General features: G+C 40.3%; 2 protein-coding genes across 3 annotated transcripts; one reads left to right on the top strand and one right to left on the bottom strand.

Annotated features, from left to right (window-relative positions):
- Positions 1-5238: 5238 nt before the first annotated feature.
- col5a3a (collagen, type V, alpha 3a) lies at positions 5239-67466 on the bottom strand. Of its 2 annotated transcripts, XM_056252591.1 has the most exons (67): positions 67147-67466; positions 53570-53737; positions 53239-53452; positions 51890-52052; positions 39073-39195; positions 36099-36557; positions 34806-34925; positions 34584-34709; positions 31721-31771; positions 31589-31630; positions 31401-31463; positions 30454-30528; positions 30092-30175; positions 29626-29682; positions 29430-29483; positions 29268-29321; positions 28994-29047; positions 26214-26267; positions 25981-26034; positions 25580-25624; positions 24870-24923; positions 24709-24753; positions 23730-23783; positions 23572-23616; positions 23194-23247; positions 22849-22893; positions 22362-22415; positions 21764-21808; positions 21485-21538; positions 20974-21081; positions 20829-20882; positions 20492-20545; positions 20361-20405; positions 20160-20213; positions 20031-20075; positions 19853-19906; positions 19726-19779; positions 19210-19263; positions 18352-18459; positions 18038-18127; positions 17793-17846; positions 17600-17707; positions 17405-17512; positions 16167-16220; positions 16018-16071; positions 15819-15926; positions 15409-15462; positions 13331-13384; positions 12342-12395; positions 12109-12162; positions 11914-12021; positions 11789-11842; positions 11650-11703; positions 11510-11563; positions 11378-11431; positions 11185-11292; positions 10965-11018; positions 10762-10815; positions 10374-10481; positions 10068-10121; positions 9862-9897; positions 9542-9595; positions 9145-9457; positions 8258-8370; positions 8071-8139; positions 7155-7388; positions 5239-5392 (listed from the first exon to the last, which is right to left on the bottom strand). In XM_056252591.1, the coding sequence occupies exons 1-67, from the start codon at positions 67223-67225 to the stop codon at positions 5246-5248; spliced, it is 5679 nt and encodes a 1892-aa protein (XP_056108566.1). In that variant the 5' UTR covers positions 67226-67466; the 3' UTR covers positions 5239-5245. The 2 variants fall into 2 exon arrangements, with proteins under 2 accessions (XP_056108566.1, XP_056108569.1); XM_056252594.1 differs by lacking the exon at positions 36099-36557.
- A 40495-nt stretch (positions 67467-107961) lies between these two features.
- On the top strand, positions 107962-119460 carry rdh8a (retinol dehydrogenase 8a). The gene is made up of 6 exons (XM_056252581.1): positions 107962-108264; positions 112989-113150; positions 115255-115434; positions 115644-115737; positions 118716-118899; positions 119016-119460. The coding sequence occupies exons 1-6, from the start codon at positions 108153-108155 to the stop codon at positions 119241-119243; spliced, it is 960 nt and encodes a 319-aa protein (XP_056108556.1). The 5' UTR covers positions 107962-108152; the 3' UTR covers positions 119244-119460.
- The last annotated feature ends 6724 nt before the right edge of the window (positions 119461-126184 follow it).

The raw sequence follows: 126184 nt of genomic DNA, 5'->3' as shown, positions 1-126184 counted from the left end.
CTTTTGCAGAAATGACTGCTTCAATGCGGCGTTGCATGGAGGCAATCAGCCTGTGGCACTGCTGAGGTGTTATGGAGGCCCAGGATGCTTCGATAGCGGCCTTAAGCTCATCCAGAGTGTTGGGTCTTGCGTCTCTCAACTTTCTCTTCACAATATCCCACAGATTCTCTATGGGGTTCAGGTCAGGAGATCTGGCAGGCCAATTGAGCACAGTAATACCATGGTCAGTAAACCATTTACCAGTGGTTTTGGCACTGTGAGCAGGTGCCAGGTCGTGCTGAAAAATGAAATCTTCATCTCCATAAAGCTTTTCAGCAGATGGAAGCATGAAGTGCTCCAAAATCTCCTGATAGCTAGCTGCATTGACCCTGCCCTTGATAAAACACAGTGCACCAACACCAGCAGCTGACATGGCACCCCAGACCATCACTGACTGTGGGTACTTGACACTGGACTTCAGGCATTTTGGCATTTCCTTCTCCCCAGTCTTCCTCCAGACTTTGGCACCTTGATTTCCGAATGACATGCAAAACTGAGCAACAGTCCAGTGCTGCTTCTCTGTAGCCCAGGTCAGGCGCTTCTGCCGCTGTTTCTGGTTCAAAAGTGGCTTGACCTGGGGAATGCGGCACCTGTAGCCCATTTCCTGCACACGCCTGTGCACGGTGGCTCTGGATGTTTCTACTCCAGACTCAGTCCACTGCTTCCGCAGGTCCCCCAAGGTCTGGAATCGGTCCTTCTCCACAATCTTCCTCAGGGTCCGGTCACCTCTTCTCGTTGTGCAGCGTTTTTTGCCACACTTTTTCCTTCCCACAGACTTCCCACTGAGGTGCCTTGATACAGCACTCTGGGAACAGCCTATTTGTTCAGAAATTTCTTTCTGTCTTACCCTCTTCCTTGAGGGTGTCAATGATGGCCTTCTGGACAGCAGTCAGGTCGGCAGTCTTACCCATGATTGTGGTTTTGAGTAATGAAACAGGCTGGGAGTTTTTAAAAGCCTCAGGAATCTTTTGCAGGTGTTTAGAGTTAATTAGTTGATTCAGATGATTAGGTTAATAGCTCGTTTAGAGACCCTTTTCATGATATGCTAATTTTTTGAGACAGGAATTTGGGGTTTTCATGAGCTGTATGCCAAAATCATCAGTATTAAAACAATAAAAGACCTGAAATATTTCAGTTGGTGTGCAATGAATCTAAAATATATGAAAGTTTAATTTTTATCATTACATTATGGAAAATAATGAACTTTATCACAATATGCTAATTTTTTGAGAAGGACCTGTATAATAGGGAACTATGCATATTCGGATGCAGCCTTGCTCTCTTTGAACTGTTGCTGACTTCACCTGAAGGGTGAAGAGTTTACTCTAACGTCTTCTATAGCGCACACTCGCATTGTGTTATGAAGTTAGTTTGGAACGCAGCGGCACACAAAATCAAGTTAGCGTAGCTAGAAGCACTTGAACCCACGTACTTGCGTAGTGCGTTTCAAACCTCACAAATGACAGAGGGTGCTTCTCAAACAGAAGGCAGCATATCACATCATCAGGCCGTCTCAATTTGAAGGACGCTTGAAAGGATGATCCTTAAAGGATGCATCAAGTGTCTCCTTCGAGTCCTTCAATCACCCATGGATTGCACACATTCTCGTTCACGAAAAAGATCTGCCAGAAAACAATTCAGAACTGAGCTTATATGAGTTCACAATGGCATACATGTTCTCTTTTGTTTTGGTTTAAGTTAATCGCTTAACTCTAAAGTCACTGGGAGACCACAGACGCTTGTCATTCACGGTATGGAAAGCCAGTTAATAGGAAGATTTGAGAGACATCAGATCCAATATTTCTAGGAGAGAAAAAGCCTCTCACGTGTTATTTGCAATCAGAGGTGAGAGATTGCATTTCACTTCTGAATAACAGTTGTAGTTCAAATGCGATAATAAGGTGCTCTAGGAGATGCGCTTGTTATGCCAACAACATGAAGGCAATTTATTCACTTTCAAGAGGTGAGCGGGTATCTCTTCCTGGTTGCAGAATGCTTCGTCTGTGTGCTTATAAATAATTGCAGAGGTTGAGAGGAGAAAAAAAAAACAGCGCATTAGCAAAACACACGGCAGACACAGGGAAAGACGAAGGGGAGGTGAGCGGGCTGGGCTGCCAATTCCCTCCCCTATTTCATTGTGTCCCTCCGCAGATATGGTTAATTCTCCTTGGCTCACTTTTTAATCCAGAGCCATTTCATTATTTACGCACACACGTACACACAAAGGGCTGTTTGCTTCCCCTTGTGCTTCCTCTCCTGGGGAAGGAAACAAAAGTTAATTGAAATAAATGAACTGGGGAGTGAATCAGAGTTGATTACATCAGCGAGGTAGGAAGTGATGTTGATTACAAGCGCAGAAGAGCGAGAGAATGTAGCTGCGGTTAATGAAGAGACAAGTTTGTCTGTTGCCGTTAGAGAAGACATCACAGCGCCTCTGATCCTCTCCGAAAAGACACTCGCCTCAGAACCCAAAAATTGCTTGCGCTCCCAAGACAATGAAAAGGTCTCCTTAAAAGAAAAGCAGTTTTTAATTTGCTCATCACTTTTTCACAATACAACTGTCAGGCAACGGATTAGTATTATCATTCATACTTTAGAATAACTGTACACTATGTAAAATTAGTAGCACAGACACTGTACAGAGGATGGTTCAGAGGTCAGGATGGGCAGGACTGAAGTTAGTATAGGAATAACAAGGATACTAGTGATAGCAACAAGGACAATTCATCTGTCAATATTTAGCCATTCTGGGATTGTCCCATTAACAAACCCGCTTGTTCCACATTCAAATCTAACAACCTTGTCAATAGTTTATAACCTTTTTTTTGCAAACAAAATATATTGTATACAATGTACCTAATTTTTTGGCATTGGCAGATTTGGCAGTTTGCTTAGTCAGTTCTTTTGTCGTGTTTTCCATGTACAAATATCGAGGCAATCTTAAATCGAGATACTTGAGAAGCAAAAAGTCTTGTTTTCTGAAAACTGTTTATCAAAATGAAACCAGTTTATGCATAAAACAAGAAAAAAATATCTGCCAATCGGGTCAGAAAAATAACCTTAATTCAAACACTGCAGAAAAGATTTTCTTACTCAATGTTTCTGTCTTGGTTTCCAGTACAAATGGCTAAAAATATTGAGATACATTTATTTGAGAAGCAAAATGATTTAAGATATTAAGTTGTTTTCTGAAAAAATGTATCAAAATTAAGTTGTTTTTTTTGCTTAAAAGAAGAACAAATATCTGCCAATGAGGTCAGAAAAATACATTTTAATCTAATTATAAAAAAGCTTATTTTTCTGACCTCATTGGCAGTTTTTATTTTCTTGTTTTACGCAAAAACTCATTTAATTTGATCATTTTTCAGAAAACAACTTAATATCTTAAATCATTTTTCTTCAATATGTTTAGATATTTGTACTGGAAAACAAGACAAAAAAAAAAACTAAGTAAGAAAATCTTTTATTTGCAGTGAAGGGAAAGCGTGATTATTATTTTTTACCCCATTGGCCTTTTTTGTTCTTGTAAGAAAGTGAATTTTGATACAAGACTTAATATCTTTAGTAATTTTGCTTCTTAAGTACATGTATCTTGATTTTTAGAATTTTTAGATAGTTGTACTGGAAAACTAGATAAAATGCTGAATAAGAAAATATTTTTTTTCAGTGAATAATTCATATATATATAATCACATTTTCTGTTTTCACTTTCCCCTCCGAATTGAGTAAATATTGCGTAAAATGTGTCCAAATCTACAAACAACCTTTTCAACAGACAGTAAACTTTCTCTTTTTTCCCCAATTTGATGTGAACTGAGTAAACATTGTGTAAAATGCATTTAACATCAGTCATTTTGATCTACATCTTTATCATTTGCCAGTATATCATATGCACATTGACCACCCAGCTCTTTCCACATCAGTAAAAACGCTCAAAGACAGTAAAGAAGCAATTGACGTTCGACTACTAGATGATCGTGTATTTTGCACCATATTAGCTGTATATTACAGCATTGTTCTTTTTTTGTTCTGAGAGTGTTTATCTCACACCATTAGTATTAAGCACCACAGACGTCTTCCCTTTTCCTACCTCTGCCCCTGAGACAACAAATTATCATTACACATAGCAAAAAAAACAAAACAAATCTCTTTAGCACCACAGTGGGAAAACACAACAAGACATCTCAACACATATACACACAGCACACAATACTCTTGAGGTTGACCATCATAAATCCAGATATGAATGAGTTTACATAAAAAAAGAAGCATCATTTAGTCAGTCTTCAGTGTAATGCTCATATGACGCCTCTCTCTCAACCCAACACAGTAATTTTCATTCATTACCACCACACACATATATGAAGCACTTGAGCGGTGTGGAGCAAAGGTTGATACGCTTGCACCATGGAAACATGGATCACTGACAGGGAAACATACAAGGCTGCCCGCTAACAAGACAAGCAGCTTAAGTGAGCGGACTACTTTACATATTAATAAGCAGCTGGGCTCCATTTAAGTCATGCACATGCGTTTGAAAAGCTCGGGCCTTATTTAACATTGCTTATGTATGAGCGTACACTGATTAAAGATGAGTAACACTGCAAGTTTGATGTGACAGGGAATATTCGAGCGAGGAATTACAAACAGATCGGGGTGGTATTTTCTTGTCAAAACTAGTAAAGAGGTATAACTTCGCCTCAGTTGGCATCACATTGCAGTCAAAGGCAGGGAAATGGGTCTCAGAAATATTTACTCTTCAATGTCGAGGCAGATCCCTCAAGTGGCAAATGAATTTCAAATCATCGCTATCAAATGAGACAAACAAAAATGAGATCCGTGTCACGGGCTGTAAATTCAACATACATGCTTTGGGCTAAAACGCTCTGTGGCGCAGATGACGGACAAATGATGTATTGGTTTTTTCGGCCGGAGCAGTTCTCGGAACTCTAGTGGGTCACGCCTCGTAATTTAATCCACAGGTGAGTAGAGTATAAAGAAAGGCAGGAAACGAGATTTTAAAAAAAAAGAGTTCCCTTTGATAAATGTGCTTAGTGGTTGGCGTCCTTGCGTTGCAACCATGGAACTGAGGGCTTTTGAAACCCATCAGATGTTCAAAAGTCATTTGAAAAACATGCCACAAACCCACCGTTTGCATATTATGCAATAAATATCACTCCCTTCTGTAGCTGGCAAGTCCTCTGCGTTAGCCGTTAAAACACACTGGTCCGACATGGAATCCAAACTTCTGGTTGTTATTCCCAAAGTCTGATACTGCTACATCTATGAGCGGAAGAAGCTCTGATCGTGGAGACTCGATCCGCAGCACGGTCCTCTCTTGACCCTTACGTGTCTGTGGGAAGAAAACGAAACGTTAGCTGAACGAAGGCTTCTGGTTTTAAGCACATTCTCAAGTGGAGTTTTGCTCTGCAATGATTTTCTGAGTGTATCCCTGTGAGGTTCTGGATATTGCGTTGAACTCCTGCTGAAAAGGCTTATTTGGGTGCTATTTTAGAATTAGCGTGTTCTGATTGTTTTTAGCTCCTCATTTTCTGCAGACGGAAGGCTAATTTAAAGTGTGGGTGTTTTTTTCCTAAGGAAATGTTAACCTAATACCTCCCAAACAGACAAAATTACGGTTTACAAAACACACACGTGGTGACGGCATTACCAGGTTCATCAGAAAAGAGCTGTTTTAGAACAGTGCCTCATTTAAAGTAGCTGAAAATAACCACGAACACAGGTGTTTTGGCCTTCTTTCGATTTTTATCTTGATCAGTCGATTAGGACTGTGAATTCGAGCACAGATGCTTTTCATAAACTGTAGCTCATCAGTTGGGAAATATTTGAATTTTTACGTTTCCATTTCTCTTTAGAAATTGCACTATACACCCACTATTCACATATACACTATTCACCCACCTGTGGACAAACTGGTTGTCTGACAAACTAAATTACAGTTATATCTGGTTTTGTTGATAGTTTATAAAAAGCCTACATATATTTCTACACTACAAACCACAAAATTAACAAACATTATTATAATTGCATTATACACTAATATTCAACAGTTTGGGCTTGTGATAAATATAGTGCATGCAATCAATTAAAAAGAAAAACGAATCAATCGCACATTTTTACACATCACGATTAATTACACCTAACATTACAGTTTTTAATATATATTTTTATTGTAATAATTTTAAAGCCTATATCTTAAATATTTGTTTAATGGCATCTTTTTTATAAAAGTGTACTGCAACTAATGTCTGTATGAAATTTATACATACTCCCCCCTCAATTTTAGCCATTAATTATAGCCATTCAGCATTTCAGTATAATCTATACATTGTAATATTTATTAGGCTTTAGAAAATACAACAACTTTTAATTTAAGTGAAATTAAAACAATCTTTACATAAACCCATTATAATAAATATCTTCAAACCTTCAATATATCAGGGCTCAATTTTTTCGATTGGCCTAGTCAGACCACTTTAGATTTTTACTTGCCCTTACAAAATCCACACAAAGTTAATGTTTTTCGTTGTTTTTTTACTTATGTAACCTTGTAAACAGTGCTTTAAGATTTTCAGGTAGGTCTAACAGGTAGGATACATACAGAAATGTAATAGTTATCAAACACTTCATAGTCTTCACTGCATGAATTATAAATGAAATATAGATTAATCCTTATTAAAGCTACAAAAGTTATTCAGTCTAGAGCCGCAGGTTTATTAGGCTGCTGTCACATTTGTAGGGTTGAAAAATAATCAATGAAGTTGTAGTTATCTGATTGGTCAGTTTGAATGTCTCACTTTGGGTTTCAGTCACATGGTCAAGGAAGGGATAAAGGGAGATTGAACCGTTGCTCAGGGCTCTTCACTTCTCTCTAGTTTTAATTCGGTATTAACTTTGAAGTACTACCTATTGCGATACAATTTCGTCATACTATAGCAACACTCTCCCACATATTTTTGAATATGTGTTTGACCCCAAACTTTTAAAATGGTATCATTGTATATGTCCACCTCATCAGAACTGCAGTGCTGCTCAATGTCATAAGTAAAAGCTTCTTGTGTGGGATCATTTCATCTATAGAAACCACCTCTCACCTGACAACCATCGTACAGTGACGTGATAAAGGGCGATTTGGCTTGCGTCATCTCCTCGTCGTTGCTGCCGAGGAACCGCACGGCACGTTGATGGCTGTGGCTCGTCGCGTCGTACCAGCCGATGGAGTTCAGGCAGCTGTAGGTGAAGGTCTGCGTAGCTGTGGCACTGAGGAGCTTCAGGAAGGTCAGTTGGACCACTGCCACTGGGTTTCCATCAGTGTCAATGTAAGAGAACTACAGAAGTGGGGAATCATGGGTAAGCAGCACTCAGCTTAATCAAAGACAATTCTGTAGACACACTTACTGTGTGACATCCATACAAACTTGCACACCCATGATAGATGTTATTTCTAATGAAGGCAAGAGAGACTGACATCTGTCTGCCTAAATCTCTATAACAGGGTCAGATGTCACACCTTATGAATGAGCTGCAAGTGAAACAGGCCTGTTAGCTGTTAGTCTCAAGCATCATTTAATGAGTCGAGACGGATGGAGGTCGCAAGCGCGCACTCAAGAGAGTTTGGCCCAAGGCGTTTCATATAGAGACGCGGATAAATTCCGTTGTATCCTTTTTCTAGACCAGACATAAAATGTATTTTTTTTTATTTTCATCAAAGACACGCATCCATTGAGTGATGTATCTCAGTTAATTGCTTGACAGTTTCGAAAATCTCTTTCACCATTGTTCGCCTTTAATTTGAGAGTAAAAAAAAACCTCCATAACAACGTGCCTATTTATTGCATTAGATCAGACAATACGTTTCTAACAAAGTGTGCACTTTGTGTTTATCGACAATGAAGAATTTGGAGGCGAAATGCTATATAAAAAGGTGTGTAGATCTAAACTTGGTGCTGCATACATGTTGACAGTCAGACAGTTAAAAGATGAGAGGAAAATATTTGATGAGAAAAGCACCTGTTTGCCCTTTCTGTACCGGCTGTACCAACTGCCCGCTTTTTCTTTGTTCCAGGCGGCCAGCTTCACCTGTATTGAGAGACGAGGAGACAGATCAGATGTGTTTTTCTTCAGACTCCAGAAGGCCTGTTGAACTGAGACTGCAGGAAGACGTGTGTAGTGTACGTGAGTATGGTTTGAGAGTCACCGTTTCAAATCGTTTCTCAGGGTACAGACAGGTCTCCCCATCCGCAGTGAAGTTGCAGAAAACCTTGATGGAGTCTCGATGACAGCCTTGGTTTGGGTCAATCCAATATTCACCTAAGAGGGGGTGGATTGCAAGATCTCTTTAGATAGTTTGAAATACTCATTTAGCTGGAAAGACTGATAAGAGGGGTCAATTCAGTAAACTGTCATGTTCACTGAGTATTTCCAGTATTTATATTTTTCAATTAAATGAACACACAAAGAGCACCAACACAACATTTTTATATGCGATGTAGAATCATTATAGATTTCATTATAATCAGTGCTATTTGCCAAGGTCATGTGGTAAATTACAATTCCATTCCTGAAGTTGAATCAAAATGAAAATAAAGACATTCCTGTAGCTCGAACAGTAGAGCATGGTGCTAGCAACACCAAGGTCAATGGTTCGATTTCTGGAAAATGCATGAACTGATAAACCGGTCACTTTGGGTAAAAGCATCTGCCAAATGCAAATTCATACTTAAACTAATTTTAACAAGAGTAAGGAAAGTTTGACAAACTTTGAATGTCATTTTGATATTTCCAGATGTATGGTGTAGCATTTAAAAAAGCTGATTAAGGGACATCAGAGGAGTAGAGTGATGTCAGACTGTGGTAGTCTGCTAATCTTCCACAACCAAGCACTCGAAACTGGCCTGCAAGATGGTGAATTGCACTGTAAAAATTCCATTCAGCTCAGGTTTTGAGATGTTAGCTTATTTGCATAATTCCTCTAGTGAACAGACAGCATGTGCAAATAAACCCAGATCAGCAGGCATTCTTAGTGAATTCCTTCCTTTGGATGTAATTAATGAACTATGGGGAAATGTGTTTAGACTTCCTCACCATCTTTGTATTCTGGGTGACACAACATCAGCTCCTTGCATGTGCGGGCAGGACTCTCGAAGGTCCCGAGTGGTTTTCTCATGAGCTCCACCTCTGTTTTCATTGAGTTGAGTGAAGCGAACACCTCCTCCATGCCTTCTGGGTCATCCAGAGACTCGTCTGCCTGTAGGAAATCCTCCATGTTAAGCTGGACTACTTCCTCCTCCTCCTCAGTCTCTTCCCTGGCTCCGACTCCTTGTCGGTTTGAGTGTCTCCTTCGCTTTTTACGTCCCTCTCTGATTGGCAGTGGCTCGATCATGGTGGCTGGCGGGCCCTAGGGAAATAGAGTGATGGGAGACATGAGGAGACAGGATAAAAGACACAAACAGAAAAGTAAGGAGAAATCATAGTGGCTCACAGGTGGTCCAGGTGGGCCAGCATGTCCTGGATCTCCTCTTGCACCGATGGCTCCCTTTGGGAGAAAAACAGAAACAGTTTAGTCAGGCATCCCTAAATTTGGCACCTTCCTCAAAGGCCACTGCCAACTCAGAGCTTCATATGGCGATCCGTTCAGAGGGATTATCCAAGTTGGAGCTGCAGGATACAACTCTGGCACTGCCAATGTCTTTCACTCAGGTTTCATAACAGAAGCAAGAGCTCAGATCAGAACAAACTAATACCAGATAAACAGAGAGAGGCTAAAAAAACAAGATTGCAGTGAGAAAAATATATACTAACCTGGTCTCCTTTAGATCCTTTCTCACCTATTGAACCCTACCAGTGAGAAAGAAAGTGACAGTAATGAAAAAAGCAATGTGATTTCACAAATCAATTTAAAACCACAGGTACCTTCAAAAGCAGTTCCACACACAAATAAATAAATAATAAGGGCTAATGAATAAATATAGTGAGAAAAAGGAATGCATCTGAAAAAGGCAACTTACAGACAACCCAGGGGGTCCAGGTGGGCCAGTAGGGCCAGTAGGGCCACCAATTCCCTATTATCAAGAGATCAAAATAACGTTTCCACTTAGACCATCATTAATTAATGGCATTCATGCTAAAGTTTTTATCGAACATTCCTCATGAAATGTTGAAATGCTACTTTCTCAGGTTTCTTAGCAACTGCAGTTTCTGATTGGCTTGTTTGTGATGGAGAAATGTTGAAATGCTACTTTATTTATACATAGACAACTAAGAAAACTGTATATACATACACCGTATAGGTAATACAGTTTAAATATACATACACCGTCTCCTTTGGGGCCTTGTACTCCCTGATTTCCCGGCAGGCCTCGATCTCCTTTCTCTCCCATCTCTCCTGGAGGTCCAATCAGGCCAATCAGCCCTCCATGACCCTAGACAACACAAAGGACAGCAGAGCTATAATATACAACTTGTGCACTGAGCCATTACAATTTCCACATGCCATAATGTTGCAAACACAAAGAATATTTCAGCATGACCACATTGCCGGGAAGTTATGCTTTGATAGTTTTATGCTTGTCTTTAGTGAGAGATGTAATTGTCGTTCGGTTGCATTTACAGCTCTCTTAGGCTGTATAGTTTACATCTTGCGTAAAAAAAGTGCACATCTATGATGCAGTCAGGTATCACACCTTTATGATGCTTTCATACCTTATCTCCTTTACTGCCAGGATCTCCTTTCAGTCCTGGTAATCCAGCTGGCCCCTATATAAAGTAAAGCCAGTCACAGAGTGCAATTTCATTGCGAGGCAGAGTTTACTGCAAGCCCAAAATCATTTGTCTTCTTTTCTTAGACCAGTATTTGATACAGTTGTAGATCGATATGGGAGAGAAAGAAGTGGTGGAAACCCTACCATAGGTCCTGGGGGGCCCGTTTGCCCTGGGGGCCCGTTTAACCCTTGCTCCCCCTGGAGAAGAACCAGGCAGAGCGATACGTTCAAGATAGATTAAGCGGTCAGAGAGGCCAGTAATAAGTGTGGGTGAGTCACATGGTTAGATATTTGCTATCTACAGCAGATTGATGTACTGTAAAAAAAAAAAAAAAAAAAAAAAAAAAGATGTGCTTAGACTCACAGCAGAGCCTGGAATCCCACGCAAACCCTCTGGACCAGAGTTTCCAGGGTGTCCCTGTGGTCCGACAGGCCCTATCTTCCCTATTGGACCCTCTGCACCAGCAGAACCCTGACGAAGATAGCAACGTCCTAGTGTAAAACATGTATATGCTACATATGAGATTTTAAATGAAGGTTTAATATAAAGGACTTACCTTTGCCCCCTTTTTTCCCTGTTTCCCTTCTTTTCCCTCAGGACCTACATGTCCCTGTGTAGAAGGAGACTAGCGATTAGATAACACAGTATGGAAATCATTCTGTACACAATTCACAGTGGCCAAACCCACCCTCCGTCCTGGTGGCCCTGGAGGGCCAGGCTCCCCTGAGGCTCCTTGGGGTCCCTGTTAAAAACAGAATATTTATTTCAATTCGTTTCACAAATGTATACTTTCATCAACATCACAAACTGCTCGAATACTCTACTTACAGCTTTACCAGGATCGCCATTATCCCCTTTAGCTCCTGGTCCACCATCAATACCCTATAACAACAATTATGTGTATTCACCATCACAATGTGTCAGTCTTGAAGCTTGAATTGATACAGGTGTGTGCTGGCGCACTTACATTAGCACCTGGCTCTCCAGAGGGTCCCGAGTCTCCAGGAAATCCAAGGGGACCCTATTGAGGGAAATGGATCATGTCAGAGTAACACCTTCCTGACAGTTTTAACTATGGGAGTAGTTACTCACTGGGTTTCCTTTGGGTCCATCTGATCCAGGTGTGCCTCTAAATCCCGGGGGCCCTGCAGCCCCAGAGGGGCCGGTCTCACCCTTCTCACCCAAGTCACCTTTTTCTCCCTTGACATAGAAGCAACAGGAAAGTTAGTGATACATGGGCGATGAAAGACTAATGAGAAAAAGAGGTAACAGGAGGAAATTACTTACAGAGGGGCCAGTTTCACCCACATTTCCCGGATTCCCTGCTTCTCCGTCCTCACCCTAGACAGAGCACAGAAGAGACAAACAAAGAGAATAAAGCAAAAAGAAAGCGATCATCCATCATACTTAGGCTTACATGTTTACGTAGTTACAGAGGCAGCACCCACCAACAAATAAATACAACCTCCCCCATAAATCAAGAAAAACACTTGTACATAAACACAGTAAGAGAGGTCTACCTTTTCTCCCACCACTCCTGGCTGGCCCACTCCGCCCGGCATGCCCTGAGGACCCTTGCCACACAGAACAAAACTGGGTCAGTTTCATACATAATGCATGCAAGGCTGTCTCCTCTACTTGCAGACTGTTGACATTACAGTGATGAGATTACAGACTACCGAACACAGTCTCTGTGTATATGTAATCACATTTTATTTATTAAGCTGAAGCGCCATATTGTTCAGCTTCCTCCTGGCCGAAGCGTTTATGACTGCAGTTGCTGAGTATGAATGTCTCAGATGAGTCTAAACTAAAGTGTCTGCCCTGGTCTCTTGAGTCTCTCTGCTGAGTGCCTTTAAGTGAGGTGAACACATGAAGCCAAATGGATGACCAACACATGTAAACTGACCGCTTTCTTCATCTCTTACCCTGACTACCTGTGCCGTGTTCATTTGATGGGCACCATCAGCCCCGTTGCACATCTCCTCTCTTCTCCAGCTCAGGGAGAGTGCTGGCGTATGGGTCACTGTCGCGTCTCTCGCTTTTCAATTATTAACACATGGGAGATGTTCAAAGGCGGCCATTAATAGAGGTAAATATAACTCTCTCTCAGGGATGATAGTCTAATATTCCTTAATCATTCATAGAGAAGTAAATATAACTCTTGCAGAAGGATCATATCACACTTCTTGTTAATAATTTAACACTCAAAATCAGCAGAGGGTGGGCAGAAAGAGATATGGGGAGGATGAAAGACTGAGGCAAGAGAAATGAGGTGTCGTATGTGACCTCATGACAGCCTAGGGGGTTTCATCTACGGCACGGCAGAGTGTTGATACAAAGGACGGATTCTTTGGAGTCGTAAAGCAAAGCCTCCTCATTATGGCTCAGCAGTACTGAGGTGTTTAACTACAAAACAACCCCCAATCAGTGCTGATATACTGTCCTGCACTTGAACCCTACAGCACAGCAGGCTGATAGCCAGGAAGGAAAACACAAAGACACTTACCTCTCCCCCAATGGCTCCCTGGGGGCCACGCGGACCATGTTGTCCTGGAGGGCCCTGATGAGAAGCAGAATGATTAAGCATTTCCTACACATCATTAGACATGTACTCTCTCTCCTTCTCTTTTTCTACAATCAGCACCTTTCTCGGTGTCAGTCTCTATGACATGGTGGTGACAGGCTATTACGGGCGGGCTGATTTCCTCTCTGTGTGCTGTGTCTGGATTTTAATAAGGACCATCTTACTTCTCCATTCTCTGGTTACACTGCATGCATTTTCAACTCCTGAAGCATACCTCTTAGTGCTGCAAAGGGCGGAACACAAGCCATTAATCAAACTGGCCAAAACCCATTGCTAGTGCGCCGCACGCAGTCTCCACCGAGAGATATTAGTGCTTCGCGAGGCATCCAGCTGGATAGGCTGCTGCAGCGAGCATCAACACCAAGGCTGAGCGTGTAGTCTCAAAAATATACAACACCCCCAAACTCGAGAATCCATCACAGAGGCTTAACACAAACCGGTACAGAGAAAACGGGAAATTCGGTGGCTATGCTTTAGGGCCTGGAAATCCCATGATCCACGGCATTCGCTCATGGATGAGACGGTCCCAGTGAGGTCTTGTGGCTTTGTTTTTGCTCAGTTTTGATGCACTTCATCTAATCGTGCAAGTGTGTGGAACCGTTGAGAATCTTGTTTTGCATTCCTTCATGGTTGACGGATCCGCGAGAAGACTGTCACAAAGGAGCGCGCTCATTAGACAGCCCAGGCTCACGGTAATCTGATTAGCAGCTGTCATGCTGCCTTCCACTTCAGAACCAGCATCACTCTCTCTCTTCTGTCACTCTCGGCTCATACGGACCTGACACTTATACACTCACACACATGAATGATGCCCCAGTCTCACATGGTTTCTTTAACAGTTTCCTCATCTCTCAGTGTTATAGATCTCTACAGACCCTACACACACACACACACAAGAAATGCTGTACAGGTTTGAAACGATGGACTGACTAGTGTGATATGTGAGTGAATGATTATTTCTTCATGAATAAGTTTGTACCACAAATTATGTTTTTACATTTCATGTTTATCTAAGTAAATGTGTAAATGTAAGTTGTGCATGCCTGCCATGCTAGGGTGTTACGGGTGGTTACCAAGCCATTTCCAATTGGTGTACTGTATATGCTTATTACATATTGCTCCTTAGATCTAAGGTATTTTTAAGGGATCATCCATTTTCTCATCTGCCAGGTGAAAATGTGCTTACTTAGAACAGTGGTTTCCAAACCTGATCCTGGAGCCTCCCCAACAGTGCACATTTTGTCCTCTATTCAAACACCTGATTCAGATCATCAGCAGGATGTTTCAGACAAAGCAGATATTAAAATAGTGCATTGTTGGGGGACCCCTGGGACAGGTTTGGAAACCACTGGCTTAGCATAGTAACAGCACAGTGTCTTTGACAAGTGTTATTATTTGAGGTATCATTCAGGTTTGGGACAACTTGCGTGCAGAAAATTTAGTACTTCGAGTGAAGGGACTTGTTTCTTTTAGAACCCTTTACATTTGGAGAATGTTTTTTGAAATTACATTTATACATTTCAGTTTTTGAATTTGAACTGAGGTAGCACACAGGACGCATGATTGCAATTTGAGCAAGAAGTAGAATTAAAATTATTTGCAAAAAATATATCAAATTAACTGCAGAAGTGTCTTACAAAAAGGTTTACAGTTTGGTTTTAATAGGCCTTACACATAGACAGACAAACAAATGTTTGAATATATAGAAATGTGTACAACTTATATATATACTTCTTTATATTTGACAATTTTATGGACTAGGTTGGAAGAACACTTCAACACAGACTACAATCGGTTCAAATTGCAATTCAACTTCCTGTGGAGTATGGCAAATTATATTCAAATTCCAACTCATTAACCGATTGGTAAGCAATTATTAAATTTTGCCCAAACCTCCTGCTTGCATTTTGTAGTATTTATTGGTATAAAGAAGACACACACAAAAAAATATTATAGTGCCAAAGTATTAATATAAGGGCTTTCTGATATGCAAATCTTACCATAGATCCAACATGGCCACTTTCTCCCTTCTCTCCAGGGGGTCCAGGCATTCCCTAAATGAACAGATTCAGATTTAGAGCTGTACCGTTTCAGAATTAACCCCCTCAATGAACTGTGAAAACTATGTCCCACCTGGATGAAGATGAACTAAAATTTTGCAAACACAGTGCATTCATGCATGCAGTCAATAGATAAGGACATCTGGAACTGACCGAATGCTCAATATGAGACGCAACAACTCAGGGATGCAGGTTTAAAATGGCAGTCTAGTTACAAAAATGTCCAGCAAATCAAGCAACCCTGTGTTATTGTTTTCGGATAGACCCAACTTTGATTTAGTTTGTTTTGTTTTGTTTAACTTTTAGAGTCACAGTCTGTAAAAAACAAATGTATGTGGCATATCCTGTACCTGCAACCCTGTTGGTCCAGTCGCCCCTTTAAAACCACGTGGACCTTCATCTCCTTTTGGGCCGTACATTCCTTGCTGTCCCCGGGGCCCTGGCTCTCCATCCAGACCCTTAAAGAGACATCAGTGCTGGACTGTAAACATGCGCAGAATTCCAAGCGATCTTTCACACATTGTCACACACACCACATTTATTACATACTGGTGAACCTGGCTGTCCAGAAGGTCCTTGGCTCCCGGGCGGCCCTGGGGGACCCTGTGAGATAAGATACAGAGATACAGTGTTACGTACCTCTAATGAAAGTTTATGTAATATTCATTCCTTATGACAAAATAAGAATAGATACTCACCCCTTCTCCTTTGTCTCCTTTGCTGCCTTTCTGCCCTGGTCCTCCTGTCTCCCCCTGAAAAACATACTCATGCCCATTAAAGGTGCAATGTGTAATATTTCTGAGGATCTATTGACAGAAATGCAATATAAGATCCATAACTATGTGTTCAGTGGTGTATAAAGACCTTACTCAATGAACCGTTATATTTTTATTACCTTAGAATGAGACATTTATATCTACATAACCGCGGGCACCCCCATCTATGAAGGTCGACATATTGTGACGTCATGTTTCTCCCATAGCCGACAGCGAACAAACAGCGGTACAGAGCGCGTTTCGTTCATACCTTGAAAGAGAAGCCGCAGAAAGCTAGAAGCTAGCCATAAACACCGTAAGTAGTGACTTTTCCCTTGTCAGTGGTGTAAAATATGTAGTTGGATTGTTTCATGTAACTTAGTTCTTCTCCCTCACTGTGTTATGGCTTTGAAAATCAGCTGATTAGAACCATTGACCGTAAAACAGTAACGTTACAGGAGTCACCAACCCGTCGATCGCGGTCGACAAGTCAATCTTGGAAGCATTTTAAGTCCATCGCGAAGAGTTTTAAAAACCAGAGAAAAAAAACTATATTTTTATTCATTATTTATTCATTTGTGTGTAGTAAATGGTGTCTAGGGGATGCGGAGGCGCGCGCGTTGTTACAATCACGTCATTTTTGCCGCGCGCACCTTTGCGCTCATGCGGACGCGTCGAGTATAAACAATACTTTACGCTTTAACCAGCTCAGCCACAGCCCTACAACATAACAGCTCATATTAGCCAGCTAAACTTTTACTACCCTGTTAGAAAAAATATGTAGTTGGATAGTTTCATGTGGTTCTTCTCCCTCGCTGTATTATGGGTTTGCTATGTGGGGAGAAATGTGCTGGTTACGTTCGTGAGACAATCAGCTGATTACTATTATTATATTATATATTAAGACCCTTGATCCTCACCTGACTATGGCTTTGTAAACTTTATCCATGATGTGGTTTATAATGGACTGTGGTACAGAAACTTGGCTTATTCTGGCTATTCTCTGTTGTCCGTTAGCCACCGTAGCTTCTTCGAAAGAGAGGGGTGAGCAGTGGGCTGAGCCCTTAGCTTAGTGCAACTCGCAACCGAACCGCTAGATGCCGCTAAAATCTACACACTGCACCTTTAAATAACAACCAGCATGACATGCTCAACTGCTGAAAAGGTATTCAAAGCTGTACCTTATCTCCGTCTTCTCCTGGTGGACCAGGTGACCCTGCAGGACCAGGTAATCCCACAGGCCCTTGTTCTCCATCTCGCCCAGCAGGGCCAATTGGACCTTTCTCACCCTGAAGAGGAACGGAATTGGTAATTACTCTTGAAGCTAGCATTAAACATTCTCATTTCACAGAATACAACATCCTGCTGACTCTCACCGGCTCGCCCTTCTCTCCCATTGGCCCAGCGGGGCCGACACCTCCTGTACGACCAGGCTGACCAATGGCACCTGCAGCTCCAGAAGGTCCTCTCTCTCCGGTGGCACCCTGTGCAGACAGAGAAATGCAACATTTTAGTTAGGTGAACTATAATAAGGAAAATCAAGAGGTATGACAATTGGAAATCACTTACAATTGGTCCTGCAACACCAGGGGGGCCTTCTCCACCCTTCAGACCATCAGTACCCTAATAAACCATGAATGTAAAAAAAGGGAAGCTGAGAATCCACATGTCAAAAAATCCTACAGCAACTGCTATCTGCGTATTTGTTCAAAGCCTGCTTTCATACTGGAACAGTTGTCAGGTATGTAAAGGCAGCAGCCATCACAGTGGGGATTCTGAGAAGATATTCGCTCAGATATGCTGAGGTACGTTACCGGAGTGCCAGGTAAGCCTCTTTCTCCTCTGAATCCACGACGACCAGCAGGACCACTCTTCCCGGGGAGCCCTGCGGGGCCTGGATCTCCCTGGAGAACAGAGAACACAGAAAGATGGATCTCTGTTTCCACAACTCTCTCACTCATTAGGAGTCATCCATCATTCTTTATAGGCACCGAGTCATGCTGGGAGCTCTATTCATATTGAATGAGCAGAAACATATGGAGTGTAGTGAGCGATGTAACTTATAACAAGATGAATGTGTTTGGTGTGTTTCCTGATGATGATGTTGATTCTAATGCTGATATCTAACCTTGGTTCCCTCTTTGCCAGCAGCTCCTGGCAGACCTTGCTCTCCAGGGGGTCCTGGGGCACCTGGGTGTCCCCTGTCACCAGTGGGTCCAGTCTCCCCAGTTTTTCCCTGGAATAGGAGATAAGACAGCTTTATTGGATCAGATCAAACATTTATAAATGTTGAATAGTTTCATGGAACTGAAAAAAAGGACCTTGTCATAACACCCGGTGCAATGCAGTGCCAGGCACAACGCAAGTGTTTTTTGCTAGTTTCAGCCAGACGCAGTTATAATTTTCACGTCCTGCGCCACGTTGTTTAAATAGCAAATGCATTTGCACCCATTTGTACGCCCATGGGCGCGCTGGTCTGAAAACGAGGTGTGTTCAGGCGCATTGTTGGCGCGTTGCTATTTTGAGGAAACTGAAATAGACTGCATACATTTTTTTTTTCATTTAAAGAGCGCGTTAGTAATGTGCACCTATAGGCGGATCCACAACATGTGTACACTTTGTCCCGTAGATGGTCTGTAGAGCAGATCCGTTCCCTCGCTAGAGAAGCTTGCAAAGCTTTTTTCGCTTGCAAATTTCACCATGTAAATAGCGAATACGCCATGGAGCGAGCGCAATTGGCTTTTAAAGGGAATGGGAGATGAGACTCTGATTAGTTCATTGCACGTTACGCCCAAAACACACCCATTACTTATTAAGAGAATAGGGACAACCCTTTTAGACCATGCGCCTGGCACGCCGACTACTTTTCCCGTCGTTGAACTAGCAAAAGTGGATTCGGACACGCCCACCTGCACTGGGGCCGTGCGCTTTAGACCATGTGCTTAGATCGTTAAAATAGGGCCCCAAGCCAGTATGATCAACTCACCTGTGGTCCAACCACTCCAGCAGGCCCGGGGGGACCCGTCTTTCCTTGAAATCCCTGTATGAAAAAAATGTTATGTGAACATTCAAAAAAACTATTTCAGAAGCAAAACCGGCTGGTCTTAGCTTGCAAAATTGCTTTTCCTATTGTTTATAAAAAACAAATTACTATTCAGTGTATCTAGTTATGGGAATTCATATAGAAATGGAAGGTTAAACAGGCCCTACACTTGCACAGTGATGCCGCATAGACTGTAGTAGTTTGCAGTGGAGTCTGCACTAGCTCGGCATTAAGGGTACATAGTGGCTCTTACCAGCACTCGAAGTCATTAAATAACAAAGGGGACACACACACTGTGGTCTCAGGGTCTTTACTAAAGTCCACAAGACCCATAAACTGTCTTATTTGGTCATTTAGGGATTCAGAGGGGTGCTCAAGTCACATCAAATGCGCCATTTGGGACATGACCATGGTTATCTTTCTTTGAAATGATTATTTTAAAAATATAAACTGACTCACTGGCTCTCCTCGTTGACCTGGGTGACCTGGCAACCCGTCCTTTCCCGCAGGGCCCTGGAAAGAAAGAACAAAACATGTAAGAGTTTTCATTCTCTCAAAGAGTTTTCTTTCTTTACTGGTCACTTACATTTGGTCCCTTTGGCCCGGCCTCTCCATTGCGTCCTTGTGGTCCTTGAGGGCCCTAAAGCAGAGCGGAAGAAGCGCTATTATTCATTTATCTCCGGCAATGAAAAGAAATGTGAAATCTCACATTAGTCTGGTAGATTGACCGTGTAATATGAGGAGAATTGTAATAGATAACATACTCTCTCTCCTGTGGCACCTTGTGCCCCGTCATGACCAGCGGAGCCCTGAGCATAAGACAAAGGGACATCACAATCTTTTTTAAAAGGGCTTCTATAGGATCATTATCTGTATGAGGATGTCTTTCTTACCTTGGCTCCTGGCTTCCCTGTTGGTCCTCGTGCTCCTCTTCCCCCACGTGCACCCTGCAAACAATAGGAACCAAACACGCAAATATGCTTATAAAGAATGTATGATTAAAATGATTGTTCAATCAATTATCATTGGCTGTTCCCTCATTAATCCCTGCATGTGCTGAGGTGTCACATTTCATTAGCATGCTAAAGACTTACATTTGGACCTCTTTCGCCATCGGCACCGGCCTGTCCAGCAGGTCCCTGTAAAAAAAGGCTTATTAAAAAAAATGAATGCAGCAGGGTGTGTGTAATCCCTCGGACAGTGTACAGTGGCACTGGCCTCTCACCCTCTTTCCTTTCTCTCCTTCCACCCCAGCTGTTCCAGAAAAGCCCACTGATCCCTGTGGACAAATGCAAAGGTTAATCAATTACCACATTCCATTCATTAATCAATCTCTACATTTAATTAACCACAAATTAACCTCTGAAGTCCAATTACCATAAATAAGCCAAATAATAATTGTAGCTTCAGATAAGCTATTAATAAAACACCCTCTAAATGGCCATTAATCATCCTCAGTAAAGAGGTAATATGGAAATATTAATATACCGTGACTGAGACCCGCGGCTTTCAGAATTCAGTGTAAAAATCGGGTTATTGTAATTTCAATGATGATGCTTTACCTTGGACCCCTGCCTGCCGGGATATCCAGGCAATCCCGGAACTCCAAGTTTGCCCTGCACATGGAATGAGTCGTCAGAAAACTAAAGAAAATAATCGGAATATAAACAATGCTCAATAGACTGTTGGTATAGAAACAGCAATTACCTTTTCTCCAGCAATACCCGCAGGTCCAGACTCTCCCAGGGGTCCTGACTGACCCTTCGGCCCCTCTGGACCGTCTTCACCACGATTTCCAGAACCCCCATTATCACCCTAAGCATGCACAATGACACAGTTACTATAAAATCTACATCATGCCATCTATGGGTGGTTAAAAGGTGTTGGCCCAAGTTAATACAGTCCAATTGTGTCTATGATATTCTATCCCTGGATATGGCTTGGGATGCTCCCTTAACGGGTTTTTGCCTGTTTTTGGAATAAATTTTACGTTTGATGGCTTTAAAATACAACAAAGTACCTTTACTCAACAAGCTGCTTGGTATGAAGTGTATTTTGTGCTCTTAGCAGAAATGTTTTGGACAACTTACACATTATAGTGTTATACTAGGGGGTGGGTGGTTGGTTAAAATAAATACGAGCAATAATAATAATAATGATGTTTGTCTTTGCAAGCACTACTAATTATGGCCTATTCTGACTGAATGGAAATACTCACTCTGTCTCCTTTAATGCCCATTTCACCCTTGGCCCCAGGGAAACCATCTTCACCCTGTAGCAGACAAAAGGAATTCAATTAGACCGAACCACCTTCAAGTTTCTCCACACACATGAAAACATAGACACACCCAAGAAGCGGCAGAGAAAATCATACATCAAGTGAAGCCACTATCAGTAAACACTGTGCCTTATCTCCACACTGATAACTGAACTTGTTGTCTTCTTTTCCCTTGGCTTTGTTATGAGAAAACAAGCTGATTTTTGTTCTCTCTCTCACCTTCTCCCCCTTGCTACCCATCAGTCCCCTCACCCCATCTGCGCCCTGTTAAAAAAAAGGACAAAATGTATCAGTGTGTGCCGCAGGGATCTCTGCACAATCTCCAAACCTCAGATAGGAAACGTTCACCTGAAAGACAGAATCTCAGAAATGATGTCTTGACATCAGTATACCAGCACTTACTGTTTAAAGTAATAAAATTCACAGCTTGCAAAATGCTCGAGGTAAGACATATACCGCTACAAATATAAACTCCATTGTGACAGAACATAGATGCAGACGATAATAATCTGGATGACACCATCAAAGTATAAACCCGTTATTTATTCTTTGACCACATGCTGAGGGCATCACACACTTCCACACAAACAAGCCCCGACAGGTTTCGTTTTCCTCCTTGTAGTGTTTTCGACTGTCCATCACGAGTGCTTTGCACTGTCAAGGGTTTTCCCAGAGAGAATTAAACTGATCTACCTGAGCCAGTTGTCTGCCATTCACCCAAAGTCGGACTGTCAATCAAAAGTCCGCCATCCTAGTCCAAACGTCTTTGAGTGTCTTTGCACCTAACCGAACAAGCTGCAATCTCAAAACTGCTCACCTTCACTCCACGGGGCCCGGGATATCCGATCGGCCCTTGTGCTCCTGATAAACCCTGAATAGAAGAAGAGACCGTGTGTCAGTATAGTGTTCAGGCACTAACAATACCCTGTCATTAATCTACGATTGAACTATTGCAGCGCTTGTGTGCTGACGACAAACTCTAGAATGAATCCTCAGCGCTGAAGATGTAGCGAGAGGGTTCGTGGTGAAAATGAAACAATGAGCGCACAATGAGGATGGCTTGACTCTTTTTACTGCAATAGCGCTCGCATAAAAGAACGCTGTGATGTGACCGGTGATAATTTAGCTACTGCAGCTGGATCGCCTGTAACAAAAGGCTTCAGACAGAGGGGACCGAGAACTGGGCAGCGCTTTTTGTGTGGTGCCGCATTTAGACTCTTGGCTCTCTCCGTTTCCTCCTCAAATTGTCACCGCTTATTCAGGTCAGTGGAGCAGCAGTGTGTGTGTGTGTGATTGTAACCCACCTGGTGTCCCTTCTCCCCAGGGGGACCCTCTCTTCCAGGATGACCCTGCGATTTGAACAAGATAACCAGGTGTTAGCATGACAGCAGGCTGATTAGGGGACATCCTGTTTCTGTGAGAGAGCTAATGAGCCAACACAAAAGGCCAGGCCTGGACTAAGGACTCTGCATCATCACTTTTTCAGCATGAAAATTATGCTGTGAAGATTTATTGGGAATGTTTGTAGTAGAGGGTGAAATTTGGCATTATGTACATGGCCGTATGCACCATAGCGCCCCCTGCTGGCTGGTAGGAATATATATATAAAATGATTCAGTCCTATGATGGTTTTGGAGAACAGTACTTACTGTGGGACCATCAATCCCAGGAAGGCCCTGCATTCCCGGTTTGCCCTCGGGGCCCTGTTTACAACACACACACACACACAAGATCAATATTGAATCCTCTGATCCAAACCACAAACCAAAACCTATTTTATACCCAGCATGCTCAGCTTGTTAACTGCAATCAATATCCATAATGTGCTTAGGCACATTTGAGAGAAGATGTACTGTATGTGTGCATGATGTGTATGCAAAGTTTTGCTATTGATTATCTGTCTAGCTTCATATGGAAATCTGAATAAAGCGCAAACACACACACACACAAAGATGCTCACTCATCCACACGCAGGGTCAAAGGTCAGTGCTTTAAAACTGAAATAAAGCAAGACTTGTGGAGTTTACCTTCTCTCCTGGCAGACCTATAGGCCCCTGCGAACCAGGGAAGCCCTGAAAAAGAAGATAAAAAATAAATAAAAAATTATTCAAAAGCAAAAGTGTGGGTTTTGTTCAAACCATATTTGGTTTCATTAGGCAGCACTGGAGTGAAGATGGATGTGTACCTGTGTGCCTGGGTTCCCCTGTTGACCTGAAGGTCCAGGTTCGCCAGAGGGTCCCTGCAAAATAAGAGGGGGTGGGGGGGATGTGAGCCATCATTTTGGAAGATGATAATCAATTTTTTTGGTAAAGTTAGGACTTTACAATCAAGTATTTAAGTCCTCCATTCAGTTCCTACCAAGTTTGCAAAACTAATCATGGCTATTACGGTTAATATTGTCAAGATTGGTTATTTCATGTAGGCCTAAATTATCTCTTTTTCACTTTCTGAAAAAGATTTGTAGCGCTAGTACCACAAAATCAAGGGCAAAGTATGTGCATTATTGGAGCTTTAACTATGTGTTTTATCACTATCTGGCTGCCACAGAGAACGATGGGAAATATAGTTTTGTTGTGCAAAGCTGTCGCCTCATAAACTGGCTAGATGAGTCGTATTTTCTGCCAGGCTTTATAGCTGATTTTAATCAACAGTGCATACAAACTAAAATGTAGTCAACATCCACAATAAAAATGTAAAGGAATAATTTGAGCTCTATGAACGGTATCTGTGTCATGCTGTTGATTACCCCAGTTTGTAACCAATATCAATTAGCTTCTCTTATAATTCTTTAATCGACACACCCCCAACTCTGAAAAAATCAGGGCTTTAAAGAAAATCCCATCTTCCCACTGGTAATTAAACCATTGTGGTACAATTCATGTGCAATCCTCTAGTAAATTCTATCATTCCAGCATGACTTGAAGGCAGTATATGTCAGATGAATAGATGAAGGCTTGAGGTAACCTTACTCTACAGTTCTCAAGGGCTCTGTGTCTGCCAGTGCAAAAGACCCTCCCCGGGTTATTTCTCGATTGGTTTTATCTGACAACATCTGACATGTTGTTTCGGAGAACCACACTAAGCCTCCTGCTGCTCTTTTCTGGAATTTATTCATCTGCAGACATTGTGTAATACATTCATAGAAAACAGCATAGCAAACCCACCAAGTTGCCCTTTGCCCCTTGAACACCATCGACGCCTTGAATTCCCTTGAAGTAAAACACAAGGTTATGCTTCACAATGTTAAAAATAACACCACACCTCTATCCATGTTGTGCATGCAAACTAGCCATTATGTAACTCTGATGGATGGTAATTGTCGTACCTGCTGCCCAGTTGGACCAGGTGGCCCTCTTGGCCCCACAAGTCCTCTTAGCCCCTGTAAAGAAAAACAATCAGAAACTCATCAGAAACTCCCATTAGCATCACCAAGGTTAAGTGCGGTAATGATCGAACAGTATATCACTACAGATTAGTTTTGGGATATGCACAAGGCTGCTTCTGTACATCTGTTTAAGTTTGATGTGTATATAGGCGTGTATCCTCTTGCCTCTAGTATGTGCGTGTCTGTGTGTGTATGCATGGCTGGCGTGTGTGTTTTGTTTTCGTCAGTCTTGGTCTTTGTACACCGGCCAAGCCACCTGTTCCAGAGCCACATCTGTGATCTCCAGGGAGGTGATTGATATGGAAATATAATCATGCAGGCCAGGATTTCATCTCTTCCATTCACCAATCTCCCAGCTCATCTATCTCCATCCCCGCATTTATCTCCACAGCATCTCTCTCTGTACCGAGCTGTAATAGTGCTCAAGTCCCTTACTGCTCTGGGTGATCCATTTAAACAGCCGGCGCCCCAGTGGATCACAGCTCACCTGCCGAGACTTAAATGGTGCTTGAGCCACCGTTAATCAGACAGTGCCAAGCAGGGACACGGAGCTGCCCACCGGATGTCAGAGACGTGTGTGTGTGTGTGTGTGTGTGTTTATGTGCCTGTGTGCATGTGTGTCTGTCCATGGGTCGGGTTGCGTCACTCACAGGTTCTCCCGGTTGCCCTCTTGGTCCAACAGGCCCATCCGAACCCTGTAATAGGAAGTTTGGCAATATAATCGTCTTCATTGTGGTGGAAAAAACACTAAGATTCAGCCTTAAGTCTTTAAGGAAGGATGTCAGAAGGGTTATGTATGCAAAAATATTCCCTTTCTTGAAAGATGTGATCAATGTGAATCGCTGCTGCATACATTTTTTAACTTTGCATAATGAGCATCCCACACAGTGCACAGCTTGTCTCTTTCATGCGATTTGCGAGTACACACCTGGGGCAGTGCAGGCGATCTTTAAACGGATTATTAGCAATCTGATAAAAGACTCATTTAGGGGGTTGCACAAAGCTCTGAAATTTTCTATCCCGGATAGAAGAAAAGGCGAATCTGTATTACCTTGTGACCGGGCTCTCCAGGTGGACCTTGGGGTCCAGGTTTCCCCCCGTCTCCCTGAGGAATGTTCACGTGAGTGTCACATTTGTGATATTGCACACAATACGAAGTCTAAAATAGATCTGAGGATCTATTTAAAGTGAAGCGGAGTGTTTAGACACATCTAAGAGCCACACTTGACTGAGCAGTAAACAGACTGTGTGATTTGATTAAGCAATTTGGTGTTCTCTACGCACTCTATGTCCTTTGTTCCCTGGAAGACCAGGTAGTCCATCAAAGCCCCTGTCACCCTGCAAAAAAAGACAAAGATCCATAAGAAAGATCGACCAGCACACAAACGTCCACCAGCACACTTCATTAACTGAACAGAACCCATGTCCTTTCACAATGTCATGTGCTTTGCTTCGAACACACAAACGCACAGACGCAAACAGGGACCATGGGCCAGAGGTGTGTGTGGCATGTGGCAGGGTTTGACAGGCTGCCTCAGAGGAACCTTCCCATCTGCTGTGATTCTCAGCCCGCATCCGGTGCTGAGACTCGGAGAGCTGCGGGAGTACCTCACACTTCCTCATCAAACAAACTGCTGTTGTGCTAAATAGCTCTGCGTGATTTATTTACTGACGGGCCTTGCAGCTGGACAGGGCTGAATGCTTGCTATTGTCAGCACACACAATAAAACACAGCCCTCAATAGCAAGCGGTTCCATCAGTGGCCGAAACTATTAGGGTCAAATGAAAGTTTCCGGTGTTCCTATTTAGCTCCGGCAGCTGAATCTACAACTTGAGCAAATCCATACACACATTAACTAACCAAACACAAAAACTGGATATTTGTAGAGGTTGCCCCTGCAAACTCACCAACATATAGAGTGCTGGGGGAATGAGTCCTAAAACCCGTAAATTAGCATTTTTGCACTTCTGGTTCCATTGTCCTAAAATCAGTGGGTTTTTTTTTATGGGTTTATGGTTAAATTCCTGAAATAAGGTTTGCGGCTAACACAAGCTCATTTTCATTTTATTACTACAACATAAAAAACCAGTGGTAGATGAAGTACGAAATTTTAGCTGGAGTAAAAGTACAGATAACATTAAAATATTACTCCAGTAAAAGTATAAAGGGTTCCTTTTCAATTTAAGTTGAGTAAAGTGCTTGATTTGAACTCTTTCCCCACCATTGCCGGAATTTTCCAGCTTTCCATGTTTTCACTGTTATACGGTAGGGGGCGCTATTACACATCTTCTGAAAGAGTACTGAATATCCTGATCAAAACACGTGCGAAGAAGAAGCAGGAATAAGCGATATCATATGTAAGCAGATGCATATGTAAAATAACACGATCATCAACATTAAACAGCACATACATCAAAACTGCCTAATGTTACTGAATGAAATTTCAACGCAGGACGAGCTTTAGGACTGTGCAAGCATTGGGGGTGTTGATGGACTCAATCTACTCCATCTATGTTTTGATCATCGTTCTGAATCCGATCTGGATGTAGTCTTTGACAAAAACGTGAAAGAGTTAAATGTACTAATATAAGTATTAAACTAGTATTAAACGTAAAAAGCGCTGATTGATAAATGTTTATTTATTTAGCAATTTTATATTCTCTATCCTCCTCTCTGCATCGCATTAGTAGTTTACTTTTCGTACCATCAGTCACGCGCGTGCTCAAGCTCAGAGGATCTCCTGTTCTTGGTTCATTTTAAGTCAGACTTGTGAATTATGAACTGGAAATTTGCTCTAACCAAATCATTGAATCAGTAAGTAGTTGACACAAGAACAGATGCAATCAGATTGGTCCATTTCACGAATTAATCGTCGAGTGCGATTTGCAAACCGATTTCATTGAAAAGAATCAGCTCGTTCACAAATCGAATACTGATATCACGTCTCGGAGCGGGTGTCAATTTCTTCATTTAAAAAAAAAAAGAGGAGCAACGTGTTTTTATGAAATGTAGTTCTGTCATGACACGTCTTGGAGTGTTTGGCATGGTAATGGATATGACAGTAATTGATATATTTGGTCTTGGCAGAATTGATCTGCTATGCTGCTGCTACTGCAGAGCAATTACAGGATTTGCTACTGCCAATACATAAACGACTCGGTGCTGCAGAGCAAATAAATAAGACATGCTGCTACTCTACAATATAGCGTACATGAATTAGCTGTAGCAGATCTACACAGGTGGAGCTGGGGAAGGTGCAGGGTTTCTAAAAGCGCGCTGCACTCCTAAGGCAAATGCTAACCAAGTATTTGAAGGTTGAGCAGCGATCTCATTGGCTACTGATAGTGCAGGAACCAATCAGCTGTTCTCTATAGAAAAGGATGTGATTGCAAGCAGGTTGACTTTAGGACCCATCAGCCTGCGCCACCTAGAGTTTCATGACACTATGTATTGGAGTAAAAACTAAGATATTATGCTTTGGTATATAGTTTCCCAAAATAAAAATAAACATTTGTTACTGTCCACCACTGTAAAATACATCAGTAATCATTCACTTGTTATTTTTTCAGCTTCTATGTGTCTTGAAAAAGGCGATTGCTAATAAGTGGTTAAATGGGGTTGGGGATAAAGGTAAACTCATCAACTCACTAGTCTACTTTTACAGCCTAATTGTGTTTATACTCACGCTCTTGCAAACTATCCTAACCCAAAACTTTTTAAAATAAAGATTTAAAGGGTTGGTGTCGTTTGTTAATAGCCAAACATTCCTTCTGGCTATTGTACAGTATATTGGGCTTCAAAATTCATAAAAGTTGTTCATTTGTGAAGATTGTCATGATGAACAAAACGTGTAAGAGTCATTATCTTTCGTTGGTCCAGAGCTTATTTTCTGCAGAAATTCAAAAGCCATTGGAAAATGGCTTTGTCAAGGGAATCAGGGTGAGGCTAACTTCCAGATTAGCCTACAAATACGTCATCACTGTGTTCTAATTATTATAGGTTAAAGTCAAAAGTTAGTATTATTGTGCATGTACTGTCCTAATGGAACTATATAGTGAATAACCTTTGCTCCTGTCTCTCCAGGAGCCCCTCGACCTCCATCCGCTCCTGACCGGCCCTGCAAGATAAAACACAGAATACCACTTCGTCATCATATTCTATGCACCACTTTCCACTGCTTATGTAATATTCATGAACCAAAAAACACAGCACATCAATATAGAAACTGTTATCGCCCAATTCATATTCATGATGAGTTTAATTAAATGGATCACACTTGAACTCTGATCACTCTTCCATTGATTTTGTTACACAGTGTGTGAGATGTTCAGTCTTACCATCTTCCCAGGTTTTCCATTAAGACCAGCAGGACCTGGCAACCCACGTGGCCCCTTAAACAAGAGAAATAATAAACAGACAGAGAGATGGAGATGGTGAGTCCAAGGATTTTTTAAAGGCTACTGAATGTAAAAAGGAAATATAAAAGGAAATGTCCTCACCGCAGGCCCATACTCTCCACTGTCCCCTTTCAGTCCACTGGGACCTGGAAGACCCTGGAACAAACATACATTTTCAAAGACAGAAAGTATCCACTGAACAACCAAAAAAAAAAACAATCAAAATTTTAAGCAGATCGCATAGGCTGTGCTAAAAAAAATAAAAAAAGTTTGAAAATAAATGAGAAAGATTTCTTACCAATGGACCTGGTCTCCCTGTGAGACCTAGTGGACCAGGAGGACCCTTCAATGACAACTAGAAGCAAATAAAAAATAAAAACAGACAGGAAAAAGTTTCAAACTTCTCAGACAGACCAAGGTATAAAACATTATATGAAGCACATTTTTAAGATAACCAAACTGGTCTCTAGATATGGCTTTTATCCTTCAGTGCAAGTTTACAGGATTCTTCCATCTATTGTTTCTTCTGCAGGTCAAACTATTATAAGTATGATTTTTAAGAAAATCATTCATATCTGTATCACAAATGGTGGCAGTATGCTACAAAGTTCAGTATTATTGGGGTTAGTGGTTTGTTTAAATCCCATCAGCATCAGCAAAAGTGATGATTGTGTTAGCAAACATCATTGACTATATAGTACTGATAAATGAGTACCAGGGCACATATGTAAGTGGCAAAGACAGTTTGGATGTGGGTGTCTTACTTTGGTCTGTTGTAAGATTGCTTGAGCCTCCGCCTCTTGAGCAGATATGACAGGTCCCTTCTGATAGTCTCCTCCATACTGGAACTGAGGGGAAGAGATTGCTGACTAAATATTTCATGCACATTAAGCAAGTCACTATTAAAGATACATTTTAACATGTTTAGAACACAAAATTGGAAATGTACTGAATGTTAATGGCACTGATTATATCACAGCTCCACCATGTGGCCAAAATATGCTATTGAGGCTCAGGCCTCATGTTTTGTGATGTAAAATTTTAATTATATTCCTCTAGCAAACAACTCTTACTAATGTGATGCAAGTGGTTTAAATGCATTACTGAAGGAATGATCTCATCTTACGGGTAACATGAGCAAAGTGCCTGGAGGACCCGGTATCCCATCAGCACCAGGCAGCCCTGGACGTCCCTCCGGACCCTTGTGTGAGCAGAGACAATTAGCTCAGTTCATTGATGAAGCATTTCTATACAAAACAATTGCATGAGCAACAGCATTCTTCAGTTATTCCCTATCCATTGGCTTGTTTCCTGAATGCAATATAACACCTATTGATTTTTTTATTTATTTTTTTACGTGATTCCTTTATCAAAGCGTACTGTGCACATTTGCCTGGTGTAAAAAATGTAAGAGCTCAGCTAATCAAAGCTGTCAGTCACCAGTCCTCTCCTAACAACACAACTCTTTAACCTTCAAAAGAAAAGATAATACCTCCGGCTGGAATATTTTCTTTTGTCTTTCAGCTTCGGAAATGTTATAAGACCTCTATAGACGTGCAAGGCCAAAAAGAGCTTACATCTGAAGTGAACGGGCTTTCTCAGCCTAGTCTGATGTTTTTACTAAAACTCAACTCTTTTGTGAAGCTGACACCCGAGAGAAGTTGATTCACAACCGACCAGAGGCGCTAAACTGAGCGGAGACAAAAGAATAATCTATCTTCATCCCCACTGCCAGAGAAAAATGATGCATTTAGGCTCTTTACTGCAGTTGGAAGTCTGCTGTCTCTCTCACCCTGGTAAGGGGTCGTGTGTAAAGAGTGAGTCACGCTACAAGAACAGACACACTGTCCAGAGCAAATTAGGTCACACTATCAGATGAGTCATGGCTTCCTGATGCCTAAGGTCTCCGTAGAGGTTGGTGGTCCCTTCGAGCGGCTCTGAGTCATCGGTGAGGTTTGTTCCATCAAAACACGAGTCCAGTCATCTCCCCCATCCCCCTGGATGTGTCCTGCGTGTCCTCGGCTCGAGGTTCATGCCGGGTCTTGTGGGTCAGCTGATTATGAGGACACTCACCATATCACCTGGGTCTCCGCTGGGTCCTGGGGGGCCTGTGATGCCAGCAATTCCTGGAAGACCCTGGAGAATAAACAGAATAAACAAATATGTTTTAATGAAAAATTCCCACACACCACTTCAAGACCACATGAAATCACTTGTTTTATGATAATTTTGGTAATTATTTAAATACTACTTTGACTTACTGGTAGTCCTGGTGGGCCAGGGGGTCCTTCAAAAAACGTGCCCTAGTTAGTATAAAACACAAGGAGATTAGCATTAGATTGCCTGTGAATGTTTGTAAGTCAGTATGTTTAACTTCACACTCCAGCACTCACCGGTTCAACGACACCTTGCTCTCCCTTCTGTCCTTTCTCAAATCGCCCGCCCTGAGAGAGGAAGAACAGGTGAAGGATGATATCTTGCTTACAAGTGGTAATGAGATTAGAGTTGTTACAATACCTTTCAGTAGTCAATACCAAAGTCTGTGTAATTTCATGAATCTTGATACCAATTCTCATACCAAACCAAAAACGAACTTATATGGAACATGGACATTTATTTTAAAAGTTAAATATTAATATAAATATTATAAAATGGAATTCAAATGATGACATTTAGCTTTCGGTACTAGAGTAAAGGGTGCTTTTTGCATGTGTTTTCAAGTAAATATTAAAGGGCAAGCAAATACACAAACAAATATATAAAAGCTAATGTAAAGTGTACAAGTATTTAAAGGAATAGTTCACCCAAAAATAAAAACGATCCCATCATTTACTCACCCTCAAGCCATCCTAGGTGTATATGACTTTCTTCTTTCAGCCGAACACAATCGGAGTTATATTAAATAATATCCTGGCTCTTCCCAGATTTGAAATGGCATTGAATAGAGCCAGAGATTTTGAAGCTCAAAAAAGCACATCCATTCATCATAAAAGTAATCCATACGACTGCAGGGGGTTAATGAATGCCTTCTGAAGTGAAGCGATGCATTTTTGTAAGAAAAATAAATATCTATTTAAAACTATAAACACTGGCTTCCGACAACAGCCGTATGGGCGATTGTGTTCGGCTGACAGAAGAAAGTCATACACACCTAGGATGGCTTGTGAGTGAGTAAATTATGGGAATTTTTTTTTTTTGGGTGAACTATTCCTTTAAAAGTCCCATGACATAAAACTTTCACTTTCTGAGGTTTTTTAACATTAATACGAGTTCCCCTAGCCTGTATATGGTCCCCAAGTGGCTAGAAATTTCAATCGGTGTAAACCGAGCTTTGGCTATCTTTCTCTGCCTTTGAGAAAATGAAAGCTCAGACGGGCTGATCTTGAATCTCCTCCATATGACGTCATACAGAGGAAAGGTAACCTCCCCTTTCTCTGCTTTGCCCGCCTAGAGAATTTGGCTCGCCCATGAGAAAATGAGCTAGGAAGTACGAACGCGCGAGCGCGATTTGAGTTTTTCCTCGAGAGATATCATGGCTTGCAAACGAGCGAAGCATGGCAGTTGATCAGTGTTCGGATGTACACATGAACACAAAAGTATTTTTGGATCCTTCATCCGAGCCTCTGAAGAAACAATGGGTTCATTTTATTTTCTCTGGAAATGCGCCGACACAACTTCCCAAAGTGTTGTATGGTCCAAACATTTCACTGACGACTGTTTCCTCAACTTGGGCCAATACAGAGCTGGCCTCGATGAACGTCTGAAAATAAATCATCGAGCTACCAAGCAACAATTTCTGATGTGTAGCCTAATTGTTCATATTCAGACAGGTAATCTTTCTCTCAAAATCGTTCAATACTAGTGTTTATGCATCATCAGTAAGTCAAGCCAGTGACTAAAATATCAACTTCACATCGTTTCTTTTAGTAGGATGAAAATAATCGTATTTAAATTGTGAAAAAATTATATACAGAAAGCGATCAAAGAACAATCTTTCCACACAGCGCGAGTTTATCTGGACAACTCGTTATGAAATCAATGACACACGTTACACTGCACAACGAAGCTCTTACTGTATGTACATCATCGTGTTTGCATTGGTGAAAGCATTAGAGAGAGTGCAGAAACTGCTTTGCAATGATAAGATCTTCATTCTCGCGATCAACACACTGTCATCTGCTCAATGCTCATCACGGCAACATTTTATGTGATGGGAATAGATCTAAATACTTTAAAAACTTCTCAGGATTCGTTAATCTCGATAGCTGTAATAGTTAAAACATATAATAGCTGTAGTAAAAGTATTCGATAGAGTTTCACATGTAATACATAGCTATTTCATATGCAAGCATGTCAGCCAATCACAGCAGTGGCCGCGGTTACACTGAATCCCACAGCAGACACGCCCCTTCAAACAGAGCGTTTAAATCAGAGGCTAAAATCAGGCTAGGAAAATGCCTTTTATTTCTAAATTATGACTATTTTTGATCTAAAAAACATACTAACATTATAAGGGCAACCTAGCCTGGTTAAAACCAGACCATTCTCAGTTGTAACTGAGTTATGATTTGGCAAAGCGTCATAGACAAATCATTTCCAGAGGGGCGTCACCAATGGCCATCGCGGATAGACCTAAAACCAATCAGAGCGATGAAGGAGATGATGTATGCAGAGCGGTGGAGACACATCTCCGAGTGTTGTTCTTTACTCGGTTTTTAACTAAAAGGAAACGTTCAAATCGCTTAAAACAGACGCGATAGCTGATTCGAACGAGTGATGTTCGACGGCGGCATCCATCTTTGTAATGTAGGCTACAAAATCTGCTTCAAAATCCCAGCGCTGTCGTCATCGTGTAAAGCCCGCCCCAACGTTTCTGATTGGTGCCTCGATTTCGGCGGATTGGAAATGGGCTTGAATGAGCTCTTTGCCAGACTAACTTTCAGAGCAAATCTAAATTTGCCGGAAGTTTTCTGGGTTTTCCCAGGCTAAGGGCAACCGAGGAAACATTATAAAATAATAAAATAACCACATGTCATGGGACCTTTAAGAAAATGCATTTCAGTATTTCTCAATTAGCTAATCATTGTTTTTGCAGACTGCATTATTTTGAAATAAATCTGATACTGTATAAAGATTAATATTACTGCATTTTTGTACCAAAATACCGAAACTTTGCATCCCTAGTTGGGATAAAGAGGAAATCCATATTTGCCTGTGTGTTGACAGTTCATTTATTACAGAGGTACAAAACTGTACCTCTCCATCCCATGTGCCCGGCTTCTCCCTCGCCGCGGGGTCAAATCGGTCCTCATAAATCTCATATTCCTCATATTCCTGCTCAAAACTGTCCGAGCCGTTTTTAAACTCATCAAACTCCATGATCTATGAAAGAACAAAACATGTCCACAGCATACAGTCAAGGTTATCACCTCAAAACATGCTTGCAAAGCCCGGAAACAAAAAAAACAGAGCACATACCTCATAGTCCGTGATATTAGGGCCAACTGTCACTGTGGAAACCAAGAGCTCATTGTGCTCATCGCCGTAAAGGTCATCACTAAACTCCTCAACCTCTGGTGTTTTAATCGGCCTCTCCTCCTGCACACCGACACAGCAGAATCAGAAGTGGCACAGCCATGGCAACCGCAACCATGGAGATACCGAGCACAGTCAGTCATTTCCACTCTATACTAGTTTGGCTCCACTGAGCTTCTGAGCTTTAGAGACACTAAGGCCCGAAATGTAGTCCATAAATCCAAATGCGAAATGAGTTGCATTCTCAGCATTGCCACAAGGGGGCGCTATATTGTGAGCGTTACAACAAATTTGTCTTAATATACAATTTTTCCCCCTTCAAGTCAGCTAGTGTAATGGCTGAGCAACAGTAGATTGAAAATCTTGCTTGAAGTTACAGCATTAAAGAGTAACAGATGTTTGAATGTAACTCTATCGCTCTATCCCCTCGAGTACTGAGATTTGTTGGTAATGCAAGAATGCATACGCAGCATGTGAACTTGCGTTGCGTTTGCATACTTGTATTTGTTTCTGGCCTAACTGTGCTCCACATCTCCACTGTTGACTAATTAAAATGTTAGCGCAATTCACAGGTGCAGGTTATAGAAACGTTCTGGTTTCAAAGCATAAATACTGCTGAGCTGGTGAGTGTGGGTAAGGAGGTTTTAATAACAACGGGGGGTGTCAGCACGAAAGCAGTATGTTCTGGTGGCAGCCATAACAGCGTGAAAAGGAGGGTGAGCAAACTTGGCACACTGATATTGGCATCTGAGTTTTACCTCAGCAGAAGCTTGATTCATACAGTAAAAACTACATCTATCAGAGCTGTCAGAGGGAAATGTATCAAAAAGACGCATGAAAATGGATTTCTGTCAGACGCAGTCCTATTTTTCATTCTGTCTTGGAGCACATCTTTCAGTTTCAATCTGTATAAAGCGTGCCAAGTCAAGAAATAAAAGTACACTATGCCAAAACCTGAGTAATATATGCATCATGTCACAGTTGAAATGAGCCGTAATTCATATGCATTTTTAGTCGACACTAAAGCTGCAAACTATGACTACAATGTAGTTATTTTATGAGCACAACATCTGGGAAGAAGAGTATCGGTGCAGTTATTGGGGAGGTTAGGATGGCGGAGGCTGGTTAGTACAATGGATGACTAGTGGTTAAAATGTGCGAGGGAGAGTCAGTGATTGGTCAGGAGGATTATAGTGGAGGAAGTATGGGCAACTACACTGGCACTTAATGTTCTACCTCCACCTCCATCTTTGGGGATTCAGAAAACGCAGGTGGCAGCACAGACTGGTCCTCAAGATCTGTCACAGTAATGGGTCTGGTGTGTTCATCCTGATAGGTGTCGGGTTCATGAGTGGGCATGTCGGGTATGGAGTCCATCAGATCGACTGTTATTGTTGGAGATTGCACTGGTGTCTTGGGATGCTCCATCGCGGGTGGATCCGGCTGCTCTGTTGCAGCTGGTAAAGCTCCTCGGTGAGCCAAATACTCCGGCAGCTTAGAAGAAACCTCAAGGAAACCTTCTTCAAGAGCTTCGGCCTCCTTTCTCTTCTTGCGAGATTCTTTTTTGCCTTTTTTGCCTTTCTTATCTTTCTTTTTTTTGTTCTTTTTGCCTTTGCGGTCCTTTTTGGGGCGTTTCTTTGGTTCCGCAGGCTCGTCTCCCTGCATGGTGTCATCAAGGTTATAGATGGGATTGACCTTTTATAGATGGGGCAAGAGGTCAGAGGTTGGGGATAGATGAGCAGAATTAAAATTGTTCAAGACATTCTGACAGTAGGACAACACAACATGCAGACACGTATATCACTGGAAATCTCTGTTTAATTTCATCTAAAATTAAGGTGTCTGACTGATTCCACTAGACAATGTATATTAATCTCTTTGCAAATTAGGTCAAAGTTCAACTGGTTCTCAATTCAGACATGCGCTGCATTATAAGCCCACAATTCAAGGGGTCAGAGTTGAGCTGCTTACAGGCTATTATGAGAGGCTCTGACTGAATGGGCTTGATGAGGCCTGTCGGGGGGAGATTATATGAATAATGTGAGAACCAAAGCGAGGTGTTGAGATGCCAAGTCGGGCAGGATAGAATCGGATCAGTGTGAGCTCTGGTAATAGGTCAGTAATGTGAGCAATGCTGATGAATCCCGCCATTAGTCCCTGATCTCTCAGCTGTTGTGGGAACTGAAAGCCAACTGGCTCTGCCTTTGAACGGCTGCCGATAGACACTTTCCCTGGAGCCAACTTGGAGAGAGACATACGCAGACATTTACATTCAGCACACTCGCACAAAACTGGGCGTGGGAGTTGTGAGGAGAAATTAATGTACGATGACCTTAAACGTTCCTCCCAGAAGGCCGCAGAGAAATGCTAACCCACTGACATGATTACTCGCTGGGCTGACTCACCCGCACGTGCATGTTCACAACAAACACAAATCATCGAAATCGAAAAAACATGTTCACAATGTCCACCAAAAAGATCACATTATGAAAACAAGTATGGGGGAGTCTAAGAAGTCACTGTTGATTTAAAAGATAAACTGTGGCGCTGTTCACATAGGACGTGTTCTTGCATCTTGTATAGCGATCTTGTAGATAGCACTCTCATTCATCTCAATAATAGTTGCTAGGCTGGCGCAGAACCCCAATAATTATGCAATTTGAAATCTGCCATCTTTAATCAAGAGAATACAGAACTTTTTGAGGCAATCACCAGAGCCTTCAATTCCATGTCACCGGGGCCATAGGAAAATGTCATGACAACACTCAGGCCCTGTTTATAGCTGGTATTAAGATGCGTTTTGGTCGATTGGATCACAAGTGGACAATGCTAAATACAGGTAAAAACGGCATCTAAAACATTTTGAGCTTGTCCACTTTTAGAGATAGTAAAAAACGCATTCGACCGGATTGCTTTTGTAGTGTAAACGCTGATCTGGTTGAATGTGTTTGAACAGACACAAAAGACCGTCTACTCTCCTCCTACTGACCTAATGCATATGGGAAGTGCGCTAGCCAGACAGGAATTAAACTTTGTCGGCTGGAGACCCAAGTTTGGTTTGAAGATGAAAAACGTACAAAGCACAATGTTCTCTCACATCACATGATCCTACAGAAATCATTCTAATAAGATGATTTGATGCTCATGAAACATTTCTGATTATTTTCAATGCTGAAAACTGTTTTATATATATATATATATATATATATATATATATATATATATATATATATATATATATATATATATATTTGTGGAAACCACAATAATATTTTTCAAGATTCTAGAATTAATAGAAAATTCAAAAGCATTTATTTGAAATATAAATCTTTTGTGACATTATAAATGAATTTATGAATTCATTGTAAATGAATACTGAATTGTTTATTTATTTATAAAATAAAATGAAATCTTTCTGGCCCCAAACTTTTGAACAGGAATGTGTATATTAGTATATATACACAATATTGTATTATTTAATCAGAATATATTTGAAAGTCCATTAATTGAGAATGAGTTTTTAAAATGTTAGCACTGAGCTAAAGGCCCCAGTTATTATTATTATTATTATTATTATTATTATCTAGTCATTGTTTTGTTATTATTGTGCCAAAAAAAGCAGAAATAAAAAAAAATCCGTTCTGCAGTTATACATTTACACAAAAATATCTCTATTAAATTGGTTGTACCAAAAAAAAAAGGTTCCTAGAGCTAACAGTGCACTAGTGCAACTGAACTAGGCGACAAGCATTTTAATTCATATGCATGCCTGTGCTGTTTATTGGCTGGGTGAGATGAGTGCGCTGGGAGCCGAGCCCAGAAGCCAGAACAGTAAAAAGTGCAAACAGATAAATGTAAATGTGGAATTGAGAAGCCAAGGCAGCTCAACCACTCAAAGGAAGTTTTGACAGGGCTCTTCCAAAGAGAGGAAGACATTTTTGGCCAAGCTGGAACAAATTATGTCTTCATAAAATGCGGCAATTCTGTGTAAAATGGTGAGGCTGGTTGCTCAAGGTTCATTGGAAAAACAAGTGTCTCTTCCTCTGTTTGCACATGATACTTAAATGCTAAAACACGAGGAGTCTGTAGGATGGTAAAGGGGGGGAAAAAAGTTATGTCAAATAGATGTAAAATAAATCAGTTGGAAATAACAAGAAAAGAAGGCGTTTTTGACTACACGAGGAGCCACACTCACAGAGGAATCACTAACCTCATCAGGATCCAGGCTCTGGGTTCTGTAGGGCAAAGGCCTGTCGCAATCGGGAATGTAATCTTGGCAGTAGTCAGCCGCAGCCTGAGGATCATCCACGAGCAGGAGCTGCTGGATCTCGCCCTGTAACACACATATACCACTCTCATTGATGGGGTTATATTCACATGTACTGGTGTAATTCTGGTGATCAAAGAGAAATAAAACACTGTATAACCGGAGAACATGCTGACGTAAAGCAGAAAACTCATTTAAGATGAAAAACAACTAGCGTAACACTGATGAAATAAGAGTAAAACTGGTTGAATGTATTTTATTTGCATTACATTTTGGAAGTGCACTGCAAACAAGAGTTTATGCAACAGGAAGAACAATCTTTCTTCATTTAAAAACAAATATCTTCTTACACTTTTTCGATTTCCCTCTTGGACTCCTTTTAGTTATCAATTTTTGAACAACAGGCCCAGTCTTCTATAATGCAGTGGTGTAGTCCTAACTTCTAACAAAGAAAGTCGTTTACTATTACCCAAGCCACACACAAAAAATGAAGCCCGGCACATGACATGCGGACAAAAAATGGTTCTCTCGTTTGAGTAAATAATGGCCACGAAGTAAGAATTTGATCCCACGCACGATTTATTAATTCATTTCCTCATTTTAGTAAATTGTGTCCACATTCGAACTAATTTGTTCCCTCATTTTGATTGAACTAAAACAAGGGAATGAATTTTTTTACAACTTGGCCACGATTTAGTAAATCAAGGGAGCAAATTGTTATATAGTGCGCACGATAAAACGAGGGAAAGAATTAGTAAAAAAAAATTTTTGGCTGGTTTGCCTGAGCAGTCTAACAATGCTCATCAGTTCTAACAATACTATGTTTCCATCCACCCTTTTTTGGGATATCGCATAAAAAAAACACTGAATGGAAACGCCAAGATGCACATACATTCTAAAAATGCGGATTAAAAAAAACGTATGTGGATTAAAAAACGTAATTGAAACGTAAAATCAATTGAGGCTGATTTTTTTTCCAATAAGAAGACTTGCGCATGAACTATGATGGAAACACATTTACTCAATGTGAATCCCTCAATGCATAACAAAATCTCACGTGACTTTGCCTCAACAGTGAATGTGATTGGATAACTGGACTAACGAGGACCAATTTCATTGCACAACATCTCAAATGTTGGTCTGACCATTCTAGAATGCCTGATCAGAATGATTTGGTTTAATTTTCTCACAGAAGCATCTCATATGATTGCGTTCCCAAACACCAGCATCTGAATGCAAGATAACATGACAGAGTTTAATGCATTCGTCTGCGCGCTCTGAGACGCAAGTCATTTATGACAGAGGGGAAAAAGTGGCAAACTTCCATTGTTATTACAGATATTTTACACCAATTTCCCAAGAGGTGACGATTTTATTCTCTTGAAACGCTGCTTTATTCTCGAATGTTTTGTGCGATATTCCAATTCATACAAAACATCAATACATCAAATTCGCAACTTTAGATGGAAACTGTCAAAATCCAAATTCGCAACTTTGGATGGATACTGTCAAAATGTTTGAGATGGCCAATCAAATCAAAGAGGGCTCCAGATTTAATGGTGAAAAGGTGCAAGGTAAGATGTGAGTAGCTAAATATTTAATATTTGGTTTAAAATAGAAATGACCAACAGTAATACCCAGTCCTGCAAAATATTTTTTGTCAAATTTCAATTATAAATTGAACAGCCACTATCATTTACACAATTTATGTAATGTAATCCATAATTGAATGTGACTAGACATTAAACATTAAGGGCCCTATTTTAACGATCTAAGCGCACGGTCTAAAGCGCACGGCGCAAGTGCACTTAGGGCGTGTCCGAATCCACTTTTGCTAGTTTAAAGACGGGAAAAATGGTCTGCGTGCTCTAAAAGGGTTGTCATTCTCTTAATGAGTAATGGGTGTATTCTGGGCGTAACGTGAAATAAACCACCCAGAGTCTCATCTCCCATTCCCTTTAAAAGCCAGTTGCGCTCGCGCCATGGTGGATTCGCTATTTATACACACTGAATTTACAAGTGGAAAAACTGAACGCGTCTCCAGAGCGCAAACTGATTTGCTCGTGCGCGAGGTTAAAGCGCGCAAGCAGACCATATACGGAACAAGCCGGATTACACCATATCTTTATGTACACAATATTAATCTTTTACATTGTAATCCTTTTATTTTTAATATTTGGCATGTTTGTGTGCTGCTGCGCGTCCCTCCCTGTGTGTGTAATAAGCAGAGTGGACGCGTGTTGTGGACCCGCCTATAGGCGCACATTACTAACGTGCTCTTTAAATAACAAAGAAAATATTGTACCATTGACTTTAGACCAGGTTTCAGTTGTTTTTTTGGAGTCGCCCGCCCCGAACACACCTCGTTTTCAGACCAGCACGCCCATGGGCGTAAATGCATTTGCTATTTAAACAACGTGGCACAGGACTTGAAAAGGATAAATGCGTTGGGCTGAAACTAGCAAAAAACACTTGCATCGCACTTGGCGCTGCATTGCATCGGGTGTATGATTTTTGCCACATTAGTTATGGAGTTTCAGTGCATGTTCAAACTTATTAACTTATTCATCTGAATGTTATATAAACACCAAGAGAGTCATATAGGCAAACCATATACCGTATGAAACCAAACACACTGCACAATGAATTAAATACCCAACCATAATCAAATCCTGGAGATAAAAAATAAAAACTACAGACCTCTAAGAGATTCAAAAGTAGCCGTGTATTCTGACAGAATAAAATATTTTGCAAGTTTGTGTATCGTTCGTATGTTGTTTTGTATTAAATGACACTCTGAAATCTGATTAGATGAACAGTTACAGTATATGTAAGTAACAAAATATATGTTAAATTTACTGCACACACATTCGCACAGACACCAGTGAGTGTGAAGTTGCTAAGTGATAAACACATTTAAAATGTTTGGAAAAAATTCAATTCCAGACTGAATTCTTAACTGAAAATATCTTTAAGACCTATTTCTTTTTTTAAATACAAAATGCACTACCATAGGAGAGAACCTGACCCCTACTGAAAGGCACCCATAATTCAACTAAATTGTTTAGACTTTCTGAACAGCCTAATGTTCAGACATTAGCCCAGAACTTTATGATATCCACAATAAAGAGATCTTTCATCATAAGGCCAATGGAGAATCTGTGACTCATCGCTGGGGTCCTGCCAGAACATCAGTGGGTGGAAGAACAAGAAGTCAAAAACTGGCAATACCCAAGATACCACACAAACTCACTCGGCAGTAGAGAGTACGGCCAGACCACAGCATTTCTCACATTAATCTGACATATGCTGGATCTTAAAAGAAAAATAAATCAGTATACCTAGCCAACTAATTAAACTCCACTGATCGCACCAGTTTATCTGTCGGCTGAAATTAAGGTCTCCTTGTAAGACATGCTTGACAACTCAAGGACTCAACAAGCCAGTTAACACATTTCTGCATGTTTTCAAAACAACCATTTATGATCAGTGAACCAGAGTGCTTGTTTTTTGTGTGTGTGTGTGTGTGTGTGTGTTCTAGTTTACTGTAGTTCTCCAAGACTTCCCCAGGACTTGAGCAATTTGTAAAGATCTGGAAGCAATAGGCGCATTAGCCCTGACCATAGTCCCCAGGCTCTCGAGCAGCTCTCCCACGCTGAGAGATTTGGACCGGAACATAAGCCCTCTGGATTCCCCTTGAATCCAGGGCCTGGGAACTGGCCTCAGATCAGGTTAAACTTGCACATACCCCAGTACCAGCCTCACCCAGAAAACCCTGACCCCATGACCCGGCCAGATGCAGCTCAATTGGACCCCGAGAAAGATAAACGAGGAGAATTAGTCATCATTTATCACAGTGGTTCAGCACAACAAGGAAGGATTAGAGGTTACACTTTATTTTAAAGTGTCCCTGTTACAGTGTAATTATACATTTAAGCTCTGAGAAATAATAATTAACTACATGTAAGGGTGAGGAATAGGGTTTGGTTTAGGGTTAGTTGCATGTAACTATGCATCATTTATACTACAGTAACATGTAACAAGGACACTGTAAAATTAAGTGTTACTGGATAGGATTCGATTGTTCTGTTCTTTAAAGCAGCACTAAGTAGGAATTCCGTTTTTGTCAAACAGCGACCCCTAGAGTCGCTGTGGAGCACTTGTACTGTCGTGAATAGCACTCACGCAGAGATGGCTCGCACTCACGGCCGGATCCCCTCCCCCTGTACACCGGTACCTGTTCAGTAGGATGGACGCTGTAACGAGTGGAAATAAGGTATGGCCCCTTTAAGAGCTGCGCGCGCCCTGTTTAACTGTCGGCAGTCTGTATTGTATGTGCGCCTCGAACACCACATGTATACGGCGCCGGGTTATTTCTGTTTTATGCTCATTTTATCAGAAGAAGAACGTCAGTTCTCGCGCATGCGTCCTGGAAATCTCTTGAACTCTCGTCTCAGGCCCACAAGGAAGCAATGGAATAGCCGAATTAAGTCGTTATTTTTGTTTGTTTTTTCCGCACAAAAAGTATTCTCGTCGCTTGATAAACTTATAGTGGAGCCACTGTAGGCACATGGAATATTTAAACATTTTCTTTAATGACTTTCTGGGCCGTCAAGTGTCATTCCCTTAGGAAGCCTATGGAGGAGTGATCCAGCTCTCAGATTTAATCAAAAATATTTTCATTTGGTTTCCGAAGATGAACGAAGGTCTTACGGGGTTGGTACAGCATGGGGGTGAGTAATTAATGACTTAATTTTCATTTTTGGGTGAACTAACCCTTTAAGGTAAAAAAGTTACTTAGTTCACCTTTAAGAGCACAAGAGGTGGTAGAGACTCTTAATCATGGCACAACTGGAGATGTTATGCTGCAAAAGTGACTGACTGTCTGGTTTCGTTGCCCAGTCAGTCAGTCAATGACTTGCACATTTGTTTATGGGAAACTGGCTTCAGACCATGTTCTAAGTCATCATCACATCTGGTTAGCTTTAGGGTTAACATGAAAGTCTAATGACTAAAGGGTTTTTCCTGGTAGAAAATGAATCAACACATTGGAAAAAATGAACTTAACAAAGCTATACTACCGTAAAACTTCAAATAATAGCCGAGTCCCAAATAGACGCCTGTCTCTTTTACACGCCTGGTGTGGCTGCAGGTTTGGGTAAATAAAGGCCGGTCTCAAATAGAGGCCGGGTCTGTTTTTTAGTTTCGGGCAGGGGCGGACTGGCCATCTGTGTGATCTGGAGTATCACAGAACGGCCGGTACTCCAGGACGGCCGGCGGGCCGGCCCACCACCCGCCACACACGCAGTCATAACCTGTTTTTCCCCCCCACTAATCTGTTTCACACTCCAGTACTGTAGGTGGCAGCAATGCACCTTTAAATTGGATGCCAGCGCCGAGCATTATCAGCTCGGCCCAAAAAAACTGCGATCGCGGCCGAAGCAGCTGTGCGGACTGATCTCGATCACGCGAACATTATTACACAGAGTTGCGCGATCCACTGAGAAGCATTTCAATTCAGTGCAGAATTCTCTATCTCTATTATAAACCCACAGATGGCTGTGATTTAAGCTAGTTAAAAGCCAGATTAAACAGCGCTGATATTCTCAACATCTTGATGCAAAAAAACAGGTGAAACATTGTTCCAAGAACAAACCAGTTAGAAGACATTTCACTCCACAACTTATGAATTAACTGTAACTTAGTAAAACAAATTTTTTGGCAGAAATGTGCCTGTATTCATATTAAAAATGCTGTTATATTAATAGTCATGTAGGCCTATAAGTGTAGGCTATTAAATGTAATGCAGTAATGTTTTTGTTTAGAAGTTATGGCAGTTTATTTATTTATTTTGCATTAAATATTTATACTAAATGTTTATGCTACAATAGGTTTTTAGAGAATAATATATATATATATTACAATTTTTTCAGGAATTGTTGAACCAGAATATCAAGATATTTTATTATTTCGCATATAATGGTGAGTGGTGTAGAATGACTGCTGCGCCTGACAGGGCGCGTAACGAGCAGAGAGAGAGAGAGAGAGAGCCCCGGCCGCGCGCGCGCGCACTCTCACGTCTTTAAACAACACGAGCGCTGTCTTGCTCTCTCTCCCTCGCGCATATTAATCAAAATCAATTGACGCGATAGTAAAAGGTCGGAAGACCGCAGTTTCACGTGGAGCATTTGGAGATTTTTAGAGATTAGAGACAGGCCTATACACTCAACGAACAACATCTAAACACTAAATTATAAAGGCCTGTCTCATATAGACGCCTGTCTCAAATACAAGCCGGTGCAGTTCGACGATTTGGGAAAATAAAAGCCCGGGCTACTATTTGAAGTTTTACGGTATGCACATTTAAAGGGTTAAAACAAATTTTTTAGATTAGCTTACCGGTATTCTGATTGACATATGTGTATTTCATTTAAATTTTTGTGCATGTTTATATTCATTGTTAATGTATTTTACTGTTTGTAAGGTGTCCTTAAAATGAATTATTATTATTTAACACAAGAATGAACCTCAGTGGTTCTTGCTGAAGCTCAAACGTGCTGCGTAACACATGAGAATGAACCTCACTGGTTCTCGCACATCAAGCGAACATGCTTGAGCTTTGTTTTGCCAAAGTGAGTCGAATTTTTTTTATATGTGAATAAAAGCCTAAATTCAACCTGTTCATCATATAAAGTGATCAATTCTCTTCAGAAAATTTGGACTAAACCGCTTAATTCATATGGATTAGCTTTATGATCTCTTTATGAACTTTTTGAAGCATCAAAGTGGTAATTGCGCAGCTGTCAATGGAGGGATAGAAAGCTCTCAGATTTTATCAAAAAGATCTTCATTTGTGTTCCAGAGATGAACGAAAGTCTTACGGGTTTGGAACGACATGAGGGTGAGTTACAGTATTAATGAAAGAATGAACTAGGGTGAACTAACCCTTCAAGTTTTTATTTCGTTTTTGAGGTCTACTAAAATAGATTTTAATGCTGAAATGTTAAAAAGAAACATTACTTTTCCACATATTTACATTATTGCAGCACCTCTCTTTCCAGTCTGTCAGTAACGCTCTGTGACATTTGAGCATGTTTTCGGAAAATGTCACACCCGTATCATAACACTACTAACTCAACCAGGCCTCGCCACTTTTTTGTGTATGATATAACGGAAGAGGCAACAACGTCATTCGTGCGAAAGAATATCACCGATCAACTGCATGATGTTTGATGATCTCAACGTAGCGATCTACGTGACAGAAACATACACTAGGCAGTAGTTAGGGCCGTGCAGAAACTAGTGAATGATGCTCTTATAGTTGTCGTTGTGTGTTCCAGGAAAACTAAAGTTGTATTTTATTTGCTATTATTGATTAGGCAATTACTCATTTATAAAGCACTGATTACACATTAAAGAAAGTTGAAAATGTAAAACGCATAATAAGTAATGTTCTATGAAAAAATAGACTGATAGTAATTTGGTCATTTTTTTAAATACATTTTTAATTTATTCATTTGGTTTGAACCATTCTGGTTACAGATGTTATTTTTAACTAACCACTTACACGAGATTGAGGGATATCGCAAGCAGCGGAGGACAGTCCCTTTAAAAATTGTCCAGATACATTTTAATTGACAGGATATTACGCAAACATTGGATTGGGACGTGCCATGATGTTCCCTGCCTGAAAAGACAAAAAAATTCAGGTTTTTGACACAAATATAGTGAAGGACGCTCTTAAGATAATTCCTTGCTCTTAATTTGTTAACAATGAGACATTGTTTTGGGCTGGATTCTGGCAAGTATGGAATAGAATGGGAATTGTGTTTCTTTGGGTGGGAACAATACATGGGAACAATACATGTAGATACCATTATGACTAAAAGTTTGCGAAGACGTATTTCCTATTAAAGCAAGGCGGCATTTGACTCTGGTCAAGCGTATCCAGAAGCAGACTGGTGGGAGTGGCCTTGGACGACAATATGCCCAGTGCATTATGGGTGTCGATGTTTTCCTACCTATTTGGCCTTTTTTTGAGATGGTCCTCACTGCAGAACACGAAATTCAGATCCAACTCCTCCCACCTTACATATTCCTAAACCTACCCATCTCCACCCCCTGATCCCTAACCCCACCCCTAATCCTACTCATCTCCACCCCTTAGATCTGGATCCAACTCCGCCCCCTGGATCTCGTGTACTGCAATGAGGTGCTACTGCTTTTTTTAGATGGGTAGCACCGATTTGAATTTTTTCTTCTACTGTATAGCCAGCCTAGTTTTATTAAAAGCCCATTTTGACAGCGGTGAAGTACCATTTTAAGTTGTGCTGATGCTGGGTGTGGCGAGCAGGACGAGGCCGAGGGCCGTGAGAGAACGGCGCGAGGCCGGTGCCGTGATTACTGATGAGTGACACCTGCGTGACGCACCGGTCTCGTATCTCTCACGGAGGAGCGGAAGCATAAAAGGAGGAGCGACGAAAGTGGAGATCGAGAGAGGAACAGGCCTGGATTTATGTTGTGTTGTTTATGTTTTATTATGTGACAGCAGTCGTCCGTGAGGGGCTGCTGTCTTTTACATTCGTTTTGTATTTGTTTTGTTTTGTTATTAAATTCTTTAAATGTTCGCCAGTTCCCGCCTCCTTCTTCCAATAACATCTAAACCAAAAAAAAAAATAAGGCTCCAGAAATACAAACTCTTCAACAACACATTTAAACGCATTACGTTATCTCTGAAATAGCCCCAAAAATAGACAAAGAACAAAAAGGGAGGGGTCATCTAAAAAACAAATATTTGTGCTCATTCAGACAGCACTAACTCACAAGTGAGCAGGGTGGTACTTCCAGGTGCTAGGTGCTCTAGCAGTGGAAACAAGCATCTGTTTATTCCTCGCTGAGGAGCCAAGACCCCAATGTAAGCAGCCCAGACAACTACCTCTGACCCACTCAATTCCAAACTATTCAATTAAACATAAAACAAACAGACTGCCACTGCTTATTCCATTAAAGCAAAGCAGAGGAATAAACATATGAATTTTGGATGAACTTCAATTATACTGATCTGAGAGTTCCTGTCAACTCTCAAGAGAAATATCTTGTTTGCTGTTTGTTTCACAGGGGAGTATGATGAGCATATACTGCAGCATTTATAAAGACGTTGATGAGAAGAGGGTTGAAGGAATATGAAAAAAGAGAAAAGAGTGAGAAAGAAAGAGTGTGGATAAGCACAAGAAAGCCTGTTACTGCGATCTCACATCTCTGGGTCATATTTTACCTCAGCCCCAGTATAAATTATATTTGAATTAAAAAACTGTACTGTAAAAAAAAAATAAGTAAACAAATAAATACATATTATTTACATTGCAAAGTATTTTACATCATTGTAGTATCTGTTGTGATGCCTTTAACTTGATTTTATTAAATTAAATTATCTTTTTACATTAATAAGAATGTAATGAATCATCATTTAGAATAAGAATTGCAAACATTATAAAAGTAAATCATTCAGATGCATTATGGTTATCAGTTGGGGTGCTTTAAATAAAAGTAGTGTCACAAAATATATTTTATTATCCTCAAAAGTTGGCTTTATTTTCAATGTGCTGAATTTAATTTAAAATAAAAAAATCTTTGGATTTCAGTGTACAATGACCCAGACATTTCTTTGTCTGGGTCATTGTACATTATTACATTATATTATATTATATTATATTATATTATATTATATTATATTATATTATATTATATTATATTATACTATATTATATTATATTATATTATATTATATTATATTATATATATATTATTAATTCGCGAAAGCCACGTAACACAAGTTCGCTCATTCAGTAGTATTCATGAGCCGGAAGTGAAAGTGCTATAGTGTGGTGTGATGAAATAATAGGAAATCTGAACGCAAGTGGTCAAAGGAGACACATTTGAAACACATGATAATACCAGGTGGAAATGGTAATGTGTCTTGGCTGACCATTTGTGATCAGATCACCGAAAACACATCTTAATACCAGTTGGAAACAGGACTTCTCTCTTGCACGCTTGATTGCGGGGATATTGTCAATGTTTATATGTGAATAAAATAATAAGTTCAATCTGTTCATCATATAAAGTGATTGTATTGAAGTCTTAACTTCTCAATTAATATGGATTAGTTATATGGATTAGTTATACAATCTCTTTGTGGACTTTTTAAAGCATCAAAGTGGTAGTTGAGTAGACTGTCAATGGAGGGACAGAAATATCACAGATATCATTTAAAATATCTTAATTTGTGTTTCGAAGATGAACGAAGGTCATACAGGAGAACTCCGGCGCAAAATGAACCTTTGGTCTAATTAAACATTGGTACCTAGTCAACCGTTCTCTGAGATTTGTTTTCATGATAATCGAATGTAAAGAGTTTTATCTCTAAAAACTGTTTAGCCTATAACGCTAGTAATGGGGGCATATAATAAGTAAAAAGAAATCGCTAGTTTATACCACAAACAAGGCTCAAAATAGCCCCACACGAACACAGTAACATAATGAGGGTCCCTACATGCAAAACAAAGCATTGAGAACTTTGTAAGTGTACAGACCGTTTAATAAGAAGATATTTTATGAAGACAGTCCACTTCGTGTATACAGACAGGAGCCATCTTTGGAAAACAGTCTCGACTAATCAAACCACGAACGCCATTCATACAGTTAGTAATGGGCGATATAAACGATATGCAATATAAACGATACAAAATTGGTCTACGATATGGATTTTAATTATATTGCACTATCGCGATAATGCATGTTGACGCAATCTACCCGCAAAATTTAGAGCCACGAGCTGCAAACGGCTGCAACGCATCATCGTATTCGACATCTTGAGTAAACATGGCTGAAAGCGAAACGGAGGAGCTGGTAAAAAAAAACGGTGCAACATCCATTGGTTCGGATTTAAGCCGTCCGACGAGCAGCAGCAAACTATACTCTGTATGGGCAACAGTTCTGGCTAACGCCTGTTTCACACATATTCCGTTTGCAGTGCATATGTAGGCTATATATTTTTTCCGTACCCATGTTAACAGGCCTGCACGCGGATGCGGTGCGGCAATGCGTTCCAGGAGCGGTGTGTATACAGCAGTGCAGTGATCGTTTCCACACAGTCTATTTCTGCTGTGCTGAATTAAAGTGACAGCGCATGGTTCATGGTCAAAATGAACACGGATTGATATGAAAATATAGTAATCTTTTTACTAATATAGTAAAAAAAAAAAATTATACTATTTTTCAATCATTTTCTTTTTAACTTTAAGCTCGGGGTAATTAAAGCAAGGAAACTACACAGTAACATTACCTCAACAACGCGACATAATGGATGCACTTGTCTCTTCGTGAAACAAGTTCTTTGTGATTGCAATATTTCTTGTAAAAAAGATTTAAATGCAAAAGAAAAGGTATGAGAGAGCTGTTTATGTCAATTATGTATGTTTTAATTTAAAATGTTTGCGATGTTAACATAAATGTATAAATGTTTTGCCACTTGCTTGAGCAACTTAATATATAAATCTATATAGAAGTAATGATACGTTTTTAAGTGTTATAAATTTAAACGTGAATAGCCTAAGTCTTGTGAAAGAGTGCGTATTACTAGCCTACTGTCTGTGTACAAATAGAATCACAATGCTGAAACTCTTTTATATTATTTTATAAAAGACACTAATAATATAAATAGTGATTTGAAATAAAAAATAGAGGATTAATGTTGTTTGTCGTACAGCCGTAGATCAGTTGCCCACTGCAAACGCACCATATGTGAAAGCACAATAGTGCGTGCTGCTCCTGTGCCGCACACCACCGCACTGCACTGCACACGGAGCATGTGTGAAACAGGCGTGCACTACAGGAAATAAACCCAATACTTTAAGCTTTTTCTTTGTTAAAGTCTCTGCAGCTAGTGTACTTGAATTTTATTCATCTGCAACATTATGTTCTATAATTACAGTTTTGCATAATAAATGTTTTTAAAACAAATACATTTAGCAGTTTGGCTTTCCTTATGGTCTGTCTAACCTGTTCTGAAATGGTTCTATTATAATTTATATATCGTGATATATATCGTTATCGCAAGAGGCTGCAATGTATATCGCAATATGGATTTTAGGCCATATCGCCCATCCCTACATACAGTTCAGAAGTTCACTGAACTTCATACAGTTCAGCTCACTTATCACGTCGTTCGTGGTTTGATTAGTCGAGACTGTTTTCCAAAGATGGCTCCTGTCTGTATACACGAAGTGGACTGTCTTTATCTTTATCTTCTTATTAAACGGTCTGTACACTTACAAAGTTCTCAATGCTTCGTTTTGCATGTAGGGACCCTCATTATGTTATGTGTTCGTGTGGGGCTATTTTGAGCCTTGTTAGTGGTATTAACTAGCGATTTCTTTTTACCTTATTATATGCCCCCATTACTAGCATTATACGCTAAATAGTTTTTAGAGATAAAACTCTTTACATTCGATTATCATGAAAACAAATCTCGGAGAACGGTTGACTAGGTACCAATGTTTTAATAGACCAAAGGTTAATTTTGCGCCGGAGTTCTCCTTTAAGAGTTTGGAATGACATGAGGGTGAGTACATGATAACAATTTTTTTTTATTTTTGCATCAACTATTCCTTTAACTTGCCCTAACCTGGCTATTTGTGTGCATGTGAAGACATTTACATGTCCTTGTATTCCAAAAACCAGGATGTCTAATGGTTCGTACCTCAAAAACTTCCTCATCTAGTAACCGTGTCCCGAAAACAACAATTCCGTCAGTGCTGACCACAGGGTTGTCTCCGCGCATTAATTCCAGCGTCTGCACCTTCTTACAGTCCAGGTAGAGAGTAACAGATTTGCCCTCCACACCGTAGGCTATCCGATGCCATCTGAGAAGAGACGACAGCAGGGTTAATCGGTGTCAACAACAGCAGAGCTTTATCACGGTGCTAACCCAGGGAAATGATATTAACTGATCTTCCAGGAGCATGGCTATTAGAGGTGGATTATGGGTCGTGTAAATGTGAAAGAACACTCTATATATTGGCACACTGACACTGCGGTACCATCGCCACATTAGGAGCCAAGTTGAGACGTTTCTTTTGTTTGCAAGAGCCACTTCTAAAGAAGAGCCCTCTTTCTCTAACATACGTTGGAATATGACTACTAGTAATAATTTATTAATGAAAGCAAGGCATGACTCATAGAATAGTGTGAAGAAGACTTAATTAATTCCAACATTATTTGACCACAAAACAGTTCCCTTTCCTCTGTTTACACCTGGTATTAACATCCATCTCAGCTGATCTGATGAAAGTGCACAGCACTAAATACAGGCCTGCCTGCAGTCCAAAACATTTTGTGATCAAATCACTCAAACCATATTCAAAGGTAGTCAGAAAATGATGAACATATAGAATTTATGATATAAATAAACACTAATACGTTCTGACACATCACGGACAAATAAGAATGACAGTTTACTCACCGATCACGCATTTAATATCCGGTGTAATCTGCAATTTACCTTGGCAGATTACATATAATCTGACCACCTGAGATGAATATTAATACCAGATGTTAAATAAAGTCTTTGAATGTTTTGTACTCACTCAATCCCCATTTAATTTACACATTTGCATGTGTGAAATTCAATCAAAGTAAGAAGCTTAATAAATCTGATTTAGTTCATGAATGCATGCTCACGGTTTTACTGTGAACATTTCCATATGCACGCTGTTCCACAGAAATGTGATCTTGTAATCGTTAACCACAATTTGATAACCTTCTTTCTATAGAGTTATTTTCCTTTTCTGCTGACTAAGGCCGCATGGGTTACTGTATAATGTTTACCAATAGCCCATATATTATTATTATTGGTATTAGCTATTCAGGCATTATTTTGGCACTATAACATTCAGTATAAAAAAAATCAAGTCCAACATTTATCCTGTTTCACTATGAAATAGAGTACATTACATTATGGAGGTAAAAAAGGGTCATCGCTCATCGTTTTTTAAAGAAAGAAAACTTCAGGGCACTCCGAGGCTACTAAGACTGCATGAAAGCACTCACTTCCCATCAGCCAGATTGATTTTCTTAAAAATGGGGTAGAGATCTGGAGCCGGCTGGCCTCTTTGGTCTTCATAGAGGAATACGGGCGATCGGCCCATCTCCAGCCCCAGCTGTTGGACTCCCTGCTCATCATACAAAGACAGTAGGAAGAACTGAGTGTTCTTCTTAGCCTTCACCGTGGTCATCAGAGAGAAGTTCTCAGGGAAAGCAGAGTCTATTAAATAAAACAGCAAAGCATTGTCCATATATAACACAATTCACACTTCAGAAAAGAAAACAATGGCCTCAAATGCTTGAGAATTTGTGAAAGTACATTTCAAAAAGTCCATACCTGGAAAGAACTGTTTAGTTGGGGCGCTGAGTTGAATCTTTTTGTCTATTCTGTAAGCCATGTCTGTTTCTGATGTGTCCTTTCTCTCTGTGCACAGACCAGCCTCTACTGACACTCCCTCCATGTCTTCAGATAGCTCCAATACCCGTAATACATCGATCAGATTAGCTGTATAAAAAATGAGAGAAAATTAAAACATAAAGTTTCATTTCTAGGCCACCATAGACTACCCTTGTGAAAAAGAAGTATGCTTTAGTGTACTTTGGCCTGGTTTTACAGACAGGGCTTAGATTGAGCCAGGATTAGGCCTTTAGTAGCTTTTATAAACATGCCGTAGAAAAAAAAACATTGCTGGTGTTCATCTTGAGACAAAACAATGGCACTGATATATTTGAAGATATGTCAGTGCAAGTTGCTTTCAGTTAAAACAGCTCAAATGTGCATTTTAAAAGTATATCTCTGCAACGGTATTTTCAACTTCTTTTTACTTCAAAGCGAAGAACAAAAAAAAACTTCGCCGTGAGTTTATCGGAGCCTTGAATCACGTTCAGTCTCTTGCACGTTACGTGTTCTGTGCACACAAGAGCGAGCACGAGCAATAAGTTGCTGGCTGCAGTTAACTTAATAGCCACAGGTGTCGCTAATAACAATGGTTTCTCAATTCTACATACAGCCCCTTTAAAAAGTCAGGGCCAGATTTACTAAACAGGGCAAATTAGCATGAGAGCGCAATTCCAAAAAAGTGCCGATGGGAGAGGAGAGTTCTGCACGTGATCTACTGACGCACAAATTAAAGAACACCGGCGCACCAGGATCATTTCCATAATGTCCAACGCAATTTACCAAAATAGCATCTGGATTAAAACCTGTTTTTGGGCGGTAAATAATGGCGCAAATAACAGTAAATTGACAAGCGCAAACCCTAGTAAATCACCTAGCATGATCCATTTAAATACTCTCCTCCCATAAATTTAGCGTCTGAAAGGGAAACTCCCAAATACATCTTTAATAAGGTCAGCCGCAAAAATAACTATAAACATAACTGTGTCCACGCCTTTTCAGTGCTAATTTTTCACTGCGTGTTTTTTAACGCCAACAGCGCTGGTTTGTAAATTTGGTCCTATAACTTTTAATTTGACATTATTACAAAGTGTATTTTTAAAAGTGTACTTTAAGGGTGTTAAGAAACATAGTACTCAAGAAAGTGTACTCTAAAGTGGCCTTTTATTTCAATAATATTATATTATATGCAAGTACACTTTTTAAGATTTGAAGCACAATACAAGTCAACTCTATTTATATAGTGCTTTATTCAATACAGATTGTTTCAAAGCAGCTTTACAGTGATACAAGGAAAATGCTGTATTTCGGCTGTTGTTCAGCTGAAGTCAGTTCAGTGTTGATTCAGTTCTGTAGCTCTATGGCTAGGCTAACAAACTTGGTTGAAAAGTTCTGGGAAGTCTACTCAATGTTACATGTGTGTGTATATGGAAAGAATACTAGTTAGGAACACTGCAAGGAATTTGAAGCAAAGGACTAGAGCCTGATGGCCCTGCAGCTGTATTATTCACTTAGCCAAATCCCCTATGGGTCACAGCAAGAACGAACAACAAGCTGAGAGTTTGGCTGCTGTAAGTTTGCTAATATGTAGCCAGCTCAAAGTGCGCAGATCTACTTGGAAGCTTCAAGACGCAGTCACGTTCATATCAAGGGCCACAGCTGGATATCGATGGGGTGTCATTATGGGATAGAGTTATGACACAGTCTAGTCTGAGATAGTTAAACACACACCTGACAGCTGACACCTGCTAGCACCTCTTTCAAAAAAAATGTCTCCCTGACTTCCACTGTCCAATGTTTACGTTCAATTGAAACGCATTCACAGGAAAGTTATAAGACATACATTTTGGCATTTATAAATAACTGCTGTTGATGTTTTACTGATATTTTACAGAGGTTTGCCTAACCACAACCCTTGGCATGTGTGTCAGATGCAACACGGACCCTAAATTTAAATTGCCCTCCTGTTTCCATGCCCCTCCTTTCTCTCCTCTGTTAATTAAACATGTGGGAAGAGTTTATCCATGCCAACCAACTGCCTGCCTGAAAAAAAAGTACTGCATTTTATGGCATTGTTTATTTGTTTAGCAGATGCCTTTATACTGGGTTTGCTCAAAGCATGGCAACAGACTTGTAAAAAAGGCAGTGCTGAAACACACAAACACAATGGAAAACATCAGGTACTCATTTTCAAACAGGGCTGTGTCAATTCATCTTCCATTTATTACATTACAAAGACCTTGCAAATAAACCGTTTTCGGCTCAATGCCCATTGTCTCTCAAACAATCATAAAAGTGCCACCCAACTTTAGTTCACCAGTCTGACACGAAATGTATTTGACAGTTCAATTAATCTATCTGTGTAAGAGTGATATGCATGATTGGGAAAACACAACCAATTGAGGGGGCTGATGTTTTTTTTTTTCCTTTCTATAAACTATTCTTATGCTCTCTTTTAAATACACATGTGCACATACACTTGTAGACACATACACACAAGCACAAGCACATGCAGAAACAGGTCAGTAAGTCACTGGTGTTTATATGTCTGAGCAGCCATGTAATCTGCTTCAAAATAGGCCCAATTATCACCGGACTCGGCCTAGCAAGCATCAGACATCTTGACTCGACATCTCAGTCACATCTGTCCCAAAACCATAATTCTGACTGCAGTTTAATCCAAAACCAGTCAATTGTGAAGTCAAAACAAATCAAGGAAATGACCCTGACAAAACCTGTGGAATAAATATACACAAATGTATAAATCCCGTTTTTTACCATATTTTTTATTAAATAAACACATCCTTGATCAGTATAAGAGTTTTTTTTTAAACATTAATAAATCTTACCGACCCCAAATTTTGAACAGTGTGTGTGTGTGTGTGTGTAAACCCTATGAAGACAAAATGTCCCCACAGAGATGGCAATATATTAAATCATTGGGAAAAAATGTTGGTCCCCATTAGGAAACCTTGTCAAATTCATACAATGTGATGTTTTTTGAAAATGTAAAAATGCAGACCGTTTTCTGTGATGGGTAGGTTTAGGGTTAGATGATAGAATATACAGTTTACCCACTTAAACCACGTGCTCAACATGTCAATATAATTTGTTCACCAAGCGCTGAGACACAGCACTGTTAAATATCTGCCCTCTGACCTCAGGGAAATTCGCATGACAGTAATAACAGTGGACCATTGGTTTGAGAACAGGAGGAGAAATGCCTCCTCTGAGTGAGAATTATTCAACACATTCCCAAGATGCTCACCAACTCATGGTGAACGTGTTCATGAATGCTCTCAAAACAAAGCATCCCAGACACACACCGTCATGTTACTTCTTAAGGAAATACAACTGAATGGTACATCAACATTTATGACATTAAACCAATAACATCTCAAACTATATCAAATATTCTGTGAAGTAAGAATAGCTCAATGTTTGAGATATTGCATGGGAAACCAGACTATTATGTCTACAAATAACCTTAAATGGGTACAAAGTCATTGTGTTTACAAGAGCATCAGTAGTGGAATAGGAAATGAAACTCACATGCCCAAAATAAACCCTGGTTAACAAATCTTCTACAAAATAGACTGAGATCTCCTAAGGTCTAGGGAATGTTTCTCCCCTATCATCATGAAGGGGCCTGGGGCAGGTGGCTGGACGCCATGTTGGATATCCGGAGCCGGTCCAGAAGTAGCATGCTGATGCTCTGAATGTCCGCCAAGAGCCAAACCTGAGCCAAATCACATTCATCAGCGGTTGTGAAACCCAAGGCGGTGCTACCTGTCTGTTTTATTCACCTGTACGCTTCAGCCAAGTGCTCCTCTCACAGATCTACCTCTATGTCCCCTACACCTGTCTGGGTGCGGTCGTTTGGCACGTATGAAAATGCTTCATCTGCTGGGTTTATACAGTAGAAACTGCTTTCCAGCATCACCTCAAATAACTGCTGAACGAATTCAAGATTTATGCGAGTTGAACACAAAACTGCAGCAACTGCAAATTACTTTGAATGCTTGATTATTGAACCTGCTCACCCCACAAACACATTTATCTGTGTATCTAGCCCTAAAAGGGATAGTTCACCCAAAAATAAACATTCTGTCATCATTTACTCACCCTCATGTCAATCCAATCCTCTATGACTTTCTATCTTCTGTGGAACAAAATAAGATATTTTAAAGAATGCTCCATTGACGTCCATAGTAGGAAAAACATACCATGGAAGTCAATGGGGTCCGTGAACTGTCTGGTTACTGACATTCTTTAAAATATCTTCTTTTGTGTTCAACAGAAGAAAGAAACTCATACGGGTTTGGAACAACACGAGGGTGAGTAAATTACGACAGACTTTTCATTTTAAAGTTAATATGTTTTAAATGTTCTAAATTGCAACGTCATCATTACAAATGTATGATTACAAATACATTTACAATACATGATATACAAGTTTCAAAATAAATTATATTCAAATATATTTTAGTTTATCACGAATGCTTGTCATTTCATTCAGCTTTGCACTTTAACCATATTTCAAAAGTAATTGTGAAATTACATATAAAGATGTACTACTAGTCCTACTAAAGTGGGTCAAAAATAAAAGTTCAGCCAGTTGCATTTAATCTAAATTTAAACTATAATACATTTCATTGCCATGTTTCTGAAAACATTATATTATTTATATTACATTAAGTATATTCTATTAAAGTATATTCTTTACATTATAAGTAAAGTATTTATGCTAAAGTGCACTTAGTTTTCACAAGGGTATCCCATTAATGGATAGTTGTCACATTGCATCCCACTTCCCCTATGCAGGGGGTTTCCAAAAAGAGGTCAGAAAAACATCAAAACAGACCAACTCAAACATTGAAAATACTATTTTTAGAACATTATACGATTACTATTCCAATCTATCTCAGTAAACTGTGACTGAACCGGGTGCACTAATATCTGTCACATAACACATGGTGGTTTACATGGGGGGGGGGGAGTTGGGGTGTAAATGCAGCCATAGAGAGTGTAAATGCAGTGTAAATGCAGCCGTAGAGAGTCTTTGTAATGACGTTAAGCAATAGATTGAAGCACTCGTCTGGCACAAGCCACTAAGAGAGCACAGTTGCCTTCCGCCACTGATTACAGTGGCAACGAATACTCAGCTTGATTTCAAAAACAACACATTCCAACGCCAGAACACTTCATATTTAACAAACAAACAAAACGAATACTCTGACAGTCAACTAGTGATGCTTCTTTTGTATTAGGTACATCCACAAAGGATATTTGAATCAATTGAGATGAATCATAAAGTGGTGGGGACGTCCCACCCATCCCACCCACAAATTATGCCTACGTCAGTCAGTGTTTATCCTCCCACATTGATTCAAGACCACAGGAATATTTATCACACTGTGATAATGACTCCAGCAGTCCACAAAGTTTAACTTGATATTAGACACTATTGTAATTTTACATACAAGCGGTACCGGACAGATTTGTGTACGAGTCTAAATCTGTGACAAACAACATTCATCACCCTTCTGAGGTTGGATATAATTGAATTACTGGTCCTGACCCCTGACCTCAAGAGGCCTGGTGCCTGGAGCCAAACCCTATAGACAGCAGGAGCATTGAAGCGAGGAGAGATGGAACAAAACAGCTCAGACACGCCCCAAAGACACTCGAGAAACGCTGTCCCAGCCCACCACCCCTCAGCCACGGTCACACACTTTAACACTCTTTCCACATTAGACAAAGAAAAAAACGCAGTTCAAATCTCAAATTTCCTTCTGTGTGGTGTTGGGTCCTATTTCACATCGTTTATCTTTCAACATACTGTTTTGTTTGTTCATACTTCTCCAAGAAAGCGTAGGATGGTGGTTTAATGCGTGCAAATAATCAACTGATATCTCCCCAATGGACTAACGCTAAAAGAAACAGATGGACAAACTGCTCAACAAAAAATCGTTTGTGAGCTTGGAGCATAAACGTGATTGATATTTGAGTCCGGGTCTGTTTCATGTTATCGCTAATGTTTGGAAGTCGTTCAGAATGGTGGCTGGATGCTGTTAGGAAAAACCTGGAATCTCCCCCACCACAGCAGCGAACTCTTCCCCTTTTAGAGTTACGCTCCACTAAACCCACAGTTTGGACGGAATAAGATTGTTTAATACCATTTCATTTTGCGCAACATGCAACCAGATCCCCAGCTGAAAATAAAAGAACCCTTGCCGAATCTTCTATTTCTCTATGTGTTGTATTTTTGATGGCAGTGGGAGAACAGCATGTGGGCTTAGAGACGGTGCTGTGGAGCACTGTGGGATACTGTATCCAACGCACTTAGAGTCTGGGAACTGCTGAGTGGATGACACTATTGTGCCAGGGAGCTGAGCATCATTACACATCAGTCTCACATTCCTTTGACTGTAAAGTTGGTTCTGTGATATTTGCTCACTGCGAGACTTCCAGCCGGGCCCACTGTACGTGGGACCACAATGAAACACCTGCATCTCTACAGTATATCCCTGACTGAACACTGCCACCCCAGTTTACACATTAAAACACACAAACCCTCCTTGTCTAAGATACGCAAGCGCACTGGCACATCAGACAAAGCTTTCCATTAGGCAGTTATTGTGGATTCCATAATGAACTGTTGTGAGTAAAGGTGTGGTCACATTTACCGATTTTGAGGGCAAAATCCAGTTTCCACAAGATCGGAAGTGGAAAGATTTCCCCACGCAGATTTAGTAACTGGTTCAACTTGGTCATATGGATTCATCACTCTGACTAACAGAAAAATGCTTTGCAATGCACTACTAAAAATGCACTACATATAATCAGATTTAGTATAAAATATGCATTTGGCATGCTGTCCGAGAAGAGGGGCCTCAAGTTCGGAATTTCCAGCAAAGAAGAATACAGCAGTTTATATAGGATAGAGATTCATACCACAGTCAAAATAACATGACATATTACTCATGGTAAATGGACTGCATTTATATAGTGCTTTCACAGACCCAATGGCCACCAAAGCGCTTTACATATAGCCTCACATTCACCCATTCACTCACTCATTCATACACCGACGGCGGTGTCAGCCATGCAAGGCGCCATCCAGCTCGTCGGGAGCAGCTGGGGTTAGGTGTCTTGCTCATGGACACCTCGACACTTTTGGTCAGATTGAACCACCAACCTTCCAGTTTGTAGACAACCTACATGAACCACTGAGCCACTGCCGCCCCTACTCATGATCATCCTTTAATTTAATTGGTTCAATTTTGTGCAAAACAGCATCCACCTACTCCCTCTGTTACTGGCAAAGCAAATTTAGATATCAAAATCATCCGAATCGTCAAAACCATGGGGTGTGTCATCATGGGGGCATTTATATTTGGATAACTAGCCATTGACTGTCTCAAAGTTTCCACTATTTCGACAGACCAACCTTGAAACATTTTATTCTCAATTGTTAAATCTTAGGCCTGTAAGTTAAAAAAAAAGTGTTTAGAAAAAGGTTCGTTTTTTTTAAAGTTCCCTCACAACCGCCTGTGTGCACGTATACTATAAATGGAGTATGCTTTGAAGCTCTATGCGGGCAACTGTGCGCGTAAAGTATATTTTGGGCTTGACTCAACCAATGGTGTGATTTCAGGTTTGACAAACAGTGTTCAACAAGAATCCCTTTTCAAACTCTCTTTGGTGTCCCTAGATATGCTGAAATCTTTGCTTACAATCTTTGTCTATCTAATTGAAATGTGAAAATTTCACAATTTCAGAACCGGATCAAACACTATCATGAAATTGAGACATTATAGAAGAGACAGGCCACTCAAACATATATGAATGGGAGAAATTACAAAGTTAAATATGACTGTAGTCCCATGTTACAGTTAAAGCCAGCATGAAACTTTTCTTCTTTATTGTAATGTATATCCGAGTGAAACGGCTTCTCGAACAAGAAAAAAAATCTAGGCCGGGACTTGATTTTGTCCATGGGGAATTGATTGGATGGTTGTTTGCTATTGCTGTGATCTCGTGAGTGATTTTACAATTGTTGTCAGATTTGCCTATCAAGAATACAGGAGCTGCATGACTAGAAATAGTTGCCAAGGGTAATTATGAATATGGCCACAAAGTGAACTGAATTGGGAACTTTGGTGGAAAACAGCAGGAGAGGAGATGTTTACATGAGTATCACGATGTACATAAGGACATCACTCCTCAGTAAGGATCATAAGGTCTTTGATGAAAAATACAGTATATGGCCATATAGAAAAGAGCATGGAGCTCTGCTTCTGTGAGCCAGATGTTTGTATTGTTATTGGATGGATGACACATTTTGCACAGCAGCACCATTGGCCCAAGTTCATCAGCAGCAGGGAGGCATGTCTGTTTAGAGAAAGAAAGGGCTCTTTTGAATGGAAACTCCCATACTCATTGGCCTCTTGTCTTTAAATATTCTCATCCATACTGTTTCATATATTTGTTTGTTCAGTGGGATCAAAAGGAACATGCATGGCTGCTCTACTGCAGGAGTTCCCAAACAGGCCGTGTGAAAGGTGAGGAACGGGGGCGGCACGAGCAGGCATATGGTAACACATGATAACCATAAAGAGAAGATGCAACATCGGAAATAGTCCTCTTAGAACTCAAGGCCTTTGAAGAAGATGGGACAGATAGATGGGATATAAATATGGGGAGGAAGAGAGACAGAAGAATCACAAACAGAAAAAAATGTTCTTTGTTCTACATGACAACACACTGTGGCTACACAGTCCTACGGTTAAACACATGAAACTCACACCAGACTTGCTCGGGGTGATCAGGCAAATACCTGACAGCTGACTCAACTCACCATATCCTGCTCCGTCATTTCAGGATCCACTGTTGCACCAGACAGGAGTGAGACCCCTACGGCTGTGCATCTCGCGTCTCCTTACATCTCTGAAAATGCCTTTCATACTGAGATGAAGTCTGACTTATCTGACCTGATCAACATTTACAAGGAATATTAATATTAAAGGCAGGGTAGGCGATTTGTTCCATAAACATTTTGTTATGCTGATTGAAAGTCTCTTCACATCCTGATAGCAATCACTAAGTTAAGAGCTCTACGTGTATGTATGTATATATATCTATATACACTCACCAAAAGGATTATTAGGAACACCTGTCCAATTTCTCATTAATGCAATTATCTAATCAACCAATCACATGGCAGTTGCTTCAATGTATTTAGGGGTGTGGTTCTGGTCAAGACAATCTCTTGAACTCCAAACTGAATGTCAAAATGGGAAAGAAAGGTGATTTAAGCAATTTTGAGCGTGGCATGGTTGTTGGTGCCAGACGGGCTGGTCTGAGTATTTCACAATCTGCTCAGTTACTGCGATTTTCACGCACAACCATTTCTAGGGTTTACAAAGAATGGTGAGAAAAGGGAAAAACATCCAGTATGCGGCAGTCCTGTGGGCGAAAATGCCTTGTTGATGCTAGAGGTCAGAGGAGAATGGGCCGACTGATTCAAGCTGATAGAAGAGCAACTTTGACTGAAATAACCACTCGTTACAACCGAGGTATGCAGCAAAGCATTTGTACAGCCACAACACGCACAACCTTGAGGCGGATGGGCTACAACAGCAAAAGACCCCACCGCTCATCTCCACTACAAATAGGAAAAAAAGGCTACAATTTGCAAGAGCTCACCAAAATTGGACAGTTGAAGAATGGAAAAATGTTGCCTGGTCTGATGAGTCTCAATTTCTGTTGAGACATTCAGATAGTAGAGTCAGAATTCGGCATAAACAGAATGAGAACATGGATCCATCATGCCTTGTTAATGGATAATGCCAGGATAATGCACCATGTCACAAAGCTCGAATCATTTCAAATTGGTTTCTTGAACATTACAATGAGTTCACTGTACTAAAATGGCCCCCACAGTCTCCAGATCTCAACCCAATAGAGCATCTTTGGGATGTGGTGGAACGGGAGCTTCGTGCCCTGGATGTGCATCCCACAAATCTCCATCAACTGCAAGATGCTATCCTATCAATATGGGCCAACATTTCTAAAGAATGCTTTCAGCACCTCGTTGAATCAATGCCACGTAGAATTAAGGCAGTTCTGAAGGCGAAAGGGGGTCAAACACAGTATTAGTATGATGTTCCTAATAATCCTTTAGGTGAGTGTATATATATATATATTGGCCCGAATGCAATGACATGATGTCCCACCTGCCTGTGAGCGTATGTATTTCCACACCTCCGCGCACCTGCTCACACAGACATCACTCGTCATCAGCGTGTTTCATGCTATACAGAGTTAGACAGACATCAGTCACGAGCACCGCGACCGAAACAGCAGCCGCCTTTTACTGTTCCTCCTGAACCAAAACAACCAGCTTATGCTGCGTTCACGCCATAACTACAGTGGCTTTGGAGACGCTCTGAAGGGAGGGTGGGATCTTATGCTTTCAAAGTTAGCTCACTATTGCTAGCCTCTCCAAAAATTGCCTACCCTAACTTTTAGGGTTGGGTACCGAAACTCGGTGCCAATAGGGAACCGGTTCCGACGTAAACGGTAGTAACCAGACCGAATAAGAACGACAATTTCGGTGACTGATTTCGGTGCCTGACTTAATTAGGCACACATGCACACACACACGCACAGTCTCTTCTGTCTCGCATGCGCGCTCTTGCTCGCAAGGTTTGGCTGCATTTCACGTGTAAAATTACGCGTCAGAACGCCCTCTGGGTGTGCCAATAGTCTGAATCCCATATAGAATCAAGCCAATTCATTGGCTAATGGCGCGGGCGCCGCCTCGACGCACTTACGTCGTCATATTATGTTGGCGCGCGCGTGTCATCTGCTCCTCAGATTTCTCTGTCGAAAAAGGAAGCTGGTCGGCAGCGCGAGGAGCTTGGCAGCGTCTCGTTCCCTATTGAGAGAACATAGGTTACACCACTAACCAGATATGTTCTCTTTCATAGGTTCACTCAATGCTGCGTAGCTAAGCAGCAGTGGATTTGTAGGCTGCTGTATCACGTGCCGTTTGAACTGACGCGCTACAGCGATCTGTCACATTTCAAAGAGCCAAAACGTTATTTATTGTGTGAATCTCGTAAAAATATCGACAGAATCTGACAGCTGTGGATTTGTTCCATATCAAAAGTAACCTTCTCTGTCTTGTCTGTCGGTGTCCTCTTTGTCCGCGATTTATCTCTGCGTGAGAAAATGGATGTGTGGCGTGAGAGCGTGTGAAAAGGGTCAATTGCGTGAGTCTCACGGTTAATGCGTGAGAGTTGGCAGCTCTGCTAGTAATCTCTATTAATCTCCAGTATTATTACATTGTTTGATACAATATTGTTTTATTTGATATTATGTAAATGTGTAAAATGTAATGTAAAAATTTGTATTTTATATTGGTTTTATTATTACCATATGTTACTTGTATTTATATTGTTTAAAGATTTAAGTTAATATTGTGTCCAGTTTGGCCCTGTAAATAAAAAGGGTATTATTTTTTGATAAAGTGTGTGTGGTTTCGTTTTCTTAAGTACCGTTTCAAGAACCATTTAAGCACCGGAACCGTTTAAAAAATACCGAGTAGGTACTGGTATCGGATAAAAACCAACCCATACCCAACCCTACTAACTTTAAGGGATATTGATTACAATTAAAAAATCTGCCCATTTAGCCTATCTATATCCTCCACCCGCACTCAAGCTGCATGCTTGTGTAAAACCTGATGATCTTGTTCTCCAGCGTGATTTGAGGTGATCAAGAACATCTTGAGATTCAAAGAAAGCAAGAACATTTAGACTGTCTGTAAAAAAGTCACATGATCAAATCACTAAATTTAGATATTTTTTGCATTATGTTTCTGTTTATTTTTTTTTTTCTTTATTTGCATGCTTTCTGTTTATGCCTATACAGGTTGCACCACCCCTCACTTAAAGGGACACATGAGCCTCAGTAACTTAGATGCACTGCACCACGCTTAGAAAAAGCAGTGATTATATGCTCTATACTGTATGTAATCACTATAAACATGCCACTGACCTTTCCACACTAAACATAACAGCAGCATGTATTGTGTAATATTTTTTATGCTTGTCATGCACATAAGAGACCACCATGACATTGCAATTGTGATTTTTTTTCTGCATAATTAGTAGATTAATTTAATTGTATAAGTTACTAGACAATACAAAACCGTTCTTCAATTGAAATTGCCCACATCTTACGCAGCCTGGTTTGGGGTTATGGTGTTCACATATACTACATTTGTACAATAGCACAGTTGGCCAACCGCCCAAAAGGAATTTTAATCTACTGGAGTAGGTCAGTAAGCACTCATTCACCTGTGTCTCAAGCCAACGTTAAACTGTTTCACAGCAAACCGACACGGGTCACGAGTAAACTCAAACATGACGTGACAGTCCGCTGGAGAATTTCCTTCCTTGACTATTCCAACTATGTGACTACACCTGATTAATGATATTACCCTAGAGCATAGGCTACTACATTTTTTAATAGGTTTAATAGAAAAACAGGACAGTCGACAGTGTTGTGAATTGTTACACCATCAGTTTAATCAGCTATAAGATGGGTCACATGCACATGACTAGGCCTACTACCTTCCTAAGGTGACAGTAGAATTACGTCTTGGTCCATAAGGATGTTATATGACAAAACTATAGCATCATCTGAATCAGCAAGTTTGTGAGTTTAATTTGATATATAGCTAACCAAAATGAGTTAAAAATAATAAAAATGTCAAATCTGATCAGACAAGGAAAACTTCCCAGTGTACTTCTACGGCACAAAGATTGTGCAGAGCAGACAGTGTTGATGTGAGACTGAGTGACTAATGCTAAAATTGTTAGGGGGAGAAAAATTAGGGTGGAGTTAAGTAGGGTCATGAGGGGGTCTGTTTTTTGTTTTTGGTTTTTAATTGCCACAAAAAAAACGTTTCATTTTAAGAAAAAGACTTAAAATACTATTGGAAAGCGTAGGCTAATTTTTTTTTTTTTTTTTTTTTTTTTTTTTTTACTGTAGCCTATTCTGTGCTTTAATTCTTAAGACAGCTGCAAAGCACAGAATACATTACGCAAAAATTAATATGCAGTCTAAACTATGAGTAAGTGGAACAGTATGTTGGAAATCAGCTTCTTTGGGAAACTTAAAGCACATTAGCGGCTGTCAGTCATCCTAACTCGATGAACAAGTTCAAACCGGCGGAACAATGAATATTCAACATTTACCTCAAGCTTCCCCCACAAGCTCGTTATAAAATGATTAAGGAAAAAAATCTAAGCGATGCGCTAAAATTCACACGATAACAACACATTCTGCACAACTTTTCTAAAACATGCTATTGACTCCGCATCTGTAACAAGTGCACATGAGATAAGTATGCCATGTCCCAAGGTTTAAAAGTATTATGAAAAAGGCTAAAAGCACAAGTGAAAAACTATTGTTTTAAGTTTTTACGTGGGCTAGTTTACCTGTTTGCGTCGTTGTGGTACACAGAGAGAGAAGAAGCGGTACAATCGCGCAGACCGCAGTGTCCTTCAGCCGCCTCATGTTCAGGAGCCGTTACCTCCACTCACGCGCCTTATCAACACCAGGAGATTACGACTGAGAAAGCCCACAAGCCATATGCGAAGAGAGAAAGAGAGAGACAAGTGCTCCGGTCTGTAGTTGCACAAGATGGAGAGGCTTTTTTTTCTCTCTCTGAGTATCCTCCTCTCCTCCAAGACCGCTAAGCTCTGTCCCTCTCATTCAGTTTCTGCCTCCTCTCACTCCTTTCCAAACTCTCTCCCACGTCCCCTCCTCTCCCTCGAATGATACGTTTATCTCCAGACTCCGATGTTTAACGGTGCCCCCATAGGACACGTGTCAGAAATTGGATGTGATGTGACGTTGCTTGTGTTTATAATAACCTAATGTAGTAATACAGTGAAGTTTTAAAGTAATTTAAATCTTAAACTATAGCTCAAACTGATTTACTGGTCCAAGTCTGGTCTTACTGGTTTTAGAGAGGTTTTGGACCCTTTTCTGCTGGTCAAACCATCTTTAAAAGGCTAAAACCAGCTACCAGCAAACCAGCTTAGGCTGGTTTAATGTTTTTTTTTCCCCAGCAGTGAATAAACACCTATTTTACTCAGAGATTCAAAATAATAAATAAGATTAATACACAACAGAAAAAAAAAACAAAGCAACAAAAGAAATTGTACTAGGCTACGTCAGCAGGTTTTTGACACATTTCTGTGATACATTGATGCATTTTCATGAAACTCGCAGGAGAAATGTCACACTGTAAAATCCAACAGTTGTTCTAAATAACACTTTTTGCAAAACACAATTCAATTTTACAAGAGTAACCCCTGACACGATGCATGACATAGGATGTATCATAAGCTTAGACGCCTCTCGCGGTTTAAACAAATAGGGCTGTGCAGCAAACTCACGCTCCTCTTCTCTTATATCGAAATCCTCCGACATTTCTCTTTAAAAGTTCTCGTTTTAGACTTCTAATTTGTGACCGGTGTTTTGTTTTGCTCTATCCTCTACGCTTCCACGTTGGTCATTGCATCATGCCTCGTCGGGTCAGAGGTCACTCTTCCGTACGGCCGTCTGTCGGAAGTTATTATAGCTAATAAAGTTTTAAATATGAATTTTTCTTACAAAAACCCATCGCTTCGCTTCGCTTCAGAAGGCCTTTATTACCACCCTGGAGCAGTATGGATTATTTTTTATGATGGATGGATTTTTGGGGGGCTTCAAAATCTCACCCCCCATTCATTAGGCCTATACCATTATAAAGCTTGGAAGAGACAGGGTATTTTTTAAATATAACTCTGAGTGTGTTCATCTGAAAGAAGATATACACCTTGGTTGGCTTGAGGGTGAGTATATCATGGTGTAATTTTTATTTGGGGGTGAACTATCCCTTTAAGGCATCGGTTTTCATGCTTTTTTTAAGTAAGACTTACTAATTAGATTTTACCCATAGGTGTGTCCAAGCCTTGAACTTCATTTAGTAATACAAGAATAAGAACTTGAACACCTTTGGTCAATTAATGAAGCGTAGTGGGACCAGTAGAAAGGTTATCTGCTGATCTCTGTCATCTCAGACTAACAATGCACCCCCAGCAACTACTGCAACAAGATCATGACTCCATGATGCCTCACAAGGTGGCCCCGGGCCCCTCCAAAATGACACTAGTATTTATCCTGACACATCATAGTGTTTGATTAGGCTACATATCCATTACTCAATTCTCCTCAACATATCAAAATTCCACACAATAGTGTGAAAAAAATCATTCATGTGCTTTTTTTGTTGCATGTCAAGGCTGAGATGTTTTGCATAGAGAAAAAAAAAGGGAAAAAAGCCCACTGGGGGCCTTCCTTCTTTGACACAATATACCCTTTTTATATTGCCTTATATTTGCAGGGCCGCTGAGGCACTTTGGCCAAAAATTCTGCTGCGGATTTGGTTTGGACTCGCAGACTGACAAGCCTTTACGAGATAGATTCCTCTAATTGACAATAATTAATGGAGCTGACATCTCCATAACCCAGGCTATATGACAGACTTTTGTGGATGAGCCAGCACTCAGAGTTTGAAGAGAAAGATCAAGAAAGTAGGAAAAGTGATGCTCTTCGTCTGACAGCTTTCCTCCTTGGGAGAAAAACACAGAAAACAAGCGTGGGACACACTATGAAACATAACAAACTCTCTATTCTTTATTTTCTCTCAGATGTTTCCTGCAAGCCCATCACAGCATGGCCTTGTACATATTTGTCTTTTCACAGGAAATCAGGTCACTTTTCATGTGTCTCTCTGATTATTATTCATGAAAAATGCCAAATTATAAAAACAATAGTAGATTTAACATCAAAATATTAAAATGTATGCTTTCAATGTAACCTTCTCCCTTTAAATACTTTGGTCAGTTCGAGAATAATTTATCCAATTTTATATTGTTTATTTGAAAGAATTTAGAATATAGTTCAACTGGTCGATGTTGATATGGGACTTGTAAATTAATTAGTAATAAGTAATCCAATACTTTTTAGAGAGAGTAATTAGTACAGTAATCTAATTACACTGTTGAATATCTAATTAGTAGCTAGTAATCAATTCATTTTTTTTAAGTGTAACTTACCCAACAACACTGACATACATCAACGATGTGTGGCTTCTGATTGGCTCTGATTTTAAAAATTAAAAGCCTGCATGCAATATAAAAATCCTAATGTTCAGTGAAAAGGGGCCTTTCTCAGATTCATAAAAAAAAAAAAAATCTAGTCAAAGTGATAATCAGCCCTGTGGGTGTGAAGATAAACATGGGATGATTTTGGGAAGTGCACAAAGGGAACAAAAGACATAAGAGCCACTGAGATATTCAGATATCTACAGATCCCAACTGATCCTTTGCGTAAACTCTATACCCTCACACACACTTTCACCTCAGTTTAGTCAGGCTCTCATAAGTCAGACCTGCATTCCTTGTGGTTTTAGCAGATAGTTACTAAGAATGAAGTTGGACGTTTAAGCAGAAAGTGAGAAATTCCAAATTGTCGCAGTGAGTTTCAGTCAGACGGATTCAGATGGACAATTCAAGATGGATACTCTCAAACAAAATATCCATCACCGAAGCATCATGCCATTTCAAACTGATGCGCATCCCACCACAGATTTTTTGCACTAATTGGATGCAATTTTGAATGGAATTTCCAAACAAGTATGCATCTTAAAGGTGCCCTAGAATGTTTTTTATTTATTTTTTTATAATGTTTCCTGGGTTACCCTTATAATGTTAGTATGTTTTTTAGATAAAAAATAATCATAATTTAGAAATAAATGGCATTTTTCCTAGCCTGCTTTTAGCCTCTGATTTGAACGCTCTGTTTGAAGGGGCGTGTCTGCTGTGGGATTCAGTGTAACCGCGGCCACTGCTGTGATTGGCTGACATGCTTGCATATGAAATAGCAACGCATTACATGTGAAACTCTCTCGAATACTTTTACTACTGCTATTATACGTTTTTACTATAACAGCTATCGAGATTAACGAATCGTGAGATGTTTTTAAAGTATTTAGATCTATTCCCATCACATAAAATGTTGCCGTGATGAGCATTGAGCAGATGACAGTGTGTTGATCGCGAGAATGAAGATCTTATCATTGCAAAGCAGTTTCTGCTCTCTCTCTGCTTTCACCAATGCAAACACGATGATGTAAATACAGTAAGAGCTTCGTTGTGCAGTAACGTGCGTCATTGATTTCATAACGAGTTTGGCAAGTGTCCAGATAAACTCGCGCTGTGTGGAAAGATTGTTCTTTGATCGCTTTCTGTATATAATTTGTTCACAATTTAAATACGATTATTTTCATCCTACTAAAAGAAACGATGTGAAGCTGATATTTTAGTCACTGGCTTGACTTACTGATGCATAAACAGTATTGAACGATTTTGAGAGAAAGATTACCTGTCTGAACTTGAACAATTACACATCAGAAAGTGTTGCTTGGTAGCTCGATCCGAGGCCAGCTCTGTATTGGCCCAAGTTGAGGAAACAGTCGGTGAAATGTTTGGATATTTCCAGAGAAAATAAAATTAACCCATTGTTTCTTCAGAGGCTCAGATGAAGGAACTAAAAAATACTTTTGTGTTTCCACACTGAGCAACTGCCATGCTTCGGCTGCGCAGTTCCGCCTGGCATTGAGGGCTGGCATTATGCAAATATTTGGAGGCGTACATATTAATGATCCCGACTATTGCGTCACAGTCGGTATTGTGTGGAGAACCGACCGTTTTTCAGGGGTGTTTTTCATAAACGTGAATTAAATGAGAACGCGAAAACAGTCCAGTTTGAGATTCACTCTATGTCATGTCCATGCACTGAACTCTTGTTATTTGACTATACCAAGGAAATTTCAATTTTGAATTATAGGTCACCTTTAACTTCCAAGATTACTCTTGATGCAAAAAGGGTTTGTCAAGTGGCAGAACGCACATATTCACATGTCTAAATTTGGTCTGTCCAATCAAGTCACTGATAATTTGCTTTAAGTCTATCATCATCGTCTATCACCTCTTATGTTGCTCAAAGCTCATATGTCTATTTAAAGATATGTGTAACTACTCATTTGTAATGACAAAGTTGCAATTAAGTTGAAATATATTAAATTCAAATAATTATGTAATATTGAAAAACACTACAGTTAATGGATGGATGGACAGGCAGACGGATAGAACGATAGATAGAACGATAGTTGGATGGATGGATGGATGGATGGATGGATGGATAGATAAAATGATAGATAGAACGATAGATAGAACGATAGATAGAACGATAGAACGATAGATAGATAGAACGATAGATAGATAGATAGATAGATAGATAGATAGATAGATAGATAGATAGATAGATAGATAGATAGATAGATAGATAGATAGATAGATAGATAGATAGAATGATAGATAGATAGAACGATAGATAGAACGATAGATAGAACGATAGAACGATAGATAGATAGATAGATAGATAGATAGATAGATAGATAGATAGATAGATAGATAGATAGATAGACATAGATAGATAGATAGATAGAATGATAGATAGATAGAACGATAGATAGATAGAACGATAGATAGATAGAACGATAGATAGATATATAGAACGATAGAACGATAGAACGATAGATAGATAGATAGATAGATAGAACGATAGAACGATAGATAGATAGATAGATAGATAGATAGATAGATAGATAGATAGATAGATAGATAGATAGATAGATAGATAGATAGATAGATAGATAGATAGATAGATAGATAGATAGATAGATAGATAGATAGATAGAACGATAGATAGATAGATAGATAGATAGATAGATAGATAGATAGATAGATAGATAGATAGATAGATAGATAGATAGATAGATAGATAGATAGATAGATAGATAGATAGATAGATAGATAGATAGATAGATAGATAGATAGATAGATAGATAGATAGTAGGTACACTTAGGTATTGATAGTACACTTTACCCACATTCCAAAGACAATATAAGTAAATATGAAATTACATGTAAAGATAAAAAAGCACTCAAACAACTTTATATAAATTCAAACTATTATACGTTGTCATTTAATTGCAATTAACATGCCATTCTGTAATGTGTAACTTTTTAGAATTATGCTAAAGTGTACTTCTTTTTCAAAAAGGGACACATTCAATAATGATATATTATTTTGCCCTTTTTCATTCCTTTTGGTTTAAAAAAAATCTATAAAACGAGCTTCATTTCACTCTTTTTCATACCCACTCCACAGAAGTCTTTGAGAATCACTTCACATATTCATTAGACTATACAACACCCAACAAACATCTTAAGTAAGTTTAGTTTCTAAAAAGCACTTCTAAAATTTGCAGCAATGACTTTGAAAATGCTGTTATAAATGCATTACTCAAATGAGTAATTGTCTAGAAGCTGAAAGTCATCAAAACCAATGTCTCTTCAAGCCATATGTTAATGATTAGGTTGTGAAAGGACCTTGCTGAGAGTAAGAGTGTTGATCAACGCATAATTCATGCACTAAAGGTCTGTGGTCCTCTAATTTCATGTGCATTTTATTGTGTTTATAGGCTTCATGTTGCATTTGGCACTTTCTCTGTTTGCATGAATCATTGAAATGCGGGCGTTTATGAAACATATGGCGCCCCACGCCGTTACATTAAAGCACATCTGTGACTCGACACAAGTCTCGTGTAACAGATCAGAAACCTACAGCAGATATAAGAGCTGGCAGGGAATGAAACCATTCTAGATTTCCTTGAAGAGGAACCACCCATTGAGTGTGATAAAGAATCTGCATCTTGACTGCACTTCTCCATCTTTCTCCATCTTGAGGTCATATCAGTGACGTATGTCTGACAGGCACTTGAGTAAAGTGCTTTTACGGAGTCTCCATGAGTTCTGATGGTACATATTGGAGACAGTCACTGCAGGAAACCTCAGATAAGAGAAGAACTTGCTGAATGATGCAGGTGAGACACCATAGAGGCTAATATTCCCACAGAATTAATCCCATTAACCACAGAAAGAGAAGGTGAAGGTTGACCTGAACATCTGGGAATAACAACTGCTTTCTTTTATGCTTCACAAAGGTGGAGCATGCCGGGACATGACAGCAATTTGTTCAAAAGAGACAAATATGCATCTGATGTTTCAGTGTAATAAAGCGATGGAGTCTCCACTGCTGCCAAAAACATAATTTGAGGGATTTTGAGGAGAAAAAAAAATGTCTTTGATATTAATCTTTTCTCGATGGGAGTCTTTTCACCCGTAAATAATATAATCCTGTTATATAATTTTCACAATGTCTTACAACGTTTTGGCATTACTTAAATTATAAATCCCCCCAAAAATATTGCAAACATAAAGATTATGATGGAAGAAAATGAATTATGTCCTGAATACTGTAACTCTAAAACATACCGATGCATCAAAGTCGAGACGACATCTAAACTACACGTGTGAAAAAGGTGTGTTTAATTGTATTTATAGTGCACTTGTATTGTACTTCAAATCTTAAAAGTATATTTAAAAAAACTGTATTTGCAGATAATATAATATTAATGAAAAAGGCCATTTAAGTCTACTTAAAGAGAGTACATTTTCATGACTATGTTTCAACTGTCACTTTTTGAGCATAGATGTGAAAATGCACTAACCAAACTTAAATGGTTGTAATTCATGAATGCTGTGGAATACATAATTGAGGTTGGTCTCTTTTTAAAGACGAGTAAAGTTATAAAAGTTTAGGTTTAATCTAAAACAAATGTAGGCTACTGTGCTAAAAAAAACAAAAAAAAGTAGGCCTACTCTTAAAACAGTCTAAACACTGCTATAAAATCAAAGCCATGTCTAACCAACTTTGTAGTTGATATATCACAAAAATTAAAGTTCATGAGATTTTGTTTGGGCGTCATACCAGAAATAGCCACCGGGTAACTCCCACATTTCATTGCATTTTTTTATGCATTCTCCTGTAACAAATTAATACATTTATGTCACAACATCACTTCTATCACAGAACAGTCACCAAATATGAAACCTTGAGTCTCAGACGATAGTTTTTCTAATACTACCTTTCTAATACGTAGAAAAAAAGTAATTATAATTTTTTCAGATTATCAGAAGCCAAGGGGTAACGTGTGAAAAAGGTGTTATATATATCGTGCTTTGATAATGATTAATATTTGATATGACAATGGTGGAGGGTGGGATCAAGGAGAACCCCGGAAAATGCTTACGGACAAAGTCTCGGACTTGCAAGTATCTGAAAAAGTGGAACCTTGGGAAGTTAAAAACTTGAGTCAATTGTTCAAACTCGTGCTGTTTGATTGACAGCTCCAGCGATTTCACACGGAGCGTTCCCTGATCGCAAGTTTAAATAACAGATTATTTTCAGCCTATAAGAGAAACAATGTGAAGTTGACCGTTTAGTCATTGGTTTGATTTACTGACACAAAAAAAAAAAAAAAAAAAAAAAAAAAATTCTGTCTCTCTGTAAATCCAGCATCAGAAGGAAGGTTATGCAGCGACTGTGTTTTTCCACAACCTGACACTGCACAACATGTTGCACTCTTCAAAGGCAGGTTTATCACTTAGTTACTCGATCCAGTGTAGTGTGACGTATGGTATGTTATTTACCTACTACTTGTCATGTGTGAAGCAGTGGGCGGGGCTAAAGTGATAACGATGATCTTCTTCTGCAGAGGCATCTTTTTATCTGATGTCATAAATGGGCACATTCCAAAACAAGTCGTTCTCTGGGCTTAGTTCAATAAAAGCTTTTTTGGACTAACATGGAAGTGTTCAGGTCTGAAACTTACAGGATATTCAAACATACGTTTGTTGACCAATTATGTCAAAAGCTCAAGGTTCAGTTAATTACATTTAGTATAAATTTAAACAATAATACATCTTAATTTAATTGTAAATGAGGTGCAATTAAGTGTCTGAAACGTTCAATTTACACTTAATATTTCCATAATAAGTACTCTTTTAAAATGTATGCTAGAGTGTACTTTTTTACACAACTTTACAATCCATATTACAAGCATGGCAATTTGTTGTTCTGAAAAAAAAAAAAAAAAAAAAAAAAAAATTACACCATCTCATATTGATTTCTCATCCCATCAGAAAAGTGCTGATTTGACAAGCATGCCCAGTGTCCTTGAGGGCAGATTCCAAAGGGTCTGTAGTGAGCTGTAGATGTATGACAGGTTTTCTGTAAACTCACACTGTTGCATAACTGCTTTAAATGCACGATGGGATGAAAAATCAATAAGAGGGAGCCAGATAAGAGAAATGCTCCTGGTATACCTACAATTAGCTCCATATGTTACACATGACCATTGACCAATGATTTACTGACTGACTACATCGCCACACATGGTAATACCCTCACATAAAGGATTATCTAATCAACCAATCACATGGCAGTTGCTTCAATGTATTTAGGGGTGTGGTCCTGGTCAAGACAATCTCCTGAACTCCAAACTGAATGTCAGAATGGGAAAGAAATGTGATTTAAGCAATTTTGAGCGTGGCATGGTTGTTGGTGCCAGACGGGCTGGTCTGAGTATTTCACAATCTGCTCAGTTACTGGGATTTTCACACACAACCATTTCTAGGGTTTACAAAGAATGGTGTGAAAAGGGAAAAACATCCAGTATGCGACAGTCCTGTGGGCGAAAATGCCTTGTTGATGCTGGAGGTCAGAGGAGAATTGGCCGACTGATTCAAGCTGATAGAAGAGCAACTTTGACTGAAATAACCACTCGTTACAACCGAGGTATGCAGCAAAGCATTTGTGAAGCCACAACACGCACAACCTTGAGGCGGATGGGCTACAACAGCAGAAGACCCCACCGGGTACCACTCATCTCCACTACAAATAGGAAAAAGAGGCTACAATTTGTAAGAGCTCACCAAAATTGGACAGTTGAAGACAGGAAAAATGTTGCCTGGTCTGATGAGTCTCGATTTCTGTTGAGACATTCAGATGGTAGAGTCAGAATTTGGCGTAAACAGAATGAGAACATGGATCCATCATGCCTTGTTACCACTGTGCAGGTTGGTGGTGGTGGTGTAATGGTGTGGGGGATGTTTTCTTGGCACACTTTAGGCCCCTTAGTGCCAATTGGGCATCGTTTAAATGCCACGGCCTACCTGAGCATTGTTTCTGACCATGTCCATCCCTTTATGGCCACCATGTACCCATCCTCTGATGGCTACTTCCAGCAGGATAATGCACAATGTCACAAAGCTCGAATCATTTCAAATTGGTTTCTTGAACATGACAATGAGTTCACTGTACTAAAATGGCCCCCACAGTCACCAGCTCTCAACCCAATAGAGCATCTTTGGGATGTGGTGGAACGGGAGCTTTGTGCCCTGGATGTGCATCCCACAAATCTCCATCAACTGCAAGATGCTATCCTATCAATATGGGCCAACATTTCTAAAGAATGCTTTCAGCACCTTGTTGAATCAATGCCACGTAGAATTAAGGCAGTTCTGAAGGCGAAAGGGGGTCAAAGACAGTATTAGTATGGTGTTCCTAATAATCCTTTAGGTGAGTGTATATAATTCACAGCAGATTCCATTCAGCATATCAGATTAAATCACATATAACATCTTATTGGTGAGAGGCAGTCATCTTATATTTCCCGGCTACCTGAAATAATCGATTCTGATTGGTCAGTCAAGGCATTCTGCAAAATTGTAAACTTTATTGTAAACATTCTTGTCATATGATAAAATTGACATTTCATCCATTTATTTGGTAGGCAGTGTCTGCCTCGCATTGGGGTACTACTGTTTTTTTCAACTGCTTACACACATTTTCAAAACATTGCCTCTTTTTTTCAAAACTTTACACACAAATTCAAGAATTACACACAAAATGCAAAATGCCTCACATCTCTTGCAAAATGAAGCACTGCATTCAAAATATCACAAACACATCTCAAAAGCAAACATTTGTCTTACGTTGCAAACACCTTTGCCATATTATTATATTTTGGATATATCATATACACACAGTTTGTGGTTGTGAATACAATATTACACAGTCCGAAAAACCTATAACTTGACCTTTGGCCTATTTATAGGCCTATTCTAAAGCCATGATTGGTTGGTGTTAAGTAAAGCAATGAGTGTTTGCACATGTGTGTGGCATTTTGATAGGTTGTGTTTGAAAAAGGAAATCAAGATACTTCCTGTTAGATTTTTTGTGTTACATAGAGAATTGTGTGTTGTGGTTTGCAAAAAAGTGTTTTATGAAATTGAAAACTGAGTCGAAGGCCAAGAATTGGTGTAAGGTTTTGCAGATCAGGTTTCAGAAACTGTGTGACAAGTAAGGAATTTGTGTGTAAGCAGTTGAAAAAAACTGTAATAATTCAACAACAGTGATCAGCTTACTGTACTTTATCCCTTAATTGTTTGAATAATAGCCTATCATGACGTAATCTGTTTTAAAAGAGCCAATCAGTGTCCTTCTTAAGTCCTGGGTAAATTCCCACAGAGACTTTCTCACGATCATTCGTCAAGTGTCTGAGAAGAAAAAAATGTCACAGCTATTGAGGGGTCATCTTTAGGATGAAGTGTGTGTGTGTGTGTGTGTGTGTGTGTGTGTGTGTGTGTGTGTGTGTGTGTGTGTGTGTGTGTGTGTGTGTGTGTGTGGAGGTGGTCTGGACTGTGCTGAGGAAACTCTAGATTTGATGAGAATCCTGTAAATGACTTGCAAGCCCAGAAAACACCTGAAATTGCTCTATTAAACATCTTTGATTTCATTAGTTTTATTTTCCGACACTTCAAGCACCCAAGCCACAAAGATGTACAATTATAAACTGCTCAATGCAGGGGAAAAAACAGTCACAGCTCCTCTGTGTAATTGATTTGACCCCATTAAAACACTTAATACCACTTAAAGAAGAGTAAAAATTCTTAGGGAAGAGGAGGACCAGACTTCCTGTAATGAAGCACAACTCATTCTTAATGTGGAAAATGCCTGCCATCACAACACAACAGATTTTTCCACCTCTGTTTTGGTCCAGGTTGCTCGTTTGAGAGTGGAGTTCTCAGTGTGGTGTTTATTTTGATAATTACCAGTGTGGTGGTGCCCGAAATTAGCATGTAGGATCAATTTTTTTAATGAGCCGCTAAATCAATGAACAAGACTCAAATGCAGTGATGTGTTTTCTGTCTCATGTTTCGTTTCTCCTCGTCTGTCTGCTCACTTCCTACAACTTCCCATTCTCTCTCTTTCTTCTGTCCCGCTCTGTGAGTTCGCCTCCCATAATTTAAAAGGCACATATTCTTTTTCTTTCTCGTTGTCCTTCTCTTTTCTTCCCCCTTCTTTTGTGAAGTTTGCATTCCACACCTCCTCAGCAGACAGCAAACAAAAGAGCAGAAAGCACCACTCTTGACCTGCAGCAAACATTCTTGTGAATGTCTCTCTAACACGCCTCCAGCTACCCAGAGAGAAGGAGCCTGGAGTCTCGTGTGCTTTTATATAAAGTGGACGCATAAGAACTATTTCTCACTCTTAAGAACAATGAAAACCAGCTGTGAAAAGTATATAGTAGTATTAGTATATGGGCAGTCGTGGCCTAAGGGTTAGAGAGTTAGACTTGTAATCCATAAGGTTGCGGCATCGATTCTCAAAGCAGCACTCTCTTCTACCCTCAATACCCACGACTGAGGTGCCCTTGAGCAAGGCACCCAACCCCCAATCGCTCCCTGGTTGCCGCAGTGAATGGCTGCCCACTGCTCCGGGTGTGTGTGCACAAATTCCGAGTATGGGTTATATAATTGGCCTTCATGTCACATATTTAGTATTTTAACACACTAGTAAGTGTTGGGAAAAGTTACTTTTAAAAGTAATGTGTGCTGCACATAGTGATGTGACAATAAAGTGATTCTGATTCTAATGCGTTACAATATTGCGTTACTCCCTAAAGTAACTAAGTTACTTTTGGTGGAAAATGTTACAATACTTTTGCCTTACTTTCTCTCACCTAGAATGGGCTTGCTTGTAAAGGCCTTTTCTCACCGAAAGTGAAATGCATAAGCTTCAGGCTGAAGGAAATGCAAATTCACACCTGTACAGAAGAGGGCGCAGCTCAAACAAACCTTTCAGCTGTGCTGCCATTCTGGATCACAGAAGAATAGGACGCAGGAGAAGAAAGTTCAACACGCTTACTTCACATTGGTTAGTAAAGTGAGATTAAATACATAAAGTATTTTTGTGTGCGTTTTGCGTAATATTCGGAGTTTGCATTTTACTCTTTTTATTCATTATGTGGAATACTGAATCTGTTTTTGTGCAAGTGATGAGTAAATGCATGCTCACATTTAGTCTATAACTACAATAAGCATCATGTTCATACACAGCGCACATAACGCCTCTGTCAACACTTCTGTCAAAATGGGGACAGAAGAGCTGTCAGTCCATAAATTGGAAAAGTAACTTGGGCAACCTTTGTCGCTTGTTCTGTTTATAATTTTTATGGACAGAATTTCTAGGAGGGTGTCAGGTTTGGGGACCACACGATTTCGTCTCTGCTCTTTGTGGATGATGTTGTGGTGCTGGCCCCTTCAGACCAAGACCTTCAGCATGCACTGGGACGGTTTGCAGCCGAGTGTGAAGCGGCTGGGATGAGAATCAGCGCCTCCAAATCCGAGGCCATGGTCCTCAGTCAGAAAAGGGTGGCTTGCCCACTTCAGGTTGGTGGAGAGTTCCTGCCTCAAGTGGAGGAGTTCAAGTACCTTGGGTCTTGTTCACGAGTGAGGGAAGGATGGAACTGGAGATTGACAGACGGATCGGTGCAGCTTCTGCAGTAATGCAGTCGATGCATCGGTCTGTCGTGGTGAAGAAAGAGCTGAGCCGCAAGGCGAAGCTCTCGATATACCGGTCAATCTACGTTCCTACTCTCACCAATGGTCATGAGCTGTGGGTCATGATCAAAAGGACAAGATCCCCGGTACAGGCGGCCGAAATGAGCTTTCTCCGCAGGGTGGCTGGGCGATCCCTTAGAGATAGGGTGAGAAGCTCGTCACTCGGGAGGAGCTCAGAGTAGAGCCGCTGCTCCTCCACATCGAGAGGGGCCAGCTGAGGTGGCTCGGGCATCTGTTCCGGATGCCTCCTGGACGCCTTCCCGGGAAGGTGTTCCAGGCGCGTCCCACTGGGAGGAGACCCCGGGGAAGACCTAGGACACGCTGGAGGGACTATGTCTCCCGGCTGGCCTGGGAACGCCTCGTGTCCCCCCGGAAGAGCTGGAGGAAGTGTCTAGGGAGAGGGAAGTCTGGGCATCTCTGCTTAGACTGCTGCCCCCGTGACCTGGCCCCGGATAAGTGGAAGAAGATGGATGGATAGATGGATGGAACTTGGGCAACTTATTTGCGTTACTTAAATATTTTGTTGTAAATTTAAAAGTAATAAATTACTTTACTAGTTACTTGAAAAAGTAATCTGATAACGTCACTCGTTACTTGTAATGCGTTACCCCAACAATAACCATTTCAGTATGATATGCATATGAAAATAATATAAAAATAATTTAAAGTTTCACTGACATATTAAAAAAAATGTTAAATGGAATCTGTCACAAACGAGACTCCCACGGTTCCTTCTGCTTGCCACCAGAGGGATCCCTCTCCCGAATATTAAACCTCTTCGAACAACATTTCCCTCTCACATACCTGGCACTGATTACCCTTGCACCTGACTTTCATCAGTGGACTATTTAAGCTGCTCTCAGACTCTACCTCATTGCGAAGTTTTGTTTTACCCTGGTGAACATCTCTGAGTGTTTCTCCCTGTGTTTTTGTCTTCCCGTGGATTTCTCTTGGACTGTTTATTCTCTTCGTGATTCTTTGCTGCCTGCCCTGGACTGTTTTCTATTGTGGACTGATTTATGTAAGTTTGCTGCCTGCCCTGATCTTACGCCTGTTTTCGGATTACGAGTTGCTTTGTCTCTACTGTTGTGTTTGCTGGTGATTGACCCTGATTGTACGACCAATAGCTAAAGCCTCATTTCATAAAACTTCGCCATCACATGATCTAGCAGCTCTGGTTCAAATGTCCACTGAGCTTTCCACTCAAGCTAATCAACTCACCATTCATCAACATCAGCTGTCCCATTTAACTACAGTAATGGAGGAGCTCGTCAAGACACTGCAGAGTTTGCAATTGTCACTTCCGAACCCAGCACCCTCTCAACCGAACGTGAGTGTTCTTCTCCACCACCTTCACTAACAGTTAACCCCCGTCTGGCTCTTCCTGATAAGTTTAACGGTAACCCAACTAAATGTAAGGTATTTGTACTGCAGTGTTCATAATTTGTTAATCAACAACTAGAAATGTATTCCACTGATACCAGCAAGATTTCCCTGGTATGCTCACTTCTCACTGGCAGGGCGTTAGAGTGGGTGACTGCGGTTTCGAGAGAGGATGGTACTGCTTTCACATCGTTTGACATCTTTCTTCAACGCTTCCGGGAAATATTCGAACACCCAGAAGGAGGTATGAGAGCTGATGATCAACTTCTCGTGTTATGCCAGGGCAAGAGTGCCGCAGCAGAATATGCATTGACATTTCACACTCTGGCAGCACAAACCAACTGGGTGGAGAGCACGCTTAAACTGCTGTTTTGCAAGGGACTCAGCTTGGAGTTGTAATCTGAACTGGCTTGCTGGGATGAAGGGATATCGATGAATCAATTAATCGAGCTAACTATTCAGATCGTCCAATCAGAACTGCACCACCCAGCACACAATATCCAGTCACCCCTTCTCAAACTGAACCCATGCAGCTCGGATATTCTCATCTGACTCCTGAGGAATGAGAACGTCGCATACATCAACATCTTTGCCTCTACTGCAGTCAAGCGGGCCATCTGAGGGCTTCTTGTCCCACAGGACCACCTCCTCGTAGTTCCTCTACGGTGAGTCCATGTATTCAGGTTGTATTAAAGTACCTGTAGTCCTGTCACTAGAGGGCAATAGTATATCCACATCAGCTCTATTAGACTCAGGGGCAGCTGGGAACTTTGTCTCATGAGTTTGCTCAACAATAAAAACTCCCACTTATCTTCAGCAAATCTCATTTGGCAGTGGAGGTGATAGATGGACTCTGTAAGGTAAGGGTCCTGCACACCACCGTGGATCTTCAACTACAGACCGGGACTCCTCCCACTGAGATCATTCGTTTCTACATCATCACATCACCTCAAAACCCGGTTATTCTTGGACTCCCCTGGTTACGCCAACATAATCCCTTCATTTCATGGAAGGAGGGTCGGAACATCAAATGGGACTCGTCATGTCACTCCAATTGTTTAACTGGCAGCTCTTCACTCTCCGTTCAGACCGTTACGCTAAAGGACGAACCTGCTCTTCTTCCTACTCTTCCCATTGAATACTCCCAACCTCGTTGAGGCTTTTAGCAAGACCAGGGCATTGGAACTTCCTCCTCACCGCTCAACCGACTGCTCTATTGAACTTTTAACAGGCGCAGCACCACATAAGGGTCTAACTTTTCCCCTATCACAACCCGAATCCGAAACCATGAGGAACTACATCGAGGAGGAACTTTCAAAGAGGTTCATCAGAGCATCTACGTCACCTGCAGCCTCTGGCTTCTTCTTCGTTAAAAAAAGGACAGCAGTCTACGCCCTTGTATCGACTACCGCGGTCTCAATAACATCACTGTCAAGTTTCGATATCCATTGCCTCTGGTACCAGCTGCCCTAGAACAACTTCGCAATGCCAAATACTTTTCCAAACTAGACCTCCGCAACGCCTATAATCTCATTTGCATCAGGGAGGGTGATGAATGGAAAACAGCCTTTTCTACCAGCACTGGGCACTATGAATATTTGTTTATGCCCTTTGGGCTTGCCAACAGTCCCTCCGTATTTCAATCCTTCATCAATGACGTCTTTCGGGACATGCTTGACCGTTGGGTAATCGTTTACATCAATGACATTATCATCCATTCCAACACCTATGAGGAACACGTGCAACACGTAAGGACAGTATTACAACAACTCATTGATCACCAGTTATATGCCAAAGCCGGAGAAGTGCGAATTTCACCAGACTACCACGTCATTTTTGGGCAACATCATCAGTCAGGAGGGAGTCGCTGTGGACGAGAAGAAAGTCAAAGCTGTTCTAGACTGGCCACAACCGGCAACCTTAAAGGAATTACAACGATTCTTGGGATTTGCTCATTTCTACCGACGCTTTATCAGAAATTTCAGTTCGGTGGCTTCTCCCTTAACCTCTATGACTAAGAGAAATTCATCACATCTCATATGGTCACCTGCAGCTCAGGAGGCTTTAGCAGAACTTAAGTCACGTTTCACATCTGCTCCCATCCTCCATCACCCTGATCCGGAACTCCCGTTCATAGTTGAGGTGGACGCTTCAAATACGGGCATTGGAGCCATCCTCTCACAGCAGCACACTTCCCCACCCAAGCTCTATCCTTGCGCCTATTATTCCCGCAAACTCAATCCAGCCGAACAGAACTATGACGTCGGAAACCGGGAATGGTTGGCCATGAAATCAGCTATGGAGGAGTGGACCACTTCAGGTGGTCCGAGAGCGGAGGAGGAGCAGACCAGTGGCCGGGGCCCCTCACCCATCTTGGTGGACGGCGAGGAGGCATACCAGGTTCGAGATCTACTTGATTCCAGACGCCGGTACGTCTGGAGGGGTACGGACCGGAGGAGTGATCCTGGGTAAATACAGAAGACATACTCGACCCCACACATACGACGCACCCTGAGAAACCGGCCCCTCGATCTCGTGGAAGACCCCGGCGTCATTTGCCTCCTTGCATCAGGAGCCGCTCGCAGGAGGGGGCTCTGTCACAAACGAGACTCCCGCGGCCGAATATTAAACCTCTTTGAACTACATTTCCCTCTCACATACCTGGCACTGATTCCCCTTGCACCTGACTTTCATCAGTGGACCATTTAGGCTGCTCTCAGACTGCGAAGTTTTGTATTGCCCTGGTGAATGTCTCTGAGTGTTTCTTCTTGTGTTTTTGTCTTCCCGTGGATTACTCTTGGACTGTTTATTCTCTTTGTGATTCTTTGCTGCCTGCCCTGGACTGTTTTCTATTATGGACTGATTTATCTAAGTTTGCTGCCTGCCCTGATCTTACGCCTGTTTTCGGATTACGAGTTGTTTTGTCTCTACTGTTGTGTTTTCTGGCAATTGACCCTGATTGTACGACCAACATTACAATAAAGCTGCAATTGGATCCTCACTTTGCTGAAGCCTCATTACATAATCATTTGGAGACCTTTGGAAAATGTAGGTTGTTTTGCAGTAACCGATGTGGCTCGGGTTACATTAATCACTGTGGTACGTCTGGTCAGGACGCAATGAAGATGCACATAGGTTTCGTTGAGGATTTATTGAGTGTACTTGTGTACGTGTGGTTCTATAAGACAAATCAAAACAATATATCAATATTTAACATCCATACAATAATTGTTGATCAATAACAAAGATATTTCAATAGTTAGAAAGGCATTAGAACATATCCAGAAGTCATATTATTCACTTTTGTCATCTTATCTAACTTTAGTCAGACTGGGGTTCGAACCCGCGTCAATAACGGCACGTCGACAGCGCGTGCAAATCTGAATGACGAAGCACTTTTCTTAGCATACTTGACAATATCAACAAATAATATAAATATACCCAATGAAAAGCTATTACAATAATGTTTGATATAACAACAAGAGCATACTGAACAATTATGACCATGCACCGAGATTATATGCAGGTCGATCAGCCGTACAGACGACTTTAAGTAGGCCAGCAGGGGCGATTCTAGGATTTTCCTTTTAGGGGGGCTCAGCCCCCAATGAGGGTATGAAAAAAAAAGTTTGTTTATGGTCTAATGCTCATTATTAACTAGTTGCATTCATTCATCCAGTAACATGCATATGGCAGAGAAAGTGAGGTATATAGGGGGGTTCTGGGGCATGCTCCCCCGAGAAAATTTTGATTTCTCTGATCTACATATGTGCATTTTAAGATGTTTTGAAGGCCAAAGAAATTGGATAACAATAGCTTTAAAACCATGTGCGGGCAGCTGTTTTTTTTCTCTCCTCATCAGCATCACACTCTTTTTCTCTTTGGGTGCTTCTCATTTCTTATTTGTGCATCCTCGTTTCCTTTCCTCGCTTCCTTTCCTCGCGTCTCAGCTCCACCCCCTGTAGGACGCGAGGGAAGGCTGCAAGGAAAGAAAATGAGGACAGAGGAATCGAATGAAAGTTTTTTTATACATTGGAATACTTGATCACTCGAGCGTCACTTCACAGCGTCATCAGCAGCGCTCAAAGGATCTGCCCTTATGTTGTTAAAGTTTGTTTATTTAAGAAATCCATAATAAATAATAATAAAGCAAGACCTTGTTGAAATATGTGAATTGTGTGGTTTATGTAAACTACAAAAGTAAAGTATAAATTCAAATGATTGTGACAGATGTGAAGGGGGAGGAGAATTGATACGTGCGTCATGTTTAGTCGATAAAACTCTTCCGCAAAGGGTACACCTGTGTATCCTCGCTCATAGCTCCTCTGGAAGCCTCCTCACTCCTCGATCCTCGCCTCCTCGCGGTGCAATTAGAGAATTGAGATGTCCTTCAAGATGGCTGAGCTCGATTGGTTTCCGGGTCATAGGATGGAGGACGGAGGAGCAAGGAGACGAGGAGGGATATTGAGAAGCACCCAACGTCTTTTCCCCTCCTAAAGCTGAGCTTTGACTGATATAGACCAGGGGCGGACTTAACCATTAGGCAAAGGTCGGCAATTGCCTTGGGCCCCGAGCTACCTAGGGGCCCCCAAAATGCCCCATTAAACTATGCTTACGTTTTTTTTTTTTTTTTTACTTTTCGCAAATTATATATTTCTAAAAAACATTTGCGAAAAAAGGCATCAAATCATTAGTCGCAGACAGGAGGGGCCCCCCCACCTCACTACATTGGACTATTCCATTATCTCACTTTCTGCGTGCGAAAGTGACAAGGATGTAATGCGCCAAAAAACTGACGGAGAAAAATAAGTGATTAACAGACAGTGTACAGAGTACTAGACAGAGTAAAAATGAAGCGAAGCTACCCAAGCGGTGCTGAAAAACCAGGAAGCGGGAGGAAAGCAAAACGTTTTTAGCAAAATTGCAGAAGGTAACAAACTTTTTTGTGATGCCCGCTGACAATGACAACAATGCTAACGATATGTTACAAGTCCATGGCCGTAGCCAGCTATGAGGTGACCGAGGTCCGGCAACTCTGTCATTTTTTTACATTCAAAAATAAAATGTCAAGCTCTCTGAATGATTAATTACCCGTTTAAACCACCTCATATGAGTGTTTGCAATTCATGTTGCTGCGAGAAGCTAGCGCAGTGAACGGGGCTTGAGAGCGCGCTGTGAGTGAGGGCGCGCGTGCAGCCTCCGTGTTGCCAGATCCACTAATGGAAATGTGGCAGGAGTCTTCTGGACCTGTTTTTCTGATTTAATGTGACACTTTAGGAAGTTTTTAAAGTGGAAAGTTGCATGTTAGGGTTAGTGATATATTAATCTTATTTCCAAAACACAAGCTTATATCGGATTATTATTATTATTTTGTTTTGTTTTTCGTAGCAATATCTGGCAACATTTTACTGTCGGCATTAATAAAAAAAAAGCTTATAGACAAACTGTAATTGCATAAAGCTACCACATTCGGTAAGGCAAACGCAATGATCATCGTGATTATCTGTAAGAAATGTATAACACTATCACAAACTATAGCATAATACAGATCTGTATGAATGAAATTTGCCAAATAACTTACTGGCCAGCTGGAAGACGGCTCATGCTGTTTAGTTAACCTTTCACAAAGTCATCATAAAAACATTAATTAAAGCAGTTTTTCTCAACTAGCAATTATTCAGTCAGCATATTTGTGTTTGATCTGTGTGAATTACAGAAATATAAGACTTGCTAGACCTACTTTTTTCTATATTTCTTTGCACAAAACTCTCCAGAAAGTGCCATTTAATGGTTTATTTTTCAAAAAAAAAAAAAAGAAATTTCGTTCTCTTTTAAAGATCGTATGGGGGGCCCCATACTACCTTCGCCTTGGGCCCCCAATTTGCTAAATCCGCCACTGATATAGGCTTTTCATTTTTGTCTGTCAGTGAAGAAAGTAAACATAGGGTCAACTGATTTGTATTAATTTATGAATCATTTTCTCAGACAAAGCTACCAGGAAAGCTATATAACTAAGTTTATTAAATTCATTCACAATATGTACACATTCATTATTGATCATCTAGGCCTAATACAGGGCCGTAGACAGGGCTTTATAATCGAAGAGGTCATAAATTTGAAGTTGTTATGGGGTTAAACATTTTTATTTCTCTGATATGTGCATTTCAAGACATTTGAAGGCCAAAAAAGGATAAGAAATAGATTTAAAACCTGCTCTCTCCTCATCTCCATCACCCTGTCTTTTCCTCTGTCTCCTGATCTTGCCCTGTCTCTTCCCCTCCTAAAGCTGAACTTCTTTAATTTACTGAAGGCTACAAATTGTATTAATTCTCAACATGTACACAACACATGCATTATTAATCTTGTATGAAAACGGCTTTGTTAATGTTTCTTGTCCCCTCACAATGACATAATTACACGTTATATAGGCCTATTTTCAGCTTTAAATGGTGAAATTAGACAAAAGTGTATTAGTTTTCTAATTATTTTTGTCATTCTTTTAACATTTATGACCTAAAAACTGTCAAATATAAATTGTTTAGTTTAGCTACTTAATTCGCGCTTGACTGTGAACATAAAGCCTGCCTACTTTGATTTGATTGGTCATCTCAAATATTCTGACATTGACGAGCAATGAAATACCAATGAGGCTCAGATGCACACAGTGCCACACACACACACACACACCCTGTCCTCTGTTTCTGACGTGCAGAGCGCTTGGCGCTGCTGCGGATTGAAGATGAAGAACACTCTGAATCTGATTATAACAAGACTGAAGCGAATACGAATGTGTGTAGCCTACACTTAATCACAAATGTTTAGGGGGGCTAGGCAGAAGTTTAAAAAGGGCCTAGTGACGCCTATGGTTCTGCGTGTGTTTCGCGCTGGATCCCAGTGGGCATTTGATGTCAATTTAACATCAAAATGACATCAAACATTGACGTCAAAATTACGTCACGAAATAGGTCAAAAATGAAAGTCAAATTGACGTCAAAGTGACAACGTCAATTTGATGTCAAGATTTTGACCTCTGCCGATGTCATTTTGATGTTATTTTGATGTCATGCTGTTTGCATTTGATGCCAATTCAACATTTATTTGACGTCAAGATGTCTTGATGTTGATGTCATTTTAATGCTATTTATTGATGTCAAATTGACGTCAAGGTGCCCGCTGGGATGACGGTTGTGCCGAGAGGAGAAGTAAGAAGAGAAGAGGATGACACCATTTGCTAAGCGGGGATGTTTTAATTTTCATCCTTAACATACATTTTAAACCACAAACTACGGAGTATGTTTTGGACATTGTTTAACCTTGTCAAAGACGAACACATTTTTAAAGCACCCCTAAAAAGGGGCTAGCCTCGCCCATAGGCCTATTTAACCTAACAAACAGAACTATGTTGATAACCCGTAAACAGTAATGAAATAAGATTACTAAACATAGAAACTTACTTTTAGATGCACGCACACGATTATATAAAACCACTTTATGAGATGAGGTGAACTCTCGTGCGCTCCACAGTCAACACTCTGAGTCATAACGAGAACTAACGCACTTCCGAGCATATTCCAATTACTCCGTAATACCACAAGAGGGCATTAACAGTCCATAGTCATTGAATATGTCAACTCTCAATAAGAAAACCCTACTAATATAAATCTATTACCCGAAGAGCTAAATACAAGGCACTTTGTAACATAGGTGGATGGTATATTTAAAAAAAAAATTTATTTCAATTTACTTTAATTTACTTTCTTTTATTTTACTTTTACTTTAATTGAATTAAATGTTTTCTTTAATTTAATTTAATAAAAACTAAAAACATTTTTATGAAAAACATTTTTAGGAATACTTGTATCTTTGATAATTAAGTTGGATGATTATTGAAGGTAACATGTTTTTGTCTAAAACACTGTGGTCAATGATCAGTCCAATTCAATTCCACAGATCATGTGCTATAAAGTGAAAATTCTGTCATCATCTACCCACCATTGACATGTTGCTTAAAACTTTAACAAGTTGTGTCCCCTTAAACAAAAAAACAATTATATGAAACCTTATAATTATGTTGAAAATGCTATTTTCCACTCAATAAAGATGCACTAGCTGTCAAATTCAGTTGACATCTTGGTTTAAGATATAAGATAATTATACATTTTGTCAAGATTTTAACCTGGGCCTCTAGATTTGCTAAATTAAAACTTTGTCACTAGACTAATACATCTTCCTAAGTGAGCCGAGGAAACCACTGGTTCCTCCTTCTCTGGTCTATGTGAACCCATCCTCACAGAGCAAACAAAAGTCGGTAACGCTTCCTTTTACAGTACAGTACTTACATGTACTTACAGTGTACTTACCTAGTGTAAAAACTAGTGGTACATTTAGGCTGATTCAGCTGTTGCTACTGGAACGGTGGGTCCATTAAAACTCATTCAGTCATCAGTTATTGCTCTCAGTTTATTGTACTCAACATGTAGGAGTAGACATTTCTTATGGTGGTAATTGTTGGTTTCTAAACATAAACATAGAAACAATTAATAGATTACAAACACATCTGCAGATCTTAAACCATACATCTGATATCAACTTTAACAATTCAAATGAATATAACACCAAAGAGAAACTATACATAACTAGAATTCAATATATCATATCAAACACAATCCTTTAAACAAACAATCAGAAAGAAACTTACATTGTCAACAACGCAACAATTCCACACAGACCATGTATGAATGGGGGAGACGGCTTCTTATATACAAGCAAACTGAGACTGAAGCATGATTAGTTAGTGGCAACAGGTGATCTTATCAGGACTCAATCAGATCTCAGCAGGATTTTCTACAGCCGCCCCCAAATATGTTAACATATTTGTATCTACAGGAAATTCATACAATTGGATGATCCGTATCAGTCAATTCAGAAAGAACAATTAGACGGCTGACAGGACGAATTAAAGATTTCCCTTTGCTGAAGATCTCAGCAACTCTCACTCTTCCATCAGGACTTGGCAAAATCTTACTAACAGTCCCGATAGGCCAGTGTCCACGCGGAAGCTGAGGGTCCACAATCATGACAATGGCAGAAGGAGCAATAGGATTACCATCACGTTCCCACTTTTGACGAGTCTGAAGACTTGGAAGATAATCTCGGACAAAACTGACCCAGAATCGATCCGCAAGAACTTGACTGTGTCTCCACTTTCTACGAGTAAGTAGTTCTGAATCTGCATACATCACTTGTGGAAGAGAGGCATCTCGCCGCCCCATCAGTAGGATATTTGGGGTGATTGGATCAGGGTCTGAAAGATTTGAAGACACATAGCCAAGAGGTTTTGAGTTTAGCAACTCCTCAATTTCAACGAGCACTGTATACAGAACTTCCTCTGAAACTACTTGTATTCCCAAGACTGCTCGTAATGCCGTCTTAACAGACCGTACCTCTCTCTCCCACGTACCTCCAAAATGGGGGGAATATGGCGGATTAAATGAGAATTTAATTTGCTGTTGGGCAAGTATCTCCTGAAAGGAGGGACTAAGCTGCGAAAATGCCTCCCGGAGTTCTCTTTCTCCTCCCTTGAAATTAGTCCCTTGATCAGATAATATTTCATGGGGCCTACCTCTACGGGCTACAAATCTTCGAAGGGCCATAAGGAAACTGTCAGTATCCATACTAGAAAGTAGTTCCAAATGAAGACATCGGGTCGTCTGGCATTTAAATATAATGCCCCACCTCTTCTCATGTCGGCGACCTACTTTGATGGTTAAAGGCCCGAAACAATCCATACCCGTCGACCAAAATGGAGGCTTATACAAGCGAAGTCTGGAAACGGGTAAATCAGTCATTCTGGGAACTGAAGGCACACCTTTCCACTTCCTACACTCAAAGCATGATCTCTGGATTTTCTTGATTAACTGTCGCCCTCTCAGAACCCAGTATTTCCGGCGAAGCTGGGCGAATACTCTTTGTGGTCCGGGATGATACAGAGTTGTATCATAGTTAGCAACCAAAAGTTTGGTTACATGATTCTTAGGATCTAAGACAATTGGGTAAATAGCTTCAAGATCCAAATCCTCGCTTTGACGAAGACGTCCACCCACTCTTATTAGCTCTGTAACGGGATCATACTCTGGTGCCAGACCAACTAAACGGCTGTGCGAAGGAACTCCATGACCATCTTTAAGCAGCTTATATTCCTCAGGGAAATCTTCCATCTGGGCTTGACGCAGGATATATACTTCTGCTTCAGTTTGAGAAGGTTTGATCTCAGCTCCCAAGTCCAACGAGAGGTTTTCAACAGTTGCTGCAATCAGCTCTGACCAGGTATTAAACTGAGACTCACTAGACTTTGGAGAGTTAACTGGTGCTTGATTAAGCCCACAAAACAAAGGTTTTCTCAGCTCTGTCCCAACCTCCTCTGTCATTAAGGCTGGAGATTTTGGCCATTGCTGATGGGGCAAATAGAGAAAGGTCGGTCCTTGAAACCAAGAACTATTTGCAGACAATTCAGCAAGTCTCTTGCCTCGAGTGATGTCATCTGCTGGATTACTGGCAGTGTCAACATATCTCCACTGATCCGGTCTAGTATAATCAAGAATCTCCGTAATGCGGTTTGCCACGAAGATCTTGTACCGACAGGATTCGGACTGGATCCAGGTCAACACAGTTGTAGAATCAGACCAAAGTGTCACTTTTTGAACAGCCAAGGTAAGTTCCTTTTGCAACAGGTTAGCTAGCTGTGCCCCAGTCAGAGCAGCACACAGTTCCAAACGAGGAATAGAAATGGTCTTCTTCGGTGCTACCCTTGAACGAGCCATGACCAGAGATATAGAAATCTCACCAATTCCATTTCTCATATGCAAGTAGGCAACTGAACCATATGCCTTTTCGGATGCGTCGCAGAATATGTGAAGCTCTCGGATGACTGGATATTCCCTGTGGGTTTTTTGACCATACCATCGAGGTACTTGGATCTTGACCAAATCTGGCAACTCTCCTTCCCATGCCATCCAGGCGGTTTTAATCCCCTCTGGGATATCTGGATTATCCCATCCTCTATTAGGTTTCATCCACAATTGTTGCAGAAGAACTTTAGCACGTGTCGTAAATGGAATAATGAAACCCAGAGGGTCGTACTGACGAGCAAGTACCCGATATACAACCCGCAATGTTAGGACAGGATACTCCACTAGACGGTGCTTGTAGCTCAAAGTATCCTGCAAGCAATGCCAACTGAGCCCAAGAGTACCCTCGCACGGATCGGTGCAATTATGACTTAACCACAAGTCAGTGCTTACTGAACGAGCTTCTGTTGGTAAGTGGTCAATCACAGAAATATGGTTACTGGCCCACTGCCGAATCTCAAAACCGCCTTCAGCCAAGGAAGAACGTAAGTTCATCAGCATCTCCTTAGCCTCTTTAGTAGTTGGAAAACTTTGTAGGCAATTATCCACATAAAAGGAATGCATGACAGAAGATTGCACATCTTGAAACTCAACAGGAAGGCTCTGAACACATTTCTGGAGCACATAGGTCGCACAACACGGACTACATGTAGCACCAAAAGGCAAAACCTGCCACTCGTAGACATCGGCTGAATCATTTCTTCTCATATTTCGCCACAAGAAGCGTAGCAAAGGCGAATCAGAAGACAAGAGGCGGACTTGATGAAACATGGATTTGATGTCTCCACTTATAGCAACTTGATGTTCTCTAAACCGAAGTAAAACTCCAATCAAGGAAGGGCCCAGTACCGGTCCAGGTAACAAATAGGCATTCAAACTCTCACCTCGATACTGATGGGAACAATTAAATACCACACGATGTTTGCCATTATGTTCCACAAGATGGTGAGGAATGTACCAAGATTCATCTCTGAGGTCAATCTCATTTGGTTTCAGTTTCTTAACACATCCAGCTTCAATGAGTTTCTGAATCTCATGCTCATAGATAGCTGCATGATCAGGATCCTTGGCTAGTTGTCTCTCCATTCTACGCAAAGCTGGCATCACTGCCTCCGGAGATGCTTTAAGGAGAGGTGCATTCTTGACACGAAGTAAAGGAGTCGCATATCTTTTGATACCATTGATTTCTTCACGCTTTGTTTTCTGGTCTAGACACTCGATAGCATCCTTATCTTGCTTAGAACGCAGAGCATGCTTAGGATTCTGAGAAAAAGGAAGTACGTCAACTTGCCATAACTTCTCCACATCGTTATGCAATTGGTCCATTGAGCGAGAAGCTTGGAAGAAACACTGAGTCTGGGGATTTGTCTTTTCACCCAAAGAAGTAGGTCCTTGTAATGCCCACCCCAGTCGAGTATGCAAAGCTGCTGGACTTCCAGGTGGTCCAAAACGTACTCGCTCTTTGGGGCTAAGAAGGTGAGGATGATCAGCTCCCACTAGTAGCAAAGGTTTAACTTTCTGAAACTCCTCCAGAGGGAGGCCTCTTAGATGTTGGTAGCGTCGCTGTAAGATTTGCACAGGATAAGTCTGTTCGGGTAAATCAATCATTTGAGCAGTAAAGGCACCTTGTATCTGGTATTTACTTTGCTTATGAGAAGCTGGAGATATGGAAAAGGAAACTGTTGCACCTTCAATTTTCTCTGTGTCTTGCCGAATGGTTCGAAGAACCAATGATTCTGCCGCCCCATGAAGACCTAAACTCTCTGCTGCAGAAGACATTAGCATGGATCTTTCTGAACCATCATCTAGGATGGCATATGTCTCCAGAGTATTTCCTTTGTGGCTCAGAACTACCTTCACAATTTTCAGAAGAACAGAGTTAAGGCCACTTGCTCGGCTCAAATAGAATATCCTAGAGTCTGGTTTGCGAGCATTTACTTCATGCAATACTCCTAAGTGACGATCCTGACACAACGGACATTTTCCTCTTAAGTCACACTTGGATGATCTATGGGCCCAACCACATCTCCAACAACGATTGTTGTCAACAATCCATTTCCGTTTGGCTACCATATCAAAGCTCTGAAATTCAGGACAATGACTGAGATGATGATCCTTACTGCCACAGTATGCACATGATGGTTTAAGGCCCTCCTTCTTGCCCTGTCGCTGATTAATTTCATGGTTCGCAGTTTCAGTGTTCCTTTGAGTGGGATAAACTTCTTGACTCACACCATGAAGGAAAGTAGCTGTGTGGTATTGGCTCTTGGTAGGCCTTCCTTCTCTTACCTGGAACTTCTTCATACCTTGGTGTTGTTCAAACACTTGGGTTGCTAGATTCTGACAATCTGATTCCTCTTCTAACCAAACTGAGAAATTCACTAAGTCATAGGACTGGTCTGGTCGGGTTGTTTTGGCATATCTTGCAAAACTAGCAACCTGATGTGCTGGAAGTTTACTGAGTAACTGATGGACATGGGATGCACATGATAACTCCTTTGCTCCTTCTTCATGATCCCAGGATTGAAGCATTCCCACAAGAGCTTGAACTCGTACAGCAAATGCGCCAAATCCAGCAGAATCGCCTGAACGTACAGCGGGCAAGTTCTTAATAGTAGCAATCTCTCGGAGCACCAGCTGGGGTTGTTGACCATATCTCTTCTGTAGAGCCTTTAAGGCCATGGTATAAGGCTGCGAATGATGGGCATAAGCTAAGGCAAGAAGTCGAGCTGCATCCAACTTCAAATGATCCAGAAGAATATGGTACTTATATTGCTCAGTTTCCTCTAAGGGTAACAAATTCTTCAGAGCCATATTCAGCATGGCAAACTCTTGGGGGTCATCACTCTTCAAATTTGGAAATGAAAGTCGCTCAATACGGGCTGACCTGGAAGGAAGTAGAGCTGACATAGCTGGGTGGGGCACATTCACTGCTGAATGAATAGACGTATGCTGATCAGGTACCATCATCTGAATTCCATTTGGGGAGAATGCAGTTATTTGATTCACATCTCTTTGCTGGCCCTGAGGTGCTGATGCCGTAGTAATAACTCTTGGTGTCAAATGATTCTGTGGCAACATAATGGAAGGGTTATCTTGCTGACGTACAGCTGTTCTAGCTGTCTGCTGTTCTAAGGAAGTTTGATGTAAATGTCCAAGAGAAGTATAAGGAAATCCAACTGATAAATCTCTAGGAGGCAACGTGGCAACTCTAGGAGGAACCCAATTAAGTGGAGCATTTTGACTATGAGATGGATATAATACTGGATAAGGGATATCAGGTAGGTACGGTGGGTTTAACAAGCCTCCACTTGGGAAGTAGGTTGGCCAACTTGGAGGCATCCATTGATGACCGGGCATACAAAATGCATTTCCCTGCATTTGACCAGATGGCAATAAGCTTTGATCCCTTCCTACTTGTTGATCACTTGGATAGAAACTGGGATTCATTTGATGACTGACTGAAGATAGCCATGGAGGAGCATTACGTTGTGGCTGGATTAAGCTGTCACCCCTGGCGATGGGATCCATTAAAGGTTGTGACCTGAGGTTTTCTGGTAAAGGAGTTGATGGCCTATTAAGTAGACATGGATCAGAAAGCTGCTGGTGTTGTCTCTCTGATGGCTCTCTAGTGGTCGCTAATGGGATGGTAGGCTGCGCATACTGTGCGGGGGGCAAAGTATTTTGTCCCTGAATCTTTGGTGGTGTAGAAAGCACATTGTCCGGCCTGGTTTGATGTTGTCGCATACATTCACTCAACTCATCCACAATAGAATCTCTAGCATTCATCTCTTCTTGCTGCTTTGCTTGCATTGGGATATGAACTGGGGATGCTTGAATAGAACTGCATTCAGAGCTAGTAGAAAATGAAGAATGTCTTTTCCTTTGCAGATCTTTCATCATTTGTCCCACATCCAACAACATTCCTTTCATTTGTTTAATCTCCTCAGATAAAGACTTCACTTCATTTTGAGTTGCGGTAATGGAAGCTCCTTGTGAGGCAACAAAATGGCTCAAATCCTCTGGCTGATTTGACAATTGTCCAATTGGATGAATTGATGGATTTGACTGAGCCATCATATAATCTTGGTGCCATCTTGGAGGTTTTACGATCCTAGATGAACGTTTAGGTCTCACACAGTCATCCTCAGTCTCCATTTCAGCAGCCTCTCCGGCTCGAAGGACCATGTAAAAACTAGTGGTACATTTAGGCTGATTCAGCTGTTGCTACTGGAACGGTGGGTCCATTAAAACTCATTCAGTCATCAGTTATTGCTCTCAGTTTATTGTACTCAACATGTAGGAGTAGACATTTCTTATGGTGGTAATTGTTGGTTTCTAAACATAAACATAGAAACAATTAATAGATTACAAACACATCTGCAGATCTTAAACCATACATCTGATATCAACTTTAACAATTCAAATGAATATAACACCAAAGAGAAACTATACATAACTAGAATTCAATATATCATATCAAACACAATCCTTTAAACAAACAATCAGAAAGAAACTTACATTGTCAACAACGCAACAATTCCACACAGACCATGTATGAATGGGGGAGACGGCTTCTTATATACAAGCAAACTGAGACTGAAGCATGATTAGTTAGTGGCAACAGGTGATCTTATCAGGACTCAATCAGATCTCAGCAGGATTTTCTACACCTAGAAAGTACTGGCTAATATAAGGTAAGTACATAGGTTAGGGGTAGGTTTAGGGGTAGGTTCAGGGTTAGTACCTAGTTATTACCCAGTAATTATAATTACTATAATAAGTACATAGTAAGTACATGGGTAACAGGACTCTAAAAGGAAGCGTTACCCAAAAGTCATAGGTAGTAGATGAAAAGTCAAAGGTCATATCCAAATGCTGTAACAGTCAAACGAAGTAAAAAATAATGTATTCTAAATGTACATTCTGCATGCAGAGAAGCTGACGTGGGAGTACGAAATATGCACATGAAAGTAGACAGAAAGAAAGTGGCTGTGAAGACAGCAAGCAGAGGCCTGTACTGCTGTTTATTTATTCAACACACACTCTCCTTTTCTCTTTATCCCTCTCTAAACCTCTGTAAGATGCCAAAGTGATTGCTTAGAGGCTAAAACTCCCTCTCCGGCACTCAGGCTCATCGAATGAGTCCTTCTACCTAACACACACACAAACACACCTGTCTGCTATCTCCTAAAGCTGGGGAAAGACACAGCCCTCCTCTCATCTATCCATTTCCCTTATGCAAATTTAGATGCAACTGGTTAAATCTGAGCAAGGAGATTTTAAAAGCTAAATTAGTTTTGTCATCATTTTTTGTGTCATTTTTTCCCCACACACACACCGATAAAACCCATGCTGATGGGATGCAACCTCTAAATATGCAGTGTTGGATGAACTACACGGTTGGATGAAGTGTGTAATCACAGTAACAAACTTCCCCATCTCATTTATGATATTTTTTATAATTATTATTCTATTACAATGAACATTTAGGACAGACAGACAGACAGACAGACAGACAGACAGACAGACAGACAGACAGACAGACAGACAGACAGACAGACAGACAGACAGATAGATAGATAGATAGATAGATAGATAGATAGATAGATAGATAGATAGATAGATAGATAGATAGATAGATAGATAGATAGATAGATAGATAGATAGATAGATAGATAGATAGATAGATAGATAGACAGACAGACAGACAGACAGACAGACAGATAGATAGATAGATAGATAGATAGATAGATAGATAGATAGATAGATAGATAGCTAGTAGGACTAGCCTGGATGCCAGCCCGAACCCCGCCCACAACATTTTTTGGTCGGGAAGTTCGGTCTGGACTCGATCCATTGAGGAGTAATCATGATCGATTCAGAATTAGTCGAGCCAATCAAATTGCCAGGGCGGGCTTTATACGTTGATGGACAGATGATCTGCAGGCTAATCATCACGTTATCAAAGAGCGCTTGGGTTGAACTGGTTTCCCTCAGAGAAGACTGCCGCTGGAGAACTGAGACGTATAGATTCCGCTATTGCGTCTGTTGTAAAAGAAATCGACAGCGCATTCATTTTAAAAGACGAACAGAGAACTGCAATCAAGGCATTTGTCGATCGGAAAGGTTTGTTTGCCGTCCTTCCTACGGAATTCGGCAAAAAAAATATTTATCAGCCCTCTCCGGTGGTCGCTAAGAAGATGGGATGTGGTCGTTGTGGTTTCTCCTTTGGTCGCACTCATGGAGGACCAAGTAAAAGAAGCAACACTCATTATTTTACTACTTCTGCAGCGTGCGTGCAGTTGAGTTCTGTTGACAACTATGCGTAGCTCAACATACGTCACTTACTGCGTTGCTCTGATTGGTCTATCCAATTGAGTGCAGAGTTGTTGGTTTTTTTTTTTCTTGGTTCGGTTAAGACACACCTCATAATCAAAGCCCTATGGAGCAGTATCAGACTTACATTCTGACTAGAATATGAGTATGATGAAGTCAGGCTATAGTAGGACATTATTCACAACAAACTTTGCTCCAGTGGATGCAGTGTGATCTAAAATATGAATACTGATTTATTTCTCCTTTCGCTGAACCTCTCCATTCTCTTTTGTCATGATGACATGTGGGTTTTGTGGCTGCATTCTGACTGCAAGGCTAAACTTGTGTCCAGTGTGAAACTCCATCAGTATAGGGTGAGGGTTGAACCTGAGAGGGATTGAGCAGGCCAGGAATCCATGCTGGGAAAACTATGCCTGCCCTCAGGAAGAAACTTTAAAAGGCCTGACAGAAATCAATAACTACAAACAGTGAGGCCTGTGGCGTATCAGATCCTTCTGTAAACAAACCAAGCTTCCACAGAGCAAATATGCAAAGCATCAAACACAACCAAAGCTGATCTGTTACGCTAACTGCAGAGCGGTCCTATCTGTGTGACTCGTTCAAGCTAAGAATTTGACTTTTTGAAATGTAAAACTTTGTTTTATTTCTTCAGCTACAACCCTGCAGCCTCGCAGCAGTGGACACAACATAGCCAACAAGACCAAACATGTGTGACCTCTGCATTAGCCCTCTTTGTTCTTGTCATCTGCACTTTGACACCTCTCAGTGAAGTCCAAAATTCAACTCAACCCACATCTAATACCCTTGCCAAAGAAATACTTAACGCAGTTTTCAGAAAATTACATTTTCACTATACCTGTGACATGTAATCATTGTGTTAAAGGCTTTAACCTTGAAGCTTAAAGTGTAACACTTTACAATAAGGTTAGTCAACATCAGTTAACTACCTTAGTTAACATTTACTAAGGATGAACAATACTTCTTCAGCATTTATTAATCTTAGTTAAAGGTGCTCTACGTAACTTTTAGCGGCCTCTAGTGGTGATGTTTCAGATTGCAACCAAATTTTACAAGAGCGCTCGTGCTCGAACTCATAGACAATACCGTCTATTACGCAAATATCTCGGCGAATACTTGACGGAATAGGCGAGCACCGAGCCCGTTGGGATCATCTAGTCGAGCTGAAAAGAACCATATAAGTTCCATAGTTTTTGGTGGTGTTTTCGCAGAGATATTAGCAGAAAACCATCAGGCGCGCTGCAAAATTGCGGACGCCGGTGACGTCACGATCTCAGAAGAAAATCACTCGTATCTCTGGAACGCAAAGACCCAGAGAGCTCAAATTCGGGGGAGGAGGTCCCAGGGGAACCCTTGCCCGAACGCTAGAGTGGCGGGCCTCGGGGATGCCCCCTACCGGATCGCCGTTCGCTGGGACCCCCGATTTCGAACGGCTATAACGAAGGGCTCGTTCGAAAGGGCCCGTCCAGCACTACGAACGATTAGAGTCTTGGGAATATTGATCAAAGATTGACTGAGATATAAGCCGAAAAACGTGCGCCTTTAACCGGACGTAACTCCCTGACCATCTACAATAGACTATATATAATGAGAGAGGCTCGGGAGCGCGCATGCACGTCACATCCGTTGGATTTCGCGGTAAATCCGACCCGGAGACTTCACATAGAAATAGGAATACTGGCCTTCAGAGGTAATAGCAAAACTCGACAAGTGGATCATTTTAATGTGTGATTACAACCCCTTCACACACAGTCAATAAAAAAAGGATTCATTTTAGTAGAAAACTTACATAGAGCACCTTTAATATCAATTTCAACATTTACTAATACATTATTCAAATCAAAGGTTGTGTTAGTTAATATTAACAAAGATTAACTAATAATGTAACAAATGTATTATTCATTGTTAGTTCATGTTAGTAAATTAACTTATGCCAAATAATGAACCTTATTTTAAAGTGTTACCGCTTAAAGTTTAGCATTTCCTTTTTTTATGATGGATGAGAAGGTGTCATTTGCACTTGTTATTACTGCGGATTGTTCTATTCAAGCATTGATGGGTGAACTTCACAACCCAAGTGAAAAAAATAGTGCACTTTATCATACTTTTAGAAATAAAATGAGAAATAATAAACTTCAAAAAGTGCAAACTGAAGGTAAAGTTTCCAGGCACTTATCTGAATGTTAATTGCAATTAAATGAAAATGCATTAGAGTATAATTTCACCCACTTAAGAAGGACGACTTGAGTACATCTTTATATGTAATTTTATATTTTTACTTCTATTGTCTTTGAAATGTGGTACTGCTGAATATACTGACAAGCATTTATGGTAAACTAAAATGTAATTTCGATTGAAACGTCTATGTTATGTATTTAAATATATTAGTAATTACACAATTGTGATGATGAATTTGCAATGTAGCACATTTCAAATATATGAACTTGTCATATGTAAACCACAGGCACAGATGAAACCAGACTAGACTCCTACAGTGACTGTGATTTTCCAAGAATGGCCTGGATCAATATCTTTTGTTTACCTTGGAAAAACATTTAACCACAAACACATCCATGTGACTCCAGTGGAGAGGGTCACACTCACACCACTGGTCATCATAAGGGTACAAACACCTTAACTCTAGTGTCTAATTCTCCTTTAAAGGGGCTATATGTAGAATTCAGAAACTTTGCTATTAGCGACACTGGTGGCCGTTAGGTGAACTGCAGCCAGCAACTTATTGCTCATGCTCGTACTAGTGCACACGTAACGTACGATACTGTATGTAAATATGTGCTGCAGCTGCGCGCTTTCTTCTAAAAAGAAAGAAAATGACAGTGAGAAAACATCAGTTAAGAAAGCATCTGATAGCAATGAAGCATCTAGTTTGCACGAGCGCTGCAATTCACCAGTATCATGTCGACAGATGTTGTGATAGTTAGATATAGGGTTGGGAACCGAAACTTGGTGCCAATAGGGAACCGGTTCCAACGTAAACGGTAGTAACCAGACCGAATAAGAACGACAATTTCGGTGCCTGATTTCGGTGCCTGACTTAATCAGGCACACGCACAAGCACAGTCTCTTCTGTCTCGCATGCGTGATCTTGCTCGCAAGGTTTGGCTGCATTTCACGTGTAAAATTACGCGTCAGAACGCCCTCTGGGTGTGCCGATAGTCTGAATCCCATATAGAATCAAGCCAATTGGCTGATGGCGCGGGCGCCGCCTCGACGCACTTAAGCCTTGTTTATACTCGACGCGTCCGCACGAGCGCGAGTCTCCGCTGACTGCGCGCGCACCTCTCCAAACGGACGAGGCGTTTATACTTGACGCGCTCGCCGTTGTGCTATTCTGTGAAACGACAGGGTGCGACTCGGAGTAATTCTCCTCTAAACCACCAGGAATCAGCAGTGAAGAAGTAGTTTGCCGTTTATTAGTAGTTTATTAATAGCTGATTCATATTAAAAGAGTAATAAATGCAGTAGGTGTATTGTACTTTCTTGTACAAACTCGTTAAACAACTGAAGCCTTATTGAAGAGTGTTTAAACCTTAATTTCATCAGCAGGGCTTACTTCTGCTATTGTAGGCTTATTTTATAAATGTAAGCAGTTACTTTAGACAAGTGCAAACTGGGTGCTTAATGCAAATGTGTTCCTATTCACAAAATGAGAGGCTTTTATGGTCGCCCATCAATGCAAATGTCTCTGTGTATAGAAGGATCATCAACATGCTGGTACAGATGTACCAGTTCGGCCTGATTCGGCTCGAAGTCGTTCATCTTCGGATGCGGCGCCGCGCGCAATGTTACTAAAGGCCAATTTATACTTCTGCGTCGGGTGCGCGCAGTAGGTACGGCGTAGCATACGCACAGACGCGTACCATACGCCGTACCCTTCGCCGTAACCTGACGCGCACCTCCTCAAAAATGTAACTACACGTCGCGACGACGCGGACCGCAAGATCTGTGATTGGTCGGCTTGGTAGCATCGCGTTTCCTCCTATGCATTTCCGGCGTGTTCTTCTGCACCGCCCGCCATTTTTAAATTCTAAGTACAGCGAAACTGTTAAAAAAACTAAAAATTTACCTTTTCCACATCGATAAGCTCCAACTCCAACATGATCTGCTCTCTTTCAGTCGCCATTGCTTGTAGTAACCTAAACTCAAAACAGCCGCGAGGAATCTTCTTCTTCTTGCCGCGAGGAATCTAAACACAGTGGAACATTAAAACCCTCCGCCGCCAACTAGCGTTTCGGCGCTGTACTGCAGAGCAACGCAGACCTAAACGCAGAAGTATAAATGCTCATGACGCCGTCGCCTACGTGCGTAGCCTACGCCGTACACTACGGCGTACACTCGACGCAGAAGTATAAATTGGCCTTAAAAGTGCCGTGCACACCGCCAGGCGAAATGGGGTCTTGCGCACCCAACGCGCACGACCGCCCACACCGCAATTACGTCATTTTGCCGTGCGCACCTTCGCGCTCTTGCGGACGCGTCGAGTATAAACAAGGCTTTAAGGCCAATTTATACTTCTGCGTCGAGTATACGCCGTAGTGTACGGCGTAGGCTACGCACGTAGGCGACGCCGTCATGAGCAATTATACTTCTGCGTTTAGGTCTGCGTTGCTCTGCAGTACAGCGCCGAAACGCTAGTTGGCGGCGGAGGGTTTTAATGTTCCACTGTGTTTAGATTCCTCGCGGCAAGAAGAAGAAGATTCCTCGCGGCTGTTTTGAGTTTAGGTTACTACAAGCAATGGCGACTGAAAGAGAGCAGATCATGTTGGAGTTGGAGCTTATCGAGGTGGAAAAGGTAAATTTTTAGTTTTTTTTAACAGTTTCGCTGTACTTAGAATTAAAAAATGGCGGGCGGTGCAGAAGAACACGCCGGAAATGCATAGGAGGAAACGCGATGCTACCAAGCCGACCAATCACAGATCTTGCGGTCCGCGTCGTCGCGACGTGTAGTTAAATTTTTGAGGAGGAGCGCGTCAGGTTACGGCGAAGGGTACGGCGTATGGTACGCGTCTGTGCGTATGCTATGCCGTACCTACTGCGCGCACCCGACGCAGAAGTATAAATTGGCCTTTACGTCGTCATATTATGTTGGCACGCGCGCGCTCCATCTGCTCCTCAGATTTCTCTGTCGAAAAAGGAAGCTGGTCGGCAGCGCGAGGAGCTTGGCAGCGTCTCGTTCCCTATTGAGAGAACATAGGTTACACCACTAACCAGAGATGTTCTCTTTCATAGGTTCACTCAATGCTGCGTAGCTAAGAAGCAGTGGATTTGTAGGCTGCTATCACGTGCCGTTTGAACTGACGCGCTACAGCGATCTGTCACATTTCAAAGAGCCAAAACGTTATTTATTGTGTGAATCTCGTAAAAATATCGACAGAATCTGACAGCTGTGGATTTGTTCCATATCAAAAGTAACCTTCTCTGTCTTGTCTATCGGTGTCCTCTTTGTCCGCGATTTTTCTCTGCGTGAGAAAATGCATGTGTGGCGTGCGTGAGAGCGTGTGAAAAGGGTCAATTGCGTGAGTCTCACGGTCAATGCGTGAGAGTTGGCAGCTCTGCCTGCTAGTAATCTCTATTAATCTCCAGTATTATTTCATAGTTTGATACAATATTGTTTTATATGATATTATGTATATGTGTAAAATGTAATGTAATTTTTTTTATTTTATATTGGTTTTATTATTACCATATGTTACTTGTATTTATATTGTTTAAAGATTTAAGTTAATATTGTGTCCAGTTTGGCCCTGTAAATAAAAGGGTATTATTTTTTGATAAAGTATGTGCGGTTTCGTTTTCTTAAGTAGCGTTTAAAGAACCGTTTAAACCGGAACCGTTTAAAAAATACCGAGTAGGTACTGGTATCGGATAAAACCCAACCGATACCCAACCCTAGTTAGATAAGGTATAAAGTATATTTGAGACTATAAACTATATAGATCTGGCTACGTGAGACTACAGTTTGAATTAATCTTTCTTAAATGACACAGAGTACAGAAGAGAGGCTCTCGGGAGCGTGTAAACGTCACATCCTTATGATTTCCCAGCAGAAACGTCCCACGTCCTTCACATACAAATCAGTCTACAGGCTTTCAAGCTGTTCATTCATTGACATTAAAAATGATTAATACATGCAAATTCTAACATAACCCCCCCTTTAAAATATACAGTGCTGAGCAAAAGTCTTAGGCATGTCAGTGAGTTTTTAAGTATATCAAGAAGACACTTTGAAGAAACTTATACCTCCAAAATCTGTGTACCTGGACAAAAGCTGGTTTAGTTTAATATTTGGTCACACCAAATATTGTATTAAATGATTTAGTTAATAGAAGTTAATTGATAAATAAAATCTATTTTTGACATTATTTTTGAAAGCATCCTCAAAAACTTCACAATTTGGAGGAGGGTTTCTTCAAGTGTCTTGGAGACGTTGCCACAGTTCTTCTTGATTTATTCTGTTTCTTCACAGACAGATCAGATCTCCGTGTGGAGCACCAGCTGTTGTCAGACTCCTTGTGCATACAAAAATCTCACTGGATTATTACAATTATTGGCAAACTTAATGTTTGGAAATGTAAACCGATATTTCCTACTGACACACTACAGCCATTTTTTGGGTGAAAATACTAATGTGCCTAAGACTTTTGCACAGTATACTGTACACATAAATATATAAAAGGTTGGGGATGATGTCATGGATAATAATACAAGAGTATCCTCACAGTCTGGTATACGGGAGCGCTCTACCCTGAAGCCTATTCATCATTACTGCCTATAAGCTGCCAAAACATCCAAGACTTTAGTTAGAGGACCAGATTTATTTCCTAAAGACTCTAGTTATAGACTGATTTCACCCTCACCGAATATTCAGGACCAACAGAGTATAAAGCAGCTTCTGTGTGGAGTTAAAGTCGGCACAAACAGAAGTTGCGATAGTCTTTTCTTCCCTATTGTGACGTGAAAAAGAAAAATAGAGAGGGACTTGATTTTGTTCATGGTGAATTGATTGGATGGTTGTTGTTTGCTATTGGTGTATGTCATGTGAGTGACAGGTTGTCCCGCTCTCGTCATAGAGAAGAGAAAAGAAGAGATGAGCTGCAAAAGGGAGGGGGAGTTATTTTGATTAAAGTAAAAAAAAAAAAAAAAAATGACGTGCATGGAAAAATGGTTTATAGTAGATACTGCAATATTCCATAAAAATAAGACATTTCAATTTTAATTTCAGGGTGACTTCACAGTAAATTATGTAATGAGTGAAAATATATTTACACTGAAGGAGAGTCTTAAGCTATACTGGGAGCAGAATTTTACAAAGACACAGGGTGACTGGGCTCTTTTGACTTTAGCCAGTAAGATAACATCTACAGGTATACAACAACCCAATAGCAATCGCCTCACAACACCCTAGAAACCATCCAGAACACATTCACAACAGCATAGCAACTCATTGACAATTGTAGAGCATCTTTGCATCATGGTGGCAAGGTTTACATTTTCTATCTTCTCAAAAAAAAATCGAGTTTCCTAGCAAACTTCTTAATATTTATGGTGGCATGGTCACTGTAAACCTATACTGTAGGCCTATGATGACATTGAACTATCTTGGAGACTTTCAATCTTTTTTTTCTTTTTTTTTAAATTTAATTTTTTTAAACTATGTCCCTAAGTTGTGGCATCAGTTCAATTATGGCCAACAATGTCTAGTCGTTTTTAAAAGTCTTTTTGATAAGTTGTTAAAGCTGCATGTGTTGTATTAGGTTTTACCAGCAGGCGGCAGTACAGACCAGTTTAATTCCTAAGCAGCTTTACTCATTATGAGTGTGAAAAAAATGCCAATGGTCATATTTTCATTATTAGATATTATTCAAATTAAAATGAAACTAAAATCAAAACAGTTCTGTGTCAAAATGGTCCACTAGAGTGCAATATCAAACAAATACGCTTAAAAACTGAATAATCACGAGTACAATCAGCAATGATAGCCTAGGATGGCAAAGCAAAACCAAATTCACTTTAATTATAACCATAAATAACAAACAAAAAAATATGAATATAATATATCCCTCCACCCGTTTTCCAAACCTTATGTAAGTTTGCTGGATAATAATATAATATAGCCTAATATATGGTTACACTTTATTTTAAGGTAATGTTACAGTGTAGGCTACTGCACTTACTCAAATAAGTACTGAGTAATATTAATTAACTACATACTTACTATAGTTACGGTCATGGTTAGGGTTTGGTTTAGGGTTAGTTACTTGTAATTATGCATAATTTACTGTTATTTCTATAGTAAGAACATGTAGTAACGTGTAAGTAGGCCTACGTCACCTTAAAATAAAGCGCTACCATAAGTTACAATAATTATAGGCCTACATAATTTACTGTTACTACTATAGTAAGTAGGCTACCTGTAACGTCACCTTAAAATAATGTGTTACATAATATAATATGTAGGCTAAGGATTTTTTTTATATAATAGGCTATAAATAGAGGCTATAAATAATCATCATTTTAAAACCATGCTCACACAGACTAACTTTTAACATTAACTTTATTAAACTTGTTTACTTGTAATTGATTGTTGATTGAGTGTATTTTCCCTCGCCTCAGACACCCGTCCCCTCCCCAAACACACACCTCTCTCTCCCCTTTGCGCCCACAGCCCGCGATGCATCTCACTGCGTTAATCTGTTTGTTTTTCAAAGCCGTACAGTAAACGCTGATGCGCGTTAACGATTTTCTGTCTGCCATGTGACCGCATAACCCGCTCACATGAGCGCCGGGTTGCGTTATCCGCTTTAAGTTTGTTCGAGTCCCCTGATCCAGCTGAGACTGACAGGAGTTGCCATGGCGAGTGGCGGTGGCGAGCAGAAAGTGGTGCTGATCACCGGCTGCTCCTCTGGGATCGGACTGAGGATCGCCGTGCTGCTGGCCAGAGACGAACACAAGCGTTACCATGGTAAACGCGCTCATTTGCGTTCTAATTCAGCGTTCACACCTCTATAGAACGTTTTGGGTTTTCGTTTAAACTTGTTTCAGAAGTTGTAGATATTATAAGTTCACACGCTTCTAGCCGATAGCCTAGGTCTTACTTTGTAAACGCAGCTGTTGGGTATTTTTATGACATAACGCGCTGTACATTTTCGCATTAGTTTGTCTCTTCATCCGAACCGCAAGATTATACATTCACTTTTCTCTAGCTGAACCCAAAGGGTCTTTATTATCATGTGAACGCGCAGTTTCCAGGGTACGGCTCCGCGAGGATACCGCTTGCCAGGCGGAGATCATAAAGAGACTGCCAGTTCTCTTTCAAGTGACTTCTCCAGTACAAAGCTCTCTTTATGGCTGTGAATTGTAGACCGCTGCCCTGGTTTAGTGCCGTGTCTAATGCGCCAATAGTTCACACACTGGAATGAGTGTTGGGAGAGGGACAAAGTTTGAGACCTGTACAAGTTGAGGGCTCTAAAGCGAGGGGTCTTCTGAAGACTTCATCTGCACTCTGAGCAGGGCAAAACCATTGGACATTTGTTATCTCCTACTCGACTACATACAGAGACTCATTAATGTCAATCCAATGGTTTGCACCGGGGGCCTTCAACCTTTTTCAGACCCTTGGTGGAATGAGAGATGAAGCCTGCCCTATAATGACATGTGTATACTAGTAGCGCACATTAAAGGGATAGTTAATAGATCATTTCTTTCTTCTGCTGAACAAAAAAGAAGGTATTTTGAAGAATGTTGGTAACCAAACAGTTGATGGACCCCATTGACTTCCATAGTATTTATTTTTCTCCATTCTATGTTCATCAACTGTTTAGTTACTTCAAAATATCTTCTTTTGTAAACGCATATTTGGAACAATGACATAATTGACAATGGTATTTTCATTTTTGGGTGAACTATCCCTTTAATGTATTTACATACTTATGATGCTTACTGTAAACATTGATGAGTCATGTACTTCTACATTACATTTTAATTCATTTAATGTGGGCAAGACAATGAAACTTCGCTTCTTTGGATTTGGTTAAATTTATATATACATTTATTTGTGATTTGAACACATTTCAAAACAAAAAATAAAAGTCGCTGTTTGGATTTAAATATGTAAATGCTTGAGAGTCTATGACTGGATCATTATTGAAGTGATTATTGTGTTTCTAGCATGTTATATGTTTGGCATCAGTTCTACTAACACTATTTGATGGAGTGTGTAGCTTTTCATTTCTTAAACACCCATGTGGGAAGACACATTATGGCCATATTCCAGGATGACAATGATTCATCTGGCTCAAATTGTGAAAGAACGGTTGGGAGGAGCATGAAGAATCATTTTCACACATTAATTGGCACACATGAGTCCAGAACTTAAATTTACTGAAAGTCTTTGGCATGTGCTGGAGGAGACTTTACAGAGTGGTGGACTCTTGCATTGACAATACAAGATCTTGACCAAAAATTGATGCACCCCTTGATGGAAATATTGTGATGTGATGTGTCTTCCTACATGGTTGTTAAAGAAATGAAACGCTACACACTTCATCAATTAGGGTTAGAAGAACTGATGCCAAACATATAACATGCTAGAAACACAATAACCACTGCAATAATGATCCAGTCTCTTAAGCATTTGCCTATTTAAATCCAAACAGTGAGTGTATTTTAAGATTGGTGGACCTCCTGCAGTATCGCTACAAACCCCTTGTTTTACAACACGAAAGGGAGGCTTTTAAAGGGGTCATATAATGCCATTTTTGTACAAGCTAATATGATTCTTTAGGGTCTAAATTAAAAGTTTGTAATATACTTTAATTAAAAATTCTCATTAGTATTGTAAGAAAACACTTATTTTACTTGGTCAAAAACAGCTCTGTTTTCAGCTCGCCGTTTCAGTGCATATGACTTTAAATTAAAATGAGCTTTGCTGACTCCGCCTCTCTGTTCTGTGCGTACACCGTTTGTAACACAATAACACAAAACCATAACGCGTTGTTCAGTATAAACGTGGGATTATGAATTATATTGAGAACGTCATACATAGAAAACATGCCGTAATGTACCCTGAGTGTAAACCTTAGACGCATTCATTGTGAAGCGTGCAGCTAGCGATTTGCAAAGATTAATATAAATATTAATATAAAGGTTAATAAAACGTCACACTCACTTCAGTTGTTCTAGAGGTTCAGCAGGAACACGAATAGCTGGTACCGATCCTTTTTTCATGAGCAGCTTCTTAGCAAAACCAGCTTTATACTGACCCTCATTTATAAAGCAGTCTGCTGAGAAATGATTCGCGCAAACATGAAAGCATTGACGTTGCTCGTGGGGAATATTCCCTTCGAAAACAAACTCAGCCACTGCGTCTTCAGCGGTTCGGATTTAGGAACATTAAAATGACTGCTGTGTTCATTATTACACCCAAGAACAGAACACCACAATCGCTTAGACGCCATTCTGCTCATAGACAGTGCTCCAGCATATCAACAATGACCGCGCCGGTCCGCGCAGACTATGATTGACAGCTCCCTCATGAGCGAGGGCGGGTCTTTGTTGAAACGCTCCTGTCAATCAACACTCGTGGGAGGGGCTTCCGAGCGTGTGACGTTACACGGTCGAATGGCTCAATTTGAGACTGGGGAAAACATATAAGGAGATTAAAACAAAAACACTGGATGGATTTTTATCATTATATGATGGTTGTGTACAGACACTGCCAACACACATTTCAGTACAATCAACTTGTAAAAGTGCATGTACCATTATATGACCCCTTTAAGAACGTTGAAATGAAGAAGTTAAAAGGAAACCATTTTTCATTCTTTTTCATCTTTTAAATGAATTCCATTTGAACTTTGTTCCCATTCTAAGAGCATTGCAACAGTGGATTTTTTTCCCGAAAACAAAAATAAAATCCTTTTCCAATTGGTTCTGGTTATAATGAGGAGCAGTGATATATGCCAACTTCAAAGAAGCCAAGAAAATATATAATAATCCAATTATAATTGAGGGTGGCTCATTCAAGAACGTTTAATCGGCCTCAAGTCTTAAAACAACAGCTTTAACAATGAGGCGGTTGTTCCCGTAAACACATTTATGCCGTGGCCTAGTTTGGCTCCACATGCCTTGTGTGTCGTAAGAATTAAGTTCTCCTCTCAGCTTATTCTTTATATACAAGTGAAATCTAGTTTGAGAAGGCAGGAATGCAGATTTCCCAGCAGCTGTGTCTCTCCATCATCATCACCCTACAGATGCATTACGGTCTCCGCATGTGTACTGGCTCTTTTCAACAGCAGCTGGGCTTTGACTGATCAGGGATGCCGTCTGTTGACAGACTGAATGAACAACGGAGGCTCCTTGACTTCATCTGTAAATCAGACAGGATTTGATCAGCAAATCAAACCTCAATGTACCGAAGATGTGCTAGTGCCACAGAGAAAGAGACAGCAACAATAATATATATCATTGTCAAAGACGAAAAGTAGGCCTAGGATGTAAACGTTGAATATCGTCTGTATTCATTTAGAAGTTGACTTACAAATGAGGAATACAACAAAGTGAGAAAAAGAAACAGTGAAAATATAGAAAAGGATTTTATTTTTTAAGAAAAGAAGAAAAAATATGTATATATACTACAATTTAGAAAAATGTATACTACCATTTAGAATACATTTTTTTAACGTTTTTGAAAGAAGTCTCGTATTTGATCAAAAATACAGTAAAAACAGTAATATTGTCAAATATTATTACAATTTAAAATGACTGTTTTTTTCTATTTTTATAGAATTTAAAATATAATTTATTTCTGTGATCAAATCGGAATGTTTCAGCATCATCACTCCAGTCTTCAGATTCACATGATCCTTCAGAAATCTTTCTGATATGAAATCATCACTTATTTGAAATATATATTTTTTAAAACAATGTCTTTACAAAAGCCTTTACTGTCATTTTTGATCAATTTAATACAGCCTTGCTGAATAAAAGTATTTAAAAAAAAAATTAACGATTATACTGACCCCAAAATTTTGAATGGTAGTGCATTTCTTTATAATAGTTTTTGATAAATAAATATAGAGAGTTGATGCATTAATAGGATTCAGTGTGCACAGAATAAAAAAAAAAACGAAACATTTCTTGAGAATTGAAAGGAACTGTTCAGGTTTAGCGTTAGGAAGATTCCACCCATGAAGAACAGTGAATCATATCGACCTAAAATATGGAAAGGTGGTCAAAAAAATAATTTTGCTTTGCTTTTCATGAAGAACTTTCCAGAACAGCTGATCACTGACATCAGAGTGGACTGGATAATGTCTTCAAAAAGATAAAAACTGATTATTTCAGATGAAAAATGTTCAGCAAGCTTATTATTAAATCTGGGATGGGCGCTTGATTTAGGTCAGTGTCCCTCATGCGTTCAAAGTGCAAAGTGCTTTACAATGTTAATCTCTTCAGCTTATCTTTCAGCCACAGGTTTAATTAAGCAACACACACACCACTGATTACACTGAGTGTTTGTTTGGGTCAGCATATATGTCATTGAAAGGGACCAAATTCAATCAAACGTGCTGTGCTGATTTCAGAACAAAGCATAAAAACCTCTCAGTTGTAGATTTAAGGCTTGAACTTTTGAGTGATTACTGCTTTGTTAATGACATGCTTGTTCTCTGTCACTTTGTCTTGAAGTTATTGCCACTATGAGAAACCTGAAAAAGAAGGACCAGCTGGTGGAAGCAGCGGGTGACGCGTACGGCAAGACCCTGACACTGCTGGCATTGGATGTGTGTAGTGATGACTCGGTCAGGCAGTGTATTGACAGTGTAAAGGACCGCCACATCGACATTCTCAGTGAGTGCAGGATGCCTTTGACCTCATTGGCTTTGTTCACACTGCAGGGGAAATCCGATTTATTTATTTTTTTTATTAGATGGGCTGTTTCAAACTGCAAGTTATATGCAGCAGGATCAGATTTGGGGTTGTGAAAAGAGCGAAAAGTCTACTAGAAAAATGTGCAAGTTAGCAAGCCAACTGTCCTTGGCTTGCTAACATCAAACTGTTTGCTAAGGGAATCATGGGGTCCTTCATTTCAGAGTCACACTCAGGACCTTCGGGTCCAAATGGGCCGGAAGGGTGGGATTAATATTTATTTTAAAAAAATCATCTTTTTTTTTTTTTTTACTTGTTTTTTATAATATTTTTTCTTTTCTTTTTTGGTGTTTTGAGATAATTTCAAAAATAAAAATGATTTATAATTAATATTAATGCAATAATTATGACCCATTTTTTCCCCATTGAATATAATAGAAATTTCTTTATTTTATTATTTATTTATTTATTTATTTAAAGCTGTATTTCATTTTAGAGTCAAGCCTAGGCCTCATGAAAGCAATTTTTGAAATGAGATGGATGCCATCTGGTGGACACACTGAGCATTTTAAAAATTCAAAACCCATATATAATCTGAATTTATTAGTGTGTATGTGTATAAAAGTGTGTTTGTGTGCGTGTGTGTGTGTGTATGTGTGTGGATGTGTCTGTTTTGCACTCTTGATGTTTTATAGATTCACCCCTTCACTGTTGTGTGCTTTTTTTCTGGATCGTGGCTGATTTGTAGATTGTATGCACAAAAAAACTCTGTATTTTCACATTTTTGCCAATTTCCCATTCATTTCCTATGCGGGTCCATTTGGACCCAAAGGTCCTGAGTCTGACTTTTTCAAATCCTGTCCCCAATTTTTTTGGGAGTTCATATACCAAGTACCAACAAAGTCACCAAATTTCGGACCATTCCGATAAAGCTATGATTAAAAAAATATATATATTTAAATGCTTCGGGTCCATTTGGGCCGAAGGACCCCAGAGGGTTAACATGCTTTGTGGTCTTTTACATCCTAAACGTACTTTTAAAATGAGTGGTTGTTTTGAGTAATATTTTCGGGTATGTGTTAATCGCAAATAAGTGAAAGTGTATTATAGTTTGAATTTATATTAAAAGCATTTAGCTGAAGTGCTTTAGAGTCCTTTTTTACTTTAGTACATCTTGTAATTTATACTTCTATATGGTTCAAGTGTATTGCCGAATGTACAAGCAAGCAGTAAACTAAAATATACTTTAAATATCATTTCTATTGAACCTTATATGTCATGTATTTAAATATATTTGTAATTACACATTTGTAACGATCACTTATATTGCATTATATTAACTTTAAAAGTAATATTGAATAACACATTACAGTTAAAATTATAATCAAGTACTTTACATGTGCTTTAATAAGTTAGTCAACACATCAAAATAAGTGTACTTCTTTAAAGCACGACAAAAAAATATTAAAACATAATGATTTAAAATGTTCTATAAGTGACTTTTTTTTTTACAAAGTGCACTTTTAAAGTTAAAGAAACATATCATGAATGTGTACTCTCTTTAAGTGGCCTATTATTTCATTATTATATTATCTGCAATTACAGCGTTTATAAATATTAAAGATATATATGATATACTTTTAAGATTTGAAGTACACTACAAATTCACATTCAATACAATTAAGTGCACTTCTTTTTTACAAGGGTTCACTACCTGTTGCTATTCTTGACAAAACACCTGTTGTATAAACGCGTCACATGACTACTAAAAAAAAACCACACACGTTCGCCAAATCCTATTGGACTGTTCAGACTTAGACGCATTAACTTTAATAGGATTTGGCTTAGGCTTGGATTGGCGTTACACAAACTGAACAGATTTTTTTTTTCTTGCCTGTTTGAACATTTCAGCAGAGATACAATAGATACTGTAGAGTACTACAATGACCAGAGACATGAGTTTGCTAGAAACTATAATAAGCATGGGTTGAATGATAAGTGCTGCTCACAATAGATCAATACTAGCCTAGTGCCTCAGGGACCGGTCAAGTCCATAACCATCCGTGTTTCCTGTCTGATTTCCCAGTTAATAATGCAGGAGTGGGTTTGCTGGGACCTGTGGAGAGCATCAGTATGGATGAGATGAAGAAAGTGTTTGAGACCAACTTCTTCGGAACGGTGCGCATGATAAAAGAGGTCATGCCAGACATGAAGAAGAGGCGAGACGGCCACATTATCGTCATGAGCAGTGTAATGGGCCTGCAGGGTAAGACGGACACACCAAGCCTGAAACCTTCTGTGTCACACAGCTGAATGCTTGACAGTCAGATCAACAATAGAGCCATTCAGAGTTATGCACTTGGCTGTAGAGCATTGTGACGGAAGGAAATGCCACACATTGTTTGAGCCACATTAGGAGGGCAGAAGACCAATGACATTATCACTGAATATATCTCTATTGAACTCATCTTGCAGGTGTGGTATTCAATGATGTCTACACGGCCTCTAAGTTCGCCATAGAGGGCTTCTGTGAGAGTATGGCTGTGCAGCTGCTGAAGTTTAATGTCAAGTAAGTGATTTGAAGTCTTATGGTTGAGGGCCTATTGACATTAAAGGGATACTCCACTTTTTTTTGGAAATAGGCTCATTTTACAACTCCCCCAGAGTTAAACTGTTGAGTTTTACCGTTTTTGAATCCATTCAGCCGATCTCCGGTTCTGGCGGTACCACTTTTAGCATAGCTTAGCATACATCATTGAAGTGGACAAGACCATTAGCATTTCTCAAACAAAAATCACCAAAGAGTTTCGATATTTGTCCTATTTAAAACTTGACTCTTCTGTAGTTACATCGTGCACTAAGACCGACGGAAAATGTAAAGTTGCGATTTTCTAGGCTGGTATGGCTAGGAACTATACTCTCATTCCTGCGTAGTAATCAAGAAACTTCGCTGCCGTACCATGAGTGCAGCCGGCGCAATGATATGACACAGCGCCTGAAAATAGTTCCGTTGTGTTGACGGAAGGTAGCCTATTTTCAGGCGCTGCTTCATATCATTGCGCCTGCTGCACTCATGGTACGGCAGTGAAGTTTCTTGATTATTATGCAGGAATGAGAGTATAGTTCCTAGCCATATCAGCCTAGAAAATCGCAACTTTACATTTTCCGTCGGTCTTAGTGCACGATGTAACTACAGAAGAGTCAAGTTTTAAATAGGACAAATATCGAAACACTTTGGTAATTTTTTTTTTTTAAATGCTAATGGTCTTGTCCACTTCAATGATGTATGCTAAGCTATGCTAAAAGTGGTACCGCCAGAACCGGAGATCGGCTGAATGGATTCAAAAACGGTAAAACTCAACAGTTTAACTCTGGGGGAGTTGTAAAATGAGCCTATTTCCAAAAAAAGTGGAGTATCCCTTTAAGTCTGAATTCTCTGCATTAAAAACGTGAAGAAAACAAAAGATTTTAGATATGCTAAGGCAATGCAATCATATTACTATGAATGGGCCAATCGTCAATTGGAAAAAGCCAGAAGCTCCAGTCGCAAAAGAAACAGTCAGTGTTCTGAGACGGGCGCTTATATGCCAAATTTACACTCCACCGACAGAAGCAGGCCAACGCTGACAGTCACCAGATTACAGCACGTCACTTTTCAGATTTTCTAAATCCGATTCAGCTTGTTCAACAGACGCCAACAGCACACTGATCCGGCAAAACCCGGCGAAGTGTCCGTTGCCGTCTGTCAGAGTGTTGTGAATTGTCCTTATGACTGCACAAGCACATGCACATTAACTGGTCCAGCCTGAAAAATTTAGTTTTTTGTCATGATTTGAGAGTGTTTAGAAACAAAATTTATGAAACAGTTTTCATATTACATTGGTGACTTCAAATATGAAATTTAATCTTAAGTGTGGTGAACAGCTTTAGAGAATTTGATGTTTCCCCATTCAAAGAGATACGAGCTGCACTTAGCTTCCCGAGAGGCGTTTCAAAGATGGCCGCCGAGTGAAATGACTTGCCTTAAAGGGATAGTTCAGCCAAAATGAAAATGGCCTCACCCTCAGGCCATCCAAGATGTTGGTGTATTTTTTTTTCTTCAGTAGAAATGTAAAGAAGACTTTTAGCTAAAAAACCGAAATTAATTACCAAGGACCACGTTTTCAGCTAAAACCCTGTGGGTGATTAAATTAACAGCAAATTTAATTTTTTTGGGGAGAACTATCCCTTTAAAGCAGTGGTATTCAAATGGCGAACCACAGATTTTTCACGCTACATCTTCTAATATTTTTATATGGAGACAAATAAGCTTCATTCAAGTCCTTTCCGTTCCGTGCGCGTTGCATCTCTCTCCCGCTAAAGACATAAAGCGCAACATTAAGAGCTGCAGATGACGTGGTTATTTTAACAACAGAAGCAGAAACACCATGAGCAGCAAAATAGATCCTTTTGCTAAAACGAGGCAGAAAACGAGAATGCAGAAAATACAATTATTGTTATCTGTCATACAGATGACTCCGACCGTTTGACTAAACCAGGTTTGGGACAAGATAACGCGTGGCGCCTTTAGACGTTTTGTTTGTTTTTTTCTCCATACATTTAGCATTATTAATAAGCATATTAAAAGCATTTCATAATAAAAAAATTATTTAGAGATGGCAAAGGAAGACAAAAAACTTTCAAATTACTAGTTCACTTTTTGTGCTCATGATGAGAGTTTTGATTATAAATTATGCACATTGTTTTTAGTAGTTTATTACTTGGAGCAAAATGTAAACAGTTCTTAAGAGATAAACTAAGATGTAACCTTACCTTCTGCGCCATACACAAAGGTGTCTAAATGTAAAAAAAAAAAAAAATGAAATATTTAAAAGATTAATAGCCTGATAAAACATCTGATCTAGCCTTTGTATATTCATATCCAGATGGGAGAAATATTTACTAAATATTTATTTCTTTTACAAATCACTACGGCTTTCAAAAAAGTATTGTGCGGACCTCCGCTGGGAAGGAAATATAGCGACAGGACCTCTTGGAACTTTAAAGGGACTTTAGTTTAAAACCAAAACAATGAAAATATCAGTGAAATATCAAATTGCAATGATCCAAGATGAAAACGGATTTGTTTCCCCCAAAAATTGAAAGAATTTGAGAATGAAATCATAACATTTTGAGGGTAACGCTTTAGCATTTAAGTTAGAATAATGCAGTTCTCAAACAAGAACACACAAAAAGTGTTGGAGTTAATTAATTTAATATATCAATGCTTACAGTTTCTGTTAATAAAATCGTTTTAAATCAAGCAGCTTTGTCATAACTACAGCAGAAGTACTGGAAATATCTCAGCTTATGTGAATATCTTGGTCAGCAGGGTACTTTATGCGCCAAATTATTACTTTTTTCTAGAAAATTGATCGATTTTTTTTAACATGGCACTAAAACAACTGTTGTACTCATCAGACTTGGTGTAAACAGGCTTTTATAGTCCATCTTGTTGGCATTAAAGAGTGCTTCAGTTGCAATGTAACATTCCCTCTGTACTCCCAGACTGTCTATGATCGAACCAGGCCCAGTGCATACAGAGTTTGAAACCAAGATGATGGAAGAAGTGGCCAAGATGGAATATCCTGGAGCAGACGCAGACACAGTCAGATACTTCAAGGATGTGTACATTCCATCATCCATCGATATCTTTGAGGCTTTGGGACAAAGACCTGATGACATCGCTAAAGTATGTGCCACCGTTTGACTGCACACATATATGAACCCTATGAATTTGCTTACGCTGGCCATTAAAGCTTTGCATTCTTTTAATTCTCCATGCATTTTGGTCATTTTCTGTTCCAGTGCACCAAGAAAGTGATTGAATCCAGCCGACCTCGATTCCGGAATCTGACCAACAACCTCTACACGCCCATTGTGGCCATGAAATACGCGGATGAGACCGGAGGACTTTCAGTGCACACATTTTACAACCTGCTCTTTAACTTTGGCTCGCTTATGCACATTACCATGAGCATCCTCAAATGCCTGACATGCAACTGTCTGCGCAGACGCACCATTTCTCCTGACTGAAGAGGGCAGCAGTGAGACGACGCACACACTCACACTTCCCTCAGTTTACTTTACAGCAGAATAGGACACAACTCAATGCAACAAGCAGGAAAATACAATACCTCAAATGAGTATTCCACATTAAAACACATTATAAAAAAAAGGCAGATTTGGATTTTCAAAACATGCACATGTATCGTTGTACTAATGCTAGCAACTCGATTCATCAGAACAACTTAGTTACTTAGTAACAACAGATGTTTTAAAAGAGTAGGTGGGTTATGTTGTAAAGAGTAGGTGGGTTATGTTATTCCATGATTGTGAATTACGAAGCATTTTAGTCTGTAAAAATGAACAGACCATGTTCACAATCAAGTGAAAAATAATCACATAGCTGCCTTTATTTGTACTAATGACGTACATGGAAATGTCTCTGATGTCTTATGTTTAAAATCTATTTTTCTCCTTTTATAAGCTAAGTCTATGTTTTTTATTTGAATTAACTTGAACATGTAGGTGGTCTTAAAGCTTTATTTAAAGATGTGCTGATTTTGAACCTAAATAACAATGTAATGTGATCGTTTTGCTCAAGGCTGGAAGCGTATTAAAGTGTAGTTTTCACTTGTCGTCTGTCTTGTTCAAACTGCTGTTACTTTTTTCCAGTGCCAGATTCATTTACCTTGATTCTGCTCCTTTAATTAAGAAAAACCTAAACACTGAATACACCACTCAACACAGTGTAACTGCCTTAACCACATTACTGTTGTGGCCTTAGGATACTCAACATTAGCCAAGGACAGACTGCCAGACATTCTCATTTTAACCAGCAGAGGGCGACAGAGTACATTAGCAGAGTAAAGAAATAGCACACAGAGGAATAGTCTGAGATCTGTGCTGTCATTACTAAGGGTGCTTCTCAATTGGGAAGTTGTATCCTAGTTAGATCTGTGTCCTTTCTAGTCCATTCCTTCCAAGGCTCCTATGCTAGACTTCCTCTCGGCACCGAACGCTAGAATGAGACGGTCTAGTAAGTGCGCATGTCTTTGTAATTAGGTTTCCTTCCCCCGCGGTCAAGTACAAAAATACTATTAAATTGACTTTAATATAAACACTTTACATTAAATATAGGCCTATTTATATTAACTGAATAGAAAGTTACTGAATTGGAATGTGTGTAAAGAATTGTGGGTGATTGATTCGTTTACACTTGATGCATCCTACGAAAGACGACAAATGAAGGACGAGAAACGAAGGCCCAGGATCCTTCAAAATGGGACGGTGTTGATGACGTGGCAGTCTAGATATACAGCCTTACTAGGATGCAGCCTTCCGATTGAGAAACTACTATAATGTAGGCAAAAAACAGAATGTAAAAAGAGTAGTATATGTCCGAATTCACAGTATTCATAAAACAGTAGACAAAACGTACTTGGATGACCATCAACTTCCAGGGGGATTCAGAAGTGCGCATCCAATAGAGTGGTGCAGGTATGACATCACTTTGTAGGCCAAAACGCGGAAGTGAGCTAGCATTTTAGCACTTCTGGTTTCCCCGTCCCGAAGTCAATGGGTTTTTTTTAATAGGATTTTGGTTAAATGGCTGAAATAAGGTCTGTGGTGAACACAAGCTCAAGGCATTTTACGTTTTATTCTACGACATAAAATACATCAGTGTTACCCCACTCATGAATTTTGAAGCCGTTGCATGTCTTGAAAAAAGCCTTGCTAACATTAATGGCTTAATGGGACTACTGAGGCTGTCAGGGAGATTAAACGTCATCACGCCGAACAGGTAAACTCAGTCCGCTTTTACAGCCTCGTTATGCTTATAACTGTGCTTTTATAAATATTCCAACTCCAACTTTCTGAGAAAATGTTTTAAAAGAAAAACTGAAAGAGTTGATGGTGACGCTGAATTTGTGGGACCGTGGTGTAGTTTGGTTATAGCCTACCTTTAGCTTTTTCTGGCTACTGCATTTAGGCTTCAAAATTCATAAAAGTTGACGTTGTGTTCTATCTGTTACATCTGTGATATTTATCTTGATGGACAAAATGTGTAAGTATCAGTCTTTCACAGAGCTTGCCTTTTGCGATAATCCAAAAGCCTGTGGAAAAATCCTATTGGGTTTTTGTCGAGGGAACCAGTGTGATGCGAACTGTCCATTGGCCTATAATGCACCTCCACCACTCTATAAACACTTTACTATCCCATTTGAGAATGGCAGTGAAGAGAAGCAACTGCTGGTAGGTCACATGACAATGACAACATGACAAATGTAGTATATTCAGAATACATTCATAAAACCTACTTTTTTAATAGCTGCCAAGTACTTATTCAAAAGAAGCACCTACTCGGAGAGCATGTGATTTCGAATGCAACTAGTGTGTATTGAGGATCAAATATTAGGCTGTTAAAATCCCTGACACTGTGTGTATAACCCTAAGCACATGTTGCCTGTACTGAAAATGTTATATTTATGATTATACAGAGTACCGGACCCCCTCCAGCCCCGTGCGCTGTTTTAGTCACATAGCCAAGGTATTTGTCTTAGTCACTATGCAAGGAAGGCCAACACAAAATGGGGAAAAGTGAAAGAGACAAAGTGAGAGCAAAAGATGCAGGAGATATCAAGCCTGTGGCATCGAGCAGAGAGACCGCAAAAGCAAGAGGGGCAAATCGAGCACATAAGTACATTCCGACGCATTGCAGATTGGACAGCGCACACCCGGCCAATGATATGTTGATGGATATAAAGAGGTCATGGCCTAGTCCCCGTCCGCCACCCTCCCTCGGCACCCCCAGCCCTCTCACACACACACTGCTTTGTGCGGAGTGAGAGAATGTGACCTGGTTCCCATCCCTGAGGAGCTGTGTTAATGACAACCACTTCAGACAACATTGAGCATCCCTTTCGCCTCCCCCACCAGCTGTCCCGCTCAGCCACACCACCTCAGCAGGGCGCAGCTTGCAGACGGACTGCGCGAGGTTCCTCCGGCCTTCGTCGGGCATCGCGCAACCATGTCCTTGGTTTTCTAAACCACTGGAAACTTACCCAGCACAGATAGCACAACTGCGTTCACGTCTCGGCGATGACAGACCTTTCAGTCCGGCGCAACAAGGCCAAGGTGCGCGAGCAAGATCGTGCTTTCCTATGCATGCGTGTGTTTGTGTGTGTGTGTGTGTGTGTGTGTGTGTCTTCATCAGAGGCGACAGCTCAGTACAATGGGACAAAGAATCTGTCAATCACAATCAAAAGGGAAATGGAAGGCAGTCCAGAGGGGGAGGAAGGGGCCGCTGTGTGTCCCGAATCTTTGGACGGGATGTGGGCCACGGCGCGCAGGGGGTTGGGGGGAGTGGTGTGGAGTTGAGATGCGTCTGATTTGGGAAACGAGGGTTGAGGATCCTTGCATTCAATAGAGGACCTCTTCACTAATTGAGAGATTGCAGGAGTTACAAATCTCATTAAACAACACCATTATTCCTATCAGGCCATTGTGGTCTCTCAAAACAGTTATGACATAATCAGCTGCAGTATTGTCTTTCACAGGTTTTGACTGAATTATGGGAACATTCGTCGTCCTGTCGCAACTTTCACATGCACAAAATAAAAGCAACTTGTTGCCGAGCAGACGTAGATTGGCTCTATGAGACGTACACGTTCAGGAGTTGGAACAGCAAGGCTTCCAGCATTATCTTTGGCATGCTGGTTGTCTGACACATTCCTGCAACATCTGGTCTGTCCACAGCCTGGGTCATCTCTGGTTCAGCCCTTCGCAGTCTGAAACAACTTCAGCCTGCAGTGCAGAGGCAGGACATTACAGATCATCAGTTCGTCGTCTGTAAGACCCGGGCCTCAGAAGCTCTGCAAGAGCAGCAGTCGTATGTGTGCCAGTGCGCCAGTGTGCCTCTTGAGGCCAGGGAGTAAAGTTTACACCCACCACCTAGGCCTAGGTCCTTTACAACCCACTCCAAGCGGGATTCTAACTGGGGTCTCCGGTGTGGCAGGTGGGTGCGCTAGCACGCCTCTTGAGATCAGGGGAGTGAGGTTTACACCCCCAGCTCTTACTGGCCTACGTCCGTTACATACAGATAAATAATCATTTGCTCATGCTTTCATTCAAGCTTTCTCACTGGTGGTTTCCTGACACGGGATGCTTTTCTAACTGTCGCTTAGTTGCTATTTTAATGTGTCTGCCTCTATTTTGCCTTTTATTCAGTCATACACACCGTAAAGATGGCTAGAGTTGGAATGAGTAGGAGTTCCTTATAAAAAATATGAAAGGCAATGAAGCATTAAACCTACCCATCACAGAAAACTTTCTGCATTTTTAGATTTTCAAAAAGATTTACTTGGTATGATTTATAATATATGCTGTTTTCCTAATGGGGACCAAAAATATGTTCCCACAAGGATTTTTGGTATTGCCAGCCTTGTGGGGTCATTTTGACCACACACACACACACACACACACACACACACACACACACACACACATTGGGTTTCCATGTTTTATGAGGACTTTCCATAGACATAATAATTTTTATACTGTACAAACCAGGGGCGTACAATTTAGTAGGGACGCTTGGGACGTGTCCCTACCAATATCCAGTGACACTGATATATCCCTAGCAATATTTTCGATCAAAACTTTAAATATATTAAATATTGATGTCCCCGTCCCCACCAATTTCAAAATCAAACCTACGCCACTGGTACAAACTGTATATTCTATCACCTTACACTAACCATAATCCTAAATTTTATAAGCTGTTTTCCTCATGGGGACAAAAAAAAAGATTTCTCGTTTTGCCATCTTTTTGGCGACATGTTGTCCCTATAACATAGGGTTTACCAGGACCACTCACACACACACACACACACACACACACACACACACACACACACACACACACACACACGTCTACTTAGCAAACTAAATGGGGACATTGTGTAGACTTCTATTGTTTTTATACGCAGCGAGTTATAAATACTATAACCTAACCAAAAACTTTCTGCACTTTTATAAAAAAAAAAAAAAAAAAAAAAAAAAAAAAAAGGGTATGATATGATATGATATGATCAGTAAGTCATGACAATTTATGTTTTTACATTACTTTAACTTACATAAGTTAAGCAATTGGACATTTTTTATAAGTTATATAAGATTCAACTTGATTTTCAATATAAGTTGAAATGACTTGTACAACCAAGTTGATTGAACTTTAAATGGGTGGAAATGTTTTACAGTGGGTACACACACAAAAGTAAAATAAAATAATACAAATAATAATTTTGTTACTTAAAGTTGTCTTGTTTACACAATATTTCACTCAAATGAATATTTTGTCATCATTTACTCACTCTCATGTTGTTCCAAACCTGCGTGGCTTTCTTTCCTCTACAGAACATGAAAGAAGATATTTTGAAGAATGTTCCAACTGTATGTTTCACAGATAAAAGAAAGACAAACAGGTCTGGCACAACATGAGGGTGAGTAAATGATTCATTTTTGGGTGAACTATCCCTTCAAGTCTTGTTTTCAGAAGGCCAATTCACACCGCACAGACAAACGGCAACAAACACCAACAAACAAGTTGGCCGTTGGATTTATAATTTTAGGAAAAATAACTCATGTTCACACTGCCCCAACAGACACCAACAAACACTGATTGAACATGTTCAGTCGGGTGAAAACAAACCCTGACCAACGCCAACAGACTGACACACCGATCCAACAAACGCGTTGAGCCTAGAGAAATATGAGAAAAATATGAGGTTTTATGCTTAAAAAAATATGAGGTTTTATGCTTAAAACAAGCTAACTATTTGCCAACGAGGTAAAAAAAAATTATAATTTTTTTTTTCTTACTACAGCATATTGGCCAGTGCTTCATTTAAGCATGAACCTGATTACATTAAAACAAGACTTAATATACCATGTCCTTTTATTTACCCTGTTTTAGGATGTTTAGATATTTTGCCTAAATGCTGATTAAGAAAATGATTTTTTGATTAAGAAAATGATTATTTTGAGGGAAGCAGAACACCTGGCATACATTACAGAGTTATCCGCTGGCTGGAGCACAGCCTGTCAAAAGCTGCCAGTGTAAACAACAGGGCAGTAAAGCACCCAGGGCTATCTCTTGTCTGTCTCTCTGCATGCCTGCTAAAGAACACAGAAATCAACATGAAATAAACAAACATGTTTTCAGAGCTCACTGTTGGGTCCTTCAGTGCTATCGCTCTACAGATCTCATCAACTGCTACGAAAGGTCACGTCGAGCAAGTGTGTTATAAAAACGAAAAGTTTAATGTCATTACTACGCTGCAGTTGTTCGCTTTCCCGGCTCCCTCTCCAGGGATTTCCATGAACTTAAAAAAGAGGACTGAAAAACTTTAAGGGGTTCAGATGACTCTGAAAGTCTGATTAAAGGACTCAATCTCCTGTTCCGCTATTGACCTAGTCAGACCTCATTTTGACTGCCATGATTGTGCCAGGCTTGGGTGACGAATACAAGCTGCCACCCAGCTGGGACGACATTCGATATCTCTGATTTTATTGCGGACACAAAAACTGAGCCCCCCGTAAGCCCCTTTGGCTGGTGCTTTTACAGCCAATCAGAGGATGAAAGGAAAAGGAGGAGAGTGGTGTCAAAAAACGAGACTGCACTAATCCACTGGGCTCAGCTGTGTATGCAGGTAACAGGCGGAAAGAGTGTTTTCACTCGCTTTTATCTCTCACTCCCGTCTTTCCTACTCAAGGTAATTATTGGCACTACGACGATTCCTGGGGGATTGCTCCTGGTGGACAGCCAAACCACAGACCCTGCCAATCATCCTCTCTCTTTCCTTTCCCACTCCATCCTGTCTTTTATTTACCTGCACGTATCTCTCCTCCCCAGCCAGGACACATTCCTTCATCTCCAACTACTACTCTTTGTTGAATAACAGTTTCTTGTT

This window comes from Rhinichthys klamathensis, unplaced genomic scaffold (genome assembly GCF_029890125.1).
Source record: "Rhinichthys klamathensis goyatoka isolate OS25496 unplaced genomic scaffold, OSU_Roscu_1.1 h1tg000004l_1, whole genome shotgun sequence".
NCBI lineage: Eukaryota > Metazoa > Chordata > Actinopteri > Cypriniformes > Leuciscidae > Rhinichthys > Rhinichthys klamathensis.
The sequence above is the reverse complement of the archived record's forward strand: the minus strand, read 5'-3'. Positions and strand labels throughout refer to the sequence as shown.

What these genes read in the sequence shown, in the direction of transcription:
- col5a3a (XM_056252591.1), bottom strand. Translation starts at nt 67,225, where the DNA reads ATGAGGCGGCTGAAGGACACTGCGGTCTGCGCGATTGTACCGCTTCTT. An exon ending in AACTAAACAGTTCTTTCCAG is followed by an intron (nt 53,453 to 53,569) that starts GTATGGACTTTT and finishes TTTATTTAATAG; the next exon opens with ACTCTGCTTTCCCTGAGAAC. An exon ending in CACTGTACGATGGTTGTCAG is followed by an intron (nt 5,393 to 7,154) that starts GTGAGAGGTGGT and finishes TTCTTCCCACAG; the next exon opens with ACACGTAAGGGTCAAGAGAG.
- rdh8a (XM_056252581.1), top strand. Translation starts at nt 108,153, where the DNA reads ATGGCGAGTGGCGGTGGCGAGCAGAAAGTGGTGCTGATCACCGGCTGC. An exon ending in CGAACACAAGCGTTACCATG is followed by an intron (nt 108,265 to 112,988) that starts GTAAACGCGCTC and finishes TTTGTCTTGAAG; the next exon opens with TTATTGCCACTATGAGAAAC. An exon ending in CAGTGTAATGGGCCTGCAGG is followed by an intron (nt 115,435 to 115,643) that starts GTAAGACGGACA and finishes CTCATCTTGCAG; the next exon opens with GTGTGGTATTCAATGATGTC.